Source organism: Delphinapterus leucas, chromosome 7, assembly GCF_059928025.1.
Source record: "Delphinapterus leucas isolate spDelLeu-1000000601 "Yukka" chromosome 7, BTC_Dleu_Yukka2, whole genome shotgun sequence".
In the NCBI taxonomy this organism is placed as follows: Eukaryota; Metazoa; Chordata; class Mammalia; order Artiodactyla; family Monodontidae; genus Delphinapterus; species Delphinapterus leucas.
Genome location: NC_143135.1, coordinates 34135326 through 34279504, shown reverse-complemented (window position 1 = coordinate 34279504; position 144179 = coordinate 34135326). Strand labels below are relative to the sequence as shown.

Genomic DNA, 144179 nt, shown 5'->3' with positions numbered 1-144179 from the left:
CCTAGACAGAAACAATACACATCCATTACAGAAAGGCAGCTAACATACTGGAAAACCTTTTTACAAGTTGCAACAGGAACAGGGGCAAGTTTTGCACTTAGATTTAAAACACGAACGCACATTTTCAAGAGTATAGAAATTTTACCTAGCATCACTTCAGGTAAATAAACTTGGCTTCCTAAAATAACTAAGCCCTCACTAAGTAAACAGAGGTATAAAACGAAACCTACTCTGAACTGCTATCGAATTAATGTGGAGACACCTGAAGTGGCATCAGACTTTAGGATTGCTCAAGTTCCTCAAATGGAATCGAAGCAGGAGGGAAGGGGCAGGGCACAACCTTTAAAAGAATGACACAGCCGTTGATGATACAACATAATTTGTTAGAACCTATTAGGCCCAAGATGGTGGAAGATTTGACTTCCAGTAGACATTGAGCCTCAGTATATGCTCATTGTAATACATTAGCATGCTAAATGACACATCCACAGGTGCCAAGACAGTTCCGAGGTCGACCATAAAAGGCCAAAAAGTGGGCAGTGGCCCAATTCCTGGAAATCCCCACCTCTTCCCCCTGAAATAGTTGGAATAATCCTCCTACTCTATGAAAGCCTATGAAATTATCCAGCCCATAAAAACTAGCCACCCCATATTTCAGGACCTCTCACCTTCTGAGATGGCCTACACTGTGTGTGTGGAGTGTGTTTCTCCCATGGCCGCTCTTGCCTTTTGAAACTGACTGCATTCTGTCTATGGAATGTGTATCTCTCTAAATAAATCCATTTGTTACTTATCACTTTGCCTCTTCCTGAATTCCTTCTGCGCCGACATAAAGAACCTCATTAAGTCCTAAGAGCAGCTGTGAGATCTCAATTAAAAGACAGTGGGTTTGAGTCCCAATCTGGGTTTTGACTGGGTTTGAATCCCATCTGAGTTGTGCGGTTTCAGAATGAGCAAAAACACAGAAAGTAAAGACTGTGTTTGGGGTCTCAAAAAAAAAAACCTTTTAAATAATTGATGCTTACATCTAACGACTCAATTTCTCCCATCTTCTGACTTTTAATATTCATTCAATAAATGATTACCAAGTGCCTAGTATGTCCAGACACTCTTCTTGGGTATCTTCCTTTTATTTCCTCATGGTGCTTACATTTCTTGGGGGATACAGACAATAAAACAAGTACATAAATATATATCAGATGGTTATAAGTGCTGAAAAAGAACATAATATTGTTTAAGGAAGAAGAGAAGGGCAGAGGTAGAAGTGATAGGGAGGGGGTAGAACCCCACGAGGCCCCTTCTCCACAGAAGCGCTCCCAAGTTGGACTTTCCATGCTGCCTCATCACAATGAACTTGTCCCATATTCCATTTGTTGTCTCTGACAAATTTTTGCCACGATAATAGAAGGTGCACTAAGCATACAGATCATTGATAACATAATATAAATGATCCATAGTCTGCTGTTTAGCACTAAAATAGATGAAGGTTTAGCACATTTCAAAACAGGAACAGAGACTTTCACTCCTGCAATTCTGATTCCTATCAATTTATAACATATACTTTTAAATTTGAGTTAAATGCTGCCTGTTTTCTTTGGAAGTCAGCTCTTCTAAAAACTGAATTTCCTTGCATGAAAGTAAAAGCTCTACTTAGCACTTAAATCTATCTGGGTGTTTTTCTTTGAATAACAAAAAACAATAATACTTACATTGCTTCTGTATATTAGTATATTTTACTTATATGAATAGATATTACTTCACATTTTAAAACTACTTTTCTAACTATTCATTTATTTAATCCTCACAAAAATCCTATAAAGAATTATTATCCCAATTTTACAAAGGAGATTAGTGAAGGTCACTGGTGGTAGTGCCTGAAGTCCTACACCTGGCAAATGTCAGCACTACCAAGAGAAAAACAGAAACAATCATTTATGGCTTTGCTTGGAAAGGCCTCAATCTCAACAGTGCTTTCTTTCCCAATTTAGAAATGAGGAGCTTAGACAAGGCATGGTTTAGCTCCCTTTTAGCTCTAAGTTTGTGGTTTTGCTTTGGTGGTTTTGGTAATTACAACTTCAATTCCGGGTCTATATGGCACTTCATGTCTGTTTGCACTATTAAAAGACCTTCCAACTCTTGAGTTCCCCTAGTGTTAAGAGGCTGGATGAGAATATATCTAAGATATTTCCCAGTTCTATTATTCTGCAAAGTGTTTTGTAGAATGGTAGTTTTGTAGAATTTTATATGTTTTAAATTGTACAAAGTATTTTTAATTTTTCTCTTCTCTTTCTACTGTAAATATGCTTACCAATATTTGTGCATTTTTTCTGTAAATTCACAAGAAAATCTCTTTGCATTCCCTAAGCGAACATGCACAAATAACTTCAGAGTCGCGGAAGCAGCCAATCCGAGCCCACCAACCACCAAAGAACTGGATATCTGCCTTTACTGGACTGAATAATTTAATATAGCTGATTCAAGAATATTAAAGTGTTCCTTTCCCAACCTCAATTGACATCTTATTCATCTCACTGAAAATTTATTTTCTAACCAAGGACTCAGATGAAACCACCAGAGCAGTTATGCTCTGTGAAAAAGGTTATACCTATACTGCCCATGTATTCTGAACAACTTGGCAAAATTTCCAGGCCCTTCTGCACCAAAAATGCGATTGGTGGTGGCATTATAAAACCACAGTGATTGCTCAAGATCCATACCCTTCCCTTATTTAAATGATGTGGCTACACACTTCCAAATATAAAAATATAATTTATAGTATACAGTTAAAGGAACAAGCCAAAAAAGGAGAGAACCTCTGCAACTCAGCTGAATTTACATGCTCTTGGTTAGCACCTGTGTGTATGAGGTCCGAAACAGAAGAGGAGAATGCCAAGTTTCACACACTCCCTCCATGGCATGGGGTAAATCATGTCTGCTCTCTGAGGCCTCAGTTTCTCATCTGTAAAATGAGGGGATGGGCTAGCTTATTGGTTCCTGAACCCAGCAGGGTGTTGGAATGGGGAGGAGGGAGACTGACACCCACACACATGCACACACATGCACATTCCCACACCTTACCACAGATCACTGGAACAGCCACAGGTGAAGCGGGTAAGCAGAAAGCTGTATTTTTAACCAGCTGTGAAAGAAGCATTGATGATCTGTAAAGGCTTCCTGCCTCCTGCAGTCCTAGCCCAATCCCAGCTGCCCATTGCCCTCTAGTGTCTGCCCGGTTGCCAATAAACAGCGTTTCCTTAACTTGTCTACAACCCTCCCACCTCAGTCTCCCACCCCCTACATATGCAAGTAAGCATGCTGGTGTACCTTTCACTTTAGAGACGTCTTTTCCTTCCATAATTGCTCCATAATTATCTCCTTCCCCCTAATCCTAGGAACACTCCCATTCTGCTACTTAGGTAAGAATTTCTTGGCTGTAATGAATAGAGTATTTGATTCAACTAGCATAATGGTTAAAAGCCAGGTTTTGGAATCAGACAAACTACACTGCCACTTACTGTCTGACATTAAGTAAATCACTTGACTTCCCTAAGCCTACTTTTTTCATCTGTAAAATAAGGATAGTATTACCTTTTCACCAGGTTTTTGTGAGTACATAGTTCCTGCCCAATGCATATAGCCATTGTTTTTGTTGTTATGACTTTAAAGAGAGAAAATCCTTTCAGAAGAACATAATTTGGAGGGGGAAAAACCATTTTAAATTGGATGAACTCATGAGGTAATATATAAATTTGACATATATATATATATTTATGGTGTAATATATATTTTTTACATGTAAAAAATATATGGTGCAATATATATATTTTATACTGGATTGGGAATTGGAAGATCTGGGACCTGGTCCCATCTCCTCACTGTGTAAACTTAGGTAAGTCCCTTAGCCTCCCAGATAGTAAAATAAACTATCATATAGCTTTATGCTTTTTCCATTCATCAATCTATTTCTTTTCAGGGCCAAATTCATGATTCATTTCCTGCTATGAAAATGGAGCTGGACCCTTTAACAGTTTTTCTTTGTCAGCAGGCACAGTATTAAGCTTTGTCAGTAGAGGGCACTGGAGAGACACTGCAGAAGGAAGGGATTTTCGCTCCTGCTTATGCAGCGCTTTCTCGGCAGGGTTCTGCTGCACCCAGCTCCTGTAGTGAGTGTGGCTTCCCCAAAGCCTGGCTGCTGCAGTGCACAGTGGGCAACAGCTTCCCCAAAAATCCCCGCACCCAGGAAGTTCTGCAATTCAAATAAGTCGACTTTTTTTTTTTTCCGGTACGCGGGCCTCTCACTGTTGTGGCCTCTCCCGTTGCGGAGCACAGGCTCCGGACGCGCTGGCTCAGCGGCCATGGCTCACGGGCCTAGTTGCTCCGCGGCATGTGGGATCTTCCCGGACCGGGGCACGAACCCGTGTCCCCTGCATCAGCAGGCGGACTCTCAACCACTGCGCCACCAGGGAAGCCCAAGTTGGCTTTTCGTAGGTAACCTTCCCCACCCGCTAGAAGGTGGATTTCCTACAAGTTCAGAGGGCCCATCCCAGCAAATTCCACTAGTGAGACACCACAACAATCTCTCTACCACCCAGTGAAACAGAGAAGAGCCTCCTCTAACAAGATCTGGATCTCAGCCCTGGGGCTGAGAGGTGGATCTCCTATTGGGTGCTCTATTTCAGCCCCAGAGGTGCTAACTCCTCATTATATCTGCTATTCCTGTATTCTTTAGAACTCTCTTTACTTCTTCCTCACAAAGCCTCATTACTCCAATCCTGTTAGTTGATAATTCTTTAAATTAAACTTTCCCTACTCAATATGGTGTAGTGTTTGTCTTCTGACTGAGCATTGACTGATACACAGCTCTAAGATTTTGAGACCCAGAAATGCTGATTTCAGAGATGATTTTTTAGGAAAGGGGTCTTCTGATTTCACTGCTAAGCCTCCCGGTGGGGCACTGTTTCTGAAGTGAGAGGTGAGTAGAAGGGAAAAAGGTTTTTGGAAAAGAACTATATTTGAAGGACAGGTAAACCTTAATTTAGGATGCAAAAGAGATATGCCTTTTAGATTCCAAAATCATGTAGATAATCAAGAGGAGGTATTCAAAAGCTTTGATGTGGTTCTGTTTGGCCAGGACTTAGCCAGATTTTGAGGTTAAGGGCACAACTTTTCAGACTGCCAAGCTGCCCAAGATTTCTGACACCAACTACAAGTTTGATGGTTCCACCATTGGTTTTGATAAATCACTAGAAAGTCTCACAGAACTCACTATGATACTTAAGGTTCACATTTATTACAGAGAAAAGAGGCAAATTAGAAAAAGCCAAAGGAAGGAATGCATAGGGCAAGGTCTAGGAGGAGTCCAGTCATGGAGTTCCAGTCATCCTCTCCCTGTGGAGTCACAGACAGATAGTACTACCTCCTCCTGGTCATGAACTATGGCAATATGCACAACTATTTCCAACCAAGGCACCTTACCTGAGCTTTGATGTCCAGAGCCTTCACTGGGGTTCATTAATTGGTTGAATGATTGGTTGAATCATTGCACATGTGGTTGAGCTCAATCTCCAGTGCCCACTCCTTACCTGGAGATTGGGCTAACACCACATGGCCATAGGCACCCACCATGAGCACCTGTGTAGCAGGTAGCAGAAATTATCAGGTGAGGTCCAAGGGGTCCACCTTGAATAACAAAGATATTCCTATCACTCAGGAAAATCCAAGGGCTTTTAGGTTACTTCCCAGGAAATCTGGAACAAAGGCAGACCTCTCTTCGGGAAGGTCAAATTTCTTACCACACATGCACCTAACATATTGGAGAGCTGAAGTAACATGAGCTATACTAGTTATTACACTAAAGTTTGATTTTATTGGAAACAAAAGTATTTGCTTACATAAGTCAGTCTCATCGAAAGGATAATAGATAGCATGCAGAAAGAAGAGGCAGCAGCAAAATATTATAGGATTTGCTATCTCACCATTTTTTACCTGCTCTTTCAGGTTTGGGACCCAAGGTTTCATACAATGGCATGAAACGTTGATTTAGAAGTAAAATTAGTCACATTAAATCCCCATTTCCTTCCTTTTATATAACAACATTTTCATCTATATACACTAGTGTGCTTCATCGTACTGTAGATTTGCTTCCCATAAGCATTCTGAAAGCACAGAGAAATCATTCTATGCCTCCTTCATCTCTCCTCAACCTCAGGAAGGGTTAGTATGTCAAAATGTCACTGCCCCATTAGATTCTGTGGTCATGTGATCTCTTCTGTCCTCTTTCCTCTTGTTTTAAGTGGTTTTATCTGCTAAATCACTACTTTATATTTCTACATATTCAATTACATCAGGAGTAGCTCCAGGGAATTTCAAAATGTTATTATAAATAGTGAGTGGGCAGAACACCATGCAGACTGTTTGAAATAGACATAAAATTTTATTTCCATCGTTGCCTTCTTATTACATTTGTTCCACCTAAACTGTATGTGGTAAAAGGCAAAACAAAATAAAGGTGAGTTAGTCAAGGAAAACAGATTGGATACCCATAAATTCATGGTAACCAACCTTGACACATGCTCAACAATGCCAGAACATACTCTACATTTGTCTGGTCAACTCATTGTTCTTCCTTTACTCTGACTTTATACTCTAACCTCAAATCTTAACTCACCCTTCTTCTCAAAATTTAGCAGATGACGTCACCATTTAACAGAAAGTACAAGAATTATGTATATATATATACACACACACACACAAATGCTCCCTTCACTTGCCATGAAATATTCTAATTTGCCATATATATGGAACTAAGCTAACAGTGTTTCTTTTTGGTTGAAATAGAAGTACAGCACCTTTGCCTATATCAGGTTAGTACCTCTGTCTATGCTTTCAATCTCATCTTCACTCTTCTCTGGAAAAAGGCATTATTGATTATTCCCTTGATGCCTTTTCTTTCTTATATATTGCAACATCTCTCTAGATTGTTCTATTGGTGTTTAAACATCCTCAAGTCTCTCCGATTTAAAAATAGAAATCCTGGGAATTCCCTGGTGATCCAGTGGTTAGGACTCTGTGCTTTCACTGCGGAGGGCAAAGGTTTGATCCCTGGTCCAGGAACTAAGCTCCTACAAGCCCCTCAGCACAGCCAAAAAATAAAAATAGAAATCTTTCTCTCCCTGCTACGTCCTATACCAGTTAGCAGCCTATCCCTCTTCTCACCTTTAAAGCCAAATTTCTATAAAGAAGTGTTTCAACTTAGCTCCTACTCAGTCCTCTAAATACAGCAGTCTGGAGTTTTGCCTCTATCATTGTGCTAAAACAGGTCTCATGAAGTGCACTCAAGGCCTCCTGTTGCTAAATCCAATACTTTTCAGTATTGTTTGATTCTTCTGCGCACTCCTTGAAATACTTTCTTCCTCAGGATCCCAGGACACGATATTCTCTTGATTTGGTCATAGCTACAGCTGTTAACTTTGAACTCTTTTTCATCCTTTACTTAGATATATAATGTTGAAGCTCCCAAAAGTTCTATCAGAGACCCTATTATATTGTCATTTTGCATGTTTTCTCTTGGAACCATCATCTATGCTCGTGTCCATTCCTCCCTAAACATAGATGACTCCCAAATCTTATCTCCAGCTCAGACTGGTTCTTTGTATTTCAAGTATGAATTTCCAATAGTCAACTTGGCAAATTGTCTCAAAATCTCTTCAAACACAGTACACTGAAACCACAGTCATGACTCCCCTTCCTTCTCCAAAAGTCTTATCCCTCTTGTGATGGTACATGTCTCATCCATTCAATTGAATATGACAGAAATCTGGGGTTATCCTTGATACTTTCCTCTCCCATCCATCACCATGTTGAGTCAATTTTTTGCCTTATATCTATTTTTTTCTGCCTCCATGCACACATTCCAGTCCAAGGCACCATAATAATACCTTCATCATGTTATAGCTAGAGTGATCAAATGATGTCACTTCTGCTTAAAACACTTTAATAGCCATCTATTTCTCTCTTAGGATGCAGATCAAAATCCTTGAGTAGTTTACAAGGCTCTGTTTGTCCTGGCACCTACTCATCCCATTCTTCCCCTGGCCCTTGCTTTCTTTGTTTTAGCCACAATGGCCATCTTCAATTAATTGAAGTGCCACACTCCTTCTTGCCCTGTGTTCTGCATGAAATACTCCTACTTCTTTGCTTTACCCAGGTCACTCCTAACATGTCTTTAGCTCTCACTTTATTCATCTCCCCTAAATAGCCTTCCTGATATTGCTGTCTAGATAGAATTGCCCTATCATATGCTCTCATGGTAACACTGACCTCTCCTTCATTAATGTGTCACCTTCATAATGTTATATCATTTATATTATCATTCCTTTAATCTTTATCTCCCCTGTAGAACAGAGAACAATCAACTTATTCTACCCCCAGAATGTACCGTAATGTCTGGTTATCATTTAAGTATTTGTTAAGCACATAAATAAATGGACTTGAGGACATGGGGAGGGGGAAGGGTCAGCTGGGACGAAGTGAGAGAGTGGCATGGACATATATACACTACCAAATGTAAAATAGATAGCTAGTGGGAAGCAGCCGCATAGCACAGGGAGATCAGCTTGGTGCTTTGTGACCACCTAGAGGGGTGGGATAGGGAGGGTGGGAGGGAGACGCAAGAGGGAGGAGATATGGGGATATAAATTTATGTATAGCTGATTCACTTTGCTATACAGAGAAACTAACACACCATTGTAAAGCAATTATACTCCAATAAAGATGTTTTTTAAAAAAGAAATATTACTGAAATACAAAAGAAACATTGTTTCTGAAACACAAAATCGGTTATAGAGAGCAGACTTACTGCATTTTAGGGTAACATTTACACAGGTATGGAGAGGAGGCATTTTGTGAATTTCCCTTCTGCTGCCCTTATTGGTCAAAATCTGTCCCTCAAGCACTTAGGAAGCCTCAGAAGTGATCTAGAGATCAACTGGGAGGTAAACTAGCGGGAAGGTTAAATGGGGGGGAACCAAACACCTTCCATGCTCTCTGTTCCACTTGAACTGGGTTAACTTTGATTTTCTCTGCGTTTTACATTAGACTTCCGTGGAATATTTTGTTTTTATAAGTGCCTACTCTTCCTCTTCCTCCTCAAAAATTTTGAAAATTACTGAACTAGGTAAATTTCAGTGTACAGAGAAGAAAACTGAAGCCCATGTTAAATAAATGAAATAACCCAAAGCTGCAGAGGTGGTGAGTGTAGAATCTCTATATTAGATGGAAAAATGAAAAATCACGAAGAGGAAGTGAATCCCCTGGAAAGAATATGGTAGTCCTTTGACAACAAAGAGACATTGCTCTTTTTCCTCTCCTCCTTTCTTCCCCCTGGTAGTTCCCTTTCCCTCCTGCTGCTTTTATTCTTACAATACTTGCTACATTATCAAGTCAGTGGACTTCACAGACTGAATGTGAATATTTCGTTTTCTGACTTTGTAAAGGAGGGTCACTCTGGTAACTAAGTTTCCCAGGCAATTTCATTCTGTCATTTGCCAGATGGAAATCCCAGATAATTTTTAATGCCAGAACTCTCCCCAAATAACTAGTTGTCTGTCACTCATTTTTGTTTCTGAAGTAAATGTGAAAATATTCAAGCATTAGCTCAGTCTGTATTGATACAATTCATGCATACCAAGGAATCCTGATAAGCAGGAAACAAATTAGAGGTAAAGTATATTGTCATCCCTTCTTTGCAAACACAAGAGGGCACTAAATGCTGAAAAAGAGGTCAGAGATTTTACAAAGGGTACATAAGTAGATTTTCTCACTAAAGGGAGCAAGAAAAAGTTACATTAAAATAATATACTATATGCACTCTTAAAAAAAGTATCTCTCTATAGAACACACACGCTGCTTTAAGATAACGGAAAAGGTAATTATGTTAATCTAGAGAAACATATTACTATCGGAAGAATTATAATAAAAATCAACCAGAAAAAAATGATATCTTCCTCAGGAATCTTAAAATAATGAAAAATCTATATCTATATCATATATTTCATTGCTATCCTCGCTCTCTGTGTCTCTCTCCTTTCCTTCCTTCTTCCCTCCCTCTATACTTATGCCTCTATTTCTATTTTTTTCTCCAGCTATAGGTCCAGCTTTATACCTTTAGCTATAGTATATTGGCACGTATCTCTCTGTCTTTCTAACTCTCCCTCTTTCTCTCTCTCTCTCTCTCTCTCTCTCTCTATATATATATATATATATACACACATACATATTTATGTCACATAAATCAATGAAAAACTCTAACATCTCAACAAAAATGTGAGCAAAGCATGAAAACAATTCACAGAAGTAGCATGGCAAAAAAATTATAAGAAGAAAGTTTATCTATAATAGTAAAAAAGTAATATAATCTAAACAAAAACAAAATTTAAGCGTTAAATGCTAGTAAATATTATATGCAGCAAAATAGATACTCTCATACACCATTGGCAGGGGTATTAAACTGGTCAAACAAACAAAAACCAAAAACCAATTCCAGAAAACAATGTGAAGATGCATGTGTTTAGATAGATAGAATTTTTAACCTGAAAATTTACTTCTTTAAATCTACCTTAAGAAAATGAGAGATATGTAAAATATGAATGTACAGACATTTGCCAGAGCAATATAATAGTAACAAAGTAGAAATAAACTTAATACCTTACAGTAAAGAAAATGCTATAATAAACTTCTGTTTTAGCCATAGACAGAATATGTTGTCATTAAAATTTAGGTATTCAAAAACTATTAAATGATATTTGATAACATTATGATATAATGTTAAATTTTTTAATGGGAAATAAAATTATATACACAGTATGTTCCCAATACATTTTTTAATGTTCTTTTATTAATGGTGGTTAGATTTATGCAGTAGGGTTACAGATACATTTTATTTTCTTTAAAAATTTTTCATACTTTCTGAATTTTCTAGAATGGGCACATACCAATCTTATAATTAGAGAAAAGAAACATCTGTAAATTGTATTTTGAAAAAAAAATCAAAGTTTCCCCAAAGATGCAAGAATAGTAAAAATAGCTCTTATTAGGATACATTTAATAACTGAAAATGTTCAGGTTAAAAGATATATCACTATCTGTCTATTTATCTATCTATCTATCCATTCATCCACCCATCCAATCATACACCAAGACACATACTTATGAGTAGTATATCAGAGTACTTATTTTGTTATGTACTTACCAACATTGAATAATATAATCTTTTCTTATATAGCATTGCTTAATTACTATTGAAGCTGAATATATGTTGTCTTATGATTTTCTGGCCACTAGTAATTCTACTACTGTGTTAAATTTTCTGCTATTATATAATGTACATTCCATATTCAAAATTTCACCTATATACCAGAAATTTCCATTTTAGAATTTTTTTCTTCAATCAAGAAACTAATTCAGGGTTACACAATACATTTGCGTTCAGTATTTCTTTAGTGTCTGGAACAGTTCTTTAGGCTTTCTTTGTCTCTGGCAACATTGATTTCTTCAAAGACTACAAGCTAGTTATTATGTGTAATGTCTTACAAGAATTTGTGGCGTTTTTTTCTTATAATTCAATTCAGAGTATACTTTTTTGTCTGGGATATTGATGAGGTAATGCATCACATCAGATGTCCCATTTTTGGTGACTAGTAAGTAATTTCTGGGAAGATATTTTGAGATAATGTCTATATCCTATTTCTCATCAAAGTTTACATCATAGCTTTATCATCCTTTGATGATTCATGCCCGAATCAATTATTGCTATGATAATCACAAGATGGTGACTTTCTAATACCATCATTCCTTCTACTTTTAGTAGTTGGCATTCTTCTACTGTAAAATTTTTCCTTTCTCCCCAATTTACTTATCAGCAGTATAGGCACATGGATTCTTCTTTTAATCAATGGATTATAATTCATTACCATAATTCTTTATTTTGATATTCCAATTATGCCAGATTTGGCCACTGGAAGCCTCTTCAGGCTAGGCCTTCATCATTTTGACATCTCCATCTTTTTTTGAGCACTTCCTTACTTTGTGGCACCACAAAGTGTTCCAAGCTCATCTTGTACTTTTCCTGTTTCAATCATGGAAAATTCTAATCTAAGACTACGGGGTTCCTTCTAGCTTTTCACTATTCTATGTTTGTATCTCCCTTCTCTAAGAGTGACAATCCTGGCTCCAAACATCATCAATGTCTTTCCTCATTAGCTCAATACTGCAATATGCAAAAAGTAGTTTCCGAATTGCTAGACTCATGCTACTGTGAAATACAAACCTACTGAGTAGAGTTCAAAACTAGTTTATATATATTTTTGTCTTAGAATAAGGGTATAGTTCAAAAATTGTTTGGTTTAAAAATATTTTTTAAATTAATTTGGTTAGTTCTTTTATTTCTTTTAGTTATGTTACTTGAAAAATTACTTTTTACAAAGCTAATTATATTTGGTTAAATTTAGCTTATATGAAAAAAGTTAATATGAAGGTTCTTCTGGACTCATTAATACATTTCAATTTGATGCCAAATTAGAAATATTTACTTTGTTTTTTACAATATTACTCAAAGTATAAAATAATTATCAATGAGTCCATACTGATACAAGTAAATGACTGAGTAAATAAATGGGGGACCAGAGACAAATCTCCTATGCAGAAAAATTCCAAATAATTTATGCCTTGATTTTGTCCCCAAGGAGATGGAGCATAACTCCTTACTCCTTAAGTGTGGGCTTCCTGTCAAAGCGGACGGTATGAAAAAGAGTAACAGCAGTAAAGAAATCTACTAAACACTACCTCATCCAGGTAATCAAGGTTAACATCAATAATGATAAGTCATTTTGATAGTACTTACCCTTGATATAATGGGATGAAAATGGCACTTTACCTCTGTGGTCTTCCCAAAATACTTTACCTCAATCTAATCATGAGACAAAGTTCAGACAAATCCCAACTGACTGATATTCTAGAAAATACCTGACCAATACTCCTCAGAACTGTTCAGGTCATCAAAAACAAGGAAAGAATGAGAAAATATCATAGCCAAAAGGATTCTATGGAGATGTGACCTACTAGATGTAATGTGGCATTCTGAGTGGGATCTTGGAAGAGAAATGACATTAGGTAAAAAGTAGGGAAATTTGAACAGATATGAACTTTACTTAATGATAATATATCAATTTTGGTTCATAAATGTAACAAATGTACTACACTAATGTAAGATATTAATAATAAGCGAACCTGATTGAGGGGTACATGGGAACTCTCCCTACTATCTTTGCAATTTTTCTGAAAATCTAAAGCTATTCTAAAATGAAAAGTTTATTCTAAAAATCAGTGTAAAATATTTGGAAAAGACAAAATGTATGAAGAGGAATACCTACATCATCTTTTTCACCATTCCTACATAAATACCTTTAATATTCTTAGCATATTTCTCTCATTCTTTGTCTCTTTCTCCCCTTTCCTTCCTCCTTTTTTTCTACCTCTCTATTTATCCTTGTCCCTCTATTTCTATCTGTATCTCTTTAAATACTTTTCATACTTCCCTTTCTCTCTCTCACAGTCACTGACTCTCTTTGGGTAAGTGTATGTGTGAATTGACCGGATCCCAAAATAAAAGAGATGAGATATTTTAACTGATACTTGAAAGTAGCAACCAAATCAAGAATATGGAAGGATTGGAGAGCAGGCAGAAGAATTGGTGAAGAGATTTTCTTGGAGAAAGCTGTTTCTATACTGTGAGTCCTCCAACCACCCCACCCCAGACCTTGGCTAAACCTTTACTTGAAGCCTATCAGGCAGACAAGTACTCACAGGATCACTCACAAGACTTAAAATTTGTTACTGTAATTAAGAAAATGACAACCAGTAAATGATTTGTACCAATACAGTCTATGGCAGCAAGGTAGAGAGAGTTACACTGGGATAGGCCTGAACTCTCAGGCTTTGTTGAAGCAAGGGGAATAAGAGAGTTTTCCCATTAACCAGTTGTAAACCATGCAGGAGCAAGAGGCAGTATTGGGTTATCCTAGTTTCTTGACCAACGAAGCTGCCTAGAAAGGTAGAGGAGCCCTAGCTGCAAGAAGCTGGATATGGCCGACAGAATCTTGGGGGCTAAGGATATGCGCTATAAGCAACCACGTGGAATGAGGAAGTGGCCACCCAGGTCAAGGGAATTGCTGGAGAGAGGTGCTCAACAACGTTAGTCACTAAGGATCCAATAACATTTGTCAGCAAGTGAGATCATGAAGCCATCCAGCCTAGTCAGGATGCCTCTGTGCCTATTATGGGCTGAATATTTGTGTCCCCCAAAATTCATATGTTGAAGGGCTAACCCACAGTGTGACTATTTTGAGGCAAGGCCTTTAGGAGTTAATTAGTTTTAGATTAGGTCATGATGGGATTAGTGCTCTAGTAAGAAGAGGAGAGATCTCTCTCTCCACCTACATACATTGAAGAAAGGCCATACAAGGACACATTGAGAAGGTGGTTTTCTACAAGCCAGGAAGAAAGCCCTCACCAAGAACTGAATTGACCAGCACCTTGATCTTGAACTTCCTTGTCTCCAGAACTGTGAGAAATAGATATCTGTTGTTTAAGACACCCAGTCTATGGTATTTGTTATAGCAGCACAAGCTAAGACAATGCCTTTCCTCACTTCTACTTCCTTTCTTCTCAGCTTTGCCTCTAGAAACCAAAAACATCAGCTAGAAAGTGGATTAGGAGAAGGGCAGAGAGATGAAGGAGTCAATTATACAACCTCTTTCCTGAAGGCAGGCAGCTGCCATCTACAGACCTTAGCATAGAGGGAGGTAAGAAATCTTATCTTTCAATAAAAATTGAATCACTTAATTGATATCTGGAAATGGGCACATTCTAATTACTGAATTGAAATAATATTTTGTAAAGTTAAGTGATATTTTAACTCTTTAAAAGCAGAAAAGTATTGGATTCTTTCTAAATACCATCCAGGGTTAGGAAATGTTTACCTCTACCAAACAAATATTTAAGGGACAGTGAAAGACTAACATGAATTAGTGTTTCAATTGTGCAAAAAATCATGTTTGCTCATTATCCTGAATATATATCTGTTATGGGTTGAATTGTGTTTGCCCTGAATTTCATATGTTGGAGGCTTAAGCCCCAATACTTCAGGACGTGACTGTATTCGGAGATAAGGCCTCTAAAGAATTAAAAAGTTAAAATGAGGCTGATAAGGTGGATCCTAATCCAATATAACTGGTATCCTTATAAGAAGAGAAAATCTGGATACACAAAGAGACACCAGGGGCAAGTGTGCACAGAGGGACAATGATGTAGGGACACAGAGAAACAATGGTCATCCGCAAGCCAAGGAGAAATAGAAACTGAACCAAACTGAACTTGCTAACACCTTATCTTAGACTCCTACCCTCCAGAACTGTAAGAAAATAAATTTCTGTTAAGTCATCCAGTGGCAGCCCTAGCAAACTAATACAACATCACCTATATATATTTGACATATCACATTTATTTCCCCAACACCTTCCAGTTCTCTGTTTCTAACCCTGAATGCATTCCTCAAACTAATTCACTTTCCTTTTCCTCTGTTATTGTCCTTGGCTTCCTTCCTAGGCTGAAACTGGAGTCCTTTCTCTTCCATTAGGCCTTCTTTTAGCCTCTATAGGTACAAAATGAGCAGATCTAAATGGATGCTGGCACTTTTCCTGAAGCCTCTTTTACAGGGCTAATGTAATCACCAGATGCTGTTCTTTCCATTCTCAACTCAAATCCTGTGGTTGAACTGAGCCAAAGTCTGCCAGCTATACCTTATAAATATCTCATCAACTAATATCCCACCAAGACTTGGAGAAGTGAACTTCCCCTAGGCATTGGATATATATCGCAAGTCATACAAAAGCTACAAGTTCAAAATCTTTGATGGCTCCTCAGCACAAGAGGGTCAGCCTCAGGAAGGGAGGTGTAATCACTGACAGCTGCAGATTTGCACTATACCAATAATCGTCTCCTTTCCTTCTACTTTTTCCTTATGCTCATGTCACCTGGAGTGGAGGTGTGTGTGGTTATGGGACTTTCCTCTCTCTTGCCAAAAGTCTCTTTGTCTGGAAGAACAAAGGGTTTTTTTTGTTTTTTGTTTTTTTGGTTTTTTTCAAGAAGGAGGTGCCAAGGCAATGGAAGAGATGGAAAGGGTAGAGGCAATGGGATCATGTTTGCTGCCCACCACACCTCTTGGGTCATATGCGAGCTCCTGGGTAAGAGAGGAATTAGAATCAGGGTACGATGGAGCCCCTGTCACGAGGGACCTAGCAAGAGCCAAGGAACTGGCACTGCCCTTGTGGGACTCGGTTGTTAGAAAATTGAGCAGAGGATCATTCCCCTCCCTTCCTTAAAATATCCTGCTTTGACCTCCAGGGACCTCAGCAGCTTTAGTTTAACTACATGCATGTATTATCACAGGTCCCCTGAAGTTCCCTCAAGCAGTTGTGAAATGCTGGATTTTGACAAGGGAGGGCTGAGTGAGATGTAGCAGGTGCTATATGCTGCTTGTGGCTGAGCAGAAAGACTGAGTTTTGAGAATGTTTGACAGGTGCTCTTTGAGGATCCCTGGAAATGATAAGGGAAGATACTTTGCTGGGAGAGGGGGTATAGGGGTGCATTGGAAGTACTGACTGGGGATAAAATTAAGGTGGAAGTCTACCTCCTTTCTGCTTCATATTTCCATGCAAAATGACCTCTAAATGCACAATGATCTCATCCCAATGAGATGCTGATCAATAAACTTTTGAAGCAGCCTGTTTTTCTTTTACAGACTCCCATTTCTTTGTCTTTGAAGATGACTTTTCTGGCAATTCTGGGATAGAGCCAACCCCTCAATGTAAAGCAAGTATGTAATCAAGCAGGGTGGGCTCATTTTCTCTGTGAGTGACTGCTTGCAACTACAAATAAGTATCTAACTTGGGGGAACTAAATAAAGAATGTGATTAAGAACTTTCTTCTTAAAACATGAAATTACAAACCACAGCAGGCTCAGTTACAAGTATGCTCATGATTTGCGGGGAGTCAAAGATATTCTTGATGTTTCTTATGCTACTGGTTAAAACCATGTAGCCTTTGGGCGGAGCACTAGAAAGAGGATTTAATTAGGTAGATAAAATGCCAGATGTAACCACTGAGGCAGTGATACCCTTTAATTGCATTTTCTTTGTACTTATGGTTGAAATTGTAACCAAATTAGGTACTTTGAAAATAGACTAAATTTGCACAAACATATTTTATAAAAGGCCTGGCAAATTTTAGTGTACAAAACTGTATGCTTTCACTAACTTGAAGCTCCTGTATTTCAGTTAAGTTTGGTTTTCTATTTAACCCAAGTTTTAAGGACTCCTTTAAAATTTCAATAGTGGGTATATTTTAGGGAACATGAATTGGATGACAGCATATTTAAATCCAAGCATTATATCATCTTTTAATGGGAAATTACTGTTTCTCAGAAGCTTTTATTTCATTGCCACAGCATAACAGATCATCTGAACGCTACATAATGGAGCACTTTAATCAATATGTGATTCTGCTGGGTCTTAAGAGTTCCTTCCATTACTTCAAGCAATATTTGTATCGATATGTTTATGCGTGATGCATTTGATTTCAAAATCCAAAAATCTTTCGTTTGCTTCATAGATTACAAAAAGTTTTAGACTAATAAAAATAAATTCCTTCATAGAAATTAAAGGCATGGATATATATTTAACAATAAAAGGTTCCATCCTCTCAAAAACTTTACCACTTAAAGTCAACTCAACAATAACAAATACAATAAAGTGAAAATGGCAACCCATGGTTTAATATTTGAACAAGTGAAAACATATGAGTTATTATATTCATTGCACCAAACAACCCTGTGAGTTAGGAATTATTTTCTCCATCTTATAAATAAAGAAACTGAGGCTCAGAGAGATTAAGAGTCTCACCAAATATCATATGGTTAAGAACTGAGAGAGCTAAGATTTAAGATCAGTTTCATCAAACCCCAAAGCCGACACACTTATCCATAAACAGTATTGCTTGATGGGAAGGAAGAAAATCGACTATCAGGCTATCATAGTAATCAAAGACGGGGGCTATAAAGTGAAAGCAGTAGGAGATTACCCAGTGTGACTTCCAGCTGGATGAAATAATTTTCAATAACTGAAGAGTGACACATTTCAAAAGAAGAAATAACAGAAAATTGGTAATTTAGATATACATTTAAAAAATATTGCACAAAATCAAAGGTGATTTTAGTTTCCACCTTGAAAAGCTATGTGGTAATGAAGAACACGAATTGTGGAATCAGGATGTGATGGGTCCAAGCTCTCGCTCTTTTAATAGCTATGCAACTGTGGGCAGTTAACCTTTTTAAGCCTTAGTTTACTAAATCATTTTTTTAAATAGGGATAAAAATAATAATTTCGTCTTAGCCTGGATTTCCCCTAATAGCAGAGCCCGAGGTAAGACTTATATACAGGATGATTATTTTGGGAATTGATCTTAAGGAAGGTTTGGGGGTGGTTTGAGGGTGGGAAGAGTCAAACATACACAAACATGAAAGGAAGACAAGCCAATCCAAGGGCTAAAGGGGGTAGATCCCTCTGATGAACCCTTGAAGAGCTGTGTTAAATGCATCTCAGAATTGCCCCTCCAAGAAATAAAAAAGGGGAATATTTATCCCTCATTCCCAGTTGGTCAGAGCAGCTTTATGTTGTGTTAATGTTCTCCTACTTAAAGGTGTGCGTGTGTGTCAGAATAGTGTGGAGTGGACAAGCGCAGGAAACCCACTTCATGGTGATGGAAAAACCCTCGGTCAGGAAGTATGAGATACTCAGTAGAGTCAAAGCAAGATTCTTTCAAACTGCACATGTGCATAACTAATTGCTATAGTAAAAACTGGCATATAAAGGTGAGCCAAAAAGTTAGTGATAGAAAGGATATCAGCAATTGCCAGAGCCTAGTAGATTGGATAAAGGATTGACTACAAATGTGTGGAATAGTTTTGGGAAATGTTCTATATTGTGAATGTGGTGATTGTTACATAACTATATACATGTCACAAATATATCTAATTGCACACTTAAAATTAGTGATTTTAATTATTAATATAATTATAATTACTAATGTACATTATGCCTCAATAAAGTTAATTTTAAAAGAGGGTGAGCCAAGATGTGTAGTACATACAGAGGTGTCTGATAATAAGTACCTACCTCACATCATCGTGAGGAATAAATGTAGTAATATATGCAAAGCACATTAATTAATACATATTTGAATAATAGTAGCTATTATAATTACTAATCACCAACTTGAGATAATCCTGGTGACTTTGAAATAAGTGGGACAGTTGAACTAGTTTGGAGGAAACTGATTTAGCCTTGTATCTGTTCAAATTAGAGTAATATTAAAACATACAAGTGACTTAAGACTTTAGAAATGTTCAATAAGCAGTTAGTGTGGAGCTGGATATTTGACTGGGCACCTCAAAGAAGAGAGAGTTAATGAAAAAAAACGAGTAAATGAGAATAACAAGGGAGATTTTGCTGAAAGAAGATGAAAGAGGCAAGGAAATCATTGAATATAGAAAACAAAGATGAAAACTAGCATTCTTTTAATGTATACTATGTGCCAAGGACTTAGCATTATTATTTAATTTTCATAAACACACTGTTTGCTGGATATGACTGTCTCCATTATACAGGTTAGGAAATTAAGGTTTAGAGAGGTTAGCCCACTAGCTAAAGTTTATGCAGCCACTTCGAACTTGGACAGGTCTGCCTGATCCAGAACCTGACTTTAACATGCATGCTCTTTCTTCCATATCATACTTCCCAAAGAGTGGGAGAGTCAGAATTATGGATGGAGACTCAGAATGGCACAGGCCCATTGTGAAGATCTGGAAAGAGGCACTGGATATAATAATGGCTGATACAAGGCAGTGAAGGATAACCTTTAAGGCAACAGCTTCTTTCAGCTGCATGACAAGGTTCAAAAAAGATACAATGGTAAAGAAAATCTAGACCCAGTGGGTGTAGTTTCTCTGATGGAAAACTTTATCTGTGAAAGATGAAAGGGAAATATAGTAATATAGGTATCTCCACTCAAGGCCCAAGATCCAGATTCTTATTTGATGCAGCCAGTGTAGACCATATGGGTTCATTTGTTTTTTTATCTCCTGTTTATGTGTATGCCAAAGAAAAATAACAATCCTAAGCATCTGGCATTTAAACAAGAGGATGTGATTGCTTTATACCAAAGGACACTTGTTATTACAAGAATATAGTAGCACTAAAGCACAGATGGGTCTTTCTTACCTCTTGTCATCTGCTGCCACTGCTTGCCAAAGGTCTAGAATATGTCTTCAAAGAGAAGCCAAGAGATTGGTGCTCAGATGGTGAGGCAAAGTCCTGATTTACTCTCTCTATCTCTGCTGATTCTAGTTGTTTCTTTAGGTAAATTTTATGGTTTTTTTTCAGAATTAGAAAATTATTTCTCAGAATGGCACTGAGCCACAAGCTGCTGCAAGTATGTAATCCAATTATTCTCCCAGATTCAGGAGAGCAAGGGAGGAGTCAGCCACTGACTCAGGGAATAGGAAATGTGATGATAGACCTTTGACGTATCATTCACTCAACAAATATTTATGAGAACCTTTCTATACCAGGCACCATTCTAAGTGCCACAGGTACAACAGAGAAGAGAACTGAGAAAACCTCAGGCTCCATGGATCTTATACAAAAATAAATATGCATCAGCAATTAAATATGCAAAGTCAGAAAGAGATAGCAGCTATGAAGAAAAATGCCAGCTAAGAGGATAGTGATGTAAGGTTATTGTCTTAGGGTGGTCAGCAAAGTTCTTCCCAAGGAAGTGACATTTGCATAGAAAACTAAATGATGGAAGACAACGGACCACCAAGCATCCGTGGGAAGATCTTTATGGGGAGAACAGTCAGTGCAAAGTGCTCAGGAGATGATGGGAAAGTGCTCATTCGGTTTGAGGAACAGCAACAAGACAGCATGGCTAGAACGTGATGGGAGAGGTGGGAAATGGACTTAGATCACGTAAATATAGTGTGGCACTCCTACTGACAAGAAAGGTGTTTAGATTTTCCCTTATATGTGACAGAAAGTCATTGGCAGACTGCAGGAAGAAGGGCGTCATTTGTAATCTCAGTGGCTGTTGCAAACAGGCATGAGAGAGATGAAAACATTCTTGTTCCTGGCCTTCTGCTGAGACAGTCCCCCATCTCTTCAGTCTGGGAACCAACTGCATTTTTCTAGTTACAAGGCATAGTAGACATGCCACCCAAGTGCTCAGAATTGTACTGGCTTTTCTGATGACCACAATAGTTCCAGAGGCCAGCCTGTAAAGTGAGCATTTTTTAGGAAAGGGAAGAATGTCAGATGGTAGGAGCGATGAAGGTCCTAGTAAACAGGACTAGAGCTTATTGTAAAAGTCCAGGACCTAAATAAGTCAGGATTCAAAGAAATAAATATTGCAAATAAGGAGACTTAGCCCCCTCCTCTGAAACCAGTACGTAGTGAGTGAGGAGTCTGTGTGGAGTGAGAAAATGCCTGCAAATCCCAGAGAAATGGTTGAAGCAGCATTTTGTTGCAGGGGAAACAATATCCCACAACTATATCCTTACCGACTGGTAAATCTATAACTACCTCTGCTAGTCAATAAAACTGTCTCATATTTGTTACATTTTTATTGTTTCCAAAGTCCTTTCATGCATATGATTTGTTTGACTTTCCCAACAACTTTGGGAGATGGGTGGAACAAGTTAAGAGCCTTAATATTCACAGATGAGGAAGGAAGGATGCAAAGTCATCTGTTCAAGGTCATTGTGCCTTTTAGCTCATTAAGGGACAGAGACAAAGATAAAATGCACGTCTTTTGACTCCTGATTCAAAGATCCATAACTTAGAGCATGCTATTTTATATGGATTGTAATGATGTTGAAAATACATGGAATAAATGAAACTTTTAGGGGTTAAAAAGTAAATGATTGCCAAGTAGCCCAAAAGGAGACACTTACTGTAAGAGTTAAAGCCTTGGCATGTAGAGAAATCGAGAAAGCCGACTGATCCAAACGACAGACTGGAGCTGCCATACCTTGCTTTAGATACCAGGGAGAAGGACTCATTAGATGACTTTCCAAGGTCTTTTCTGGCCTCCATAGTGTAGCTCATGAACTTGTCCTCTTCAGAGTTAAATCCATCTATTTAATCAGGCTGCTAGAATAAAAAATGTTCACATGCACGTGTTGCTCAATTTTATACACTTAACTTTCATACAGCTCAGGCTTTCATGCATTATATACTGACACCCCTGAAGTGCTTTCCTAAAGAGAATTCATACTTTTTTTTTTTTTTGCGGTACGCGGGCCTCTCACTGTTGTGGCCCCTCCCATTGCGGAGCACAGGCTCCGGACGCGCAGGCTCAGCGGCCATGGCTCACGGGCCCAGCCGCTCCGCGGCATGTGGGATCCTCCCGGACCGGGGTACGAACCCATGTCCCCTGCATCGGCAGGCGTACTCTCAACCACTGCGCCACCAGGGAAGCCCGAGAATTCATACTTTTACTTACCAGTTGGCAAACAAGTATTTTAAGCAATCATTTGACAGTTTAGTTACCAAAGTATCACCATTTTTATATCTACAGCTGTGTTTCTATTGTCATTTAAACACTTTTGCATACCACCCTTAGTGTAGGACACAAGAGGCAAATTTTAAAAAAAAAGGCACTACCAGATGATGCAATAACATTGAAACAAAGGCTGAATAATCTGGAAACAAAGGCTGAAATTATTTGGAGGGCTAAAAAAGATAACTTTTTGGTCTCAATACAAAACTGTGTGTTCAATTACATTAAAAGAACATGTATTCATTATTCATAACGTAATTCTGGAAATGTATGGTTAAAGATTGTGTCTAAAGAGGCAGGGTGTAGCAATGGAGGAAATTGACAGATCCTAAAATGATGAATGGATAAGCAAAATAAAGTATTTCAGTGATAAGAATTCAGAGAAAATTTCTCAAGATCTCAAGAGTTATGGATAAGATACATACCTTTATCAAAAGAACACAAAGAGGAGCCAACTTTTTGTTAGCAAAGTTTAGAGAAGTTGATAAAATATTAGCAAATTTGGCATCAAAATATTCCATTTAATTTTGCACAAAATCATCATTAAATGTCTTTTCATATATCACTTCAAATATGGTACAGAATCAAGAATAGAAAACATAATTATATAAAATTATAGAACAATAATTTTATTGTTTTTATTTAATCTACATAAAGCAAAGATTGTACCATCTGTTAAATCACAATATCTATAGCACCTAGCAGAGTACCTGGTATATGGGAATAATATGAAACAAATCACATCATAAACCTTTTATTAGACTCAAACAATGATTAATCAAGAAGAAAAAACCAAACGCTTGTATCATAACTAGCAATTTATTATAATTACATGTAAGTCTATTGCTTGACTTATGTATATTCACATTTCAAACACAATTCCAGAATGCATCAAGTAAGGAACTGCCTATAGTCTGAAATCACTTGACCAGAACTGATATATTCCTAGAGGTTTAAATAGAGAACAGATAGCAATGTATAGGAAAAAAAAGGTGATTTCCATTTCCACAGTTAACCATGACCTTCACCAAAACACTTGTCTCAAGGCCTATTTTCTCATCTGTAAAAGGTAATTCTTGGTTCTAAAACGTCAATAGAAGGGGGGAAAAATAGAGTAACATGAAAATTAAGAAAGGTCAAGGCTTCTTTGGTTATGTCCTCCTTATTCTTAAATCATCCCATGCTTGCCCCAAACTCAAAGTCATGCCCTCCTTAGCACTCTCAAGGCCCTCAGCTCAGACCTCTACATCACCCTTAGTTCATCATCACTTATCTATTTTTCCCTTGTTAGAGGGTAATTCTTCTTATCTCCCAATTATTGGGGAGGTGGCAGTTGATAAGGTCTCAAAAACCTAGAACCAATTCAGAGGAGCCTGTGAAGAGTGTGACCATTAGCTCTGCCTGAGGTTGAAGTTCTCAAGGCACTAAGACACACTTTGAGCAGGGCTCAATGGAAAATGGGTTAGTCTTGATAGCAGCTAAAATTTTAACACATTATGCCCGCACTGTATAATGTGACCCTTAAAAGTCCCTTAGGTGGCTACTGTTAGGCTTATAGAAACTTGACCAATGCCATCCAACTTTTAAGGAGCAGAGACTGAATTCGAATTCACGACAAACATGTTTGACTTTCCACCAACTGTGTTAGAAATCGCGTTTGCGCCCCGGAAGCGGACCCTTTCAGCTGCGAAGTTAACACCCACGCGCAGGACTCGGGAGGGAGGCGGCTGCTAGAACCTTGGAGACCTGGCTACGCGCGGGCCTTAAGGGGGTGGGGTCGCCTTAAGGAAGGAGGGGTTTTTCTCACCCGACAAAAAATAACTCCTCAACTGGAAAGGGGTTCTCTTCGAGTGCCGTCCATGCTAGGCGGAGGGCTGGGCAGATGGAAGAGGACCAGGCCAACTGGCTGAGGACGCAGCTGGCCCGTCGGCTGGCACCGGAGGATAGTTCAGAGAGAGGGGAGGCGGCAGCCCGGGAGAACCGGGAGAACCAGGAGCCCGGGACGAGGGCCAACCCAGTGGGATGGGACCAGCAAGGCCTGTTGAGAAGGGAGCTGCCAGGCCGAGGGGCCCGGGGGACAGCGGGCCCCAAAGCGGGACAGGAGGCGGCGGAGCCGGGGCCGAGTGAGTCAGAGGGCAGGAGCGAAGAGGGGCGGGCTGGCCTGGAGCCCGGCGGGCCGGGGGGCGGGGAGATAGAGGCCCCGGTGGAGGACTTGGGGAGGAGTAGAGAGAGGCGGGGAGAGAGCGCCCTGGCGGACTCAAAAGAAGAGCGGCCAGGGAGCCAGAGGAGACAGGGCTCGTGGAAGCCGGGAGACCAGCAGGCCGGCACGCTCCGGGAAACGTACTGGGAGAGGTCCCAGGAGCGCTACAGGGAGAGGGCGGTGAAGCCGAGGGTCAAGGGCCAGGTCGACTGGAGGTACCGGCTGGAGAAGAAGCCCAGCTGGCTGAAGCCCCCGACGCTGGTGGAACCCGAGGAGAATGAGGGTTATAAAGAGGATCTCTTGATCCCGGCGCAAGTGCGGCGGCCCGTGGTCAAATTCAGTCTCCAGGCCAGATCTCGCCTCCAGTCGCAGCGGTCGGCAGTCTGCTGCCCCTCGAGCAGTGTCATCAACGAGCTGACGAAGATGGGCGACCCGAATGTCCTGGAAATGGTGCAGGAGGAAGGTAGGAGCCGGCGGGGTGGCGGGTCGGGCTCCGTGAGTGGACCGCGCCAGTCTAGGCGCGGGGACCCTGGGGGACGTTGGCGGCCCTGCGGCCCGGATCCCGGGGATGTTCGCGTAGCGGCTTGCTCTGCGCGAGGCAGGGACTGCAGGCGAACACTCCCTGCCCGGGCCGGGGATTTTTTCGGGCTGCTCCCGCGAGGCCAGCAGCTGTGCAGAGCCACCCGTGCGGTTCCGAGACCGCCCTCCTTGCTCCTCTGGACGCCGCGGAGCGGTCGCACAGTGCAGGGAGGCGAGGCGAGCACGCCGGGCGAGTGAACTGAGGTGCTCGGGCCTCTGCACCCAGGCGGAGGAAAGAAGGAGTCTCCCACCGAGAGAGCCTAAGCTTAGGGCGCATGACAGCAGTTCCCTGTGTGGGGAGCTGGCCCTCGAGTCTTGTTGCCCCTTTCTATTCGCCGATTACTGCTCAAGCTTTGAGATTATCGTTAATTATGGAAGGGCAGACCGAACCCTAAGGTCCATCAGTTTGAGATTCTTATGCACTTGGGGAGGATGCTGTTTTACGAGCTTTCATTGAATGTTTAGTTCCGTTGAAAAATGTTTGCCCATTGTTTGCTTCGGGGTTTCCCATCTCCCAGTACCCATGATACTTGGACTTTCTTCCTGAGCCATGCCTGAGGCCCCAGGAACCGGCCAGAAGCTAAACAGGTGTGGGTCCAGGGAAATACCAAGCCCTCTGGGACAGGACGGAACAGAGAGAAGGCCAACCCCTGGAAACTCCCGTGTGGTCACCCCGGACCTGTATTCTGTGGGTCTATTTTAGTACACGCATTTTCCTGAAAATGCATGTATTTTTCTGGGTCTATCTCCAGGGCCCTCAATGATACTCAGTTCTCTCAATGACACTCTACTTTCATGTCTTGTTTAGTGTTAGATCTAAACATGGGAACAGGTTTTTTTAAGGGATGAATGATCTAAGAAGTCATACTATTTAGTCTTCAAAGACAGCAAGAAATAAAATGCGTTATTGCATCCTCCTCCCCTTTCTTAACAGCTTGAGATATACTTTATTTACATACAATTAAAGTCACCCATTTAAAATGTACAATTCAAATTTTGGTATATTTACAATTTTGTGATCATCATAATCTAATTTTAGAACATTCTCATCACCCCAAATAGAAACCTCTTAGTAGTCATTCCTCCCCCCCCCACCCCCCCTTCCCCTACCCTCAGCTCTAGGCAGCCTCTAGTCTATTTACTGTCTCTCTAGATTTGCCTATTCTGGACACTTCATGTAAACAAACTCATACAATATGTGGTCTTTGTAACTGGCTTCTTTCTCTTAGCATAGTGTTTTTGAAGTTCGTCCATGTTGTAACTTGTATCAGTGCATTATTCCTTTTTATTGCCAAATAATTTTCCATTGTATAGATATATCCACATTTTATCCATTCATCAATTGGTGCACATTTGGATTATTTTCACTTTCTTGGCTACTGTGAATAATGCTGCTATGAAGATTTATTGCAAGATTTTGTATGAAAATATGTTTCTGTCTTTCTTGGGTATACACCTAGGAGTGGAATTGCTGAATCATATGGTACCTCTATATAAACATTTTGAGAAACTGCCAAACTGTTTTCCAAGCGTCTGCATCACTTTTCATATTTTCGCCAGTAATATATAACAGTTCCAATTTCTCCACATCTTCACTAACATTTGTTATTGTCTGTCTTTTTTATTTATAGCAACCCTAGTGGTTGTGAAATGCTATCTCAACGTGGTTTTGATTTCCTTTGTTTCAGTGACTAAATGTGTTAAGTACCTTTTTCAATGCTTATTGACCATTCATATATCTTCATTGGAGAAATGTCTTCAGATCCTTTGCCCATTTAAAAAATTGAGTTATTTGCCTTTTAATTATTGTGTTGTAAGTGTTCTTTATATATTCGGTGTATATGATTTGCAAATATTTTCTTCCATTTGGTGGGTTCTCTTTCCATGTTCTTGATGGTGTCACTTGAAGCAACTCCCCCTTTTTTAAACAAAAAATAATTTAAAGATAGAGGGAGATACAACTATTGAAAACTTTAAACTTTGACTAACGGCTCTGCTAAATAATGCAGTAAACTTGTTAGGGAAAATGATTGATGTTCAGTGTGCAGAAGAAGTCAAATGTCTTTTAGACAAATAAGATTAGAAGTCCTATTCTGTACTTATTCAGTGATTTACTCCTTTGCAGAGAATTATTTCCTATTGTAATTTCAGTAACCTGAAGCAATAGATTTTTTTTTCATTTGAAGCATTCAGTATTTACTTATCAGTCCTTCTGAAGTAAAGCTATGAGAAATATATTCTTCATTGAAGGAAGAGTGGAGGGAAAAAATGTGGAGTATGTAACTTTATACATATAATGAAGGAAAAAATATATCAATATTGCATTACAGAGATTGACCATTACTTTCTCTCAGATGTTAGAAGATCTACTTTAGCCTCAGGATAATTTTGCTTACTAGAATGTATACGTAAATCAGTGTTACTTCAGCTTGAGGTCATACTGAAGTATCAGTCCATCCCAGGAAGGTTTTAGAACTTTTCCTGAAGTAATTTCAGTTCCCCTTTTCTTGGCAAAGACTTTTGTAATTGATTTATATTTCCTCTTGTTGTGATAAAAGCTTTGCCTCTGATTTGAGTGGAGGTAGGAGAAAAGGATATTAATGTGGAATACATGTATTTGATGGTTGGGTCTCACGAATGCATCCTGCCCAAATTCCTATAACCTGTTTTGTTCATAGATCCAGAATCCAAATAGCAGAAGACAGTGGCATTGGTACAAGCAGGGCCTAAGGAGCAGGGTGGTCCAGCCCACTCAGATGACTCTTACTTTTCTAAATGTCTTTCAATATGTTGATTAATTTGCTGAGTTGGTTTTATTGCCCATTATTAGGATTTCTGTTACTTCTAGGGTTATATGAAAAGTGCATTGCAATGAGGATATATTTTTTAACATTGACAGTCACGTGGATTTTTGGAAACCCAGTTCTAAATATATGTTTCTGGAGTTTAATGACACAGTTATGAAAACAAAAGTGTTGGTTGCAGAAGGCTGAACAATACTGGGTTCCACAGCATGAATTTTTAAGAGCTACTTTTATTCCTGTGTTTTAAAATATAAATGGATTTCTTAGAGTAAACTCCCCAATATAGGTAAACCTGGATCTGTGTATTATGTAGTTCCTAAATCACCTTTGAAGAGTAAATATGAGAAAGTTAAACAATTGATTTACATGTGATAAAATTTCTTCCCGGAGAGAGAATGTTAACATTGTGTCTTTCAGACATAATAGATGTTTCTAGGATTTGTCATATTTTATCAGTTTATTTTCTTAACAGTTGAACATTTAAGCAATCAGTGATCTCCAATTAGCTGTTTTCCCACAATCTAATAATTTTTAAAATGAAATTATAAGGACAATGTGTAATAGACCATTTAAATAGTTATGTAAAGAAACACTTCTAGTAAAATATCAATGTTGCTGAAATTGAACTATTGACTGGTTGACATTGTAAGGAAGTTCTGATTTGAAATATTCTTTTCTTTGGCTGATTTATGACACATTCAGCATTGGAAAAGAAAGTTTAAGGGTTTAACATTGGAAAAGGCAGTTTTAAAATTTAATATAAAATTGCTTGCGTCTTTACATCTACATCAAGCATTGTATTTAACCAAACCACCTATCCTTTGGTAATATGAATATTTGATTGCATATATGTTATTTTATGCTGCTGGAAGAAGTGTAAACTGAGAAGACCATTTGGTAAATGCAAGGGCTATTTTTGGGTTCTGGGTTTGTTGCAGTGTGTATTCTTAGTAATGTGCTTTCAGTGAAAACTCCAAGCTGTCTTTGGGCTGGCTTAAATTTTAGCTCCTATTTTATGATTCTCCATAGTGATTGATATTAAACCCTTGGTAGTTCTGGTTTCTAGCCCACAGGAAAAGTACAGTCAATTCTATTGACTTTAGAGGAAGTTGCAGGAATAATGAGAAGCCGATCTAGAGTTGTTGGCTCCAAATCTTGCGTCTTCAGATAGGCCTCTGTTTTGACAGAGGTTTGGAGATTATGCACAGTTTCTTCATCTTTATACTCTGAGTGAGTGTGAAAGTGTATCTGAGTCTATGGCATGTGTGAACATCTGATTGCGTGTGTATGTGAGAGAGAGAGAGTGAGTTAGTGAGCACTATGTGCCAGAGGGAGCATGGTGTGTGAGGAAATACATCTATCTTCTTTCATCTTTCTGCTTTCAGAAAGGGATACGGTTTACAAAGTGTGCTCTACACGGCTCTCAGGGAGCTTGCAGTCTTGTGGAGGAAGGTATAATTGGGCTAGGTACCCACAAAGGGCTTAAGTTCAGGGTGGTATGGGGGCAGGGAAGAGGCTAACTGTGAGGCAGATGAGGAGGTTTCAGGCAAGGCTTGAAAGGAGGATGTCAAAACTGATATAAAGTGAAAAATAAGCAAGAATTAGACTAAAAAGATACTGTTGTTAGATCCAGGGCGAGGAAGCAGCAAGTTGAAAGGTGAAAGCATAAGAGAGAACTAGTACGGACAGGAGATAATCTGGAGGAACTGTATTCACCCCTTTCCACATTCTCGAATAAACGCATTGCATCAAGTTCTGATAGCAGTTTGAAAATATTTTTTAACTAGGTGTTTTATGTTAAATGCAGCAAAAATAATTAGAGGAAGGAGGGGTTAATGCTTCCAGTTTTTCTACTTTATTTTCTAAAATACAGAATTATAAAATACTCTATAACTCTAGCTTAAGGTGTGCATTTGTTTGCTCTGTGCTTGGAACTATATTTAGTTCTATGCACAATAGTGACTGTTTTTGCCCTCAAGAAAATAAAAGCCTCCTTACGTCAGTGTGCAAGTACAATATGTTGAGAGACAAAGCATGTATTTCTTAGAATCCTGTTCTTTATCAACTCATAAGAGTTTGCTAGATTGGTTTCCTTTTTATTGGAAAGTCCAATGAGAGGTGGTCAAGACATTATGGAATTTTGAGCTGTACATCTAGACAGTATTCATGGGTAAAACCCTTTGATGATGGTACTGTATAATATTTTATATTTTTCAAATAATTTTTACTTATATTTTTAATCTTTTAGATGAGAAGACCTGTACTCAGAAAAGTTGTGATATGGCTGTAGCTACAGTTTGTTAGTTTTCAAGCTTTGCTAGCTATTAACTTTTTAATAGATCTTGCAACAAAAAACAAAAGATATTCTTTCATCTTTATTCTGACACTCTAAAACTCATCCCAAAGAATTTTAAACAGTTATGAAAATTAATAAAAGGATAGAATATATCCTAATAATAATAGCAATATCAACAAGAATAACTAATATTCATTGATCACTTCTGTGCCAATGACTGCGTGAAGCAATTTACACGCATATTTTTCATTTGATGCTTGCACATATCTTAGGAGATAGACATTAATGCCATTTATGTGATATTTGGTAGCTCTGAATTTATGTCATATTCTTAAGTGGCAAGGAGGCTAGGAAATGTGTTTTTTCGTTTTTTGGTTTTTGTTCTTTTTTTGCTAGAGCTCTTTGCTGTACCATATAATTAGTATTTTGTTAGTAAAGAACAAGGAAGAGAAAGGATATTTGTGGGGAGCCAGCATCTGCTGTGTTAATTGCCCACCATTAATAATCTTCCCTATTTCATTAAATGAAATCTCGACTTGCTCAAGCCTAGGAGTCTTTAATCTTCTTTGTCTCTCCACCTGCACATCTGAAATTTGATAGCAGTTTGTTTCCAATTTTTACTCAAATATCTAAAATCCATTTATGTGCCTTCATTTGCACTGTTGCAACTCCAGGCCAGACTGCCATCATCTCTTGTGATTCATTGCAGCAACCTCATAATTTGTTTCCTTTCTCCGTTCTTACTTTCTTTTAACCCATTCTCCAGTCAGCAACTAGTGCTTTTCATAAAATTGAAATGTAAATTCTATTTAAAAGCTTTTTTGTGGCTTACTATTTCTCTTAGAAAAAAATACAGGCATACAAGGCCCTCCACAAACTGTCTCTCACTCCATGCCTGTCCAACATCTTCTCAGGCCTCTCTGCCATTTACCTACTCATCTCTAGCTTGACCTTCGTTTCTTTCAACACCTAAAACTGTTCCTGTCTCATAGCCTTTATGTGTTCTTATATGACTTGTATCCTCTCAACTTTCACATCTCAGTATAAACATTACTCCCTCAGAGAGATTTTCTCATATCTAACTTGCACCCCTCCCTGTTTCTCTCTCCCTCTCTCTTTGCTCTTTTTGTCTTTTTTATAGCATTTATCACAATTTTTGGCCTGTCTCCTCTGCTGTACTGTAAATTTCTTAAACAACAGAAAATCAATACATGTTAGCCATTATCACCACTGTCATTATCAATATTATACTGATGATCAATGTCAAGAGCTGTGAAAAGTCTGAGATTTTACCGCACATGGAAGTTAACCAAGTAACCTGTTACAATTTCATGGTTACTGGTAGAAGACATGAGACACCTGGATCAGAGACAAAGGACAGTTTACTATTCACAGCATTAACAATAGGGTGAGTAGCAGCGTGTTCTAGTTTCCTGAGCCCAAGTTGCCACAGATCAATGCAGAGAGGGCCTGCACATTCGGTGGGTGGTTTGCAGTACAGGAGAGCAATCTGAGCTTAGGGAGCTTGAGTCTTTTTTATTGGTCAGTAATTTGCCTTCCCTTTGCTCTGGAGGGAGACACTGATGCAGTCTTCCAAGACTGTAAGCAAATGTGTGCTTTGCTCCTGAAGGAGTCTCTATCACTATCTCAACAAAGATCCTTGAAAAGATAATCCAGAACAAAGGGCAGTCCGTGTCTCATTTGCAAGATGTGCAGAAACTTGAAAGACCCAAGGAGAATTGTATCCCAACAACATCTACCCTTAACTGTTCATCCCTAAGTAACATACTTTGGTTTTGTATAGCTAACTTTATATAACTGAAATATTACTAAATATTTCTGCCTTTTTTGCTGAACTATTTTTGGGAGATTTATCTATGTTTTTGCATGTAATTAAAATTAAATCACTTTTGTTGCTAACTATAAAACGTGGTATGATTATACCACATTGTATTGATCCATTTTACTATTTCTGGATATTTGAGGTGATGTTGATTTTCTAGTTAACCCCAATAATACTGTTATGAACATTCTTGTACGTTCCCATAGTGCATGTATTTCTACTGAGTTTATACCTAAGATAGCATTTTTAAACTTTTTGATCTCAGAACCCCTTTATACTCTTAACAATCATTAGAAACTTCAAAGAGCTTTTGTGTATGTGAGTTAAGTTTATTGGTATTTACCAAGGATATCCACTTTTCCACTTCTATTTGACATAGTACTGGAAGTTCTACCCAGAACAGTTAGGCAAGAAAAAGGAATAAAAGACATCCAAATTGGAAAGGAAGAATGAAAATTGCCTCTGTTCACAGATGATATGATCTTTTATTTAGCAAACCCTAAAAATTCCATAAAAAACCTGTTAGAACTATAAATGCAGTCAACATTTATAAAGTATCATAATATGAAGTCAACACACAAAAATCAGCTGCATTTTTGTATATAAACAATGAACAATCTGAAGAGGAAATGAAGGAAATTTTTTTACATTAGTATCAAAAATAATTAGATACTTAAGAATAAATTAACCAAGAATGTGATGACTTGTACAAATAAGACTACAAAACATTGCTGAGAGAAATTTTAAAAGTCATAAATACATGCAAACACATCTCTTGTTCATGGATTAGAAGACTTAATATTGTTGAGATGTCAATACCACCAAAGTGATTTATAGATTCAGTGCTATCCCTATCAAAATTTTCATTATGTTTTTTTGTAGAAATAGGAAAATTCATCCTAAAATTCATATGGACTCTCAAGGGACCCCAAATAGCCAATCAATCTTGAAAAAGAACAAAGCTGAATGACTCACTGATTTCAAAATTAACTACAAAGCTACAGTTATCAAAATTGTATGGTACTGGCATAAAGACAGATATATAGACCAATGGACTAGAATAGAGAGCCCAGAAATAAACTCTTGCATGTATATGGTCAAATTATTTTTTACAAGGATGACAAGGCCATTAAATGGGGAAAGGTCAGTCTTTTCAATAAATGATGCTGGGAAATTTGGATATCCATGTGCAAAAAAGTGAAGTTGGGTCCTTACCTAACACCATATACAAAAATTAACTCAGAATGGATCAAAGACCTAAATGTAAGACATAAAACTATAAAACTCTTAGAAGAAAACATAGGACAAAATTTCATGACATTGGATTTGACAGTGGTTTCTTGGATATGACACCAAAGGCACAGGCAAGAAAAGAAAAATAGACAAATTGACCTCACAAATATGAAAAAAATTGTGCCTCAAAAGACACTGCAAGTAAAGTAAAAAGGCAAACCACAGAATGGGATAAAATGTGAGCAAATCATATATCTGATCCAGTTAGAGAACTCCTAAAACTCAATGATAAAAAACCAAACAACTTGATTTAAAAATGGGCAGAGGACTTGAATAGGCATTTCTATAAAGAAGATATAAAAATGGCCAAGAAGAACATGAAAAGATACTCAACATCATAATCATTAGGGGAATGCAAATCAAAACTACAAAGAGGTACCACCTCAAATCCACTAGGATGCCTACTATCAAAAAGAAAAAAATACAAAAGTTGGAGAGGATGTGGAGTAATTGGAAATCTGGTGCACTCTTGGTGGAAATGTAAAATGGTACAGTATGGTGATTCCTTAAAAAATTAAAAAAAGAATTACCATATGATCTAGCAATTCCACCTTGTGTATATACCCAAAAGAATTGAAAGCAGGATCTTGGAGATATTTGTACACCCATGTAGATAGCAGCATTATTCACAGCAGCTAAATGTGGAAGCAACAGAAGTGTCCATCAGTGGATGAATGGGTAAGCAAAATGTGGCATACATATACAATGGAATATTATTCAGCCTTAAAAGGCAGGAAATTCTGACATATGCTATAGCATTGATGAAACTTGAGGACATGCTATGTGAAATAAACCACTCACACAATGAAAAATACTACATGATTCCACTTATATGTGGTACTTAGGGTAGTCAAAATCATAGAGACAGAAAGTAGAATGGTGGTTGCCTGGGGCTGGGAAAGGGGAGAATGAGGAGTTGGTAATGGGTATAGTGTTTCAGTTGTACAAGATGAAAAGAGTTCTGAGATGGATGTTGGTGATGGTTGCTCAATATTATGAATGAATTTAATACTGTTGAACTGTATGCTTGTTAATGGTTAATATGGTAAATTTCATATTATGTATATTTTATCACAATAAACAAAATTGGGAAAGAAAAAAAAACTATACAAATGGTAGGTTTATATTTTCTGTATTTTCAGAATATATACTAACACTTCCTAAAATTACAGTTACTGTGGATGGCTCTTAAGTGGTAGCAATATTTTATTCCATTCCCATTGTGATTTTCTCCCCCAAGTTTTTGACTTGTGAAATATTTCTCAGTGTTTTGCAAATTGGAGTCCCTAGAGAATAAGAATCAGAATTCTATATTTAACAGTTTTTAGCGTCAGAAACTTATTTGAAGATGTATTTCAGTCCAAATGACTCAGCACATAACTATCATGAAGATATCTGTGTCAGGAAAGTAATTTGGCCTATTTAAAACTGGTAGTCCTCTGTTAGTACTTTACTTGTAACCAGTGTGGTTCAGTTCCAGGAAAACACACTGATAGAATAATAAATCTCACATGGTGAGAACAAAGAGCTAGGGATGGACATCCCTACTGAATGTTTTCCTCTCAGCAGTTGTGTGGCTATGGAATTACAACTGTATTCATCAGAGTTAAGTTTATTTCTTAGTGGGTGAGATTATAACCTACACATTAGTATTTGATGATTTTCCTCTATATTATAGACAGTTTTTGGTGCTGAATTCTTTTGAGTTTGTTTTGAACAACTTAGCTCCAGGAAGATCTTGGATGTTTTCTTCCAACATTATTTTCTTTGGACTTCTTTTGTTTAAATTTTGAATTCCTATTTTCTCCTTATGCAGACTTTTAACATACTGTGATTGGTTGGCCATTTTAACATGATTTTGTTGTTGTTGTTGTTTAATTTAGAGAGAAGAGCCAGTAGAGAAGAACGTTTTTTTGAAGTAAGTGAGGTAAGGTAAATATATGTGTTAGCCTCCTATAAGTCAGAACAAAAAATTGAGCCAAGGTTAGAAATGCACTTCATATGAATACTTAGGTCTTTGTACTCCAGTTATTTACTCATACTACATTCTTAATGTTTTGTCCTCCAACCTGTTCATTTTTAAGTAAGTAAAGCAAGTTCCATGTTTCATGCAGATTTAATACTGAATCTTTCTGGATGTTATAAGGGAGCAGCCATAAGTTTGGATTTGCTTTGAGGCTTTCTGTGATATAAACTCAGAAATGCTGAGACTTGATATGCAAGATAATAGTATTTGGCTTAATACTTTGCTTGACTATAATGCAGGTATAATATTTGATAGCTTTTTTGTTAAAGTTATTAGTAGTATGTGATTAGTGCATTTTTACTGAGGTATAATTGACATATAATATTAATTTCAAGTATACAACATAATGATTCATATCTGTATACACTGTGAAATATCACCACAGTAAGTCTAATTACCATCCATCATCATACAAAGTCACAGATTTTTTTTTCTTGTGATGACAGCTTTTTTTTTAAACAGCTTCAGTGAAGGCTCCTATATTTTTATAAAGTCTTTATTGAATTTGTTACAATATTGCTTCTGTTTTATGGTTTGGTTTTTTGGCCCCGAGGCATGTGGGATCTTAGCTTCCCCCCAGGGATCGAACCCGCACCCCCTGCATTGGAAGGTGAAGTCTTAACCAATGGACCCTCAGGGAAGTCCCTTGTGATGATAGCTTTTAAGATTTATTCTCTTAGCAACTTTCAAATATGCAATACCATACTATTGACTATAGTCACTTTGCTATAAATTACATCCCCATGACTTATTTGTAACTGAAAGTTTGTACCTCTTGACACCTTTCACCCATTTTGCCTACCTCCAGCCACCTCTCCTCTGGCAACCGCCAGTCTGTTCTTTGTAAGTTTTGTTCTATTTGTTCATTTGTTTTGTTTTTTAGACTCAACATACAAGTGAAATCATACAGTCTTTTGTCTTTCTGTGTCTGACTTATTTCACTTAATGTAATACCCTCAAGGTCCATTGATGGTAGCAATTGGCAAGATTTTATTCTTTTTTTATGACTAAGAAGTATTCCATTGCATATATATAATATATATATACATCCTATTTATTAATCATCCATTCATGTATACTTAAGGTTGTTTCCATATTTTGGCTATTGTAAATAATGCTGCAGTGAACGTATGGGTGCGTGTATCTTTTCAAATTAGTGTTTTCATATTCTTTGGATAAATAACCAGAAGTGGAATTGTCACATCCTGTGGTAGTTCTGTTTTTAATTTTTTGAAGAATCTCCATACTCTTTCCCGTAGTATCTGTACCAATTTATATTCCCATCCGCAGTGGACAGGGGTTCCCTTTTCTTTACATCCTTGCCAACACTTGTTATTTCTTGTCTTTCTGATGATAGCCATTCTGACAAGTGTGAGTTCATATCTCATTGTGGTTTTCATTTGCATTTCTCTGATGATTAATGATGCCAAACGTCTTTTCATGTGCCTGTTGGCCATCTGTATTTCTTTGGAAAAATGTTTATTCAGATCCTCTGCTCATTTTTTAAAATTGTATTATTTATTTTTTTGCTGTTGAGTTGTATGAGTTCCTTATATATTTTGGATATTAACCTCTTATTAGTTATATGACTTGCAAATATTTTCTCACATTCAGTAAGCTGCATTTTCATTTTGTTAATGATTTCCTTTGATATGCAGAAACATTTTAGTTTGTTGTAATCCTGCTTGTTTATTTTTGCTTTTATTGCATTTGCTTTTGGAGTCAGATCCAAAAATTATCTCTAAGACTGATGTCAAGGAGCTTACCACCTATATTTTTTTTCTAGGGTTTTATGGTTTAAGGTCTTACATTTAATTCTTTAATCCATTTTGCATTAATTTTTGTGTATGGTGTAAGATAGTGATTTAGTTACATTATTTTGCATGTGACTGTCCAGTGTCCCCAACAGCCCTTATTGAAGGAGACGCTATCCTCTCCACATTGTATTTTCTTGGCTCCTTTGTCATAATTAATTGACCATATACGTGGGTTTATTTTTGGGCTCTCTATTCTGTTCTATTCATCTATGTTTCTGTATTTATACCATTATGTTTTGATTACTATATCTTTATAATATAGTTTGAAATCAGGAAGCATGATGCCTCCAGATTTGGTCTTCTTTCTCAAGATTGGTTTAGTTATTCAGGGTCTTTTGTGGTTCCAGACGAATTTTAGGATTGTTTGTTCAGTTCTTTGAAAAATGCCTTTGGAATTATGATGGATTGAATTAATCTGTAGATTGCTTTGGGTAATATGGACATTTTAACAATATTAATCTTCCAATCCATGAACATGAATATCTTTCCATTGTTTTGTATTCTCTTCAGTTTCTTTCATCAGTGTGTTACAGGTCTTTCACCTCCTTGGTTAAATTTATTCCTAAGTATTTTATTCTTTTTGATGCAATTGTAAATGGGATTACTTTCTTAATTTCTCTTTATGAGAACTCATTGTTAGTGTATAGAAATGCAACTAATATTTGTGTATTGATTTTTTTTAACATCTTTATTGGAGTATAATGGCTTTACAATGGTGTGTTAGTTTCTGCTTTATAACAAAGTGAATCAGCTATATATATACATATATCCCCATATCTCTTCCCTCTTGCATTTCCCTCCCTCCCACCCTCCCTATCCCACTCCTCTAGGTGGTCACAAAGCACCGAGCTGATCTCCCTGTGTTATGTGGCTGCTTCCCACTAGCTATCGATTTTACATTTGGTAGTGTATGTAAGTCCATGCCACTCTCTCACTTTGTCCCAGCTTACCCTTCCCCCTCCCCATGTCCTCAAGTCCATTCTCTAGTAGGTCTGTGTCTTTATTCCTGTCCTGCCCCTAGGTTCTTCATAACCATTTTTTTTTATGTTCCATGTATATGTGTTAGCATATGGTATTTGTTTTTCTCTTTCTGACTTACTTCACTCTGTATGACAGACTCTAGGTCCATCCACCTCACTACAAATAACTCAATTTTGTTTCTTTTTATGGCTGAGTAATATTCCATTGTATATATGTGCCACATCTTCTTTATCCATTCATCTGTCGATGGACATTTAGGTTGCTTCCATGTCCTGGCTATTGTAAATAGAGCTGCAGTGAACATTGTGGTACATGAGTCATGTGTATTGATTTTATACCCTGCAACTTTACTAAATTTAATAATTAGTTCTAACAGTTTTTTGGTGGAGTCTTCAGGGTTTCGGTTATATAAACTCATGTCATCTGTGAATAGTGACAGTTTTACTTTTCCTTTCCAATTTGTAGGCCTTTTATTTATTTTTCTTGCCTAATTGATCTGGCTAGGACTTCCAATACTATGTTGGCTGAAAGTGGCAAGAGTGGGCATCCTTTTCTTCTTCCTGATCTTACAGGAAAAGCTGAAAGCTGTTTAGTATGATGTTAGCTGGGGGCTTGTCATATATAGCCTTTATTATGGTGATATATGTTCCCTCTATACCCACTTTGTTGAGAGTTTTTAATCATAAATGGATGTTGAATTTTGTCAAATGGTTTTTCTGTATCTTATTATTTTTATCTTTGATATGATCATATGACTTTTATCTTTTGTTTTGTCAATGTGCTGTATTATGTTGATTGATTTGCTGATGTTGAACCATCCTTGCATCCCTTGAATCAATTTCCTCTTGATCATGGTATATGATCCTTTTAATGTATTTTTGAATTTTGCTTGCTAATATTTTGTTGAGGATGTTTTCATCTGTGTTCAAGAGGTGTATTAGCCTGTAATTTTCTTTTTTTTTTTTTTTTTTGTGGTGTCCTTGTCTGGTTTTGCTATCAGGCTAATGCTGGCCTCATAAAATGAGTTTGAAAGTGTTGCCTCTTCTTCAATTTTTTGGAAGAGTTTGAGAATGATAGATATTAAATTTTCTTTGAATGTTTGGTAGAATTCTCCAGTGAAGCCATCTGGTCCTGGAATTTTGTTTGTTGAGAAGTTTTTGATCACTTATTCAATTTCCTTATTAGTAATCAGTCTGTTCAGACTTTCTATTTCTTTCTGATTCAGTCTTGAAAGATTGTATGTTTCTAGGAATTTTTCCAACTCTTCTATGTTGTCCAATTTGTTGACATATAATTGTTCATAATAATCACTGAGTCTGCTTACATTTACATTAATTGTACTTATTGCCATTTTGTTCATTGTTTTCTGGTTGTTTTCCTCTCTGTTCCTTTCTTCATCTCTTGCTCTCTCCCCTTGTGGTTTGATGAGTTTCTATAGTGATATGGTTGGATTCCTTTCTCATTATCTTTTTTGTGTCTACTATAGATTTTTGCTTTGTGGTTACCATGAAACTCACATATATTAGACTGTGTGTGTGTGTGTGTGTGTGTGTGTGTACACACATACAGTTCATATTAAATTGATAGCTAGTTGTTTGAATGCATTTTAAAACTCCACATTTTTACTCCCTCACATGTTTTGTGTTTTTGAGGTCACATTTTACATCTTTTTATTTTGTGTATTCCTTAACTAAATATTGTAGTTATAGTTATTTTTACTACTTTTGTTTTTTATCCTTCATACTAGCTTTATAATAATCCACTACGTTTACTATATATTTATCTTCACCAGTGAGATTTTTACTTACATATGTTTTCTTGTTATTAATTAGTGCTCATGTTTTTTCAGCTTAAAGAAGTCCCTTTAACGTTTTGTGTAAGTCCGGTTTAGTGGTAAGGCTTTAGAGGCAGCAGGAGAGCACAGGGCTGGGTCACACCCACTGCTTTTAGTGATGGAGCAGGAGAGTGCAGGGACGAGGCACTCCCACTGGCTTTAGCTGGACAGTGGGAGAGTGCTATCACTGTGTGCACCCACTGGTGCTAGCAAGGTAGTGGGAGAGGGCAAAAATGGCCCCCAGCAACACCTCTGTCCCTAGAGAGAGTCCTAACAGGCCCTGCCCCTCTGATAGATGCTTTAAGATTGGCAAATGAATCTTTTTCACGTATAGTTTAGGTGCTTTTCAAACTGCTTCTTTTGTGGTAGGTCCCAGGGTGAGTGAGTCTAGAAATGAGCCCTTTAAGAGTAAAATCTTAGTTCCCTATAGCCCTTTGGGTCTCCTGAACATAAGCCCTGTTGGTTTTCAAACCATTCATTTTGGGGGCTTGTCCCTCCAGTGCAGGTCCCAAGGGTTGGGGTGCCTGATGTGGGGCACAAACCCCTCATTTCTCAGGAAGAAGCTCCATATTTGTGAGATCCTTCCTGATTATGGGTGAGCCTCACCCAAGAGTGGGATTTTTGGTGGGATTGCATCTCTGTTTTTCCCACCCTCATCATTGTGGCCCTTTTATCCTTTGTTTTAGAGGTGCTAGTCAGATAGTTTTCATTTTTTAGAGGGAATTGTTCCATTTTTAGCTAGAGATTTGATGTGTCCGTGGGAGGAGGTGAATTCAGGATCTCCTTATACTGGCATTTTGAACCTGATAAGTGCTTATTGATGACTATGCCAGGGTTTAAGTTACTCAACCTGAATTAAGTAAATATATTAAATAAAATTATAAATAATAAAGTTAAATACAATTTGCAAAAATATAGGATTCCCTTAAGCAAAGTCCTTATTTTATTTATGTAAACTTGCAAATAGATACTAACTTTTTTTTTTTTGTATACAGAGTGTAAGCATTCTAAAAGTATTTCAGATAAAATAATCTTTCTGTTAGGCTCTAGTTGACCCAGAGCCATACTCATAGAGTTGGATGTCCTTGAATTGGGTTAGGGATGAACAGCCAAATAGAAAAAGTCTCTTTAAAAATAGCTTTTTAGGAGTGACTGGAATTCCCACCCTGGGAAACACAACTTACCAGAATAGGTTGGCTGTGTGCTACTTAGCTGGATAAACTGGCTCGTTTAGCTGGTTGACTTAAGATTTCTAGAAGTTCTGGGATCCTTTAGAAGCTCAATGACCAAAATACTAAGAAAAATAGAACATGAGAATTGAATAAACTATGAAAATCAGTTGGTCCAGTTATTTTTACAGTGTAATTTGTAGACCACCTGAATAAGGATTATATAAAGAATTTCTTTAAAATGCAGACTCCTGGGACCAACCTCAGACTACTAATCAATGTTTTTGGGGATAAGGTTAGGGAGTCATGATTTAAAAAGAGCATCCCAGGTTATTCATATTGCCATTAAAGTTTGGAAACCACGGTCATAAAGCATAGGCCCCACAACTAAAGTGATGTAATGTGGCACAGAGAACATATTTATTTATTTATTTATTTATTTTGCGATATGCGGGCCTCTCACTGTTGTGGCCTCTCCCTTTGCGGAGCACAGGCTCTGGATGCGCAGGCTCAGCGGCCATGGCTCACGGGCCCAGCCGCCCTGCGGCATGTGGGATCTTCCTGGACCAGGGCACGAACCCGTGTCCCCTGCATTGGCAGGCAGACTCTCAGCCGCTGCACCACCAGGGAAGCCCAGAACATATTTATTGAGTGAGTTAGTGAATTAAGACAATTATCTAGAAAATAAAGAACATCAAAAATTAAAGCTTACATGTCTTTGGAGCAGACTGAGGAAAGATTTATCTTATGAGATTGACTGATGCAACTTGAATGATAATAATATTGTCATTTTCATTTTGTTCATATTGACATAGCAATAATATACTTCTTACAGATCTTTATATGTATTGCTCCAGTTAACTTCAAGTAATTATGAATTACTTCATATTCTTTGCTTCTTTGTGTATCTTTCATATTTATATGTATATTCCAAACTTAAACTTCTGTAACAAAAAACATTCTCAAGTCATATTTATACTGTTCCTTACCTCTGCACATTTCAAGAGCAACCGTAGTATTTTAGAAATAGCATATGTCATAATTTTTAGTTTTTTTTAGTGTTACTTTTATACGAAGGCAGTAAGTGACAGGGAAATGTTCAACCTTATGAGAATAGCACTATCATACCAAACTCACTTTAGACTTAACCTATAGTTAGGTCTAGCATATATATATTTTTAATATAAAGTATGTTGGAATAAAAACAGCACTTCTCCGAAACAAAGATGAAGAATGGCTGATAAGGTTTAGAGTTATTAAATGGGTATATTATTGAATTAGCTCCAAAGTGACTGTTGCTCTTACTTCTAGAAAGATGGAGTAGATAAAATTTTCTCTATTTCTTTTTCTAATTATAGCTAAAAACCCTGAATATTATATGTAAAACAAACATAATAAGACTGTGAATGTTAGAGAAGAAGACAAACTGGCTAGGGACTTAACTCTAGGGGGAAAGCCATTAAAATGACAACAGATTTCACATTAGAAACCATGGAGGCTAAAGGAAGCAATACAGATTTTTTCAAGAGCTCAGTGCCAAATCAGAATTCTGTAGCCAGTGAAAATACCCTTCAGGAATGAACAGAGAAATCAAGACATTCACAAAGGAAGGAAGGCTAAAAAAATTTTTCACCAGCACATCTATTCTAAAAGATTGGCCAAAGGAAGTTCTCTAACAGAAAGAAAATGATAAAATAAGGAATTTTGTAGCATGGAGATGAAGGAAAAAATCAACAGAAAGAGTAAAAGCATGAGTAAATGCAATAGACTTTCTGTCTCAAGTTTTCAAAATTATGTTTTGAAAGTTGAAGTAAAAACTTTACAAGGTCTGATGTGGTTCTCAATATATGCAGAGAAATAGTTACGACAATTATAAACAAAGAAGGTTTGGGATTGTAAAGGGGAGTGAGGGTTTTATACTTCATTTGACAAGTAAAACATGTATACTGTAAACTGTGATAAATAATGTATATGTAATGTAATTAATATCAAAGCAACCACTTAAACTATACAAAGAGATATACTCAAAAACGGTTTAGATAAATCAAAATGGAATTATAAAAATATTTCCAATAACCCATGGGAAGTCATGAAAAATAAAACAGAGAAACATAATACAGAAGAAACAAACAGAAAACACAAAAATAAAATGGCAGAACTTTTAATTCCTAATACACTAGTAATTACATGAAGTGTAAATAGTCTAAACACACAAATTGAAAAGAAAAAAGAGTTTGGCAAAGTGGATTAAAAAATGCAAGTAAAAGGATTAAAAATATACATTATGGATGAAAATAAATGCAAACACTAACAAAAAGCATGAGTGTTATATTAATATCACATCATTAATGTCGATACACATTGGAGTAAAGAAAATTACCATGGACAGAGCAGGACATGACATAGTGATAAAAGGAATCCATCCAACAATGAAACATAGCAGTGCTAAATTTGCATGCACAAAATAATAGCATCATAATATGTGAAGCAAAAACTAATAAATGGGAAGGAGTAATACACAAATCTATAATTATAACTGGAGACTTCACTCTTCAATAATAGATGGAACAACTGAATAGAAAATCGGTAAGATATAGATGAACTCACATCAACTAACAGGATGTAGCCAACATTTATATAGTATTCCACCTGATAGCAGCAAAATACACATCTGTTTCAAGTAATGATGGAACACATGCCAAGACAGACTATATTCTGGGCAATAAAACAAACCTCAACAAATTTAAAATAATTGAAATAATGGAATGTGTTCTTGAACCACAATGTAATCAAACTAGAAATCAGTAACATTGTTAACAGGAACATCTCCAACTACTGGAAACTGAACAGCATACTTCTAAACAATCCAAGGGTCAAAGAAAACCTAAAGGAAAAAACAAAATGAAAACAAACAGACAAAAAAAAAAGTGACCTGAATAAAGGTGAAAATGCAACATATTAACATTTGAAGGATCTAGCAAGAGTAATGCTGAAACGAAATTTGTAGCAAATTTGTAGCACTGAACATTTATGTTAGTAGGGAGGAAAAGTCTTAAATCAACAATAAGCTTCCCTTTCAAGAAATAAGAGCAAAATAAACCCAGACAAAACAGAAGGAAGGTAATAATAAAGATAAGAGCAGTAATCAGTAAGTTGAAAACAGAAAAATATTAGAGAAAAGCATTAAAACAAAAAGTTAGCTCTTTGATAGATAATAAAATTGGCAAACGTCTAGCTAGACTGACAAAAAGAGGAAAGAGAGAGAGGGAGGGAGAGAAAGCGAAATATTTGAGTGATCTCAGGAGTATGTGCTGTGGTGTGTGGGCTATCATGGAGCGTGAAGATTTAAATCCACCATACACCAAGGGAGGCATCACTATTACTTTAACTACAAGTGGGTTTTGTGTATTTATATCTATGTATGGCTTTTCTCTTGGGTTATAAGTATAAATCCTTAAGAATTCTGGTGATGCATTTTCTAGGGTATTCACTTTAATAATTTCAAACAAATGGTGAAAGGCCTAAAATAGCCAATTAATTCTGTCCTTCCTTTTGGTGCCGTTCAGGATTCAGCATCATTAAAAGATTGGAGCCCCTTGTTATTTCTCTGCAATGTAGTACTTCTTAATCATTTCTTGTATCTCAGATTTTTTTTTATGATTCGTTAAAGCTACCTCCAAATTTCTCATTCTTTCTCAAGCGACCTCTCTCTCTCTCTCTCTCCCCGCATAAACATACACACACATTATACACCCACACATGCACATGTATACACACAGTTTTGCATCCAATTTCAGGTGCTTCATAGCTCCCCTGAGTTGTAGGTTTAGTACTTCTGCACAGAGAACCTAGAGTTTTTATTGTTAAAAGTTATATACTCCCCACTTGCATTATTATTATTAATAGCATTCTATCTTCTCCATGACGCTATTAGCAGGACCTGAACAGCAGAGAGTCCAGTTTTCTCATCAGTGAAGAACCAAGGGTAAGCAGCCATCTGTACTGTACTTTCTTGCATGGACATGACGGGATGTTTTTTTTGTAGTCAGCAATCGTGACTATTTCTCAGTTCACAGTTTTTCAGGTTCTTATACATGATATTAGAGAATTTATTACTTTGGAAAAAAATCAGTTTCTTATGGGGAAAAAAATGTCGTTAGACACATTAATGAGAATGACACATAAAGCATAGCACTTTGCTAGCATTTTACTTTCTCAGTTTTACAGATGAGAAAATGAAGGATCTGAGAAGTTTAATGACTTGACCAAAATTATCCATTTGTTTAGGGGGGCAGATCCTGGACTAGACTAGAACTCAGGTTTCTGAGGCCTAATTTAGTATTCACTCTCCATACATCTTTCTTCTTACCTGTAAGTACATGCCTAAGAATAATCACGAAGAAGTACAGTTTATTTAAAAATCAAATTCGAATATCAATTAAGAGGTTAATAAAGGGATTCAGAATTTTTTGTTAGTTGTGTAGTAAATAAAAGATGCTGTTTGGGAAGATGGGGAAATAGAGTTATACTGACAGTTTTGGTACAGATGTTTCCCTTTTCACTAGAGCACTGATCTTTATGTTCCAGAATGAAGGTTGTAGGATTGATCAGATTATAATACTTGAAATTTTATTGTTTTTCTTTTTAATTTATGTTTATTTTTTGACCATGTAAAACATTCACGATTCCAAAGTTGAAAACTGTAAATCAAATAAAGTTTAGTGAAGCCTAAAGCTTATGCCATTTTGGTGTCACTTTTCTTTTTTTTTTTTCGGTACGCGGGCCTCTCACTGCTGTGGCCTCTCCCGTTGCAGAGTACAGGCTCCGGATGCGCAGGCCCAGGGGCCATGGCTCACGGACCCAGCTGCTCCGCGGCATGTGGGATCTTACCCGACCAGGGCACGAACCCGTTTCCCCTGCATCGGCAGGCAGACTCTCAACCACTGTGCCACCAGGGAAGCCCTTGGTGTCACTTTTCAAGAAGAATAATGGGACAATAATTTACTTTAAAGTTTTTACAAAAATGTTTGACTGTGAGAACACATTGCTAGAATGGGACTGGTGCAAGTAAGGGGCCCTGAAGCTTAGACTTTATTAGCTTGAAGGTAAATGTATCTCAGTTTGAAACTATGAAACAAATCATTTCAGAGGAAAATTTCTTCCTTGTTTTTCCTCTTAAACCTTCTGTAGTAACCATTTTTATTTAGTTTATCTTTCCAATGTATCCTTTACTTTTGTGTGTGTGTGTGTGTCTACATACATATGTATATTTATATTCTTCCTGCTTCTTTAAAGGCAGCATACTGTATATACTGAACTGTTCTTTGGTTTTCACTTAAAAACATATCCTGGGGCTTCCGTGGTGGTGCAGTGGTTGAGAGTCCGCCTGCCGACACAGGGGACACGGGTTCGTGTCCCGGTCCGGGAAGATCCCACATGCCGCGGAGCAGCTAGGCCCGTGAGCCATGGCCGCTGGGCCTGCGCATCCGGAGCCTGTGCTCCGCAACGGGAGAGGCCACAACAGTGAGAGGCCCGCTTACCGCAAAACAAAACAAAACAAAAAAACATATCCTGGAGTTCACTCTATACTCTATACTGTGTCAATTTCACTCTAATTTGTTAGTATGTGGCATAGTATTCTATTGTGCGGGTTTAGGATAGTGTATTCATACAGTCCCTTTACTGATGGATGTTTGGGTTGTTTTTAATCTTGGAAATCTTTTCTCTTTTTAGTCTTTAACCCTTGGGAATCAGTTTTATAATATTTTGGCCAAATTTATCTTTCTAAGTAGGATTTAAGTATCAGAAAATAAAGGCATATGTAATTTTACCATATTTTGCCAAATTCCCCTCCGTTTTGCATTTATAAGAAATATATGAGAGTCCTGTTTCTCCATAGCTTCATTAACAGTGTATTAATAAGTTTAGATGTTTGCCTGTCTGTTAGAGAGATAGATAGTGGACCTTTTTCAGTTGAGAGCTTTTTCAGTTAGCTCTGTATCCTGGGATAGTTTAAACTTTAATTTCTCTCAATATGAGTGAGACATTTTATCTTTTTCTACATTGATGGTCATTTTAATTAATTTTGCTGGATCATTCTGTGTATATTTCTTTGTCTATTTTCCTGTCAAGCTATTAGGTTTTCTTTTTTTTTTTCTTGATTTTTTTGGAGCTGGTCACATATTTATTATTAGCCCCTTGCCCGTGATATGTTGCAAATAATTTCCCCAATTAAGTCATATACTAACAATTGAAGTTTCAAATTCCAAATGATTTTAAAGTGGTTTATGGTATTTCATTCTTTATGATGACGTTGTCTTTGGTCAAACAGTAAGTTATTAAAATTAAACAGTAGGTTTCCCTTTTTTAATCGACTTTGTATTTTAGTATAGTTTTAGACTTACAGATTTATTATGAACATAGTACATAAAGTTCCTTATACGTCATGTACATTTTTCCCTATTTACATCTTGCATTAATATGATATATTTGTTGCAAATAATGAACCAATATTGGTACATCATTATTAACTAAAGTCCATACTTTGTTCACATTCCCTTAGTTTTTCCCTGGTGTTCTTTTTCTATTCCAGGATCCCATCCAGGACACCACATTGCATTTAGTTGTCATGTCTCTTCAGGCTCCTTTTGGCTGTGACAGTGTCTCAGACTTTTCTTGTTTTCAATGATCTTCACAGTTTTGAGGCATACTCGTCAAGTATTTTGTAGAATGTCCCTCAATTATGGCTTTCCTGATGTTTTTCTCAGAATTAGACTGGGGTAGTGCATTTTTGGGAGGAAGACAATAGGAGTAAAATGCTTTTTTCATCACATTATATGAAGGGTACATTGCCTACCCACGTGACTTATCATTCTTGATGTTAACCTTGATTGCCTGGCTTGAAGTCATATTTGTCAGCTTGCTCTACTGTGAAGTTTTTCTTTCTATTCTTCCTTTTTATACTGTAGAAGAAAGTCACTGTGTGCAGCCCACTCAAGAATTGGGGGATTATGCTCCACTTCCTTAAGGGTAAATGAATTATTTGGAATTCTTCTGTATGAGAAATAGGTCTCATTTATTTATTCATCAGTTTATTTATACATTGTCTATTTATTTATATCAGTTTGGGCTCAGAGATATTTATTTTATATTTTGTATTATAGACTCAATACTACTTCATTTACCTTGTTGCTCAAATTGGCCTTGCTTTGATTACTAAGAGCTTTTTGATTGATCCCTGTATCCCTTTGATAGAACCCTATTGATTTTGCTTTGTTTTTAGCTTTTCTTACTTTCTGGCATTACAAGATGCTCTAAGCTCATCTCGTCCTTGTACTTTTCCTGTGTCAGTCCCAGAATCAACCATTTTTCCAGGGAAATTTTCTTTTAATGTTATAGAAATATCACAAAAGAAAAATCTGTATCAATCAGGGTCCTATTAGGCATACTCAAAATAGGATAATTTGAGGAGGGCTTAAAAAAAAACTTTTACAAATATGGGGTGCCAGAAAAGCCCAGTGTGTATAGATTTAGTAACCGTGACTCTATTATCATCCATAGAACTGAAGGGAATTGGGAGGGAACAATTATTAGATCCAGGAGAGAGTCATGTACTTGAGACATTCTTGAGAGGCTTAATGACCTTCAGTGGAAGGATACAGCCTTCCTGAATCCAGCCTCAGAAAGGAAGAGATTTACACTCTTTTCCCTCCTTCCAATCATTTATGGGAAGCCAGAAGTCAAAGGAGCTCTTTGATACCTATCAGTATAACCAGTCGCCCTCCCAAGAAAAAAAGCAAGGTAGAGATGGATAGAGAAGGGTTCTGCTGAGACAATCCAAAGATATCCAGCAGGATATCATTGGATATATTTTCCTTTTGGAAAAAAATGTAATCCTACCATTATTATGATAGAACTTCACTACTAATGATTCTGTAAATACAGAGGAATTCACATAATTTAACCTTTTATTTTGAATAAAGTAGTCAACAGTGGATTTGATTGAGTACCTAAATGGCTAGCTAAATTGCTAGAAGGATGCTAAAACCATTAAATGAAACACACAAAAATGGAGAAAATGATACCTAAAAGAACCTGTCTCAGAGTGAGTGCCATTTGTCTTGGGAGGAATAATTTGAAAAGTACTTAGTGTTTAAAGAAGGAGGAATGGAAATTGGAAAGGCACACTAGAGGCATGCCTTAATAACAATCAACATGCTGTTAACAGGTTTTGAAGGGGTGTAGATCTTGTTCACCTCAGGGATGATATTCCAAATATTTAATGATATGCTTGACATAGGCACAAACCAGCCAGAATGTATAAATGAACCAGAAGCAATAAGTATGAATATAAATTAGTATTTATAATTGATCTATGTATGTATTTAGATATGATTGCTCTAGGACTCAGACATTTGTCTCCTAGAGGTCTTATTCAGTCTCATGGCATTAAATACCAATGATATGTTGTAACACTTAAATTTAAGTTTCTAGTATAGACATCAGACTTAAATATTAAGACCTTCAGACTTAAATATCCAAGCCATTTCCCCATCATATGCATTTAAATATCTAAAGACATCTCAAGATTTACATGTCTAAAATGTAATTTTTTCCTAGACAAAAAAATGCTCTTTTGAAGTCTTTCATATCTTAGCTACATACAATCTATTCTTCTAGTTGTTCAAGTTAAAAATTATCATCTTTATTGTTTATACATTACATACAACGAAATGTACCCATTTTAAGTGTACGGTTTGACAAATTTTAACAAATCACAACAATCAAGATATAGATTTCCATTACCTCAAAAAAGCTTCCTTTTTCTGTTTCACCTCTGCCCTAGGCAACTGCTGATTTGTTTTTTTAATTTTTTTTCTAAAGTATGTTTACTTTTCTAAAGTAGTATGTTAATGGAATCATACTATATGATGTATGTAATAATATATACTATTTTGTGTCTGGCTACTGGCTTTTTTTTGTTCAGAAACTCATCCAAAATTTCAAATGATACTGATAAATTGAATCTTGTTGAATATATCTGTAGTTTTTTGGTTTCTTTTATTTTGTTTTATTGCTAAGTAGTATTCCATTGTATGGATATACCAAAATTTGTTTATCCATTCACCTGTTGATGGATATTTGAATTATTTTCAGTTTGGGGACCATTATAAATAAAGCTGTTAGGAACATTTGTGTAAGAAGTGTTTGTATAGACATATATTTTCATTTCTTTTCATTAATTTCCTAGGTGTAAAATTTCTGGATCATATGAAAAATGTATGTGTAACTTTATATGAAACTGCTAAACTATTTTAAAACGTGGTTGTATATTTTTCATTCCTACCAGTAATGCATGAGAATTCTAGTTGCTCTACATCCTCACCAGCACTTGATATTGTCAACTTTTTAACTTTAGTGATTGAATGGAGGTTATCTTATGGTTTCAGTTCTCATTTTCCTGATGAATGATAATGTTACACATCTTTTCATGGGCTTATTGGCCATTCATACATCTTCTTCTGTTAACTATATGTTCAAATCTTTTCTGTATTTTTAGAAATTGGATTATCTTTCTATTGACTTGTAAGAAGCTTTTATGTGTTCTGAATGCAAAACCTTTGTCAGTTGTCTTTATTGCAAACATTTTCTCCCAATCTGTGACTTTCCTTTTCTTTTACTTAACACTGTTTTTAAAAATACAAAGTTTCGAAGTTTCAAAGTTCAATTTCTCATACTTTTTCTTTTATGATCCATGTTTCTTGTGCTCTAAGAAATATTTATCTGCACCAAAGTAGGGGAGATTTTCTCAGATTTTCTTCAGTTTTATAGTTTTAACTTTTACTTTTGGTCTAGGATTCATTTTGAGTTAACTTTTGTAGATGACTTATGGTGAGAATTAAATTTATTTACTTTTTAAATATGCACATTTAGCACTACCTATTGAAATGACTGTCTTTTCCTCATAAATTACTTTAGAAGCTTTGTGGAAACTGACTGTGTATGTGTGAGTTTATTTCTAAACTCTCTATTCTGTCCCATCATATGTCTTTTTTTTTTGTGGTACGCGGGCCTCTCACTGTTGTGGCCTCTCCTGTTGCGGAGCACAGTCTCCGGACGCGCAGGCTCAGCGGCCATGGCTCACGGGCCCAGCCGCTCCGCGGCACGTGGGATCTTCCCAGACCGGGGCACGAACCCGCGTCCCCTGCATCGGCAGGTGGACTCTCAACCACTGCGCCACCAGAAAAGCCCTGTTGTTTTTAAATAGCAGCAACATTAACTCATCTATACATAGTAGGCTCATCAGTTAACAGAGCAGGGAGTTTCCCGCCTTAGTCACCAGTTGCTTAGGTCTCTTTAGCCTATTCCAGGAAAACAACAGTTTAAACAAAACTTTGCATGACAAGAACTGAAGCTCTTTATTGATAATTTTATTAGATAATTTATCATTTCATTATACTATAAAATACAGTACTTGCCTTTTTTGTGCCATAGGTTTTCTTTCAAATATTGATATCACAGATGTTTTTAATTAATTGCTTTGGTATTTTAAAAATAATGGTCATGGTAATTGAAGACTGAAGACAACTCAGCATTTAAATAATCAAATGACTTTTCCTTTTTTTCTTCAATATTTTGGTAGTGAAATATTTTAATGGTAATGAAAGATTCTTAATCTTTTTTGGATCTGATTAAAGCTTTGGAACCTCTTCCTAAAAAAAAAAAAGTAATTACACACACATGTACATGATAATGGTAATTTCAGTGTTTTTTCAGTAATGAAGTATTTTACACTACTGGGTAAATTTTCATACCATACATGGTCCCAGAATAACTGTAGTAATTTTGCATTTTTTGTCAGATGTGTATAGGCATACTTAACAGAATACCTATTATACCTATTTTACTTTACATTTCCATTCTCATGTTTTCCTTCATTATTCTTTTTTCTCTTTCTTTTTTGTTTTCTTCTTAATCCAGGTCCACAAATGTGTATTATTTAAAGTTATTGTAAAGGGATTTAGGGAAATTTACTTTGAAGTCTCCTTTTTTTTTCTTTCATTTATTTTTTATTGTTTTCTTCCTTTTTTTTGTTTTCGTTCTTTTCTTCTGTCTTCTCCCACCCTCCAATTTAATTATTACACATACACATGCATATTCACATGAGTGATCATACTGAGGGTCTTGTTTGTTTGCGTGTCTGTTTTTGCAGGGGATCTTTTCTTTAATCCTGGGCAGGATTTGCTAACTCTCTGTTGATTGCTTCACAGTCTGCAAAGCGATACAATTTGTTCCTGAGGCGGCGTCTTATGGTAACCAGTGCTGAATGATGCTGCTTATGCTTTGGATGCATTGCTAGTGCTGCAGTGCTAGCCCAAGCCATTTTTGTTGCAATGAATACTATTGATTTGGGGGACTTTGTCACTGATTCCTATTCCCCAGGCAACTGGGGTTTTAGAATGGTGATTCTTAATCTTTTTTGGGTCTGATTCAAGCTTTGGAAACTTTTCCTAAAAAAATGTAATTACATACACACATAAATACACACACACGCCCATACACATATACACACATGCAGTTTACATAGTTTCAGAAGTTTACGAATCCCCAGCAAGAATCCAAGTTTATAAACCTCAGAAAAACGACCTCATTCAATAGACACCCAGATATTTGCCTCACTATAAACAGGCATTTCCAAGAACAAATCAAACACAAATACAAATATAAATACAAACCTCATACACACTGCAAAAAATGATCTTAATGTCATGTCCTGAGCAAAACAAAAGTGATGTGTTTTAATAGCGTACAATTATATGTAACAAAATTATCAGGTTTTTCTGCCCCAGTTGGCTTCAACCAGTTTTTGTTAACAGTCCTAAGATATGTACCTCATGGTGATTTACAAGGCTACCAGTGATTTCTCTGTATTTAAAATTTTTTTTACAGTTTATAGTTAGGATATGACATAATAATAGATATTTGGGTTTTTCTACATAGCCAAAGGCTACCTTGGCTACCTTTCAGGAGAAGGGAATTACATACACCCATTTTGACTGAACATTCAGGAAATAATTAGATTCACTATTCTAGTTACTTTGTTTATTCCCTAATAGACAAGAACTCTTGAGTGTGATTTTTGTTGATTTCTATGTGCACATCTTCTATCACCAGAACTTCTCTCTGTGGACCTAAATTTAGCTTGTTCAAACAATATGACCACTTATAAATATATGGTGTTTAAAAAAAACCTCTATCATACAGAATATGACTGTCCCAGATTTAGAGCAAAAAGATTATTGTTTTTTCCCTCTAATTTTTTGCTTTGATTATATTTAATCTAGTTAGTATCTTTTTTCCTTCCCCAGTTGGCTCCACAAATTTTGGTGAATTTCATAAGATATGCTAATACTGTGATGATTTACAAGAGCTCAAATAATTTTTTTGTTTTGTTCACCTTTTTTTAATGATTTATAATCAAGATATAACATGATAACCATTTGAATTTTTTCAGGGTTTTCTTTTTGTTTTGCTTTCTTTTAGGAAAAGAGAGATGATTATGTATCCTTTGACTGGGGTGTAGAGAACTCAGACATAACATTTGAATTACTGTATTTTGATATGTAATCTCTAGACTCCCTGAATATTTTTTGTTTCTTCATTCTTTTTTCCACTCATTTCCTCCTGTGCACTGGGAGCTAGTTCTTTCTGAGACACATCAGTTATGCATTCACATAGATAAAATACAGTTATTCTGTTCACAGACCACAGATCAAACATGAGATTTTTGTCTTATTCTTACTTGACTGATCTACAACCAATCCTTTTTATGGGTGATCTGCCTGGCCTGACTTGAATGAAAAACAGCATAGAGTACCATAAAAGAAACTCATAAACTAATATAAATACCAGTTATGAAAATTAAAAACCCAGTTCCCCAATCACAGGTTAGCTAAAGCAGTTGGAAAGTTGCCTATGTTATAAATTTGCATCACAGGGTTAGAGAGATCACTGACATGCACTGCATCATCTATTTACATCATTCGAGGTATTATATGTCGCCTATTCCAAATATTAACTATTACATATTATATATAAACTATAAAGAAGACCAAATCAGTCAAACATGAAATCTCTTCTTTCTGAAGCTCTCTAGTGTTTTTGCAGTTTTGAAAGGGGAGGAATTAATGAACTACACATGTGAAAGCTGAATTTGTAAGTTTGACGATTATACTGAGAGAATTGATAACACAAATTTAAACAGCGGATTGCATTTAGCTCACTTAGGAAGTTGATGTTGAAAGGAGATTTGCATGAGAGTTTACTTGCAGTGAAGCCAGCTGGCACGCTAACTCGCTTTCTAATTTTTAACTGCATGTTGATTTCATTTTAGCCCTTCAAAAGTTGAATTAGAAAGTAGCAACTTTATGAAAACATACATATAAGCATTAATCATAAGTTTATGTTCTTGCAGTGAGATTCATTAATTGTTCTATAATTAATTATACCCCCAAAGTAGTGTGTGACCATGAATTATTTGTTGGACTAATTGGTACGTTGTTTAATGAAGATAACAAGTCTCTCTGAATATGCATTTTGGGATCAATGTATACATGTATTCATTTTGTTTTGGTATAATTGTAGCATTTTTATTGTGTGTGCATGTAGTAAATATGCTTAGCTTCATCTTGAGTCTTTGTTGTTTAATATGTAACTTTATGGCATTTCCCTTTCTAAAATAAGCATGATCTTCTGTTGATGAAAACTCTGGTTGTCTTCATCTGTCATTTCAGGACTGAAAAAAATTATATGCTGACCAAATTTTAGCTAATCCCTTTCATGTTTTTGCCATGTGAAAGTAAAACTGTAATTTAAAGTTGTGTCATTCATGTCTCCTGCAGTTTAAAAAAGATGAACAAAGCAAAGATTCTATCTTCTTCAGAGATGGGATTAGGCAAATTGATTTTGTGCTTTCCTATGTTGATGACATAAAGAAAGAAGCTGAACTGAAGGCAGTAAGTACTTATGTAAGAGAGATGGGAATAATAAGAAGAAGCACGTTCTATACTTTGACAGGGATGTTTCCTCTGAATTATGTTGTAAAAGTTAGCAGCCCCAGAGTGTTACTGAAAGCTGAAACTGAGTGAAAAGACTACAAAATACGCAGCCTAAGAATGGATGTGTAAAGTCAATTTTATTTTTTGGATATTTTGGACAGTGACTTCTTTTTCTTCTCCCAAGTGACTGATATATTTTTTATATAGCTCACCTTTGATATTAAATGTGACCTCCAGAATTTGAGGTGTATATCTGAATATAATATTTATCTTTTGTGTTTAATTTTCATTTTGACTTTCATTAATCCATTTTATCTGAGTAGCCTTGATATTATGTTCTTTCTGACCTTATCACTTTCTGAACTTACATTATTTATTCATTTTTTTTACTTGTTTACTGTCTCTAACACCATAAATTAAGTTCACAAAACCAAGGACTTTGTCTTGTTCATTTCTGTATACTCAAATGCTTAGAACAGCAGTTAGAGCATAATGGATGCTTAATAAATATTAGATATTTGAAATAATGAATTAATATATTAATTCACATGGGTAAGCATATAAACACACATTTGCTAACATACTTACATAGGAAATAAATGTCACATAAAGTAAAAAACTGTAGCTATTATCCCCGTAAGGCCCTGTACATAGCCATTTCTGTCCATTTCTTCCACCCTTTGCCTGGAAACTCTTCCACCAGGCCTCTAAAATTCATTCACTATCACCATATTCAGCTCTTCTCTGAATGTCCCCTTCAAGCCTAGCTCCTCATGTGGGTTTGGTGCCTTCCACAGCAGTCCTCTCAAGCGGTGGTGGTTTTTCCCTTACACTTTTTCTGGAAATGGATGAACGCCTGCTCTCCTTTTATCATATTGTTGATTACAGTCTATCCTCCCTCGCTCAGCCTTGAAGCTCCTGAGTTTTAAATCTCATCGGAGTTATCGCTACCCTGCATTGTTGCTGTCATTAATCTGTCCCTGGCCTTCTGTTCTATTTCTCAACAATTTTAGCTCCTGGATCACCATCACTCTCTCCACAAATACTCCCTTTTTAAGTATTGATTATCTCAGTGGTTATCTAGATGATTATTTTGGCATCCTAGCCTCTCTGTTCCTTGAACTCCCTTTTGCTAGTATCTTAGTCTCTAACTCAGCCATTCACTCCCCTAGGACTTGTCATTACTAATAACTACAACTCTTTATAATCTCATTCAAAGTATCCAACTGTCTGACCAATCCCTCGAGTATGTCTGACCAATACTCTTCTTCCTTCAGCTGCACCAGGACCAGATAAGATGCAATTATCTTAACTCCTTTTTACTGCTGCTCCTTATCTTTATGCTCTTCTTTATGCTTATTCAGTTTAAATCTCATATCACATTATACTCTATTGCATGTGCCATCAAATCCCTTGCCCATCTCTCAGTTGTACTTAACTTTGGAAAACAATTTTAGTTAAACCCAACTTTCCACCTGCTAATGCTAGAACCATGCAGAAAGACAGACATACATTTCACACTGGTTTTATCTCATATTTGTGCTGATAGACCTCAACTCGGTCCTTAATGCTATCTGGCAGTCATACTTCCTTAATTTATTCAGTTTCCCACTCTCCTGGGTGACTGTTTTATAACTTTTTCTCTCTCACACCTTCTATGTATCCTCCCCATTTTCAAGCTTAGCTGACCACTTTTCTAAGTCACTGAGAAAACTGAAGCAAGTAGAAGAGAAATTCTTAATTTTCATTACCACATTTGTCCATCTACCAGCATCTTCCACCTGTATAATCTACCTTTCTTCCTTTTACCATAGATGTACTATTTATCCTTCTATCTAAAGCCAACACATTTGCTTGTGTTCTGGATCCCTTTCTTCTTGCCTACCGTTTAGGAGTCAACAAGACTACCCCCAGGTTTGCTGACTCACTAAAAGGACTCACAGGACACAGCATGTAGCCATACTCAATGGCTATGTTTTATTGCAATGAAATAATAAAAGCAAAATCAGCAAAAGGAAAAGATGCATGGGGCAAAGTCCAGAGAAAACCAGGAGCAAGGTTATAAGAGTTCTCTCCCAGTGGAGTCACACGGGATGCAGTTAATTCCTCCAGTAACAATGTATGACACCACATTGGAAGTACTGTTTACTAAGGAAGCTCATTAAAGACTCAGTGCTGTAGGATGTTATTGGGGGCTGGTCCTTGTAACCTTCTGCCTATCTCATACCAACATTCCGTAGTCCTGGAAGAAAGCAGATGTTCAGTATGAACTACATAGTTTGTACAAACAGTTGAGGTAAAGTGAGCCACTCTTAGTAGTTCTAGGAATGGTGGGAACCCTCACAAAAACCAAGTTCCCAGACACCGGAACCAACCTTGCAGGCAGGCCTTTCTAAGGATAGCAGTTTCAAGCCTGTTATATTAACTCTTTTCTGTATACCTACTTAGGGATATTGCTTTTACGATTCTTTCCTCTCTCTTAAAATTGCGTTTTGTGTTGTTCTTTACCGGATCATTTCTTTCAACAAATAAATGTGCTGTTAATTCTTCCGTATTAAAAACAAAAAGCAAGCACAAAGACCTCCTCTTAATCTCAATTTCCCTGCCAGCTAATGTCGACTTCTCAATTTCCTTTTTGCCCAGTTTTCTCTTAAACCCATTCCTATCAGGCCTTAACATCACCCACTCTGCTCATCTTCAGATAAATGAATCCAGTGATCAAGTCTCAACCCTCATCTTGCTTGACCTGTTAGCAGCATTTGCCACTGATTACCATTCCCTTCTCTACAGTTTATGTTCTTCACTCAGCTTCCAGGTCTCCACATTCTCTTAGTTTTCTTCTTATTTCACTAGCGGCTCCTTCTCAATCTTTTCTTCTCCCTGATTTCTTGTTACTGTAGTGCCTCAGGTTCAGTCCTTAATCCTCTTCTTTTCTCAGCCTACATTGATTTCTTTGATGATGCTTCCTGTCTCACAGTTTTAAAATTTAAAACCATGTTTGTGCTAATTCCAACGTTTACCTTTCCAGTTTGTACTTCTTTCCCCTGTGACTATTCTGCATCTCTACTTGGAAGTCTTAGAGAATCTCAGACTCAGCACGTCTAAAATGAACTCCTGGACTTCCCCTGAAAGCCTGATTCATCTACAAGTCTTCCCCAACTACAATTATTTATCATACATTTCAGTAGTTGCAAAGGATATCATCTATAATGTTTTGTAAATGGTCCAGTTTTTAGCATATATCTCTAGAAGGTAAATACCATGGAAATTTGACACTCACCATCATTTATTTTAAAAAATGAATTATATGAAGAAAATCTCTTTTAACACTTTGAATTTTACATCATTTATTTTTCTCCACCTAAAATTTTCCTTCCACTCTGTCCACATAATTTTTTCCTAATTTAAGTGTTTTATCTTTGGGAGTCTTTTATTGTTTGTTCAGTCTTAAGTTTGCTACAACAAATGTGTATATACCTTGAAATGTTTTTATTTCCTTTCACCAGAACAGTCTAAGCCTTAAACTTCTTTTGTTTTGAGGTTTTTTTTTTTTACAACTGTACAAGTGCATAATTGATAAAACATCATGAATATACTACAATATTTGACAAGTAGTTATCAAACATTAAAAGTAAAGTCATCCTAAATGCGTCAAATAATGAAATGAACACGGAGGCTTTAAACAATATTTTCCACATCTTACTCCTCCGCCATCTAGTGGGAAGCAGACACATAGCACAGGGAGATCAGCTCAGTGCTTTGTGACTACCTAGAGGGGTGGGATAGGGAGGGTGGGAGGGAGACGCAAGAGGAAAGAGATATGGAGATAGATATATATGTATAGCTGATTCACTTTGTTATAAAGCAGAAACTAACACACCATTGTAAAGCAATTATAGTCCAATAAAGATGTTTAAAAAAAACCCCAAAACAATATTTTCCTTATTTGTAGATGAATGAGAATTATTCCTAGAATGAGATGGTTCAGCTTCAAGTATATTTTTATATATGTTTGTATAAATTAAGCTTGTTCAGATAAATAAGTAGGTTGGAATAGAAAATGTACTGTTTTAGCAGTTTGAATCGTTTTTGAGCTCCTGAATTATAGCCCCAAATTACAAAGTGATTTATCATAAAAGTAATGTTTAATGGTCTGTCACCTAATAATCCTCTTAGCTCGGCCTTCAGTTTTACTGAGCTCAGAGAATTGGTGTCCACATGACTTGCAAAACCATTTGTTACTACAGTGAGAAGATTCACTTTTTTTTAATACTGATAACAATATTTTGAATGTCCCTCTCTGCCCCTTGTTGTTTTGTTTTGTTTTTGCCTTCCTGGATGTTCACAGCCTTCCTTTTCTTTGGTAACCTAGGAGAAGGGCAATTGTGAAGGGGTATCAGAGAGAGGAGAATTATTCATAGACATATTCTCACATGTAGTAAACTTTGGAAATGGAGAAAAAGAACCCATTAAAATTATATTTTATTCCTTGTAAAGTTTGAAGATCTCTCAAGGTGAACATATCCATTTGAAGATGTGTCCTGTAACATCCTAGTGAAACCTTTTAAAATTTCAGTTACTATTTTTCACACTTAAATCATAATTTTTTACATTTAAGTCACATTTACAGTTTTTCACACTTAAGTCACATTTACACTTTTTCACACTTACATAAGAGTTAAATCATACTTGAATCACTGTTACAATTTTTTCACACTTAAATCATAAAGCCAAAAGATTTTTTGACAATTAATCATTGTTTTAAAGCCCACAGTAATGATTATTTGCATTTAATTGAATTAAATTTAATTTTACTTTTTCTAAGTGAAATTATTCTTCATGATTAAAAAGTCATGATGATATTTTGGCTTAAAATTGCATTAAATATGTCCTTTATTTGAAGAATACTGATATCTTTGTAGTACTGAATCTTCCCAACTAGGAGTATAATATGTCTCTCTGTTTATCAAATTTTTTATGTTAATTAGTATAGTTTTCTGCATTATTTTCAGATAGAGGTCCTGCATATTTCCTGGAGATTATTCCTAGATGTATTGGATTTTTATAGTTATACTGTGATTTATAATATAGGTGAAAAGCAGGCCATGGCAGTCAGATGGGGGTAACACATAGAGTACTTTTTTATACAACCAAGGGACCATCTGGAGGCACAGTCATTGTGTAACAAGTCTGTTTATCACTGGGCAAATAAAAGGGTTTTACATAATACTACTAATTTGTTTTTCCATAGGAAAGAAGAAAAGAGTTTGAACAAAATCTCAGAAAAACAGGTCTTGAGTTGGAAATTGAAGATAAAATGGTAAATGTAATTGTTAATCTATATCAGAGTCTTAGTTTTTTAAGTTTTGTTTTCTTCTCCTCTGACCTTTGACTGGCTAGACTTTGTGTTTGGGAGTAAAACAATAGCTTTTTTGGCTACTGACATGTAACTGAGGATGGTAGGGCCTGTGGTCTTCCAGGTAAATTAGTAGGTCAGTACTCTGAATTTGAGATGATAAGGGATGAGTGGAACACTTTAAAAATAGGCATAAATAGTTCTAGTCAGGATCCAGAGAAAGTAAAGACATGGTTTTTGTTTCACATCTGTGTCATTTTGAAGGCAGCCTATAATCTAGCACCCTAACTAGTTAACCTGGCTGTCTTGCAACACAACCTTCTAGTTAAGCCAAGACACTTTTTGTGCTCATGAATATGCCAAGTTTTTTTTTTTAACCTCCTACCATTTACTGGTTTTCTAGAATTTCCTTCAAAATTACTTTTAAAGACCTATTTCAGATCCCACCCTGTCCATGAAACTCTAATACTCTCTACTTCTAAATTAATAGTCTCTACTTCTTATTTATCCCTGTATTTTACTGAACTAGTAAATATGAATTATACCACATATTCTATGTGTAACTTAATTATTCTCCTGTGTAATGAACCCTTATTACCTAAAGTTCCTCCTTTAGGTGTAGGTGATACATCAAAACTGGGTAAGAAGAGGGAGTATATCTTATACTTTGTATGTATGTATTATACTTATACTTTGTATGTATTTCTCATATACCCTAAACACAGTTCTAAGCTTATAGCTAGTTGCTAAAAACTTAAGAGATTTCCCAGAAATCTCTTAAGTTTCTATGGACTTCAGACTAGTGTACATTGACCCTGAAATATATTTTTTAAAATATTCTTTGTCTCTGTCTGTCTCTATGTCTCTCTGTCACACACACACACACACACACACACACACACACATATAGTATACACATATATACATATATATGTAAGTATAATATGTATAACTGTTTTGAGCATTTGCAAAGTTTTGCTGAAATTTTTCAATAAATTGAAAATACTTGATGTCTTTAATTTGTTTGAGATTTTGTAAAATTTTCTTTCTTTAATCAACTCAGTAATCTTTCTGTTATTTTGCCTCCATCTTATACAGAACTCCGAAGATGGGAAAACTTATTTTGTCAAGATCCATGCCCCTTGGGAGGTATTAGTTACTTACGCTGAAGTGTTGGGAATCAAAATGCCTATTAAGGAGAGTGATATTCCTCGAGCTGACAAAATCCCTTTTAGCTGTATGCTTGGGCCTCTGAAGCTCCCAAGGAATGTGAAGCATCCTCATGCTGAATATTTCACTGCCCAATTCACCAGACATCGGCAGGAGCTCTTCCTCATTGAAGATGAGTCAAGCTTCTTTCCATCCTCATCAAGAAACAGAATTGTAGGTAGAGAAAACCTTTGGGCACATCCCTTGGCGTAAGGGATGTGTGCCTGTGTGTGCTTTTATATGTGTGCATGTGTGATACTATGTCTACAAGATGTTTCTGTTTAAATTTTGATAAGTGTTCAGTGGTATTGGGCAGGTTTGAAAGGCTACTTGGACCGCTTAACGCTGTTAACCTCCCTACTTCTCCAGCTGTCGTTTAAAAATGAGTGGTTGACAGTGTGGACACAGCAAAGAGAGGCCTCTTGCAATATAGGGGAAATCACTTAATTGAGAGCCAGAGGACTTTGGTTTTGTAAGATTTTTGTAAAATGGTTTTATAAACTTATAGTTAGGTTTTATAAATTCAGTGCATAGCAGAAAGAATATTTGTCATTCCAACTGGAAATGGAATGTTTTAATTTCTTTGATGTTGACTGAAAAAAATACACAACCTAAAAGTTGAGAATTATGTTTTATTCAAGGACATTACTGCGAACTCTGAGGAACTGTTATAACAGGTAAGGAAGGAGCCAGGGTACATAGGACTTGTTGCTGGAAAAAATACATGTAGTGGGACATTAAAAGATTACTGCTAATCACAAAAAACAGATATCTCAAGTTAAAGATTTTAGTGCTTTTCTATGCATGGGAAGATGCAAGAGTCTGGGCTCATTGAAATTATTCCTTTGATATGCCTCTTAACTATGTAGGACGTGTATCCTGTTTTTCTCCATCCTGAATTCCCTGTTGTGGGGAGGCTACAGTGGCTGACGGCTTGGTGGCAGGCAATATTTCTTGTTTACTGACATGGCAGGTGCCATATTACTTTGTTCACAATAGATAGCATTTGAGAAACATCAGAACTTTTTCCTTCCATTTAAAACTGTTTTCAGTCTTTCTTTTTTTTAATTTTTGTTTTAATTTTTGTTTTCAGTCTTTTGAATAATAATATTTCCTCTCCATTTGTAGTCCTAGGGTCTTGAAACTTCCCATTGACAAGGAAAAAAAAATGTGTATGTGTTACACTATCACCCTTTATAAAATTTTGTACTAATTTAGAGTCCTATTAACAACATAGGAGAATGCTGTTTTCCACATATCTTTCTCAACACTAAAAAGTACCAATCTTTCTTTTTCTTTCTTTTTAAACTGTAGCATAACATAAATAGAGATAGGCACACAAGTGTGCACTGCTCTTTGAATTCAATCACAAAATGAACACAGCTATGTAACCACCACCCAGATCAAAAGAGAAAACTTTCCTAGCCCTCCAGAAGCCCTAGAGCCTCCTTCCAGTCACTATTCCTGTCCCTCTCAGCAGAGGTAGAGTTTCACTTTTAACAGCAGAGATTAGCATAATCTGTTTTTTTATAAAATTTATAAAAAATGGAGTCATACGGTATGTATTCTTTTGAGTCTGGCTTCTTTGGCTCAACATTTATTTGGTTGATTAAATTAGCTACGGTTGGTTAATTTTATTCATTAATTTTCATTACTTTCTATGGAAACTTATTTGTGTATGTATCATTATGGTTTAATTTACAATATCAAATGAGATTTATCTCCTTGATTATGTTTATTGGGCATTTAGATATGCACTTTTTTTTTTTTTTTTTGCGGTACGCGGGCCTCTCACTGTTGTGGCCTCTCCCGTTGTGGAGCACAGGCTCCGGACGCGCAGGCTCAGCGGCCATGGCTCACGGGCCCAGCCGCTCCGCAGCATGTGGGATCTTCCCGGACCGGGGCACGAACCCGTGTACCCTGCATTGGCAGGCGGACTCTCAACCACTGCACCACCAGGGAAGCCCTAGATATGCACTTTTGTTAAGTCCCTGCTAATGTCTCTTGATTTTGTTTTTCAGTTAGGTCTTCCCTTGTTGATTTGTAGGAACAGTTTATATATTCTTTATTTGAACCCTTTATTCATTATATATTTTACTGATATTTTCTTACTTTGTGCTTCCTTTTTCATCCTTTTTATGGTTTCTTTTCATAAACAGGTGTTTTTAATTTTAATGCACACTTGACTCTTGAACAACATGGGTTTGAAATGCAAGCGTCCACTTATGCATGGATTTTTTTCAATAGTAAATACTACACTACTACATGATCCATGGTTGGTTGAATTCTTAGATGTGGAACCGCAGATATGGAGGGACCTTGTATACAGAAGGCAAACTATATATTATACTCACATTTTTGGCTGCCCAAAGGGTCAGTGCCCCTACCCCAATGTTGTTCAAGGGTCAACTGTAGTCTACTTTCTCGAGCCTTTAGTTTATGAATAAAGCTGTTAACCTTTAACTACCACCAAGATCATGAAGTTATTTCCTGTATTATAGAAGTTGTATTATTTTACTCTTCACATTGAGAACTACTGTCCACTTGGAATTAATTTTTCTTCATGGTGCAAAATAGAGGCCTTTTCTCCCCCATATGTATAGTCATTTGACTTACACCAATTATTGAAAACATTCAACTTTTCATATTGTTTTACAGTTCCCTCTTTGTCATAACTCATGTGTCTAGATATTCATAGATCCACTTCTGAGTTTTATTCTGCCCCTTTGACCTATGTCTGTTTTTGTATCCATACTGACAATGTTGAACTTTGACTGAGTTCTGTTCCCAGAAAATCGGGACAATTTAAAAAAATCTCCCACTCTTCTTGTTCTGTAAAACCGCTTACTGCAAAGAACCACCCTTACCTATATGACTTAAAGAATATTCATAGATAACCCCCCTGTTTGACTTGACAGCACTGTTCGCCACATAATTTATTCTAAATTCATCTGCTAATTGAAGTGTTCATCAGTATTAGTTGTCTCTATCCCAAATAATAATAATAAAAATAAAAACTTCTCATATATCTATGTGGAGCAGGTAGTTACAGCTTAGAACCAGGTGCCTAGACTACACTCCCATAGAACCAAGGAAACAGGGATGTTATCTTTCTTGATGTTTACATTTAAAAGAGATGGTTCCTGGAAAACTTAAGAAAAACACTCCTGAGTTATGAAACTGGCAAGAGGCTTATTTAGCTTTTAAAAATATTTACATACATCTCAAAGAGAAGAGAAAAAGAATTTATAATTACAAGTTCTCTAAAGGAAATGCTCTAAGATTTGGCACCAGGGAAATTTCAGTTCTTTCCTTCCTTCCTCCGTCCCTCCATCTTTCTTTACTCTCCTTCTTCTTTCTCTGTCTTTCTCCCTTCCTTCCTTCTTTCCTTCCTCCCTCCCTCCCTCCCTCTCTCTCTCTTTCTTTCTTTCTTTCTTTCTCTCTCTCTTTCTTTCTTTCTTTCTTATTGATATATTATAACATATACCAAACCCATGTATCCAAATTTGTATTCATCTTAAAGTAATCATATTTGCAAGTATATACTTAATCCAGTGACCCTGCAAATGTGCAAAATAATTTTGAGATTACTTAAAATACTCTTACTGTTAATAATAGCAAACACTTAAATAGCACTTACTATGTACTAGGCATTTTTTTTTGTACAACATAGTGATTCAATAATTTTGCAGGTTATGCTCCATTTAAAGTTATAAAATACTGGCTATATTCCTTGTGCTGTACAATATATCCATGTATCCTATTTATTTTATTCATAGTAGTTTGTACCTCTTATTCCCTATCCCTATCTCACCCCTCCCTCCATCCCTCTCCGCACTGGTAACCACTAGTTTGTTCTCTATCTTTGTGAATCTGTTTCTGTTTTGTTATGTTCATTCATTTATTTTATTTTTTAGTTTCTACATATCACATTCTACTGTAAGTGATAACTTACAGTATTTGTCTTTCTCTGATTTATTTCACTAAGAATAATACCCCCCAGGTCCATCCATGTTGTTGTGAATGGCAAAATTGACTTCTTTTTTTGTGGCTGAGTAGTATTTTAGATCTATATTTACCCTTACAATTTCTTCCTTTCGTTATTACTTTATAGTGATAAACGTTAGACACATTCCCATTCTTTGTTTCATAAGTGGTTAGCTGAACTATGTATCCTCATTGATCCCTTGAAACAAAGGACTGTTAGGTAAATTAACCAAAATTCAGTTGAACTTACTTCCCCAAAGGACCCTAAACTTTGCTGCACCCTCAACCTTAGCCAATGTTGGCATGTAGACTAGCCCTTCCTTAACACAAAGAAAGACACTTCCTGAACTTGGCTTACTTCTCCCTATAAAAGAAGTCATTTTATGCTTGGCTTTTCAGATGTTCCCAGATCTCTCTATTGCAACAGTCCCCCTCATCCTCTTGCAGTAATCGTTAAAATCTTTCCTAAGTTTGGATTTGTTTTTGTTTGACAACACCATGCTGTATTTATTACCATAGCTTTATAATAAGTCTTAATATTTGGAAGAGTAAAATTTTCCACTTTGTTAGCTCCCCAGTGTAGAGTTATTTTTGGAGAATCTTTTTGGTGAACCTTTCCTAGAAAAATAATCCAAAGTAAGTAAAATAGTTAATATTTATCACATTATTTATAAAAATCAAAACGATTTTGCATAAAGTATCATTTATTTACCAAGACATAATATTAAACTGCCCTTAAAATGAATAACCAGATTAAATAATGATGATTATCTAATGTTTGTCAAGGGTGACAAACATTGCAATCAACAATTCCTTAAACAATAAAATATTTAAAAGGGGGGGGTGAAGAGAAGTATATCTAAAACAGTGCTAAGAAGAAGGACCTTCAAGATGGTGGAGGAGTAAGATGTGGAGATCACCTTCCTCCCCACAAATACATCAAACACATCTACATGTGGAACAGCTCCTACAGAACACCTACTGAACACTGGCAGAAGACCTCAGACTTCCCAAAAGGCACGAAACTCTCCATGTACCTGGCCGTGTGGCTGACAGGGTCTTGGTACTCTGGCCGGGTGTCAGGCCTGAGACTCTGAGGTGGGAGAGCCAAGTGCAGGACATTGGACCACCAGAGACCTCATAATATCAATTGGCAAGACATGTCCCAGAGATTTCTGTTTCAACGCTAAGACCTAGCTCCACTCAATGACGAGCAAGCTCCAGTGCTGGACACCCCACGCCAAACAACGAGCAAGACAGGAACACAACCCCACCCATAAGCAGAGAGGCTGCCTAAAATAATAATAAGTTCACAGACACCCCAAAACACCACTGGACGCAGTCCTGCCCACCAGAAAGACAAGATCCAGCCTCAGCCACCAGAACACATGCACCAGTCCCCTCCGGGCAGACACCAAAAATAATGGGAACTACAAACCTGCAGCCTGCAAAAAGGAGACCCCAAACACAGTAAGTTAAGCAAAATCAGAAGACAGAGAAGCACACAGCAGATGAAGGAGCAAGATAAGAACCTATCAAACCAAACAAATGAAGAGGAAGTAGGCAGTCTACCTGAAGAAGAATTCAAAGTAATGATAGTAAAGATGATCCAAAATCTTGGAAATAGAATGGAGAAAATACAAGAAATGTTTGACAAGGACCTAGAAGAACTAGAGAGCAAACAAACAATGATGAACAACACAATAAATGAAATAAAAATTTCTCTAGAAGGGGGGCTTCCCTGGTGGCACAGTGGTTAAGAATCCGCCTGCCAATGTAGGGGACACGGGTTCGAGCCCTGGTCCGGGAAGATCCCACATGCCGCGGAGCAACTAAGCCAGTGCGCCACAACTACTGAGCCTGTGCTCTAGAGCCCGCGAGCCAGAACTACTGAAGCCCGCGCGTCTGGAGCCCATGCTCCACAACAAGAGAAGCCACTGTAATGAGAAACCCACGCACCGCAATGAAGAGTGTCCCCACTCACTGCAACTAGAGAAAACGTGTGCACAGCAACAAAGACCCAATGCAGCCAAAAAAAAAAAAAAAAATCTCTAGAAGGAATCAATAGCAGAATAACTGAGGCAGAAGAATGGATAAATGACCTGGAAGATAAAATAGTGGAAATAGCTACTGCAGAGCAGAATAAACAAACAGAATGAAAAGAATTGAGGAGAGTCTCAGAAACCTCTGGGACAACATTAAACACAACAACATTCGAATTATAGGGGTCCCAGAAGAAGAAGACAAAAACAAAGGGACTGAGAAAATATTTGAAGAGATTATAGTTGAAAACTTCCCTAATATGGGAAAGGAAATACTCAGTCAAGTCCAGGAAGCACAGAGAGTCCCATACAGGATAAAACCAAGGAGAAACACACCAAGACACGTATTACTCAAACTATCAAAAATTAAATACAAAGGAAAAATATTAAAAGCAGCAAGGGAGAAGCAACAAATAACACACAAGGGAATCCCCATAAGGTTAACAGCTGATCTTTCAGCGGAAACTCTGCAAGCCAGAAGGGAGTGGCAGGACATATTTAAAGTGATGAAAGGGAAAAAACTACAACCAAGATTCATCTGCCCCGCAAGGATCTCATTCAGATTCAAAGGAGAAATTAAAACCTTTACAGACAAGCAAAATCTAAGAGAATTCAACACCACCAAACCAGCTTTACAACAAATGCTAAAGGAAATTCTCTAGGCAGGAGACACAGGACAAGGAAAAGACCTACAATAACAAGCCCAACACAATTAAGAAAATGGTAATAGGAACATGCATATTGATAATTATCTTAAATGTAAATGGATTAAATGCTCCAGCCAAAAGACATAGACTGGCTGAATGGATATAAAAACAAGACCCGTATATATGCTGTCTACAAGAGACTCACTTCAGACCTAGGGACACATAGAAACTGAAAGTGAGGGAATGGAAAAAGGTATTCCATGCAAATGGAAATCATAAGAAAGCTGCAGTAGCAATTCTCATATCAGACATAAATGACTTTAAAATAAAGACTATTACAAGAGACAAAGAAGAACACTACATAATGATCAAGGGATCAATCCAAGAAGAAGATATAACAATTGTAAATATTTATGCACCCAAATAGGAGCACCTCAATACATAAGGCAAGTGCTAACAGCCATAAAAGGGGAAATCGACAGTAACACAATCATAGTAGGGGACTTTAACACCCCACTTTCACCAATGGACAGATCATCCAAAATGAAAATAAATAAGGAAACACAAGCTTTAAATGACACATTAAACAAGATGGACTTAATTGATATTTATAGGACATTCCATCCAAAAACAACAGAATACACTTACTTCTCAAGTGCTCATGGAACATTCTCCAGGATAGATCATATCTTGGGTCACAAATCAAGCCTTGGTAAATTTAAGAAAATTGAAATTGTATCAAGTATCTTTCCTGACCACAATGCTATGAGACTCGATATCAATTACAGGAAAAAAGCTACTAAATAACCAAGAGATCACTGAAGAAATCAAAGAGGAAATCAAAATACCTAGAAACAAATGACAATGAAAACATGACACGACAACCCAAAACCTATGGGATGCAGCAAAAGCAGTTCTAAGAGGGAGGTTTATAGCAATACAATGCTACCTCAAGAGACAAGAAACATCTCAAATAAACAACCTAACCTTACACCTAAAGCAATTAGAGAAAGAAGAACAAAAACCCTCCAAAGTTAGCAGATGGAAAGAAATCATAAAGATCGTATCAGAAATAAATGAAAAAGAAATGAAGGAAACAATAGCAAAGATCAATAAAACTAAAATCTGATTCTTTGAGAAGATAAACAAAATTGATAACCATTAGCCAGACTCATCAAGAAAAAAGGGGAAGACTCAAATCAATAGAATTAGAAATGGAAAAGGAGACGTAACAACTGACACTGAAGAAATACAAAGGATCCTGAGAGATTACTACAAGCAACTATATGCCAATAAAATGGACAACCTGGAAGAAATGGACAAATTCTTAGAAAAGCACAACCTTCTGTGACTGAACCAGGAAGAAATAGAAAATATAAACAGACCAATCACAAGCACTGAAATTGAAACTGTGATTAATAATCTTCCAACAAATAAAAGCCCAGGACAAGATGGCTTCACAGGCGAATTCTATCAAACATTTAGAGAAGAGCTACACCTATCCTCAAACTCTTCCAAAATATAGCAGAGGGAGGAACACTCATTCTGTGAGGCCACCATCACCCTGATACCAAAACCAGACAAAGATGTGACAAAAAAAGAAGACTACAGGCCAATATCCCTGATGAACATAAATGCAAAAATCCTCAACAAAATACTAACAAACAGAATGCAACAGCACATTAAAAGGATCATACACCATGATCAGGTGGGGTTTATCCCAGGAATGCAAGGATTCTTCAATATACACAAATCAATCAAAATGATACACCATATAAACCAACTGAAGGATAAAAGCCATATGATAATCTTAATCGATGAAGAAAAGCTTTCAACAAGATTCAACACCCATTTATGATAAAAACTCTCCAGAAAGTAGGCATAGAGGGAACTTACCTCAACATAGTAAAGGCCATATATGACAAACCCACAGCCAACATTGTTCTCAATGGTGAAAAATTGAAACCATTTCCACTAAGAGCAGGAACAAGACAAGGTTGCCCACTCTCACCACTATTATTCCATGTAGTTTTGGAAGTTTTAGCCACAGCAGTCAGAGAAGAAAAAGAAGTAAAAGGAATCCAAATCGGAAAAGAAGTAGTTAAAATGTCACTGTTTTCAGATGACATGATACTATATATAGCGAATCCTAAAGATGCTACCAGAAAACCACTAGATCTAATCAATGAATTTTGTAAAGTAGCAGGATACAAAATTAATGCACAGAAGTCTCTTGCATTCCTATACACTAATGATGAAAAATCTGAAAGAGAAATTAAGGAAATGCTGCCATTTACCATTGCAACAAAAAGAATAAAATACCTAGGAATAAACCTACCTAAGGAGACAAAAGACCTGTATGCAGAAAACTATGACATTGATGAAAGAAAGATGATACAAACAGGTGGAGAGATATACCATGTTCTCTGATTGGAAGAATCAACATTGTGAAAAAGACTCTACTACCCAAACCAATCTGCAGATTCAGTGCAATCCCTATCAAACTACCAATTTCATTTTTCACAGAACTATAACAAAAAATTTCACAATTTGTGTGGAAACACAAAAGACCCCGAATAGCTAAAGCAATGTTGAGAACGAAAAACGGAGCTGGATGAATCAGGCTCCCTGACTTCAGACTATACTACAAAGCTACAGTAATCAAGACAGTATGGTACTGGCACAAGAACAGAAATATAGATCAATGGAACAGGATAGAAAGCCCGGAGATGAACTCACACACATATGGTCACCTTATCTTTGATAAAGGAGGCAAGAATATACAATGGAGAAAAGACAGCCTCTTCAATAAGTGTTGCTGGGAAAACTGGACAGCTACATGTAAAAGAATGAAATTAGAACACTCCTTAACACCATACACAAAAATAAACTCAAAATGTATTAAAGACCTAAATTTAAGGCGAGACACTAAAACTCTCACAGGAAAACATAGGCCGAACACTCTATGACATAAATCACAGCAAGATCCTTTTGGACACACCTTCTAGAGAAATGGAAATAAAAACAAAAGTAAATGAATGGGACCTAATGAAACTTAAAAGCTTTTGCACAGCAAAGCAAACCATAAACAAGACAAAAAGACAACCCTCAGAATGGGAGAAAATAATTGCTAATGAAGCAACTGACAAAGGATTAATCTCCAAGATATACAAACATCTCATGCTGCTCAATATCAGTAAAACAAACAATGCAATCCAAAAATGGGCAGAAGACCTAAATAGACATTTCTCCAAAGAAAATATACAGATTTCCAACAAACACATGAAAGGATGCTCAACATCACTAATCATTAGAGGAGTACAAATTAAAACCACAATGAGGTATCACCTCACACGGGTCAGAATGGCCATCATCAAAAAATCTAGAAGCAACAAATGCTGGAGAGGCTGTGGAGAAAAGGGAACCCTCTTGCACTGTTGGTGAGAATGTAAATTGATACAGCCACTGTGGAGAACAGTATGGAGGTTCCTTAAAAAACTAAAAATAGAGCTACCATATGACCCAGCAATCCCACTACTGGGCATATACCCTGAGCAAACCATAATTCAAAAAGAGTCATGTACCACAATGTTCACTGCAGCTCTATTTACAATAGCCAGGACATGGAAGCAACCTAAGTGTCCATTGACAGATGAATGGATAAAGAAATGTGGCACATATATTCAATGGAATATTACTAAGTCATAAAGAGAAACGAAATTGAGTTATTTATAGTGAGGTGGATGGACCTAGAGTCTGTCCTACAGAGTGAATAAGTCAGAAAGAAAAACAAATACCATATGCTAACACATATATATGGAATCTAAAAGAAAAAAAATTTTTCTGAGGAATCTAGGGGCAGGACAGGAATAAAGACACGGACATAGAGAGTGGACTTGAGGACACGGGGTGGGGGAAGGGTAAGCTGAGAAGAAGTGAGAGAGTGGCATTTACATATATACAAATGTAGACTAGATAGCTAATGGGAAGCAGCCTATGTCACAGGGAGATCAGCTCAGTGCTTTGTGACCACCCAGAGGGGTGGGATGGGGAGGGTGGGAGGGAGATGCAAGAGGGAAGGGATATGGGGATATATGTGTATGTATGGCTGACTCACTTTGTTATATGCAGAATCTAACAACATTGTGGGGCAATTATACTCCAATAAAGATATTTTTAAAAAAGGAAAAATAAAGTTTATGGAACCAAAAAAGTAAAAAAAAAAAAAAAAAATTTATGGTCAGCTTGGGAAGATTCTTTTAACCTCTATTCTCTCCTGCCTTAGAAATAAACTTTTTTTTTTGAGATTAAAAAAAATAGAAAAAAAATAGAACAGTGCTAAAATGGCCAAAGTCAGCAGTCAGAAAAGCAGAAATACTGGAAAGTTCCTGCAAGACAAAAAACAGATGAGATTAAATTGAGAAATATACAAAAGCAGAGGACACAAAGCCCAAATTATATGGAGGAAAAAACTGATAAAAATATGTAAATGATTGCAAAGTAGTTGCAGAGGTGTGATAATCTTGGGTTAATAAATTCTGATATCAAGAAAAGGCCCTATTCAAAACATCAGAGTAATTAATGAAAAGTATTCAAGACAGCTTGGCCAAGTGTCAATTCTACTCCATATTATCCTACCTGAACTATTAGTAGCAGTGGTATTGGACTCTAACTTGAAACCGTGATTATACTATGAATTCTGGTACAAAGGACTCACAGCGGAGCTTGGGACAGGAGAAGAAAAATAACTTATATGACCCATTCCCCCTCTCCCCAAGGGAATAAGGAGCTCTCATACCCAGGAGGTGAAATACCTGTGACTCCATACAACCCCAACCTCTACATCTTCCCCCAAACAAAAAGGGGAAGTTTCCTTCCATAATCAGAGCCTGTACTGAGGCAAAGTAGACTCTGTTAAATTGTGACTTGAAAAAAATATAGAAAGCATAAAGTTCTGAAATGTGTGTTTCTTTATGCTTACCTTATAGGTTTATTATATTCTCTCACGGTGTCCTTTTGGCATAGAGGATGGGAAGAAAAGGTTTGGGATTGAAAGACTGCTAAATTCTCACACTTATGCATCTGCCTTTCCACTCCATGATGTAAGTATGTGCTTGGTCTTGAAATACTGAGCCCATTTTCCCTTTCCCACATTCAGAGGCTGCCTTGTTGGGAGAAGGAATCTTCCATTTGCTTCCTGTTTTATGACGGGTTGCTTAATCTCGCTCATGTTGGGAAAATCCCCACAGACTCCCTAGGTCCAAGCTGAGAACTATGCTGAAACACATAGTTAATACCTCTCTACATTGAGATTTCGGTGGAAATTCATTTAAAAATTATTACATTTGCACATGAATTTTCTTTAGAACACATATTGAAAACAGCAGTTATATTAAAAGGACATTTTAGGACATAACTTTTGGAAATTTCTATCCATCAAATCTTTTCTTATTTATAAAGTTAAGTTGTAAAGGACTTAAATTGCATGCATTCATGTATTCATTCGTCAAATGTATAATTGGTTTTAATTATATGTAAAGTATTCTGTTAGGTATTACTGGAACACAACTATGAATCCAAGCTCACAGACTAGGAATTTCTGGGAAATAAAGCATAAGTACAACTGCAAAAAAAGCTAAAGACTTCAGTCCATAAGAAAGATTCAGACAAACAACCGAGATTCTGGAGTAGGATTGAGGCTGGCAGATCATGTACAAAAATATTGAGTTCAACAAAGAAGTGACATTTTATAAGGTGCACCCATTCAACCAAACCTAAAACTTGGCTTGTCAACTGAGATAGCCTAGTTTCTGGGGGTTTCTGAGAGAAACCTTTCCTTTTGGATATTCAGTGTTTAAATTTCATCACCTGTTGAACACGTATAAACTAGTTTGGATCATCTCCTGGAACCTTGGTTTCCTTTTTTCCTGTTTAACTCTGCTATACTTGTAAAGACTTTTTGATGATGACCTCTTTTCGAGAAACACATTCCTTTGGAATATAAAAGAACTAGGTATTTCTATTTAAACAAGTAGCATCTAAATCATTGCCCTTTTTTTAAATTTTAATTTTAATTTTATTATTTACTTATTGGCTGCATTGGGTCTTCATTGATGCATGTGGGCTTCCTCTAGTTACAGCAAGCAGGGGCTACTCTTCGTTGCAGTGTGTAGGTTTCTCATTGCGGTGGCTTCTTCTTGTGGAGCACGGGTTTCTAGGCGTGCAGGCTTCAGTAGTTGCAGTACACAGGCTCCCGGGCTCTAGAGTGCAGGCTCAGTAGTTCTGGCACACAGGCTTAGTTGCTCCTCTGCATGTGGGATTTTCCCAGACCACGGATCGAACCTGTGTCCCCTGCATTGGCAGGTGGATTCTTAACCACTGTGCCACCAGGGAAGTCCTGCCCATGTTTTTGAAAATGATGTTGCTGTCATGGTTTCCAAAAACCCAAAGTCAATCTCTCTCTTTTCCAGCTTTCCTCTGTCAATATTTATTCAACAGTATGTTAACTGTTGACTCTAGGTCTGTTCAACATTGGTTAGTTGATTATCTTTGGTATGTTAGCGGAATTTTTCAAAATGAGTGGCAGTTCTCAACACTAGTATCAATTCAGGTGAATTTAACTTGTGTTAGAGAAACTACCCCACCCCGCATACACACATACACACACTTTTCCCTGGGACAAAAGAACTTCTAGGGGATTATGGATTCTAAATAATGCCACAGCGTTTGATCAAGTAGAGAGATCTATAGCAGGTTAATAAACACTTTGCAACACATTCTTTGTTAATCATTCTTCACAAAAGGGCTCATTCTTCTTTTGAAGATTTTGAGGATTATTATGTTTGTTTGTTTTTAGGGCATTGATTCTTTTCTTACTCTCACCAGGTCATAAAGCCAAACTGTCCTCAGTCACCAGCAATTTTACTCCATATATCTAGCCTTCCAGCAGAGTCCTCCACGGTCACTAGAAAATCAGTGTTACTGAGCTCTTGCTACAAAGAACTATCATTTACTATTAATTTTACCTTTTTTCCTTTCTTCTCTCCTGAATACAGATTTAGGTACTGGATTTTTCTCTTATGTGCTTTAAAGAACCTTTTTTTTTTTTTAAAGATACGCAAATAGGCAGCATTTTTCTTTTTTTCTATTTCATTTCTCAAGATTCAGTAGGACAACCTATAGAAGAAGACAAAATTTGGAATCTGGATGATATAAAATCTTACACCTTGTCATACAGAGATTTTCATATGTGCTTAAGTTTAGATTGGGTGTTTGCTCAGTGTTGTCTTCAGTAGTTTACTTGTCTAGGCAAACAGTTCAAGAGAAAATATGGAACAGCTATGTGTAGACAGTGCTCTGCTAGGCCCTAATTAACTTTATATTAATAAGCCTACTCAGTACCTAAAAATGGGGAAGGAACTTACACGTGAAACAATATTGAGGCTTTTAAGTGCTAAAGTCTGTTGTATATTTTAAGTCCTTTGGGAAACATATCAGCGATGGCCAGTGAGGACAAGACAGGTTGCCTAGAGGAGATTCCAGTCATAGCTGTGTGACTTTGGATCATTCACTTAATTTTGCTTGGGGTTCAGTTTTTCCATCTATAATATAAAAATGTCAGCCTATTTCCAAAGTCCCAGCCAGTTATACAGTTGTGCGAATCCCTGAGCTGTTGGAATTTGAGTAGAGATGAAAGGAGGACTCCAGGTCAAAGGAGCAGCTTGAGTAAAGCCAAAGTCTCAGACTTTAACTTGTGTTTTTAGATAGCTGGCTGTGAAAATTTAATAAATAAAGCACTATTATTTTCATTTATTGTAGAGTGTAGCAAATGTACTACACTCTACAATACACTAAATGATTTAGTAATTTACATCAGTAGAATATGAAAATCCAAATCGAAAAGTGAAAGAGAACATTTGCCTCATTCACTAGGCTTTTTATAAAAGCAGTGTTCCTTTATTCACCCTTGTCTTTTGCTTTGTCATTCAGTAATTTCTTCTTGCGTGTCTGTAGGGTCAATATTGGAAGCCATCAGAACCTCCGAATCCTGTCAATGAAAGGCACACACTTTGCCAGAACTGGGCTCGGTTTTCCTATTTTTACAAGGAGCAGCCTTTTAATTTGATTAGGTAAGTTTCTTACACAGAATCAAACTGATTAAAACTTGATTATGTGGTTTTTATTCACAATGGCATCGTATTCCATTCTTTTTACTACTATTCTCACCCACTACATTTCCCATCTTCCCAGTTTTGTATCTACGCTACCATTTAGTCATTCATTTGTGAGCAAAATGCTGTTGTCAGAATGGTCTTAACCACAGTGCAGAGATAGCTTGATGGTTCAGAAGTTGGGCCTTAGCATTTAGGTACATGGGGTTCAAATCCAAGCTCTTTCTCTTAGAAGCATATAAATATGGTCAGGTTATTTAACCTCTATGAGACTTATATCTGTAAAATAGGAATAGCAATAGTACTTTCCTTATGGGGTTATTTGATAATTAAATGATATATGTATATTTTCTTAGCATGGGGTTAGCACTTAGTGTTTAACACAATAGTTTTTTGTTTGTTTGTTTTCCTCTGCGTCTAGGAATTTAGAGGATAGCAGAAAGGTCATGTATGGATATTTGTGTGTGTGTTGATCTCAGAAAGCTGTGAAGGCAATTGTTCTATTATCTCAATTCTTTAGACAGTTTCATTAGCTATGCAAGAAGACTATGGTTGCAGGTTCTTGCTTTGAACCATGACAATATTACATGCATACAGGATGTTAGGAGACTCCTGCTATGATTTCAATAAAGAAACAATCAGATTACAGACCCCTGGTTGCTAGTAGCAGTATTTTTACTCAGTGAGGTATGCTTTTACTGCTCTGCTTGCACAGCCTCCTTTTTATGAGACTGATTCTGTTGTCTACATCCAAACCAAGTGAAATGTTATTCCAACAGTTTCATTTAAGGCAAATAAGAGGCGACATTTTTAAGAATAAATAGAAGGCAACTAGCATATAAACTGTGGTTTCTGTAAATCTTTATATAAACTCTTGATTGGATGGATATTTTAATTGTTCTGATTAATGGCCATTTAATTTTTTTAATTATAAAAGTAGGACATGTATCTAAAAAATTCCAAGCAATAAAGAGATGTGCAAGTTTTAAGTGAAATTACACCTCCATTGAATTCCACAGAAGTAACTATGGCTATTTGGTAATAGCCATTCAGTCTTATTTTTATGTGCATGTGAAGTAAAATACATACACTTTTTTTTTTTCCTGGAGCAATGGAATCTTTATTTACTTTTTTGCTAAGATTTTCTTTTATCACTAAATAGTATATTATTGGCATACTTCCCTTTGAGTACACACAGATCTATCTTGTGCTTTTTAACACAACACAGGGTACCATATTATAAATTTTGCATAACTTATTTGTCTATTCTTCTATTGAAAAAGATTAGGCTGTTTCAAACTTTTCACTATTACAATTAGTGCCCTTGGAGAATATTTTCATGGTATGTTTTCAAAAAAGCAAAGTTGTCAGAATGAGGTTTACATATTTTACATTGTTCAAAATATATTGAGAGTGTTTAGCTGTCTACAGATGTTTCTGCTATAAATATTCCCCAAAGGTTTGTACTTATAACCCTTGATATAGACAAATGCATTACACCTCAGGTCAGTACCTTGTTAGCACTTGCTGATTTTCTTTTACAACAAAGTGGAAGCTCAGATTTTTCCATCAGATGGCAGTATCTAGCTTAAATTTAATAACATTTTAAACCTTTTCATCCTATTATTATAACTTTTCATTTATAGCAAATTATACTGCTTTTCCATTTCAGTAATGAAATAAGTTTTTAAATAAACTTAAATTTTTAACACAATTTAATGTAAAGAATTGATAGCTAGGTGTAAAGTTTTTAACTAGGTAATCGAAAAGACAAGAAAGAAAACACTATATTATCACAGAGGGAGGAACTGCAGAAAACAGCTCTTATTCCTAAGGTTTCTTCTCAGTGATTATGTAGGATAATATCCTTATTATTAGTAATAGACAATAAAGTATTTAAGGGTAAAGGACCATGATGTACATATTCAACCAACTTACTTGCAAGTGGTTCAAAAAAAGGCATGTATATATGGGGAAATATAATATGTGAAGTGAGATAAAATGCAAATGCAGCAATATTTTTACAATAAAAGAATTAAAGGATATATGGGTATTATTTGAATTATTCTTGTAAATTTTTTATATATTTGAAATTACTCCAAAGAAAAATCTTTAATAAAAGGAGAGTCCAGAAATAGATCCACATATATATAGTCAATTGATTTTCAACAACGGTGCCTGGTCATTCATTGGGGAAAGGATAGTCCTTTCAACATATGATGCTAGAACAAGTGGCTATCTACATGAAAAATGTGAATCTTGCTTCTTTCCTGTACAAAAATTTAAACTAACTTGAAATGGATGAGAGAACTAATTGTAAGCGTTACAACTATAAAACTTCTAGGAGAACATATAGGAGAAAATCGTATGTGGTTTGGAGTTAGGCATGGACTTTTCAGATCAAATGCAAAAAGCACAATTTAAAAAAATGTATAAATTTAACTTCATTAAAATTAAAAATGTATGCTCTTTAAAAGACAGTTACAAAAATAAAAAGGCAAAAAGACTGGAGAAAATATTTGCAACACACATATCAATAAAGGACTTTTATTTAAGGAACTTTTGCAACTCAATAATAAGACAAAATTTAAAATGGACAAAAGATAAAAGATTCATCACCAAAGGAATATAATTATGGATTGCCAATAAGTACATCAAAAGATGTACAACATCTTTATTCACTAAGGGGATAAAAATTAAAATTTCATTAAGATGCCACCACACACACACTAGAATAGCTAAAATCTAAAAGATTGGCAACAATAAGTGCTATCAGGGATATGGAACAACTTGAAATCTCAAACATTGGTGGTGGGAATGCAAAATGGTATAGCAACTTTAAAAAAACAACTTTGACAGTCTCTTATAAAGTTAAATATGCACTTTCTATTCTACTTGTCCCAAATCTATTATTAAAATGTTTATCATTGCCTCAGTGATTTGAGGTACCACCTTTATCATATGCTAGATTTCTGTATGCAGTTGAGTTGCTTTCTGGATGTTCTGCCTATTCTGTTGATCTAGCTAACTATCCATCAGGCTATTTATTTAATTTAATTTTTATTTTATATTAGAGTATAGTTGATTTGCAATGTTGTGTTAGTTTCACGTGTGCAGCAAAGTGATTCAGAAGGCTCTTTTAATTGTAGTGGCTTACCTCTAGTATGTTTTAATATCTAGTTGGGCTAATAACTCATCATAGCTCTTACTCTCAGTGTTTCCTTGTACATTCTACATGTTCTTCCATATAAACTTTAGTATCAACTTGTCTAGCTTGTTACTAAAAAAGATGGTTGGTATTTTTATGGGTATCAAATTAAGTTTATAAATTAACTAAGGTAGGCTGGTACTTTTTGTTGTTGTTTTTTTTGTGGTACGCGGGCCTCTCACTGTTGTGGCCTCTCCCGTTGCGGAGCACAGGCTCCAGTCGCGCAGGCTCAGCGGCCATGGCTCACGGGCCCAGCCGCTCTGCAGCAAGTGGGATCTTCCTGGACTGGGGCATCATGTCCCAGTCCCGTGTGCCCTGCATCGGCAGGCGGACTCTCAACCACTGCGCCACCAGGGAAGCCCTAGGCTGGTATTTTGATGATGAGACATTCTAATCAAGGAAAAGTTGTCAAGGGAAAGATATGTCTTAGTTTAAGCCTACTTTGGGGTTTTTCAGGAGTGCTATAGAGTTATAAAACTTTCTTAAGTTTAATCCTAAGTATTTTATATTTTTGTTGCTATTATAAATTATGTATTTACTTACATGTTATATGTTATTGTCTTCTGAGTGTTAGTTTTATATTCTAATGCCCTGATGAATTCTTTATTGAATTAGTTTTATTGATTCATTAAGGCTATCGAGGTATATTATCATGTAATCTTTAAATAGAAATATTTTACTTTTCTTTACCAATTCTTATGTCTATAATTATTTTCTTTTATTCAATTAATTGGCTGATAATTACAGAACAATGTTGAATAATAGTTGGTGTCTTTGCCTTGTTCCTGATCTTACTGGAAATGCCTCTGGTGTGTCCTCATTTAGTAGGAAGTTCTTTGCCTTTGTACATTAATTTATCATCTTGCCTGGGGCCTTGGAGAGTTTTGTTTGCTTGTTTGTTTGTTTTAAAATCTGATTGTTTTAACACATTATGTCTTGGAATTGGTTGTTCTAAGTCAGTTTTCCCTGTTCCTGGTGGATCCTTTAACTATGTATCTTTTATTTTGTTTGGGTTTTTTTTGTTTGTTTGTTTTTCTGGAAAGTGTTCTTGGGTTATAGTTTTAAAATATAATTATTTTCCAGTGCTTTGATTATTTTCTTTGGACTCCAGTTATCTGTATGTTTGGTCTTTTTTGCCTGTCTTCATATCAAACAATTTTCCTGAGACCCTTTTTACTTCTCTATGTCATTTTCATTCTTTTGATAGGTATCCTGTTTTTCTTATCATCTTTTATTAGATTTTCACTTGGTGTCCATTTATTCTCTTGAATACCTCATAATTTCATCATCAGTTCTGACATGATCTTATAGGGTTCTTCTCTTTCCTCTGTTTTTTGGTTTCTTTCATCTCTTGTTTTATTTATTCCTGTTTTTTCCCACTTCTTATTTTTATATTTCTGATATTTTCTTACATTTCCAGTTATTTATTTGAGATTTAATTCAGTTTGTACTGCTTTTTTACAGTATTCCTCATGTTCTTTTGGGAGAATTTTCATTAGCTGAAGCTCTTTGTTTCACATTTTCAGGGTTTTTTTAACATAATTTTGTATAGTATGCTCTGCTTTTTTCTGTTTGTGTTTAATTCATGGAGTTTCTAGCATTAGAGTACACTCTTCTGTTAGTTTTTTTTCCTATTCCATGCAGTTTCTTTCATGGATGATACCCTGTGCTTGTCATGCGCCTTTTCTTTCATTTCTATAGAACCCTAACTCTCTCTCTTTTCTGCCACTTTTAAGAAGTACCACCCTTTATATCTGATTCTTCCCCAGAAACATTGCTTTTCTGAGGCTGCCACTTCCAGGCTTACTCATTTTCAGATCCCTTTCTTTTAGCTAGTACTAGGAATTAACAAGTCCCAACATGTGTTCAGTATTATGGCATTTAGTTAGACTTTTTCCCAGGGATTATTTTGTCTGTGTTTGTCTAATGTCCCCACCCTACTTTACATGTTTTCCCTAGAATTTCTTAAGCATCTTCTTCACTGCTCTCTGTACCTCAGGCATGGCAGCTGGTAATAGGTACTCAGTTGGAACTGGGTTTATTTCTTTACTTACAAGTAATTTGAAGATCATGGTGTTCTCTGTCATGATGCTTGAAGGCCTATATCAGGTATGGTTTTATTTCCTCTCCTTGTTGATTTTATGGTTTTATGAAAGTTTTTTATGGGAAGACTTGTTAAAAATAAAAATATCCTTAAAAGTAGAAAGGAATTGTCTATAGATGCATAATTACAATGCCCACATTCCTTTAATGAGCATTTATTTAGCATCGCTAGATATCAGCAAGAGGCTAGGGCTATAAAGGTAATCAGAATGTGGTTTCCTAACACAAAGATATTTGCAGGAGGACACACAAGTGCATAATAATTACAGCAGAGTGATTCTCATGAAAGAACAGAGCACAGAGGAAAGAGCACCTACCTTTATGACAACCTCAGGGAAAGTTTCACAGTGATTATTCTTGAGTGTGTCTTGAGAGAAGTAGCAGGTTGCTAGGTAAACAAGTTAGTTAAGAATATCCCAGGTAGAGAGAACAAGTACAGAGCACTGGGCTAAAGAAGAGCATTGTGCATTTAGTTCTTCATTTAGGAGGCGTGGCTGGTAAGATTTGAATGTTTATCAGTAAAAAATCATGAAGAACACTGCTAAGATGAAAGGAGAAAACCTTTAAAGGAGGAAACGGTCATTGTTTAATCTTGTGCTTTAGAAACATTACTCTCTTGGAAACAGGACAGATAGTAGAAGGATGCAAGACCGAAGTCAGGGAAGTAAGGAGGCTATTAAAATTTTCCAGTAATAGGGCTTCCCTGGTAGAGCAGTGGTTGAGAGTCCGCCTGCTGATGCAGGGGATGCGGGTTCGTGCCCCGGTCCGGGAAGATCCCACATGCCGCGGAGCAGCTGGGCCCGTGAGTCATGGCCGCTGAGCCTGCGCGACTGGAGCCTGTGCTCCGCAATGGGAGAGGCCACAACAGTGAGAGGCCCGCGTACCACAAAAAAATAAAAATAAAAAATAAAAAAATTTTCCAGTAATAGATATTGAAGGTCATATCCAGGGCACTGGTAACAGGAAAGAGGGGACTATGGATTAGAAAAAGGCTTTTATGGGACTTCCCTGGTGGTCCCAATGGTTAAGACTCTGCGCTTCCAATGCAGGGGTTGCAGGTTCAATCCCTGGTCGAGGAACTAAGATCCCACATGCCTCATGACAAAGCCAAAAAAAAAAAGAAAGAAAGAAAGAAAGAAAAAAAAGAAAAAGACTTTTATGACAGAATTTATTGGACCTAGTGGATTGGATATAGAGGGTTAAAAAAAAATGATGACTAGGGGTGCCTGGAAAGAGATTTAGAATATAGGATTTGAATTCCTAGATTTCACATATTTCATGTTATCTCTACACCAAACTTAAGTTCCATGTCCAAATATTTGTAAATATTTTTACTGCCTTTTGGGTACTGATCATTTTGTCATATTAGATTATATTTTTTCAGGGAGAACTGGGAATACAAAGGTTACCATCATTGGTTTATCAGTCTTCAATATTATATGCCTTCTGATCCCAATTTTTCTTTCCAATTTAAGAGCTCCAGATAATTTTTCTGATATCATCTATTGGGATGGCTTAATGCGTATAAATAAAATTGATATACTGCTATATAGCAAATAGGTTAGAACAAATATGTTTACAGTGACTATAATGGTGCTATTAAAAGCCAAGATAGTGTAATTGCTAAGCTAAGTTTCTCAGATGTCCATGAATTCATGGTAAAAATGAATCTCTTTAGACCAAATGTTTGCATTTTGTTCATTCATTCCTCAAGCCTATATTTATTTCAATTCCATCATCATTGTTTTGATTATTTGCTATGTCTCAGACTAAGTCCTGGGAATACAAAATTAGACCAGTGCCTTCTCACAAGATCTCACAACGAAGACTATTGAATGTATTCTACCTATGAGATGCCCTGTTAAATGTTATGGGGCCACAGATGAGTGCAAAATCTAGCAAGTAAAATGGACAGGTTAAGAAATACCGTAAGTGTAAATAAAAGGCAAATTTTTCTAAAAAATTAATACTCAAAAGAAATATTTATTCTCCTTATGTTTGATACTTCACAGAGTATCTCGTATTATTGGCTTTTTCTCATTTTCTTTGTTTTGAATAATAAGAATTTAACATCTTAAACGTTATTTCAATAATATGTAAATAATATATACGTATTTACCATAATACAAATCTAAGACATGTCTCTTGCTTTTTGCATTCTTAAGAGATGGTTTAGTTGTTAATCTATTATTAAGCTCCTCAAATCCAAAGTTTAGTAAAATTATTTCTATAATTCCATACATAATAAATGTTCATTTGAGAATTTCTCTTTTTGAGAATATTTTAAATACTAATTAAAGGTCTGGAGTTCTTGAGGACTTTTTTTTAATTCTCAAGGAATAAGATTCTTGAAATTTGAAAGGAAGAAAAATGTAGTTCTTTGAAATATCCAGTTTCTTTATGAATTCCCAGATAACTTTTTGGTTAAGCATATAGCAGTAATATTGATGTTTTACCTTAAAAATGATTGATTCTATAATTTTTAAAACATCAAATGGAAATAGACACGATGAATAGTAAATTTTCCCAAATCAAATATTTTTATTCTTATTTTTAGATTTTGATGTTATGCAGTATTATAATAATTGCTATGTTTTTCAGCAAAAACAAAAAAAAAGAAAAAGCAAGTTTACTCATCCTATGTGAGTGAACCTAAGGAAGTTGTAAATGGTAAATTAACAAGGGAATACAATGGAATTATAATTTAATTTCAAGTTTGTAGTAATTTGAAAAGCAGAACAAGGGAAAACAACAATGTAAAAATGTTTATTATCACTGAAAATAATGAAAAAATGAAAGAATGAAAGATGGTACAAGCAGAGAGATGCCTGTTTCATTAGAAAAGATTAGAAATTTTGAAAACTGAAGAATGGGTTATTCAATAAAATTAATATTGAGTGAAAAAAATTAAAAACCTTCTCATTGGGAAATTAAGTTTATGTTAAATAAGTTTATGTTATGTAAAATTTAAACCCTTTATGTTTAGATTTGCCTGTTTTTTGAGCATGTGTGGAAATTACAATTTAATAAATAGTGCTGTAATAGATTTATATATATCATGCTATTAGAGCCCAAAAGGGATTACATCTCTGTCTAGGAAACTGTGGTAAGACTTCACGGATTTGGTGAGCTGAGCTCTACGTGAATAAGGGAGAAGATTAACCTATTTTGTGTTGTTTTTTTAAAAAACCTGGTTTTATGAGGCAGAGAAAACCTTGTTCTCTGGTTCTTTGAGAGATTCCTTAAGGAGAGAGTCGGTTTAAAAAACAACAGAAAAAAACCCCCAAAACTTGGTTATAAGACTTGAACATTTATGCCAACTAATGCCGTCACTTTTTAACTCTTTGTAAAGCAAGTGCTGAACTGTATATTTTATGGAACTTTATTAAACACTCATTTTTGATTCCTTGGTTTGCTCCTTGTCTTACAATTCTATAAGCATCCATCAGAGCTCCAAATTTAGAGGAAGATGGAAGTTCATACATACAACCACTCTCATCTGTTGTGGTCTGAGTACATTCTTCAATTTTAGAGAGAGATAAAGCAAAAGTCCATGCACAGATTGTGAATGTGATTTTGATTTGTTAATTGCTAGAAGAATGTTCTGCACTTTATTTCAAAACATTTAAACTCTCTTTAAAATTTAAAAGCTTTTCAAATTACCTGATTATTTCAAAAGTAAATCTTAACTTCCACTCAGTTGGCTTCTTACTTACATGTGTTGTCTCTTTTAATCCTTACACCAATTCTATGGCTAAGCATTATCCTGCATTTTATGATGTGGAAACTAAGGTTTAGAAAGTTTAGTAACTTTATCAAAATTTCACAGCTGGAAAGCAATGGAGCCAAAATTAGAATTCAAGTTTGTCTGAATACAAAACCAAGACTCTCAGGACTGTATCATTCTTACAACCTCTGATTCTCTTTTTACCCTCTTTCATAGGGATTATTACGGAGAAAAAATTGGCATCTATTTTGTCTTTCTCGGATTTTACACAGAAATGCTGTTTTTTGCAGCTATAGTTGGCTTAGCTTGTTTTATTTACGGCTTATTATCGATGCATGATAACTCAAGCAGGTAAGTGCAACTGAGTTGCCCCAATAGAGAATCTTATGCTAACTGAAACTGTTGCTATTATTTTTCTGGAATTTGTGTCAGAATGTTTCCTATGGCAGCAGATAATTGATATTTCTGAAAAAGACCCAAACATAGCAGCTACCCCTCACCTGTTGCTTTATGGAAAATTTGTTTTTAATGATGGGCTCTAAAGATTCTGTTCCTCAAAGCATGATTTGATCTACAAAAATTGCTAGTTCATTTCCCCTTGTGCCATATGTAAGAAGCTGTATAAAGTTGTTCCAATAAAAGCAGCTTTGGACTTTCACCCAAACACGTCACTTTTAATATAACTTTGCTCTTGGGAATCTCTGGCAGTCCAGTGGTTAGGACTCCACACTTCCACTTACGGCGGCATGGGTTCCATCCCTGGTCGGGGAACTAAGATCCCACATGCCATGCCGTGTGGACAAAACAAAACAAGACAAAAACAAAACAAAACAAAACAAAACAAAAACTCTCCTCTTCCCTCTGCAGCACTGAGATCTGTGACCCTGAGATTGGGGGTCAGATTATCATGTGCCCACTCTGTGATGTAATGTGTGACTATTGGAGACTAAATTCTACCTGTTGGGCTTCAAAGGTATGTATGTATTGTGGTATGTTGAAAAGACTTGCAATTTCCCTCCCTCATTTGATACTAAGTAGTCTTTGTGATGTTGTTATTGTTTTACAGTTCTCCCATTTATTTGACAATGAGTCAACAGTGTTCTTTGCAATATTCATGGGAATTTGGGGTGAGTAAATAGTTACATAAAAACAGCTTTCTCCATGTTATCTGTTTTATGGCCATTCATATAACATATACAGTTGGCATACCTTATAAACCAAAGGTGATTTTACATCTTTATGTCTTTGCTAGCATCAGTACACTGATGGAGTCCACATCAATGGTCATTCGTCTTGATCCTTGGTCCAGAAAGGTCTCTATTAGTCATCTGCTAATTTCTCTGAAAAACACTATAATTTTTGAAACTTCATATGTATTCAGATTACACTGTCAGAACTGTGGTAAAAACAGGCTCAGTAAGTGCTTAATTCAGGAGAAATAAACATAAGTATTTGGTGGCTGGAGGATATTGAGTCATGGACACAAACTGGAACAAGACTCAAAAATTGTTGAGAGCTGGGCTTCCCTGGTGGCGCAGTGGTTGAGAATCCGCCTGCCAATGCAGGGGACATGTGTTTGTGCCCCGGTCCGGGAAGATCCCACATGCCGCGGAGCGGCTGGGCCTGTGAGCCATGGCCGCTGAGCCTGCGCATCGGAGCCTGTGCTCTGCAATGGGAGAGGCTGCAACAGTGAGAGGCCCACATACCGCAAAAAAAAAAAAAAAAAAAAAAAAAAAAATTGTTGAGAGCTAATACTCAACATTTGAATTTGAATTTAAATTTCCTGTGTCAAATTCTAGTTCCAGCTTCCAGTTCCATTTGGTAAAAATCTCCCATGTAAGGTGGAATTTCCCTTAATTTTGGAAATGTCCCAGTATCTCTTCTCTTTTGTATCACGTGGGAAGTAGAAGTGTTATGAAGTTATTCCCGCCATCAGTGAGGAAAGTATTTTCTGTAAGAGTAACTTGGCAAGAGGAGGCCTAAAGACTTCTAAAGCATGTCTAAAAATTTGGGGGACTCTGGTGAAAGATAGACTTTTTTCTCTCCAATTTAACAAAAAAAGGCTTTAAGAAGCACAAGTGTGTGCATTTAAAAACTGGCCAAGGAGGGACTTCACTGGTGGCACAGAGGTTAAGAATCCAGCTGCCAATGCAGGGGTCACGGGTTTGAGCCCTGGTCCAGGAAGATCCCACATGCCGCGGAGCAACTAAGCCTGTGCGCCACAGCTACTGAGCCTGCGCTCTAGAGCCCGCAAGCCCACGTGCCACAACTACTGAAGCCTGTGTGCCTACAGCCCATGCTCTGCAGCAAGAGAAGCCACCGCAATTAGAAACCCACGCACCACAACAAAGAGTAGCCCCTGCTCGCCACAGCTAGAGAAAGCCCGCATGCAACAACAGAGACCCAACGCAACGAAAAATTAATTAATTAATTAATTAAAAAAAGAAAAATACTGGCCAAGGGAACAAGGCAGCTTGATTCAGGCAATAGGACACCAACATTTGTGGGGGTGTGTACATGAAGCAGAGGTTCTTATGGGTTTCTGTTACTTCTGCTTGACTGCTATGGTCTGAAGAGAAAAGGCCAGATTCAAAGAGAGAATGGGAGACAGAGAAGTCTTACCCACAGTTCTCCAGCAGCCTCCTCTGGTTAAGTTAGTATATGGACATCTCTTCATTATGTGGCTACCAAATCCTGCCTGTCATTTTTTGGAATCAGAAATGGATGATAGGTACACAAATTACAACAAATGTAGTAGTTTTCAATTCTTTCCATTGACAGAGATTGTACACCAACACTAACCTTATATGTCGTAACAAATAGAGGAGCAATTATGCATAGAACACCCAGCAGCTGCAGTGAACATGGGGGTAGAGATATCACTTCAAGATAATGATTTTGTTTCCTTTGGATATATACCTAAAAGTGGAATTGCTTCATCCTATTATATTTATATTTTTAATTTCTCAAGGAACTGTCATATTGTTTTCCATAACAGCTACACCAATTTACATTCCCACTGACAGTGCATGAGGGTTCCCTTTTTTTTCAGTTTTGTTCTTTTGCAAAGGAATATCCAATCTTCCCAAAACCATTTATAGAAGAAACTATTCTTTCCCCATTGAGTATTCTTGGCTCATTTGTCAAATATTAATTGACCATAATATATGGGATTATTTTCTGAGCTCTTGATTGTGTTCCATAGGTCTCTGTGTTTCTCTTTATGCCATGCCAAAAGTACCATGCTATTTTGATTACTATAACTTTGTAATATAGTTTGAGATCAGGAATATGATGCCTACTGCTTTGTTCTCCTTTCTCAGGATTGCTTTGGCTATTTGGAGTCTTTTGTGGCCCCATACAAATTTTAAGATTGTTTTCTCTATTTCTGTGAAAAATAGCATTGGAATTTTGATAGGGATTGCATTAAATCTGGAGATTGCTTGGGTAGTATGGACATTTTTATATTAATTCCTCCCATTTATTTCCATTTATTTGTGTCTTCTTCAGTTTCTTTCATCAGTGTCTAGTAGTATACAGTGTACGTATCTTTCATTTCCTTGGTTAAATTTATTCCTGGGTATTTTGTTCTTTTTGATGTTACTGTAAATGGGATTATTTTCTTAATTTCTCTTTCTGTTAGTACGTGGGTAGTATATAGAAACACAATGGGTTTCTATATATTTATTTTTATCCTGGAACTTGACTAAATTTATTTATTAGTTCTAACAGTTTTTTGGTGGTGTCTTCAGGATGTTTTTTATAATTTCATGTTATTTGCAAACAGAGACAGTTTTACTTCTTTCCTTCTTTCTTTCTAATTTATATGTCTTTTATTTATTTATTTATTTTTGACTAATTGCTCTGGCTAGGATGTCCAGTACTCTATTGAATAGAAGAGGCAAGAATAGGCATTCTTGTCTTGTCCCTGATCATAGAGGAAAAGCTTTCAGCTTTTCACCACTGACTATGATGGTAGCTATGGGCCTGTCATGTATAGCTCTTATTATATTGAGGTACATTCCATTTATACCTATATTTTTGAGAGTTTTTATCATGAAGGATGTTCAATTCTGTTAAATGCTTTTTCTGCATCTGTTGAGATGATTTTCTTTTATCATTTATTTTGTTAATGTGGTATACCATGTTGATTGATTTGTGGATGTTGAACTATCCTTGTATCCCTGGAGTAAATCCCACTTGATCATTGTGTGTAATTCTTTTAATATATTGCTGAATTTGATTTGCTACTCTTTTGTTCAGGTTCTTTGCATCTATGTTCATCAAGTATAACTTCTTTACTTGTAGTGTCTTTGTCTGACTTTGGTGTCAGGATAATGACGGCCTCATAAAATGAGTTTGGAAGTTTTCTTTCCTCTTCTAGTCTTTGGAAGAGTTTGAGAAGGATTAATTCTTCTTTACATGTATGATAGAATTCACCAGTAAAGCTATCTGATCTGGACTTTTGTTGGTGGGGACGTTTTTGATTACTGATTCAATATCCTTACTGGTAATTGGTCTGTTGAGATTTTCTATTTCTTCATGGTTCAGTTTAGGTAGGTTGTATGTTTCTAGGACTTTATCCATTTCTTCTAGGTTATCCACTGTGTTGGCACATAATTGTTCATAGTAGTCTCATGATCCTTTGTATTTCTGTGCTATCAGTTGTTATGTCTCTTATTTAGTTTCTAATTTTATTTATTTGAGCCTTATCTTTTTTTCTTGGTAATTATGGCTAAAGGTTTTCTATTGTTTATCTTTTCAAAATAAAATAGTTTCGTTGATCTTTTCTGTTGTCTTTTTGTCTCTTTTATTTATTTACCCTCTGATCTTTGTTATTTTCTTCCTTCTACTACCTTTGACTTACTTTGCTCTTCTTTTTCTGGTTCCTTAATGTCTAAAGTTAGGTTGTTTATTTTAGCTTTTTCTTGGTTCTTAATGTGGGCATTTATCACTATGAGCTTCCTTCCTAGAACTGCTTCTGCTGCATCCCGTAAGTTTTGGTATATTGTATTTCCAGTTTCATTTGTCTCAAGATATTGTTTAATTTCTCTGTTGATTTTTCTAAGTTTGTTCAGTAGCATGTCCTTTATTCTCCACATATTTGTGAATTTTCCAGTTTTAACTTTTCCTGTAATTCTATTTTCATACCATTGTGGTCAGAAAAGATGCTTGATATGATTTCAAACTTTTGAAATCTATTGACTTGTTTTGTGGTGCTAATATATGACCTTTCCTGGAGAACATTCCATGTGCACTTAGAAGAATGTGTATTCTGCTGCTGTTAGATGGAAAGTGCTGTCAATGCCCCTTAAGTCCCTCTGGTCTAACATGTAGTTTAAGTCCAATGATTCTTTATTGATTTTCTGTCAGGATGATCTATCCATTGTTGAAAATGGGGTGTTGAAGTTCCCTACTATTATTATGTTGCTGACAATTTCTGTCTTCAGGTCTGTTAACATTTGCTGTATATATTTTAGGTGCTCCTCTATTGAGTGCATAAGTATTTATAAGTGTTATATCTTCTTCTTTGATGGATCTCTCTATCATTATAGAAAGATCTTCTTTTCCCCTTATTGTGATCTTTGTCTTAAAGTCTATTTTGTCTTATATAAGTATAGTTAATATTGCTTTCTTTTGGTTTCAGTTTGTATGGAATATCTTTTTCCATCCTTTCACTTTTAGTATATATGTGTCCTTTCAGCTGAAGTGAGTTTCTTGTAGGCAGCACATAGTTGAGTCTTGTTTTTTTATCCATTCAACCACTCTGTGACTTTTGATTGGAGAATTTAGTTAATTACATTAAAGTAATTATTGACGGATATGGACTTACTATTGCCATTTTGTTAATTGTTTTGTAATTCATTTGTTCCTTTCTTCCTCTCTTGCCTTCTTCTTTTGGGGTATGATAATTTTCTGTAATGGTATGCTTAGATTCCTTTTTCTTTATCTTTTGCATGTCTTTTATAGGTTTTTGCTCTGTGATTATAGTGAGGCTTTTATAAAACATCTTATAGTTATAACATTCTATTGCAAGCAAAGCAAATTAATTCCAAATGCATACTAACGCTCTATATTTTTACTTTCCTTCCCGTGTTTTATGTTTTTGATGTCACAGTTTATATCTTCTTAGCTTGTGTATCCTTTAACCAATTATTATAGTTATACAATTTTATTGTAGTTAGTTATTTTTACTACTTTTGTCTTTTAACCTTCATAATAGATTTACAAGTGTGTTACCTACCACCATTATAACATGAGTATTTTAAATTTAACTATGCATTTGCCTATACTAATGAGATTTGTACTTTTATATGTTTTCATTTCAGTTTAAAGAGGTCCCTTTAACATTTCTTGAAAAGCCATTCTAGTTGTGATAAACCCTTTCCACTTTTACTTGTCTGGAAAACTTTCCAGGTAGAGTATTCTTGGTTCTCAAATTTTTTTCAGCACTTTGACTATATGCTACTCCCTTCTGGCCTGCAGTTTCTGCTGAAAAATCTGCTGATAGTCTTATGAGGGTTCCCTTATACATAAGTTGTTTTTCTCTTCTTGCTTATAAGATTCTCTCTTTGTCTTTAACTCTTGACCTTTTAAATATAATGTGTCTCAGTGTGGTTCTCTTTGTTTTCATCTTTTTTGGAACTCAGTGGGTTTCCTAGATATGATATTTGTTTTTTTCCCCATGTTAGAGAAGTTTTTACCCATTATTTGAATATGCTGTCTCTGTCTCTCTCTCTTCTCCTTCTGGGACCCCCTATAATGCAAATGTTGGTCTGCTTGATATTGTCCCATAACTCCCTTAAGCTGACTTCACTTTTTTTCACTCATTTTTCATTTTCATTTCATTCATTTTTTCTCCTCTGACTGAATGAATTCCACTTCCCTTTCTTGGGGTTTACTGATCCTTTCTTCATTTTATGTAGTACGTGCTGAACCCTTCTATTGAATTTTACAATAAAATTATTGTATTCTTCAGCTCTATGATCTCTGTTTATTACTTTCTTATATTTTCTGTCTCTTTGTTCAAATTCTCACTTTATTCATGCATTGTTCTCCAGACCTCGGTAAGCATCTTTATGACCATTATTTCACGCTCTTTATCAGGTAAATTGCTTGTTTTCATTTCATTAAGGTCTTTTTCTGCAGTTTATCTTGTTCTTCTATTTGGAACATATTTTCCTTTGTTTCTTCATTTACCTTGCCTCCCTGTGTTGATTTCTGTTCATTAGGTAAAACAGCTACCTCTCCCAGCCTTGAAAGTGTGGCCTGTGATTGTTCAAGCTGCCTTCTTTGTTCTTAGTGGTTCCCAGTATTTGGGGGGTGTGCCAAAACCCATCAGTATCCCAAATGGGAAGATCTCAGTCAGCACCTAGATGCAGGCTGTTTGGAAGCTGGACCCTCAGGCAGCAGCTATTAAAGTCTGCAAGTAGATCTGTTTCAAAGAAAGATTGGAAGATGGACATTTGTGTCTGCTGCCTCTACTTTTAGCCCTGGGGAGAAAACCAGTTAGGAACTGTTTGTTTGCTGCAGCAATCAAAACAGTATGGTACTGGCATTAAGATAGACATGCAGACCAATGAAACAGAATGGAGCCTAGAAATAAATCCACATGTATATGGTAAATTAATCTTCAACAGGATTTCCAAGAAAACAAAATGGGGAAAGGATAGTCTCTTCAACAAATGGTGCTGTGGAAATCTGGACGGCGACATGCAAAAGAATGAAATTGGATCCTCATCTTTGTCAACTGAAGAAGAATCTACACCCTGAAAGTTGAGAATTATGTTTTATTTGGCAGACTTTCTGAGGACTTCAAGCCCAGGAGGCAGCCTCTCAGATAGCTCTGAGGAACTGCTCTGAAGAGGTAAGGGAGGAGCCAGGATACATAGGAGTTTTGCAACAAAGACCAGGTAGTCAGAACATCAAAAGATTACTGTTAACTAAAGAAAACCAGATACCTTAAGTTAATGAATTAGCGCTTTTCTTTGTATGGGAAGATGCAAGAATCTGGGCTAATTGAAATCATTCCTTTGATATGCACCTTAGCTATCTGGGGCCAGTATCCCGTTCTTTCCCATCTTGAGTTCCCTCAGGGCTCACCATCTGGGCTGTAGTGGCTTGATGGCTGCAACATCCTTTGTTTACCGATATGGCAGGCAACATTTTTCATTCACATCTTACACCATCACAAAAATCAATTCAAAATGGATTAAAGACTTAAACATAAGACCTGAAACTGTAAAAATCCTAGAAGAGAGTCTAAGGAAAATCTTTATGACATTGGTCTTGGCAGTGATTTCATGCAGATGGCACCAAAGCCCAGGCAACAAAAACAAACAAAATAAGCTAGACTACCTCAAACTAAAATGCTCTGCACAGCAGAGACAACAATGAACAGAGTGCAAAGGCAACCCATTGAAAGGCAGAAAATATTTGCAAACCATCTATCTGATAAAGGGTTAATCTCCAAAATATATATAAAGAACACCTGTAGCTCAATAGTTTTAAAAAAATAACAAAACCTAACCTGATTAAAAATGGACAAAGGACTTGAATAGACATTTCCCCGAAGAAGTTATACAAATGGCCAACAGATACATGAAAAAATACATAATGTCATTAGTTATCAGAGAAATGCAAATCAGACCACAATGAGATGTTATCTCACACCTGTCAGGATGGCTATTACCAAAATGATGAGGATGTGAAGAATTATAATGAACTCTTGCATACTACTGGTGGGAATGCTAAATGGTACAACCGGAAAACAGTGTGGAAGTGCCTCAAAAAATTAAAATAGAACTGTCATATAATCTAGCAATCCCACTTCTGGGTATTTACCCAAAATAATTGAAATCAGGATCTCAAAAAGATGTTAGCACTCTTGTGTTCATTGTAACTCTCTCCACATTAACCAAGATGTGGAAACAATCTAAATGTCCATTGACAGATGAATGGGTAAAGAAACTGGTGTGTGTGTGTGTGTGTTTATGTATATATATGTATATATATGTGTGTGTGTGTGTGTGTGTGTGTGTGTAAACTAGTTACATCTATGCCTTAGAAGGGTTATAAGGGAAGGTTTTTCTGGGGGTGTTGGTAATGTTTTATATACTTTTCTGTAAATATGTTATTCTTTAAGGGAAAGTTTGTTTAAAAATTATATATATTGTATATTATACTATATAATATTATATATTATACATATATATATATAGAGAGAGACAGAGACAGGGAGAGAGACAAAGAGAGACAGAGAGAGAGAGAGAGACATACTGTGTTATGAAATGGCTCCTATGTTTTCCTTAAATTTCCCTAAGCCTGAGAATGTGATACAATTGCTTGAATGATTTCAGTAAAAGACATGCAAACAAAATCTAGGTGTTAGTAAAAAGTCAAGTTTAAATATTATTTCAAATTATCTGAATGAAGAGAGAGAGAGTAGCTTGCCTGAAAAAAATTTTTCTTGCATGGACTGCTGTCTAAGAAACGAATTTGTATTTCTATATATGAGTTATTTCAATACTATTACATAGTATTATGCCAAAATTTATAATTTTATCATCAAACAGCGACAGAAGAACCATCATACAACCAAAATGATTTTTTAAAGTAAAGAAAAATCTAGTTATTATCTCCTTATTCACTTATTCCTCCATCTCTTTATTATATTTGTTCTTATGCATTTCTTTGCCCATAGTCACATTGTTTTTGGAGTTTTGGAAACAGCGACAAGCCAGACTGGAATATGAGTGGGACCTGGTGGACTTTGAGGAGGAGCAGCAGCAGCTCCAGCTGAGACCTGAATTTGAAGCTATGTGTACACATAGGAAAGTGAATGCAGTGACTAAGGTATATTAGGAGACTGAAATAGGCAGTATATTCCAATGGACACCAAGCTGTGGGTGGCCTCTCAAGTAATGCTGTGTATTTCAATTTGCCTTTAAAATACTCTACAACATATAAATCATATAAACTTGTTTACTCGCTTCTAATATACATTTTGAACGCATGCACAAGTAGGTAGTAAAGTATAATGAGCCCCGGGATGGAATCATCGCCCAGCTTCAATTATTATTATTTCATGGGCAGTCTTTTTTCATTTATACACCTACCCCTCCCTGCCACTAGATTATTTTGAAGCAAATCCAAGTCATCATATCATGAAATACATAGTTTTAATACTAAGTGAAATAAAAGGAAATGGAAAATAGTGTGCATGCTGTGGGCTTTGTATATAAATATATAGACATGGAAATGATGCTAAGTTAATGTGTGAAAATTAAAACAGTATTGTATTAAGGTAGTGGGCTTACGAGTGATTGCTTTATTCAACCAAAGGTTATTCACCTAGTCCATTCTAATTAATTATAATGGGAAGATCATTGCACTGGTGTCTGGAAAGGAGAGTCTAGATTTTGGGATAACTGGCAAACTGGCTGTATGTTGTTGACTGAGTTATTTGACTTCTTGGTACCTCATTTTTGTTTCACTTGAAAACGGAAGATACTTTGCAGACTCTTGGCTGCATATTCTTAGAGTCTCCACCTTTCCATAATCTATAATCACCATGTTACCTGATGCTATTAAAGAGAGAATAGAATATGTCTCTAAAAATCTCTTCAGTAGAATTCCCTACTCTGTTCAGGACACTGTTCTTGTGTATAATACTCAACATTCTTCTCATAGTACAGGCATTCACTAAACGTTTATTAAATTGCCTTGAAACATTACAAAATATTCAGTAAATGAATGAAGAGAAAAATCACCTCAGAAAATACATTAACAATTTGGGTGGCTATTTGAAATTAATAAAAAATATATTAAAAGAGATATTTTCATAATAATGACATGATGTGTATTTGTTCATACTTAATGGGATAAAGAAGAAAATAAAAGCAGGTCTATTGGCTTTGCCAAACACCGTTGACCAAAAGCAAGATGTACTGAATGTTTACATTTGAAACCAGTTGAAAAACAATATGTATTGATTCACTGTGAATCGTCTACTTCACTTAGCTTTAATGGCTTTGGAAATGAGAGGTTTTTTTTTGTTTGTTTTTTTTACTTCATTGCAGTGCTTCTTCAGTGGTTAAGCACAACCAGAATTCTTACATTTGAGTCTGTTGGGAACACATACATGCAGGAATGGACACACACACGTGCACACACAAATATGCACACACACACGAACACACTGACACATTGGATACACACATGCATACACATGTACATAATCAGATGTATCCACACACATCCTGGGGTTCAATAGAGCTCTTGGGCAGCCTACCCTGACTGCTATGTTCTGTTTGCATTCAGTCCTTTCTGAAAAATCCTTGAGACTGTACAGATGTAAAATCTTATATGTTAAATAGAATTACATGATTTAGATTTCTGCTGACAACTATTTTTTACTGTATGACAGTATTTTGGCCGTAAGATCTAACTGCCTCTCGATATAGCTAAAAATATCAGCTGGTATAATTAATATCTTCCATTAATGACTTAAAAAAACCATAATTGTAGAAAAGTCTGGGCCCCTGAACTGTGTGGAAGAAGACAATCCTATAAATATAAAGAAGGCACCCTACTTAATATCATACAGAGCAATTACAGAGCAGTGCATTCAACTCAATTCAATTTAACTCAATTAGAAAATTTTAACATCATTAAGGCATGTCCACTTAAGCAGCAGCCCTCAGGTTTTGACTTTGTTTTTCCTGTCTCCCTCTCCCTAAATACAACTCTAATTCAACACTCAGGAAATAATGTGTATCCTTTATATCTCACATCATTTGTAAAATATTTCATCTGGGAGCCCTAAAGGTTTCTACCTAAACATAAGGAACCACTACTAGAATGTAGCATTCCATGAGCTGTGGTGAACCCATTGAGGAGGTTTCTACTTTAACATGGCTTTGTGATTTTGACTACTGCTTGGATTCCCAACTTTGTAGATTTTGAATTTTGCTGTGATTTCTTCAAAATTACAGGAGGTGGAACCTTACTTGCCTTTGTGTAGTCGTATTCCATGGTACTTTTTATCGGGAGCCACAGTGACTTTATGGGTGAGCATTGTTTAAAAACTATTATCATCTATTGATGTAAGATCATACTGGGATTACCTCAATAGTTTTGTCTGCAATGGCTTGAGTCCCTCTCTTCCCTCCCACTCCACAGTATTTTTTTTATCTTGAATGGAGCTCTTATATAGAATAAACTGTAATTTGCATGGATGTGCCATGATTAAACCTTGCATAAAGAGTTGGGGGGAGAGAGAGGTACTTTATCTTTAAGCCCGTCCCTCTCCCTCCCCCAGCTCTTTGTTAATTTGGTGATAACTTGAAACCAGAACAGTAAAATAAATAATTTGATTACAGACTATTTGTTTAGTTTTTGTAAAAAAATTATTAATCTATCTTTTATCCATTTAAAATACTTATACAAAATGAAAAACTTTATACCATTAAGGTTCGTTCTCTTGCCAAGATAAATGGAAGAAAATGTTACATCTTCTACATGAAGAATTTAATTAGCATATCCCATTGTTAGGGAGTCAGATTTTTTCCATGCCTTTTACCTGATAGATTTCTCCATCATCATAATCTATTTCCTGCCCTCCCCTTTCAAAATGTATGTCCTCTTACAGTTGACCTTTAGTTTTAGGAAAACAGGCAAGGTTACCCTCTGAGAAGTTAGCCTGTTGAAGTATGAATAATTAGCAGATGTAGACTGTATTTTAACCTCACCATTCCATATTGTCCTATAATATTTTATCTTTAACCTTTTTTGATAAAGGTATTGGTTTTTCTATTTTAAATGTGTGTTTTCCTAGATGATATAACCATCATTTTAGGAGAGATGATAGAATAAAAGGGGGTGATAATCAATTTGGGACACTCCTTGAAAAATATTCTAGAGTGTGGTTCCAGAAAGATCGCTGTCATTTATTTCTAGTACTCATTCAATTTGATTCAGTTCCTCAACTTTCACAATAAAATTCTCCAATCATTGATATAAAGATCTTTGTGATTTTGTAATATGTAAAGGTATAAAATTTATACAAATATCTAAACTACCAGGCATATCAGACTACTAATGGCAGTATTCTGAGGGGAAATGAAATCGAATCTTTAAACGTATTTTTCTTGAGAAAGTAAGTGATCTTCACACTACACATTTAACTACAACCTAGAGCAGAGGTTACCAAACATTTGCTGTAAAAGATATATTATAGGCTTTGTAGGCCACAAATCGTCTCTGACACATAATTGTCTTTATTTTTCTTTACAACCTTTAAAAATGCAAACAAACAAACAAAAAATATTCTTACCTTAAGGGCCACGCAAGAATAGGTAAGGCCACAAGCAGACTCTGGCTTGCTGGTAGTTTTCCAACTCATTCTAAAGGATAGACCTAGAGGATGGTCAATGAATACTTTCCTATTTTCAATTTACTCAGCTGCTACCATACACTTATCGCTAACCCTTTTATGTTCCTAGTTTTCATTTCCTGCCATCTATGGTGAGAGGGACTGACTTGGCTTGCTTTCCATGTCAGATCTGCTAAACTTAATATATGAATTGAAAAGAAGAGTATGTTTCAGATACATATGCATCACAGGGATTCAGAGACCAGAGTAACCAGTTTTTGTTTCCCTTCCCCAGATGTCTCTGGTCATCGCGTGTATGGTAGCTGTGATTGTATACCGCCTGTCAGTCTTTGCTACATTTGCTAGCTTCATGGAAAGTGAAGCATCCTTAAAGCATGTCAGAAGTTTCCTCACTCCCCAGATAACCACATCTCTCACTGGATCATGCTTGAACTTTATTGTCATCTTGATCTTGAATTTCTTTTATGAAAGGATATCTGCCTGGATTACAAAAATGGGTAAGCCGGCCAAATCATTAGTATGACTCTGAAAAAGGGTTCCTATCAGTGCTATACCTCCATTCTGGATAATCCCCAAGGGAGTTCTTTGTTTGTTTGTTTGTTTTTGTTTCAAACTAGTTTATTTAGGGGTTCCATTTTCAGTCCTCAATAGATTTTATGTATTTCTCATATGCGTCTTCACTCATTAGTTCATCTAGTTCTGAAGGGTTACTGAGTGTCGTCTTGATCAGCCAACCATCTTCACAACAAGATTTGTTGACAAGTCCTGCATTTTCTGTTAGAGCTTCATTAATTTCAGTTACTTCTCCTGATAGAGGAGAATAGAGTTCACTAGCAGCTTTCACACTTTGCAAAGCACCAAATTCCTCTTGTTTGTTCAATTTTGTCCCAACTTCAGGCAGACTACAGTAAACAACACCTCCCAAAACTTCCTGTGCAAAATTGCTGATTTCCACTGTTCCAACACCGTTTTCTGATGTTGCCCATTCATGTTTGTCTGTGAATTTACGACCCGACAGCAGAGTGGGGCCGGTGCGCAGCGCCGGACAGCGCCCGGACGGCGCCTGCCCGCAATCCCCAGGGCTGCAGCGGGCAGGGCGCGTTGGGCGCAGAGATGGCACACAGGCTGCAGACCGTGGCCCGCACGCTCTGCGCCACTCGCAGAGCCATGTTCGCAGGGGTGCAGAGGGTCTCCGCACGCCGGGAGTTCATTTTTTAAAGGCACATTTTAAGGCAGTTTTGCTCTACAGGTAGACCCATAGCCTGGTACTTCAGAATCCCCTAACAGCTACATTCAGGCCTATTATAGTGGAAGGAGGAAAAATAACTAATAACTAGGACTAATAACTAGGACTCTGTAGATCTTTCTGAGTATTCTTACCTTAATCCTTCCTTGATGGGGTTAGTTGAAGCCTAAATAAAATCCTCACATGTTTCTGAAGACACAGATAATTTTTATTTCATGTGTATGGTATTTAGAAGGTATTGGATTTTGAAAACCATTGTGAGGAAAACAGAACAATCAGGTCCTCCTGAATAAATCTAAAAGTTAGTGCTTCTCTTTTCGGTTGTCATGTGTTAGAACCTGGATTTCTCCTAAAGCCATTTAGGATTTCTCCTAAAGCCATGAGGGAAGGTGAAGGGGTCACAGGTGGAGTGGTAGGTTCAGTCAGGAAGACTAGCACAGAGCACAGTTGCTCCTGGTCTTGCCCGCAGCAAGTTGGAGATGAGATCAGAGACTCAACTCCAGGCCTCAGCTTCTTCTGGGACTGCTGCCTCCAGGAGCTCATGCCCCCCTCCCCTAAATCTGTACACTGACAGTGTGCCCAGTGGTAACCAAAAAGGCAGCACGGTATTTACTCAGCACTAGAGTAAGCACTGGCAAGCAGCTGTCATTAAATCTATTTTCAAATTTGGAGTTCTTCTCTCTTAGTTTTACTTATTTTTTCTGTTAGCAACAGCCAAAAACTAAACAATTATAGCAATTAGCACCTACAAACAAAGCACCTAAAAAATATCTCAGCTTTCGTCAATGAGAAAAATCTCTTGTATTCACATTAGAGATTTTGTAGGAATGCAGCTAAATTTCAGTAAAATGGAAGCGTTATCTGTGTCTTTAGAATATGTGCCACTATTTCAGTGTTGCTGAAAATGTCATGGATTTGGCTGCATCAGCTTGTGCTCTTGGGAGATCATCAGTTCAGAAAAGCATGGCCCCTTACTCTTTCATGCCTCACGTTTTTTTACTGTGGTGTGAAGAGACTCTAACATTTTCTTATCTTTGGAATTCATAAAATGATAGATCATGATCATGCATTTTAAGTAAAGGAGAGGGAAAATATGTACTATTACTGCCACCGTTTGCATGACATTGTTTTCAAAACTGATAAAGCCGCTTAATTCATGAGAGGAAAGCACAATTCAGTTTGAAATCATCCTCTGCCCTTCATAAGATTCACTTTGTTTACACCTGATTGAAAACAGAGGAGCGAGATCTGATGTGTTTACAGGGTATCATATAGTGTTACGGGGATAAGCATGAGGCTCTTCAGTCTAATAGGCACTTGAATTCCATATTTTGACTGTGTGACCCCAGGCAAGTACTTCATCCCTCTAAATGTACTAATGAAGGTTTCTCAGCCTTCTCTGTTGATTAGATTAATACACAATCTCTAATTGAAAGCCTAGTACACATCCATAGCTACTTAATATTGGTCAGTTATGACCAGAGTGGGGAAGATTTCAACAGACTCTCAGAATAATATGACTAGATATCCACTTATCCCAGGGAGTAAAAAAAAATAAGGAGAAGCAGGAAGGTGCATTATTAAACCTTGGTGTTTTTTATTTACCAGAAATTCCTCGGACTCACCAGGAGTATGAGAGCAGTCTTACCTTGAAAATGTTCCTGTTTCAGTTTGTAAATTTTTACTCGTCCTGCTTCTATGTAGCTTTCTTTAAAGGGAAGTTCGTGGGCTATCCTGGAAAATACACATATTTGTTTAATGTGTGGAGAAGTGAAGAGGTAAGAATTCTCTAGAGAGGTGAGGTTTGTGGCTTCAGTAACTCAGTGTTAACTAAATACCTTTAGGCGTGCCCGGCACTAACTCAGATTTTATCAAGCTGCAGGAAAAGTCAAAGACACTGACTGTCCACAGAGCATATTGGTCTTAGAATCCTGCTGTCTGATAGACTTTCCAGTTCGTTCTGGGCAAGAAGTTATATTGTACCTATTGTTTGGTATAAAATATGAACTATGAACTGGAATAAGCAAGTTCTGTATTCCTGAGGACTTCCATCAAAGGATGAATAACTTTCTAGAGGTACAGCAAAAAGGGCTCTGCCACGGGTACAGAGTTACAACAGTTCAGTGCTTTCCAAACCTGGCTGTGCATCCAGATCACATGCAGAAAATAACAGCTTCCAGCCCTAATCCAGATATAAAGATTCAGAATTTTCTAAGGCCCAGAAATCTGTTTTTAAACATAGTTCACAGCTGAATCTAATGTAGCTAGACTGGTGATCAAGCTTGGAACTTGGAACTAAATATCCATTTATATTTCTTTAATATCTGTTCCAATGCAAATCTTCAGATTCTCACCCTCTGGTTTGGGATTTCTTTTGTTGCAGAAGTCCATCTTTCATCCTTTACTTTATTTTTCTCCTTTTTCTTCTTACTAGTGTGATCCTGGAGGCTGTCTAGTAGAATTGACAACCCAGCTGACCATCATAATGACTGGGAAACAGGTCTTCGGAAACATTAAAGAAGCCATTTATCCGTATGTATGACTTACAAGTTTTTGCTTTTTTTTAAGTAAGCATGAGAGATTTCCTCTGGAAAAAATGGAATTCTTTGATTATCATTGTGCCTTTGTTAGCTAATGTTTAAGTCAACAACAACAAAAAAACTTCACTTTTAATCAGCAGTCAAGAATATATTGGGACTTCCCTGGTGGCACAGTGGTTAAGAATCTGCTTGCCAATGCAGGGGATACAGTTTCGATCCCTGGTCCGGGAAGATCCCACATGCCATGGAGCAACTAAGCCCATGCACCAAAACTACTGAGCTTGTGCTCTAGAGCCCACGAACCACAACTGCTGAGCCCATGTGCTGTAACTACTGAAGCCTGTGTGCCTAGAAGCCCGTGCTCCGCAATGAGAAGTCACCACAATGAGAAGTCACCGCAATGAGAAGCCCGCGCACCGCAACAAAGAGTAGCTCCCACTTGCCACAACTAGAGAAAGCCCGCATGCAGCAACGAAGACCCAATGCAGCTAAAAATAAAAATAAATTAATTAGTTAATTTAAAAAGAATATATTAAGGTAATACAGACTTTTAAATATACATCTGTTGCTTGAGAAAGTTTAGGGAAAGGTAGTTATCTCTGTCTCCTGTGAAGTTTCCACTGGGAAATCTGTTATATGCTCCGTAGGTTATTCTACATGTTCCATTTTATTTCTCAAAATTACTAAAAGTTGAATTCTTTAAAAATATCTGTGTGTCATGGACACATCTATTACTGAACCAAACTCGGGTCCACTCACCTGCCTGCAGTAAATCCAATCTACTGACACCGGGTTATGGTGAAGGAAATTGCAGTGTTTATTGTAACTCACCATACAAATAGTCTGGGACAGCTAGTGCCTGATGGGTTTCAGAAAAGCATTTTCAAAGTCCAGGTGAGGGAGTGGGGGGTACAGGGTATGTGATCAGCTCATGCACAAATATCTGATTGGTTGATGATGAGGTAACAGGGCTGTGTCACAGGGGTTAACATTAGGCTCTAGTAGGCCTGGGGGCTATGTGCTCATGGTCATCAAGTAGTTAACATCTTCCATTTGGTGGGGGTTTTCACATCTGTAAAACAACTCAGGAAATGTGCATCAGATACTATTCTCTATTACTTCCGAGAGGAGCTAAAGCAGAAGATATGCGGAGGAGTCTGTCCCAGGAAGGCCCCATAGGGTCCTTCTCAGTTACACATCTAGGCACAGAAACTGTTTATGAATGAAATTCTGGCACGTGAAGGAATCACTCTCTGTCCCCAAAGCATAGCAATAATGAATACATTATAAAAAAAGAAAACCAAAATGACAGTAGATCTGAAATATAAGGTGAAAATTCCCATGTATAAAAAGAGGAAGAATTAGGGGCTTCCCTGGTGGTGCAGTGGTTGAGAGGCCGCCTGCCGATGCAGGGGACACGGGTTCGTGCCCCGGTCCAGGAAGATCCCACATGCCGCGGAGCGGCTAGGCCCGTGAGCCATGGCCACTGAGCCTGCGCGTCCGGAGCCTGTGCTCCTCAACGGGAGGGGCCACAACAGTGAGAGGCCCGCGTACCGGGAAAAAAAAAAAAAGAGGAAGAATTATAAGCCTGTAATCTTGTGGGGCTCTGAGTTAGGAAATTATAGTGTCAGGGTGTAACACCTATAGGATGAAGTGGACCAAAAGTGCACCACTTAAGACAGGGGACTAGCCAGTTTAACTGTACTTAAAGCCAGGGACTGGGTGTATTCTTACTTACTCATGAAAGATGGTTGAAAACACCCTCCCCCTCTCTCACCCACTGCCACAGTTTCATAGTACTCCTGGGGTGCTATTTCATGTGCTGACAAAGGAAGAACATAGATGTATACTTGCAAATGGTATTTGATACACCACATCCCTAATATTGCCACAGAGAAATAATACCAAACTGTTACTTTAAATCCTAGCTCTAGATTGAGAACCTGGAGGCAGAATGGAGGTAACCCCTAAACCAAACACAAGAGGGAAAATAAATAAATATGCACAGAGAGGAAAAGAGACAGGACAGTAAAAGAAAAAAGAAACAAGTAAATTTAAGACTACAGACCAAGATTCAAAAGCTTATAAGATTTAATGCTACAAAGGCCACTAACAAAATCAATTCTTAGAAAGTGAACTTACTCTAGGTAGGAGATTCTGGCAAAGCCTAAAAACATAAAAGGAGGTGATACTGTCAATAAAAAAGATAAGGAAATAATTTAAATTAAAACAGATATAAATGAAACAAGAACAAATGAATATGGGCTTCCCTGGTGGTGCAGTTGTTAAGAATCCGCCTGCCAATGCAGGGGACGTGGGTTCGAACCCTGGTCCGGGAAGATCCCACATGCTGCGAAGCAACTTAGCCCATGCACCACAACTACCGAGCCTGCGCTCTAGAGCCCATGAGCCACGACTACTGAGCCCATGTGCCACAACTACTGAAGTCAGCGTGCCTAGAGCCCATGCTCCGCAACAAGAGAAGCCACCGCAATGGGAAGCCCGCGCACCGCAATGAAGAGTAACCCCTGCTCGCCGCAACCAGAGAAAAAGCCCACGTGCAGCAACGAAGACCCAACATGGCCAAAAAAAATAAATAGAATAAAATAATAAATAAATTTTGAAAAGAGAGCAAATGAATTTGAAAAAGAATTAATTATTAAATGTAAAATCATACTTTAAATAAACAGAACAATAGATGGTATCAATTACAGATCAGACACAATTGAAAAATGAATTAGTTAATTGGAAAATAGTACTGAGAAATTCCCACATTGTACAGTGCAACAGAGACAATGAGGTTAAAAATATTAAAGTGACAGGAGGCTATATAGTGGCTTCTACATTAATCTGCTAGTGGTTTCAGAAAAAGAAAATTGAGTAAACAGTGGAAAAAATCCTTTGAATAGGTAATTGCTGAAAATTTTCCAGAAATGAAGAAAAACATGAGTTCCAGAAATGAAAATGGATCCTGAGTATGAAGCAAAATAAATAAAATTAAATTCACACCCAGATATGTTATGGTCAATCTACAGAACATCAGAGATAAATAATCTTAAAATCTTTCAGAAGAAAAAGGAATGCCATCTACATTCAATAGGTTTCTCACTAATAACATTAGATGCGAAAGTATTTTCAAGATTCTTAGTGAAATAAAATGTTCACCTTAGATTTCTAGAAGCATTTTAACTATTATATAAAGTACAGGTGAAATAAAGGCATTTTTAGACATGAAAAAACTAAGAGTTTACATTCATAGACCCTCATTGGAAGAACTACTGAAAAAAGAAATGAAAGTGTGTAATGCAAGAAACATTGGTTAGTACAGCAATTGGTAGCTCAAAGAAAAATGTAGTACTTTGGTATAAATCTTTAAAATATGTGAGATTTGTATGCTGAAAACTACAAGTCCTGTTGAAAAAAAAATTACATCTATGTGAGTGGAGAGAAACGTGTTGATGGATTGGTAGACTCAACTTAATAAAGATGCCAATTATCCCCCAAATTGATAAATAGATTTGTTATTCCAATCAAAATATCAGTAGGATTTTAGTAGATATAGATAAGTAGATGCTAAAATTTATATTGAAGGCAAATGAACTAGAATAGTCAAAACAAATTTGATAAAGAAGAATAAATTTGGAGGAATTACACTATTCAATTTTACGACTTACTATAAAACCATTTAAATCAACATGGGATTGTTGAAGGGATAGACATATAGGTCAAATGGAACAGAGATTGAAGAAATAAATCCACACAAATATGGCCATTTTATTTTTGACAGAGTTGCAGAAATAATTCATTGAAGAAACAACAGTCTTTTCAATAGCTGGTGCTGGAACAACTGGACATCCATATGCAAAATAACAAAACTCCATGAGTTAGTTCAAAAGTTAATTCAAAATGGATCATAGATGATAAAACCATTTTTTTTTGAGAAAGCAAGGAAGTGATTACAAAATTCAAGATGAGGGTTACTATGTGGGGATCAAGGGGTTTGTAATTGGAATGGAACACATAGAAGTGCTTCTGTGATTCCTAGCAAAGTTCTCTTTCTTGAACTGGGTAGTATCTTTTCCTTTGTGATTCCAGTTACATGCATGCCCATCTTTCTGATATTGTCTCAAAAATCTCAGGTGTTCTTTTCCCTTTTTAGCATTCCTTTTTTCTTTCTATTTTGGTTTTGATATAAGCAGAATATGTTTTCCTTTTAATTCACACATTTGCTACAGTATTTCATATTGTCTTATTTGTTAATTTTTGCCAATTTGGAGAGTGTAAATGATATCTCATTTTGGTCTTATTTTTCATTTCCCTGATTAAGAACATGAATGAGTCTCTTTTGACCATATGTGTTTTCTCTTCAATGAAGTGCTTATTTGTGTTGTTTAATCATCCTTCTACTTGTATGTTTATCTTTTTCTAATTGATTTATAGAAATGCTGTATAACTCTGGTTACTGTGTTTTTGTTTGTTTGCTTTTTGGTTATATGTGTTGCAAATATTTTAACCCAGCACAATTTTTGTTTTTTTATTTCTTAATAGTATCTTTTTTTTTTTTTTTTTTTTTTTTGCGGTATGCGGGCCTCTCACTGCTATGGCCTCTCCCATTGCGGAGCACAGGCCCCGGACACGCAGGCTCAGCGGCCATGGCTCATGGGCCCAGCTGCTCCACGGCATGTGGGATCCTCCCGGACTGGGGCACGAACCCATGTCCCCTGCATTGGCAAGCGGACTCTCAACCACTGTGCCACCAGGGAAGCCCATTAATATTATCTTTTTGGACCAGATAATTGTTTGGTGTGAGGTGCTGTCCTTTGCGTTGTAAGATGTTTTGCAGCATCCTTGAACTCTACCTGCGATATGCCAGTAGCCCACCTTCTCCCCAGTTGTGACAGCCAAAAATGCCTCCAGATACTGCAAAAGTCCCCTTGTGGGCTAAATCACTTCCATTTGGGAACCACCGCTGTAGATGGACAAAAGTAGATACTTTTAATATAGCAAAATTTTTATCAATCTTTTCTTTTATGGTTTAGTATTTTTAAAGTCTCGTTTAATACACCCTTTCCTACCTTAAAATCAAAAACCTATTCTCATATAATTACATCTAAATATTTTTAGCATTTTAACATTATTGTTGCCTTTCTCTTTTAAATTCTTAATATACATGGAAAAGCTTTTGTGTTTGATATGAAGGTCAAATTTAATTTCTTACACACACACACACACACATATATATATACATATATATCACATATATATAATATATATCATGTTACCATTTATTGAGAAGTCCCTCTTCCGCACTCTCCATGATCTGCAATACCATGTATGCCAAATGGCAAGTACAAGGCTATTACTAGGCCTCCATTCTGTTCCAGGATTTGTCTATCCCTACACCAATACTACATTCTCTTAATACAGCTTTATAATAACTCTTCATATCTTCTGGGACAGGTTTTACCAACTTATTCCTCATCTATAGAATATCTTGGCTATCCTTTGTCTTTTGTCTTTCTGTGTAAATTTTAGAAACATCTTGTCAGATTTCACATGGGAAAGTATTTTGGTTTTTTGATTGAAATTACATTCCAGTTGTTTCAATAAGACAACTGACATTTTATTATGCCAGGTCTTTTTATTCATGAACATTTAGTTTGGACTTTAATGATTCAAATAAATATTTAAACTTCAGCATACAGGTCTTATAAATCTTTGGTCAAATCCATTTCTAGGTACTTTTCATTTTAATTGCTATTGTAAATGGTATCTTTCTAAAAATTATATTTTCTACCTGTGTTTTGTGGGTATATAGGAATGCAATATATTGATAAATCTATTATTATTTCTAATAATTTTTATCTAACTTCATTGGGGTTTTCTATGCAGATAATCCATTCACATTACTGTTAGTAATTATAGATGTCTCTTCTATTTCCAATTCTTTTGCCTTTTTCTTTTTCATTTTATTGTTCTGGCTAAGATCTCCAATAAAGTCTTGAATGTGATCATACACACCCTTATTTTGTTCTTGATTGTAAAGGGAATGCTTCTCACTTTTCCCTATTAAGAGTGATGTTAACCCCAGGATTTTGGTAGATGCTTTTGGTCAGATTGAGGTAATTATCTTCTTTTCCTACTTTTCAGTCATAAATAGGTTTTAGTAGGTGATTGAAATACATCAAATGCATTTTTCTTCATCAGTCAACATGATTTTATATTTTTCTCCTTAAATTTGTTAATATGGTCTCTTACATTGATTGTGTTTCTGATAAAAATAATCTTTTTGTTCCTTAAGTAATCCAGTATTATCATGATATATTTTATATAGTATAGAATTTAGTTAGGTAATATTTTATTTAGGATTATTGCATTTATTTTCATGTGTTAGATAACCTCTTCGTTCCCTAGTCATACATTTTCTATTGTAACCCACTTCTCATTTCCCCAAGTGGCCTTCTGAGTATCATGACAACATAAAGGATAGTGAATTAAATAGATAAAAACCATCCTGTAGTGATCCTCTCCTCCACATGCTCTTTAACATAACTGTCTCTGAGTAAATACACTTCCCTGCAGAGAGTCAGGGTTGTCTTACTTTCTCAATCACCCAAGTAAAGATCTTTTGCCTCATCAAGTACTGTGAACAGAACACAAGGTTCTGACTTGGACTTTAGCTGTAGTCTTAGCTCTACATGTTCTGTGATCTAAACTTACTTACCCTCCCTTACCGCCATTTTTTAGATCTAAGACTGATTCTCTGACCCCTTTCTTTTAAACCCTATTTCATGTATTTATTTTTATCACTTCCAACAGCTTGGTTCTGAATTGGTGGAGACGCCGAAAAGCTCGAACCAACTCTGAAAAGCTATACAGTCGATGGGAGCAGGACCATGACCTTGAAACTTTTGGTTCTCTCGGGCTATTCTATGAGTACTTGGAAACAGGTAATTTTCAACCACTGCCTTGAAACATGGAATAGGCTGAGTAAAATAAGTATTTTTCAGCTCTTAATATTTCTTCCTACCTTGCACATAGTAGGTGTTCAGTAAATCATTGGCTAGTGGATGAAAAGATAGATGGGTGGGTATGGAAAAGATTGGTTCAGTATTTCTATTTCCCACCAAATAGAATGCAGAATGAAATTAATTTCAAAACACCAATCTCAGAGATATTTTTCCTATCAATTTAATGTTAATACTGTTGAACCAAATAAAGTAAGGATCACTTTTTTTTGTGGAAACAATCAAAATATTTATTGACAGATGAATGGATAAAAAAATGTGGTATAAAAATACATATAATGGACTTTTATTTTATTCAGCCTTAAAAAAACCAAATCCTGCTCTACGCGACAACTTGGATGAACCTTGAGGACACTATGCTAAATCAAATAAGCCAGTCAACTGTGTGATTCCACTCCTACTCACATGAAGTACTTAAAATAGCCAAACACATAGAAGCAGAGATAGAATGGAGGTTGCCAGGGGCGGGGGGGGGGGGAATGGAAACCCTCCCCCCCCTTCAAATAACACTTAACAAGGGCAGCTTTGTTTTAACCTAAAACAGAAGAAATGAGTGCCAGTTACAAACATTCATACAAATCTCCAATATCAATTCTTGATAAAGATCTTAATTTAATACCTTGTCCAACTAGATTATTTGGCTTAGGTTTTTGTTTTGTTTTGTTTTGTTTTGTGGCAGAGCCCTAACCACTGGACCACCAGGGAATTCCCCTTGGCTTCGTTTTATAAGGCAGAACACTGTCTCTCCCTCCATGTCCACAGGAGAAAGGGAATGTTGCCATATCTTTTCTGAGTCTCTTTTTGTTAACTATGAAGACTTGCATTTTGTAAGGCTAATCTCTGGAATTCTGTTATAAGTAAGGATCAGTTTTTAATACCTGTCTCAAATTAGTTTAAGTAGCTTTCTCCTTTCATTTGCCTCAGTGACTGCTCATAGAATATGTTGAAAAACATTTACAGAGGCTGACATACATTTAGTGTATGTCCCTTGTTTCAAGTTGAAAAGAAGAAGGCAAAAAGCAGTTATGCAAGGGAAACCCAAATTGAATGCAAGAAATGCATAAAATATTCTAAGGATTGAAAAGAGAAGAGACCTTGAGATGAAATTTTAGGAGAAATAATAATGGGGACTGCTTGTGAAGTTTATCCAGGGTGTTTCCTCTCAGATGTCCTTCTCTGCTTCTTTGGTGGAATTAAAGAGGACTGTTTTCCCAACTTATTCTCATGGCCCATAAAAGTCATGGTAGAATAACGGAGATGACCTGAATTTGCTACCGATTCTCCACTATAACACATACATATGATACCTGGATTAAAATAGGTACATCAGGACAAATAGGAAGAAGTCTCCAGTTATGAAATTAGGTAGTCCTTGCTCTATGAAGTGATAAGGCTGTAATTTTTAATTAATTGCTTATGTTTCAAGTGAATTTGTACATAAATGTATCAGAGATTATAACTAAAATTAAAAGGTGAAATCAGGGTTTCATAACAAGATTAACTACCATTTATTGAGACACCACTAAGAGTTAATTTATTCTGGATATTTTACATACATTATCTCTAATCTTGAAACATTCTATGGAAATAGTCATTTTATCTTAGAGGGTACTGAAACTTGGATAGATTAAGTAATTTGCCATGGGCCACAGAGATTATAGGTAAAGATCTGGGATTTGAACCTAGAAATTCAAGCTGTTTCTACGTAATACTTTGTCTTAACTTTCTATTTCTTGGTTCAGTAGAGAAGTCAGGAAGGAGGCAGTTTGTTCCCTTGGTTTAGTAGATGACAAGACTGATTCTAATGAGAAATCTTATGAGAAGAGCTGAAATCCAGAAACACTCAAGATCTAACTAAAAACAGAGGACTAGTAGAAGATTCTTTTCTTTTTTCCTTCAATGGAAAGCCATTTTTTGTATCTCTTCTTATTTTTTCTTCACTCATGTGGGAAGCCCAGTTTGCCAGCTGCATGGATTCTTTCACCCCAAGCACTGATGGAAACAAAAGAAGAAAAGTGGAGAGAGAAGCCAGCTTACACAGGTGTTAAGCCTCAATGAGGAAAGAGAGTAAAACTTATTTAGAAAGATGTCAAGTTAGTACAGAGGATCAGAACCTTAACAAATACCTCATTCCAGGATATGTATATTTCCTTTGCCCACATATATTTCTGATGCTTTATATGATTCATTTCCTGATTTGTTGTCAGACATCTTGTTTGCTCTTCCTTTTCCTCTGTTAACATCTTCAAATCTTAAATAATGCATTCGTTCATAAGGCTTATAGTTGAGTGTTTTTATATACCCCAAACATACAAATGAGTCGGTCATTATCCCTGATCTTAAAAAATACATAGATTAGCAAAATAGAAAACTTGATTACCCCACTGATGTGCCAATACCCATGTAAATGCTGGGGTAGCATAGACCTAAACATAGACCATAATAAAATACTGTGTTTTATGAATAATAACAATATCCTATCTAACAAGAATAAATGCTTTCTTCAAACAAGCAGGTCTCAAAAGAAACAGCAGAGATGGAGCTGAGCTGTGCATGACCAGCTCAACAAATAAGTCACTGTGCTTCCTATAGGGAAGAGGATGTGGACAGCTGGAAAGAGACCTGGAGTGTTTTGCTGATGTAGATCCCTCCAAAATGAGGGAAGTAGCAGGAGTTAGGCAGAGTGTTCCCCGTTTTCCCCTCCACAATAATGAGTTTGTGAATTTTTCTTTTATCCCTGCAGTTATCCAGTTTGGATTTGTTACATTATTTGTGGCCTCTTTTCCTTTGGCTCCTCTTCTTGCTCTCTTGAATAATATAATAGAGATTCGAGTGGATGCCTGGAAGCTTACTACTCAGTACAGGAGACCTGTAGCTGCTAAGGCTCATAGCATAGGTGTTTGGCAAGACATTCTTTATGGAATGGCTGTCCTTTCTGTTGCAACTAATGTAAGTAGACCTATTTCAGTGGAATAACTGTACTTTTTTTCTTTTCTTGAGGATGGGGAGATGGGAAAGATGTTTAACTCAATCTTTATTTACATTGATTTCATCATGGTCCATAAAGGTAAAACATCCCTAAACTTTTATGTGCTAAACAACATAGGCAACTCTATGACATGCAAACTCTTAGATATACAAGGAAAATTGTAAAAACATGCTTATTAAAATACCATGATATATTTTCATAGCATGTGACAAAGTAGACAGAAAATAAGTAATGATATAAAGGATTTAATAATACAATTAAAGCTTGATTATACATAAAGTTGTATACTACAAACAGAATACACAACATTTACCTGTCATTTTTTTGGAGCACTTATTAAAAATGATAATAAAACTGAATTCCCAAAAGCAGAAATTTTACAATGAATATTCATCTACAATAATGGTATAAAAAATGAAGTTGATAATAAGATAGCCAAAAAAGAAAATTAAACCACTTAACATTTATGCTTCCAAGGAAGCTTATTGTACAAAGATGAAATAAAATTGAAGTTATAAGGAAAGCTTAATTAAAACGAAAGCCTATCAAAATTTTCCTAGCTGATTTTAGGAATCATCCAGAACCATATTTATAAAAACTATATACCAATAAATGCTTTTATTATTGAAAAAGAAGAAGGAAACCATGAGCTGAACGTGTAACTTATGAAACTAAGAAAAAATGTAAAGCTAATCAATAGAAAGTAGTAAGAAAATTAATGAAGATATAAACAGAAATAAATTAGAAAACAAACAAAAAGCAATATAATTGCTAAATAAGTCGAGTTGGTTCATTGAAAAGATAAACAAAACTGAAAATCTCAAACAAAAAAAGAATTACAGGGTACAAGTGAGAAAATTATAAGAATGTTATGTATACATTTATTCTAATAATTTTTATATCTATTTGAAATTGTCACTTTTTTAGAAATAAAACTGCCAAAATATATTCAGTAAGTGATAATAAAACATGAAATGGACCAGTAACTATAGAAGCAATATTAAAAGATTTTAAAAATCTACCACTAAAAATGTAGATGGCAGGGCCAAATGGTTTTAAATTGACTTATCTTACCTAAAGGAAACATGACATTTATAGTATTCCAGAGCTTAGGAAAGGATGGGAAAATACCATTCCTGTGGCATCAAATACTGAAATTAATTACACTGAACTGTGGGAAATTTACCAGTATGGTCTTCTATATCTTCATTCTCCATTCCCTACACACACACACACACACACACACACACACACACACACACACGTCCAGGCCAGTAAATTTGGTTAAGAAATGTAAGAAATAGCAAGCCATGGTGGAAGGAGATAGACACAGGCATGGTGTTTTTGGAGACAGATACATTTAGGTTAAATTTTCAATGTAGCACTTTCTAGCTATGAAATCTTGGAATACTGATTATACACTGTAAATGAGCTATTTTATGTTCTAGGTCAAAGACTCATATATTAATTTGATTAATAATAGCATTCTAATCATTTTGTATCCATAAGGCATATGGAACTGAAAGATGTACAAATCAGTCATTTGTAAAACTGCATTGTTAGCTCACGATCTCCCTCTTGTTTTGTCCTTTAGGCTTTTATTGTTGCATTTACATCGGACATGATCCCCCGTTTAGTTTACTACTATGCCTACTCAAAAAATGCCATTCAGCCTATGAAAGGGTATGTCAATAACAGCCTGTCAATATTCCTGATAGCTGATTTTCCAAACCACACTGTGCCTTCGGAAAAACGAGACTTCACCACTTGCAGGTTTTCTCTTGTTTTCATTTTGTTTTTTAAATGTATTTCTTAAGTTCTCCATTTCCTTCATGTCTTACAAAAAAAAATTTACTTGGGGCAGTAAAAATCCTGGATAAAGTGCATGAATTCTAGAATTCACACATTGTATGGTTCTGATTTGAAAAAGTAGAATGCCCAAAAGTAAGACAATATTATGGGTAAAGATAATGTCAATTTTGAATTGTTTCTTATTTTCTAAGTTTATTGGAAAAATTTTCTTCAACAAATACCTCCTTGGTCCCAAGTTGCAATATCTATAATCATACAGCATGGTCATATTTTACGTGCATTTAACCTACTTGAATTTAACTATGTGTCCTCAAAAAGAGGCAGAGTAAGGAAGAGAGAAATAATATGATTAGTTCACCAGCCATCCCATTTAAAAGGTTTCTTCGTGTAGGGAGTGTGAACTTGGATTTGTAAACCTGCTGCTTTCACACTCAGTGTCTCACGTACTGTGAGGATCTTTTTACTCTAGGATTTAAAGTTATATATATTTATTTATGTATGTGTGTGTATGTATGTATGTGTGTATATATATATATATATATATATGGTATGTCAAGTCTTTTAAACTTAAACCTTAAACCAAGTGCTTCATCTGGGATTCCAACAACAACAACAAAAAAAACCAGCAAAATGTTGCAACACAGGTAGACAAAAGCATTGTTATATTCTATATTTATATAGAGAGGAATCATAACATGGGCAACTGTCAGATTTCTTGATGTCATCACTTCCTACCTGAACTAAATCTTTGAACATTAATATCTAGACACTTGCAGAAAAAAATGAACTCACAAATTGAACACCAAGAAAACCCTAGAAGGCTAATAAGGAAAACAAAAATAATGCAGTGTCATATAAGCTGAGAAAATAGAGTTTCAAGAAAATAGGAATGGTCAACAATGTCAAGTTCTGTTCTTCACAGGTCAAATAAGATCTGGATGAAAATGTTCCTTCAGTTTAATGATAGGAGACAGTTGGTGTCAGTGGAGTGATGATAGAACTAAGTGTGTTAAGGAGTAGGAAGAGAGGGAATGGAATGGAAAGAGCAAATTTTGCTATAACTCTCTAGAGAAATTTGTCTCTGAAGGACAGGAGAGCAGTTTCACTTGTGTCTCTTGCTACATATATACTATACAAAAGTAACATATGGCTCTTCTTTTTATCTGTATAGGAAAGATAAATGTTTCATAATAGCAATTATTTTCCTTTGACTTGACTTTTGTTGTCAACTGAAAGGGTCTCTTACAAGAAATAATATGAATTTATACTAGGTCTCTTTGTTTGAAGTTATAGCTTATATTTTGCATTTACTTCCATTTTTTTCAGGTACAGAGATTACAGAAATCCTCCTGATCACGAGGAGAAATATTTTCATAGTATGCAGTACTGGCACGTCCTTGCTGCTAAGATGACCTTCATCATAATTATGGAGGTGAGCCTTTATTAACTTTCATGCCAGTTAGTGTCTTTTCTCCCTTTAGGCATATATTTCTAAGCATATTTGTTCCGCAGAAAATTAGCATTATCTCAATAGACTATTTTGAAGGAAGTATTTGTTCTCATAAAAAGTAAGTTAGGAATATTTTAAGTACAGTGGATTGCCTATTACTCACTTACTCTTGTTGAAGACACCAAGGTAACAGAAAAGAAAAAATAAGACCTGTCTTTGAGGTCAGTCAGAGGGCAGAGGACCCACTTATTTTACTGAATACCTATTATTAATAAATAGTGGTTGCAGAGGCTATAATAATAACTTTGTAAGTTCGGCTTTATTATTCACCCTTGACAAATGAATCCAACAGTCAGCAAAATTAGTTAGTTGGTTTAAAGATAATCGGCTAATATTAGAGCTGGGTTTCAATGCCAGATGTCTCACTGCCAAGCTTCTGCTCTGTCCACTATATTATGTTTCCTACCTTGTGGAAAACCTAGGGTAATTATGGATATAAGACATGCAATACAAAAGAACCAATACAGAGCAGGTATTTGGCTAAGTTACAAATTGAGTGCTACAAATCATAAGACATGAAGGCCGATAAGGGAGAGATAAATAAATGTTAGGCATTTTTTCACTCGACAGTAAAGGCCAATAATAGACTAGATAAGTCTAATACAAGAAAACACAAATTCCTATCAGTTTTTGTTTAATTTGTTTTATTTTTATCAAGGTTATACATGTAAGTAATTTAAATCCTCACCCCTCTCAGTTCCTTATGAATTTATCACTTTCATTCCCACATTTTCCATCAGCGGTTTAGATCATCTTTCAGCCTGGTAAATTACAAAAGGAATTCTTTGGAATTTTTGTTTCTGTTTATTTTTTTTGATCATCCCAGGCTCCGACTCACCATCATTCTGGAACTTCTCTTATACTGAATACTATATTTTCTTCCATCTATTTTTCTCCCATTCTTGAATTACTAGCTTATTTTGATAAAGCACATCTTTCATTAATTTTCTGAGGAAAATAATGGACAATTTTTGAGAACTTGAATATTAAAATTTCTTCTTTTTCCACATAGATAATTAATTGGTATAGAATTTGATTAAAAGTCATTTTCCCTGAAAATTTTTGAACCAACTTTTTTTAGGTATTCCTGAAATAGACATTGCTCTATTTTCTGTCAGCTTCTAGTGTTGCTATGAAGTACAATACCATTCTAATTTCCCATTCTTTGTTTATGATTTTTTTTTTTTTTTTTTTTTTTTTTCCGGTACGTGGGCCTCTCACTGTTGTGGCCTCTCCCATTGCGGAGCACAGGCTCCGGACGTGCAGGCTCAGCGGCCATGGCTCACGGGCCCAGCCGCTCCGTGGCATGTGGGATCTTCCCGGACCGGGGCACGAACCCGTGTCCCCTGCATCGGCAGGCGGACTCTCAACCACTGCGCCACCAGGGAAGCCCTGTTTATGATTTTTTTATGTATCAATAAGCTTTGAGGATTCTCTCACTAGTCCTTTTATGAAACTTCACAAGACAGTCATGTGATGTTGGACTATTAATATTAATTGTTCTGGACACTCACTAAGCCCCTTTGACCTGCAAATATAATTACCCTTTAAGTTGAGAAAATTTGCTTGTACTTTTTTTTTTTTTTTTTTTTTTTTTTGCGGTACGCAGGCCTCTCACTGTTGTGGCCTCTCCCGTTGCGGAGCACAGGCTCCGGATGCGCAGGCTCAGCGGCCATGGCTCACAGGCCCAGCCGCTCCGTGGCATGTGGGATCTTCCCGGACCAGGGCACGAACCTGTGTCCCCTGCATCGGCAGGTGGACTCTCAACCACTGTGCCACCAGGGAAGCCCTGCTTGTACTATTTCTTTGATAATTTCCTTCTTTTCTCTGTTCTATCTTTCTGGGACTTCTGTTATTCAGGTGTTACAAATGTTTTGAAGTTCTGTTATATTTATCATTTATTTTTTCTCCTATAAATAGTCAGATTCATATCTTTGCCTTTTTATTCTACTGTTCTCTTGCTCTCATCATTATCTAGGTATCCTCTTAGTTCCCATTTGTGTGCTTCAGTCTTACCCTTTCGTATTAGAGACTTTCTTACGTATTTGGTTGTTCTTGGCAATCTGCTCATATTTAAGAGCGAAGCAAGGAAAGCCGATTATAAGCTTTGTGTGCATACAGGAAGAACGTCACTTGGGTGGGCTTCACTGTAGGGTGATAAAGGGGCCTTTTCATTTGAGACCTACAAAATTTTGATATCTATAATTCTAACTTCTCTGATTAGTTATTTTTCCCAGAGAGAAATCCTCCAACCTCCTGTTTGTTGAGCTATTTCATGACTGTGTTGAGAGCCAAGAAAGGCAGGAGGGACTAGAGATCTCATGGTTCAGAATGCTGAATTGCATTGAGTTGCCCTGTTTCCAGTATGGTGCCACACCTCCATCTTTCGCCATCTCTGCTGCCTGTGAGTTCACAGCTCTCTGTCTTAATTTCTGCAGAAAATATAATTTCTGCAGAAAATAAGGTACTCAGTTGCTGCCAGGGTGGGATTGGAGAGAAGTAGTTCCTGAACATGGTTGAGAGAGAGGCTCTGAAAATTCATCTGCCCCTTATACAAATTTTTAAATAAGCCTCTTATTTTTAACTCCACCCACACTACACCTTCAAAGTCCTTAGTTGAACTTTTCTGAACTTTTCTGATGATTTGAAACAAAATTGGCCTTTGTCTTGATTTCTACCATCACTGTATCACCAACTGCAAATTTAAGTGCCAGCTTTCTTCACTGTCTCGAGTCTGTTATCACTGTTTCCTCCCTTTTTTGTGTGTCTTTGTGAACAATACAATTTTTAAATTTCTTTACAAATATTTTATTAGGTTTTCAGGAGGAAGCGTAGATGAAGAGTATATTCAATAACCACGTTCAACTGGAATCTCTGTAATCACATATTTTAGTATATATTTATTTGCTTAATGTTGGTCTTTGTAGGAAAGTTCCAGGACAGGGACTATATCTCTTTGTTTTTCCTTCTAGCTACTGTATCGAGCACAGTTTGTTGAACGAATGAAACAATTTGTATGAACATCTGTTGAACATTTGACAACTCTAGCAGTGTGTCTGATTTTCTTTTGTTTCCTCTAGCATGTTGTGTTTCTAATGAAATTTTTGTTGGCGTGGATGATCCCTGATGTTCCAAAAGATGTTGTGGAAAGAATCAAGCGAGAAAAGTTAATGACTGTCAAGATTCTCCATGACTTTGAGCTTAACAAACTAAAAGAGAACTTGAGAATGAATTCTAGTGATTTTGCCAAGCATCTCATTATTCAGGAAAACAAAGTACAGCTGGCTAAATCAGCAACCTAATCAACATAACAAGTAAGCGGCTGGTTGCCTGTCTGACTTCACAGTTTTCCCTGGGTTTGGGGCCAGAAGCCAGAAGCCATGTGTCAATTTTACCCTTTCTTCTTTTTTGCTTAACTCAAAGTTTTTGTACACTCATATAGAGGCCAACTTAGCGGAGGCTGGAAGAATACCACTTGTCTGCTTCATTGGCTGGGCCCACCCCAGATATTGTTTTCTGGGGTTCTATAAATGATTGTTAAATGGATGTGTGAAATCAGAATATTGGAAGATCATGGGATGTTGCAGTTTAGAATTAAACACTGGACGTGAGCTGTCCCATCACCTTCCAGTGCAGCTGCACAGTTTCATGGTCTTCATTCTGTTGGGTTGTGTTATATCTCTGTCCCATCAAGAAAAGTATTGGGACAAAAAGAAGTGAAGAGGTCTACTGAGCCATAAATATACCCTGCCATTTTAGACTATGCAGATGTAAAACCAATATCAGATGAGATAAGAAAACTTACATATTAAAAATATTGGGTAAATCTCATGGCAGGGGTTTGTTCCCAAAATCATCCTGAATAAGGTAAACTTCCATCAGAATTCCAGATAGTCCTTCCAGGTAAATACAAAATTGATTTTTCAAGAGACTGAACATTTGGGTTTAAGCAAAAGACTAACAACTAATTTCTTTAAATATAACATTTCAGAAACGAGTTTTAAAACTGGATTGTCTTATCTGGGAAACAGCATTAAGAAGGTTTTAGATTGTTTCAGGTCTTTAAGTAAATGAAAGATATAGAGAAGTGAGTGTGTCTTCTTAGTAGTTAATGAATGCAAGATAGTGTATATCAATTAATTTATTGACTTCAATCTAAAAAATCATTGAATTATTTTTAAAAATAATTTTTCTTCCACAACACCTATTTTGCATCATGAAGCCTGTTTGAGCATTAACTATTTGTATAAGTTAGGTACAAGTTGTTTATGAAATTCTGTCTCATTTAAACCAGTCTCAAATCTTGTAATGAGTTTACAATTTTTTCTATTGATGCACTGCTGTACAATGCTCAGTGCCTTGCTCCTATGCCTTTGGCCCACAAGATGTGGTTGTACTGTTGATTTAATGTGATGTAACATCTCAGGTGTGAGCTTCTTTTAGAGAAATTGTTAGTTTAACATCAATCACAGAGTTTAACACCAAATGTGGATCACCCAAGTAAGAATGAGGTGATGGATTTGATAGCTAAGTAAAAAAAATATATTCGTTGAATTATTTCTCTCATACTTAAGCCTATGGCACATGTACCCCAATTCTTGTTCTTCTTTCCCTTAAAAAATACTTAATATATATTTTAAACACTATAGAGAGATGTAGTTTAATTTTATAACATTTGAATCTCTAGTTTCAAATTACACTTCATTTTGAAAAGAATAGTGTTTTTTAATTGCACACAAAAGAAGAAACTTTATTACAAGATTTTTAAAAAAGTAGTGTTTCGTTATTTGATCCTAATACGATTTTATAGAATTGCCAGTATTAAGTGTATGGCAGGTAGTATTAACTAATGATCAATATTAAGCATTTAGAACTGAGGATTATGAATTTATAAAACCATGAGACAGTTACCCCAGTATTAGCAGTAATTTATCATCCACTGGGTAGATTTTATGAACATTTTTGCATAATTTGAAATGATCTCATTATTGAAGAATGATTTCACATGTGGAGGAGTTTATTTTCTTTGAGAGAACCAGTTAGTGTTACTATGAAATTAGCCACAGATGCAGTATTTTTGCTTGTCAAAGCAAACTCTGTTACTATTGATGTTGTACAGCTCATACTGCTTCCTTCCTGGGAGCTAATAAAAATAAGGAAGAGCATGGAAAATGGTTTCTCAGATATAAGGTTTACTTTTTATGGCTTAACAGTGTTTATAGAGCTAGACTGTAAGATAAATAAAGACAAATTTAATTCACATGGTTATCTGTACACTGCAATCTTAAAACAAAACAACTCAAGTGCTGGGTTTCTAGGATGTACGGAGAAACTAGCAAGGGAAGAAATAGTTTTTAAGATAAGTCAATAGTTCCTATGATGGGTAGATATTTTCCTTTTAAAATGTTGACAAATACTTTATATTCACATTTCAGTTTTCTACCAAGAAGTTTCTCACATTTTAAAAGGAAATACAGGTATCTCTCACTTTCCTAAAAGTTTGATGAACCAAATCCGAAAGCCAAATCGCTTCAGATAGATTTGTCTTGTCTAGTTAAACCCATTAGTTGTTGTAAGAGGGCTGAGTTGAGCACCTGACTACCAGATGTAAGTTGATATTTATCAGCATGGCAGATGTTTTTATAATTCAATCAAATCCATAGTTATTTTTTTCAGAAATGTTCCAGAAATCATTTGAGACTTTCTTTGAAATAATATGAAGTACAAAATCCAAAGAAAAAAAAAACCTCTTTTCAAATGTCATCTCAAATTTTCACCTTCATCAGTTTTTCTTTGCACAAAAGAAGCAGAATCCACTTCAAAACATTTCTTTTAGAGGAACCCATCAAGAAGAGGGGGGTGTCTTAATTAAATGGAATGCTATCTTATTTTTGCTGCCTCTCGTGACTCCTCTTGACTCTAACAGTCTTCTTTTAACTAAGCCATCAAGCAAATTATCAAGGAAAAGAAAAAGGAAAGAAGAAGATAAAGAAGAGGAGGGACAGAGGAAGGAGATAAGAGTTCCCTCCTTATGAACCTGTGTGTGCTCCTATGGGGAGAGAGGTGTTGTGAGGTGCATTGTGCAGCTGTGGATGCTAAGAAGAATGTCTCTTTCCTAAAACATCTAATGAGGGTGAGAGAAAAGCCAAAGAAATTTCAAGTTGAACACTATTATATGTCAAAAGTAAAACTGATTTCCAAGTGACTTTGTAGTGTCAGCTGCCATGTGTAGCCCTGGGTCTCTGTTGATTACAACAGTTGAGGCTGAGGAATTTGTGCTGCTGATTCAAAAGGTGAATATATTGTTGTGAAAGAACAATATATTCTCTTTTGTTTTTAATCAGTACCAGTTATTATGTTATCAAAGAATGTTATTAAGGAAAATAGCATTGCAAGAAGTACCATTGGCCAGGCTTAGATGTCTGCTCACATGAATCCCTATTACTGTTATGTTATTTTTTTTTTCTAGACCGTATTTTACTCCACTACTTTATGTGTAATAATTCAAGTATGTCAGTTACTCCAGGATTATGTAAAAATTCAGGAGAATATTAAAACGTGGTTCAATGTGTGTTAAATACATTCTTCCCTCTCCTAAAACTGTTTGACTAGGTGTGTCTTTCCTATGAAAGATTATGTGTCATGGTGTTAACCAAGAAAACAAGTGCTTTCTTTTCTTCTCTTTCTTTCTTCCATTTTTTTTTTTTTTGCAAGGAGGGTGGTATGCAGGTACACAAGAAAAGTATCTCTTAAGTTACATATACATAAATTTTATAAATCTCAAGAGATTCAAATATGCACAATGAATAAAGTAATACTTAATTTTAAACTACATTTTGACATGAGCTCAACTTATTCTTACAGTAAAATATTGATATGCTTTTTCTGAATTTGAGTGCTCTAAGAGGTTTTGAGGTCATTTTTTGTTGTCTAGAAATATTAAAATGCATTACGTATAACATGTTTAATTCACAAAATTACATGTTTGTCACATTTAGAGATGCACATTCCTTGAAGAAGGAGTCTAGATGGTCCAGAAAAAATGGAGAAGGTGGTAATTTTTTGTTGTTTTGCCTTTTTATCTTTTCTACTTTGAAAGGTGATTAAAATGAACAAAAAGGCCCAAGGAGAAAAATAGTGTGTTGAGATATTTTCCAAAATTTTTTCTAGGTCCGCCTTTCCCCAAAAGAAATCCACAACCAGCTTCCTTGGAATTGTCTGGGCCGCTTGTGAGATATGCATATCCCTTGGTCCTATCCCATATCCCAAGGAACAGAGTCTCTTGGAGAGGAGCTTTTAAAAACCTTCAGGGTTACTTTGGGGGGTGGGATATAAGACTGATGAGAATTTCATAAAAATGGCAAATTCCCTAGCCAGAAGTATTTTTTGGAATAACTCTCAAACATTTATTTATCATTCCAACCTATCAGAGAAATATGTAGACTCAGGATTTCCAAATTTGTCAAACTGTTCTAATCCTGCAGTGTGTAGAAGTAATTGAAATCTTACACCCTCAGAACGCTAAGCCTGTGTAGTTAAGAAAATAATTACATAAAATGACTATAGAAAATACTTTTTAAAAGAGGGGAGATAAGATTAAATATATTTTATTTTAAATATATTTACCAATATATTTTACGAATATATTCAGGAAAATAAAACTGCATACTGGTGAGAAATTAAATGCATCACATTGTAAGTTTTAAAAATGCAAATAGATTCTCAGACAGGATATAATCAGGACAGCAAAAGTACTGTGAATATTGTAGAATAGAGGATTTGTTATAGAGATAGGCCTTTTGAAATTGTGGAAGGAACTGGGAAGTAATGGTCTGGGAGGGAGATTTTGGAGGGTCAGAAGAAAGGTACCATTTAGCTCTCCTGAAACACCGCCATGTGTGGACACATTGGAGTGTGCACAAACATCCAGGTGCTGTAGTGAGACTAGGGAGGAAAGCTCAGGAAGGAGTCTGTGGAAAGCTGTGGCTCCTGTGTAGCTACTGCTCTGAGCTTTCAGCCAAGCTTCACTCGGGGGCTCAGGGCCACTCCTGGCCAGAAAGATCTGGATGTGGAGTGGAAGAGAGTATGGACAAGTAGAGCCCACTGGACCCCCTTCTGTGTGTCCCTCCCCAAAACTGGCTTCAAAGACACTCAGAAAGAAATAGCTGTGGCTTCCCTTCTGTCTGCCTCTTTTGTAACTCTAACCTGACGCCATATAAGGAAAAGACTTGGTGGTCTTTTGGTAAATGGTGGTAAATGCAGCTTCACCAAGTTGACAGAGTACAAACTACCATGTGGACAAAAAATTTTAAATAAAAATAAACTATTGGTCATTTGAACAATGTGATTAAAAAATAACCTTAATTTAACTTCATGAAATGTTGTACTCAATAACTGAAGAATAGGAATTTCTTTTCATGCAAATTCTAAACATTTACAAAACCTGACCAAATACCAGGCCATTAAAAACAAACAAACAAACCAAAAACCCCAGCAATTTCAGTGGGGGAAAATTGATCAGATAATTTTTTCTGTTCACAATAAAAATGAAACTAGAAAACAATAATAAAAAGATAACTAGGAAAATTATATTACAAATTTTGAAATAACTCATCATAAAATGGAATTTAGAAAATAATTTCAGTTACATGGTATTGAAAATACTGTGTAGCTGAAATTTTATGGGTGCACTAAATACTTCTTGTGGGTGGTTTTCAGGGAAAATGTATAGCTTTTAATTGGGCTACTTAAAAAGAACAAAGACAGAAAAACAGTAAGCATCAAAAGAAGAGAATAGCAATATAATTTTTTTAAGAAAAGGAAAAGGAAGAAAAAATCAATTTAAGAGGAAAAATTAATGAAAAGCATACAGAAAACATTATTCTTAATGGGAACATGTAAGATTCATCCTGTTTTTAATCAGCAACAAGAAATTACACTTCCATAATAAAATTCTGGATTTTATTCAGACCACTGAACCCTGAGAACAGCTAGAAAAGCTGGATAAAATGTTTAAAAAATTAATTGAAAACTTCAGAAAATTTCAAGGCGAAGGGGGACTTGCCTTACAGAACCAGTATCTAGGAAAGAAAAAAACAGCCTGAGGGAGTTAAGGCGTTTATGGTGATTATTTCCTCTTGAGGAAATTGGAGATTCCAAAAGCAAAAATAATAGCTGAAAAGAAAAGAAGTTAAGCTGAACATTCAACAGACATAGGGCTTAGGAAAAATAGTTAAGTTAAGGTTCTGCCAAGAATGAGTAGCCCTGGTAAAGTCCCAGAGCTTTCTTTTGAAACATTCCATATAAGGACACAGAAAGGTTGAAAGTAACAGAATGGACAAAAAATATGCCAGGGAAACACTAAAGTAAATGAAATAAAATAAAACAGATTTATACATATATCAGAAAAAGAAGATTGTGAGGCAAGATGTAGTATTAGAGATTGATATATTTTACAATGAGGAAATGGTAATTTAATCCAAAAATGGGTGGAAGACCTAAATAGACATTTCTCCAAAGAAAATATACAGATTTCCAACAAACACATGAAAGGATGCTCAACATCATTAATCATTAGAGAAATGCAAATCAAAACCACAATGAGGTATCACCTCATACCCGTCAGAATGGCCATCATCAAAAAATCTAGAAACAATAAATGCTGGAGAGGGTGTGGAGAAAAGGGAACCCTCTTGCACTGTTGGTGGGAATGTAAATTGATACAGCCACTATGGAGAACAGTATGGAGGTTCCTTAAAAAACTAAAAATAGAACTACCATATGACCCAGCAATCCCACTGCTGGGCATATATCCTGAGAAAACCATAATTCAAAAAGAGTCATGTACCACAATGTTCATTGCAGCACTATTTACAATAGCCAGGACATGGAAGCAACCTAAGTGTCCATCGACAGATGAATGGATAAAGAAGGTGTGGCACATATATACAATGGAATATTACTCAGCCATAAATAGAAATGAAATTGAGTTGGATGAATGAAATTGAGAGAGGTGGATGGACCTAGAGTCATAGAGTGGAGTGGAGTCAGAGTGGAGTCATACAGAGTGGAGTAAGTCAGAAAGAGAAAAACAAATACCATAAGCTATGGTAACAATCTTATGGTTACCAGCGGGGAAAGGGGGGGAGGGATTAAACTGGAGGATTGGGATTGACATATACACACTACTATATATAAAATAGATAACTAATAAGGGCCTACTGTATAGCACAGGGAACTCTACTCAATAATCTGTAATGACCTTTATGGTAAAAGAATCTAAAAAAAAGTGGAAAAAGGGAAAGGGAATTCTACATAGTGATGGATGCAGCTCAAACACCATCTCCTGAAACTTACATCAGTGTCTGGATGGGACAGATCTTTCTCTCTTCGGTTTCCCGCTGCCTCTTCTACAGTCCTCTGCCTCAGTTCCCATAACTCATCATTACAGAAGTTTATTTTTATGTCTCTTTCCTCTACCAGCTGGATGTTTCTTGATGGTAAAGACAGTCTTATTCCTCTTTATATTTCTAGTCATTAGCATAGCACCCAAGACACTATGATTGATTAATAATATTGGTAAATAAAGGGATGAAAAACATAGGTACAAATAAGTGTACCTTTGTTCAGATGAATCTGAGTTTAGATTCTACCTCAAACACTTCAGCATGGTGGGACCTTGGGTATTTTTACTTTTCTATCTGCAATATATTGCATCATTCTGCTATGAAATATTATATTGTATCATATCACATCACATACCTACTTCACAGGGTTGCAATAAGGATGAAATGAAATACAATTTATGAAGCATTTCAAACAATGTCTGGAGCTTGATAAACGGTCAATGATATGTAATGCTTTTAGAAAGTAGGATGGCATATCAATGTGTTTTTATCTTTCTAACTAGAATCAAAACTCCGTTAGGATGGAAAATTGTCTTGCTCATCCCTTTATCCCCAGAGTCTGAAATAGTCTGATACATAGCATATGCTTATTAAATATTTTTTGAGCAGATGAATGAGTTGAATTTTGATGGAAATATATGGAAGGATCCAAAAATGCCTAATTTTGCCTTAACAATCGTGATTTTCCTCATCTGTGAGCTCACTAAGGGGTTTTATATGTAAGGATTCCAAAGAGGAACCAAAAGACTCCTTTATGATAAGTTTTATTGTGTTTTATTATTCTTATAAGTTTTATGACAAGTATACCCCTGCAGACCTCTGAGATGGAACATGCAGCTGGAGCTTGTGAACTAAGTGGGAAATTATCCTTTCCTCTCAATCTAGTTATTGGAATTGTACCAACTTTTTTTTTTTTTTTTTTTTTTGCGGTACGCGGGCCTCTCACTGTTGTGGCCTCTCCCGTTGCGGAGCACAGGCTCCGGACCGCAGGCTCAGCGGCTATGGCTCACGGGTCTAGCCGCTCCGCGGCATTTGGAATCTTCCCGGACCGGGGCACGGACCCGTGTCCCCTGCATCGGCAGGCGGACTCTCAACCACTGTGCCACCAGGGAAGCCCTGTACCAACTTTTGTACAAACACATGAAGAAAGAAAAACAGAAGAGACAAGAAGGCCAAACCTTAATATCCTCCCTCAGTTGCATTAATGAAAGAGGTATAAAAGGGACAACACAAAGAGGTGCTTGATGCTTTAACCTAGTCACCTGGCCCATTAGTACAGGTGGACTAACTGATGTTTTACATCTCATCTGGGGAATCAAGTCTCTTTTGAGGGAGGAGCAAGAAGGGAGGTGGAGCAAAGGAAGTCAGGGGCATCCTTTAAAAATAAAAAATAATTTAAAAATATATAGTGTATATTTATAAATGAAACCGTTTTTATCTATATTCACATATCCTTCCCAGTTATTAAGCACAGTTTGTTACTGAAAGAGAGAGAGAGAATCCATCTTTCCTGGGTCACCATATAAACAAAATCCAAGGTTGCACTCTTTCCTGTGGAGGATAATAGAACTGTGGACTTGAAATTCAGTGAGCAGAGGAAATAAATCTTCAATGCCCTTCTAGTCCAGGACTTGCATGGTGCTGCATCTTATCCTTCAGTGGAACAGCTGCCTCTAGTAGGTGAGCCAAGCATGGGGGAAAGAGATCTGATAACCTGTGGCATCAGGTATCAGTTTGAATCTAGTTTTGAATCAGGATTTAGTTTTGAATTCTGAATCCAAAATACCAAATTGCTGTGTGACCCTAGTCAAGTCACCTAATCTCTCTGCTCCTCAGTTTTATCATTTGTGAATTAAGATCTTTGAACTAAATAATCTTTAATTTCTAAAATTATGTGTCTCAACCAAAAAAAAAAGTCATTGTTTCAGTTTCCTCTATTTAAGGAAATATAAATGACTTCAGCGATCAAACTGCCAGGTCCCCCCACCCCAAAGTAAATTTAAAACCTGTGTGATTCATGACTCATTTTCAAAAGAAAGTGACATTTGCACCAGAGTTTCAAACCAGTTCATTCTGATTGCAAAGCTGTGTCTCTTCTGCTGTGTAGACAATGCAGAAATAAATACTGCTTGCTTTCCAATGGACATATTTATTCCAGAACACCAATTTATTCTTGGGGTAGTGAACAATTTTCTTTTAAATATTGAAGCTGCTTTTCTTAATGTCCATATAACATTGTTTTTATTTCCCCTAGACTGTAGCGAAGCACATTAAAAGCTGCAAAGTCCTGATGACTTTCTATCCCTCCTCATACTAAAGCATTGTTGCCTCCAGACACACTTCACCTGTTAAGGACCCAGACTTGCCTTAGCTGATCTTTTTCGCTGTCCTCCCAGAAGTATTTGTCCATCTCTAAAAGACCACCCTAGGGCTAGAAACGAATTGGATTCTATGGACCTTTTATGTTTTAAATTCTGGTTTCACTGGGATTGTAAAGGTTGTAATAGAGGAAATTATTTGGGTCAGAGGTGTTAGGCACCTCTTCCATTGGGCTTTCTAGCTCCTGTGGTTAGAGGAAATCTCTAATGAGGACAAGGTCATAGGAGCATATTAAATTGCCACACTATTCTGCTGCACAGGTTGTATTCCTAGATTTGGCCAAAAACTTGGCTCATTCATTCAGTATTAATTCATTCACTTCCTCAACTAGATGCCAGAAACTGAAAAAAATTATTAAGACTAAATAGCCATTTTTAAGCACTTGGATGTACCAGGCACTGTGAGCTGTATGTTTTACATACAGGGTCTCATTTGATTCGTACAATTGCTTGATGTAAGTAATGTTATTACAGCCATTTCATATGAGGAAACTGAGACTTGAGCAGATTAAGGAACTCACCCAACGAGGAAGAGGGAAGGAGCCAGGATTCAATCCCAGGCAATCTGAGTCCGTATCAGACTAAAGAGAGTTCTCCACGGGGAGTCAGACACTAAAGGTTAATTAGCTGAAGTGTATTCAATTACTATTTGATCATAATCATTAACCAGCCATTACACAATTGTGATGAGGAATGAGAAAAGGGATTGAGGACTATTAGATTCTATTGAGACGTCAGAGAATGCCTCCCTGAAGAAATGACACTTAAGCCGAGACACAAATATTTAGAAGGAGTTAGTCAAGTAAAAAGTGGGAGGGGAAGCGAGCTTTCCAGGTGGACAGACCTGCCCAATAAAAATAAATAAATAAAAAAAAGAAGAAACCAAGACTTATTGACTGATTAATAACAACTGGGCTATACTAAGTCCTTTATAAGGCTTATCTCTTTTAATCTACATAGAAACTGTTTAAGGTAGATATTATTATTTATCCTTATTTCACTCATGCAGAAACTGAAACTGGGTATAGTTAAGTAATGTAACCAAAGCCACAATCCAGTAACGGTGGGACAGGGCCTGGACTTAAGCAGTCAGGCTAGAATTTATGTTCTTGATTACAATTTGTTGTAAATGGGAAGGAGCCTTGTACATACTTGTCGTGTGTTGAACAGTGTTTCCACAAAACTCGTCTACCCAAACTTTGGAAGGTGACCTTATTTGGGCCTTGAGATGAAATCATTGTGTGTTGAACAGTGTTTCCACAAAACCTGTCTACCCAAACTTTGGAAGGTGACCTTATTTGGGCCTTGAGATGAAATCATTCTGGATTTGGGGTGAACCCTAAATCCAATGACTGAGTTTTTTGTAATAAGAGAGGACACGGAGACACAGAGAAGAAAGCAATGTAAAGATACAGGCAGAGATTTGAGGGACACATCTACACACTAAGGAACTATAAAAATTGCCACCAAACACTAGAAACTAGGAGAAATATGGGACAATTTCCCCCTCACAGAAGGAACCAATCCTGCTGACACCTTGAGTTTGGACTGCTAGCCTCCTCCACTGTGAGAGGGTCAGTTTCTGTTACTTTAAGCCACCCAGTATGTGGTAACCTGTTATGGCAGCCCTAGGGAAATAATACAGTACACTTTGACACAGGGGAGCCTAGTAATAAAGTTTAGGAGGACAGGGGAGCCTAGTAATAAAGTTTAGGAGGATTTATTTATTTATTCAACTTTATTCACTGTTTATACTGTTTGTCAGATATTTTGACAAGAGTTATGAAAAATGCACATGATGCAAATATGGAATCCACCTTCAAAGACTGCAAGGCAGAAACTGATAAGTGTCATATAAAAGTATAGATTAATAATAATAATCACTCTCACGTATTAAATATTTATATGACAGGCACTGTGAGTGATGGCTTACACACACTATTTTATTTAGTATGCAAAAGGTAGATATAACTTATTACATTTAACAGATAAAGAAAGTGAAGCATGACGAAGTCTAATTACCTTCTTCAAGGTTGTACATTTCTGCCAATGTCAAGGCTGGATCTCAATTTCCAGTGAGATGATAAAGGAAGGAACTCAAAGAGAATACGTTTGATCTGGGTCTTGAATGATGAATAATGTTGGGCATTGATGAGCGAAAGGCAAGGAAAAAGGATGTTATGGGTGAGAGTAACAGTGAACATAAAGGCAGAAAAACAGAGAATGGGGCTTTTGTTAGCGATAGAGTGCTCCAATTTGTTGAAATGTGTAGTACACTAAAAAAGAAACCTGGGAAACTGATTTGGAATGGTAGATTCAGACCAGTTGTTGACCCTTGAACAACTGTCAGGAAGAACTGGGAAATTACTCTTTGAAGAGATTGAAGTTCAGAAAGATTGTCCTAAAGCAAGTAGAATGATCCGATTGTTGCTTCAGGGAGATGAATCCCACCGGAGTGTGAAAAATGGACTGGAGACTGGCACAGACTGGTAAGCAAAGATCCATTTAGGAGCCAGATGTCTAAGAGAGAGGGGCAAAAGCCATTCACATTCCTCGGAAAACAAATCGTAGTCCAAACCCCACCTGCTCGGTGCTTTGTGACCACCTAGAGGGGTGGGATAGGGAGGGTGGGAGGGAGACGCAAGAGTGAGGAGATATGGGGATATATGTTTATGTATAGCTGATTCACTTTTTTATAAAACAGAAACTAACCATTGTAAAGCAATTATACTCCAATAAAGATGTTAAAACAAAACAAAACAAAACCTGTTGAGCCTTTCTGTGCTACCCAAGCAGGGATTCATATGAAAATGTCCTGGTTTTACATCATAACTTAAAGGAAAACTTTCACAATGTCTGGAGCCCTTGCTATCCTGCAAATAAAGGAGGAGGATGTCCTCAAATTTCTTGCATCAGGAATGTACTTAGGTGGCACCAGTGTTGACTTCCATATAAATATACATCTACAAAGGAAATAGGTGATGACATCTACATCACAAATCTGAAGAGGACCTGGGGGAATCTTTTTCTGATGGCTTGTACCATTGTTGCCATTGAAAATCTGGCTGATACCAGTGTCATATCCTCCAGGAACACTAGCCACAGGGCTGGGCTGAAGTTTGCTGCTGCTACCAGAGCCATTTTTATTGCTGGCCACTTTGCTTCTGGAACCTTCTTTAATCAGATCCAAGGAGCCTTCCAGGAACCACGTCTTCTGGTGGTTATTGACCCCAGGGCTGATCACTAGCCTCTTACAGAACTGTCTTATGCTAACCTGTCTGCCATGGCTCTGTGTAACATATTCTCTGCACTATGTGGACATGCCATCCTCTGCAACGACAGTGGGTTGGACGTGGTGGACACTGGCACAGGAAGTTCTGTGCATGTGTGGTACCACGTGAGCACCCATGAGAGGTCATGCCTTATCTCTATTTGTACAGAATGCTGAAGAGATTGAAAAGGAAGTGTAGGCTGCTGCTGGAAAGGATGTGACCCAGGAGGAATTTCAGGGTGAGAGTAACAGTGAACATAAAGGCAGAAAAACAGAGAATGGGGCTTTTGTTAGCGATAGAGTGCTCCAATTTGTTGGAATGTGTAGTACACTAAAAAAGAAACACTCTGTTTATAAGCGTGTTTATAACACTCCAGCCGCTGAATTTACTGCCACTCCATCTGAGGTTACAGACCCTGCATCTGAAGGTACAGGTGCCCTCTGTGCCTATTCACCAGTTCGCTAGGGAAGACTGCAGGGCTCAGCCTGCCACCGGGGACTGGTCTGCAGCTCCCACTGGTCAGGACACTGAATTGGTAGGAGGAATGACCACTAAGTGGTCTTAAGCTGTTCATCCACGGGCTCCTCCACAGAAAAATGGAATACGATTGACTGAAAATAAACATCAGTTTCTTTAAAATAAACATAGAACAACAAAAAACTAGGACCAGATTCTCCCCTAGAGCATCTAGAAGAATGCAGCCCTGCTGGCATCTTGATTTTAGCTTCATGAGAACTGTGTCCAACTTCTAACCTACAGAACTCAAAGAAAATATATTTGTGTTGTTTTAAGCCACTAAGCTTGTGTTCATTTGTTACAACAGCAACAGGAAACTAAAACAGATAAGCAGGAGAAAAGATATTTTTAGGTAGTATTAAGATCTAGAACAAAGAAAAAATTTTAAAGGATAGTATGATAGTGAGCCAGTGAAAAGTCCCTCACACTTGGCCTGTGTTCTTCGTGTGTATAGAGCAAGAATGAGAACCATTAAGATGGAGATGGAGGGCTTCCCTGGTGGTGCAGTGGTTGAGATCCGCCTGCCGATGCAGGGACACGGGTTCGTGCCCCGGTCCGGGAAGATCCCACATGCCGCGGAGCGGCTGGGCCCATGAGCCATGGCCGCTGAGCCAGCGCGTCTGGAGCCTGTGCTCCGCAACGGGAGAGGCCACAGCAGTGAGAGGCCCGCGTACAGCAAAAAAAGAGAGGCCACAGCAGTGAGAGGCCCGCGTACAGCAAAAAAAAAAAAAAAAGATGGAGATGGAGAAGTAGGCTTCATTAGAGAGGAGATACTTTAACATTCTGCGTGAGATCATCTAACTCTGATCTCAATGAGGAAATTTAAAACTGGTGTAGGCTCAGACATTAGAATTTTTTCTGTGATGAATGTTATGTTTTATCTATGCCTAGAAGAGAGAAACATGGGCCCTCTTTCGAGTTTTACACAGTAAAGGTAGGGATTTCTTTTTTAAAAAAATTAAGGCGTTTTGTAAGAGTTTAAGGTTCACAGCAAAATTGAGGAGAATTATATAGATTTCCCATGTACCCCCTGCCTCCACACATGCACAGCCTCCTCCATCATCCACATCCCCCACCAGAGTGGTACATTTGTTACAATTGATGAACCTACATTGGCACATCATAATCACCCAAAGTCTGTGGTTTACTTTAGGGTTCATTCTTGGTCTTATATATTCTGTAGGTTTGGACAAATGTATAATTATATGTATCCAACAATATGATATATTTTCACTGTCCTAAAAATCCTCTGTGCTTCAGTTATTCATCCCTCCCCCACAAACCCACCCCTACCCATAACCCATGGCAACCACTGATGTTTTTACTGTCTCATAATTTTGCCTTTTCCAGAATGTCATATAGTTTCACATAATTGGAATCATACAGTATGTAGCCTTTTCAGACTGACTTCTTTCACTTAGTAATATTCATTTAATACTCCTCCATGTCTTTTCATGGCTTGATAGCTCATGTTTTTTTTAGCGCTAAATAACATTCCATTGTATGTAAATAATATTCCACAGTTTATTCATTCACCTACTGAAGGACATCTTGATTACTTCCAAGTTTTGGTAATTATGAATAAAGCTGCTAAAAACATTCAAGTGTAGGTTTTTGTGTGCACATAAGTTTTCAGCTGAGTTTTCTTTTAAATATAAAATGGACACAGATTTCCAGTTAAATTTGGATAATTGAACATACAGTTTGTGTTCATTTTCTCCAAACGTTTCACTAAAATGATGGTGAAAAATTTTCTTAAAAAGCTATAAACCCCCAAGAAAAAAAAAAGTGGGACACCAGGCAACAATATTTAGAAGATGTTACCCAGCTTTTAGACGATGGAAAGCTGATAGAAAAATGAAAAGTGACCTAGAGAGTGGGGAAGGGTGATTTCTAAACGCCTTTCAGTGGAAACCAAAAGGAACTCATCTAATTCATGCATTAACTGTAGAAAAGCTTGGAAATTGAAATGACCAGGTAACTCTGAAAGCAGGATGGTTGACTGAGGGTTAAAAAATGATGATTTGCCGCAATTGTATATGAAGAGGAGTTAGACCCACCCCAGCCTACACAGACCAGCAGACAAGCAAATGGACCTCACCTATCATGGAAGAATATGGACATATATCTCTGCAGCGTGATCATATAGTCCCAGACCTCAAGGACAGAGGTGTAGCTGAGGTCTGGGGTGAGATGAGATGCCTTACTGAAGTCAGGAGGAAAAATGAAAGTTTTCATACTGAATAGTAAGACTCTATCCCCAGCTCCTTTCTCAGTTCAGCTCCTAGAATGCTGGTTACCAGATGTTTAATCTTCTTCAGGAAAAAGCTTGGAGAACTCCTGTAGACAGGAAGAGGGGAAATTGTCAGGAAGATTAAATAAGAATGTTTCTTGATTTGAAGGACTTACAAGGCTCTGCCTCTTAGTGACAAGCACAAAGACAACAAAAAGTCCCTTATTAAATTTTCAGAACACTAGAGATAGAGTACCATAATGATTCCAGAGAAGGATTTTTTTAAAAAACATGCACAATGCTTCAGGAATCAGAATGGTATTAGTCTTCCCAATAGCAACAATAGAAGATGGAAAACAATGAGATAATACCATCAAAAAATATTGTATCAATACTTAGAATTCATAGAAGCAAACTATCAATCAAGTGTGAAGGTAGAAAAAATCAGTTTTCACATTTGCAGGGTTTCAAATAACAAGATTTGTTATAAATAAATAAATAGCAGGCCCCTGTTTATATACATAAACAGGCTCCTGGTTTAGGAAACTGTGGGTGTATGTAATCCAGGAAGGATATAGGATCCAGAAAGCAAGGAGGTGACACAGAAGAGAGATGGAAAGCCCCCCAGAAGGATGGTGACTGAGAACTCCAGGTTGGCATCTATATGACAGAACTAGAAAGCATCTAGTGTAGACTGAAGGGCAGAAAGCTCCAGGAGAAATGTATCCAGGGGAGAAAAAGAAACTAATAGATTACCTGATGAGTTTGATTATAACAAGAGAAATTAGTTCTCTTGGTATGTTTTGAGATGGATTAATGACAGGAATATAGAAACATAATAAAACAACATCAACACATAGCAGGATACAGTTATGGACTCTAGGGAAAAGAAAATGGTATATAAGAAAGGAAATGAGGGGCTTCCCTGGTGGCGCAGTGGTTGAGAGTTCGCCTGCCGATGCTAGGGGACGCGGGTTCGTGCCCTGGTCTGGGAGGATCCCACATGCCGTGGAGTGGCTGGGCCCGTGAGCCATGGCCGCTGGGCCTGGGTGTCCGGAGCCTGTGCTCCGCGACGGGAGAGGCCACAACAGTGAGAAGCACGTGTATCGCAAAAAAAAAAAAAAAAAAGGAAAGGAAATGAAAGCAAAGTAGCCCTATAGTTTGGCTGTGAGCAGGGAGAGGTGGATGGCTTGAGGTGGAATTCTAACTCTGCCACTAAACTGTGTGATCCTGTGAGAGTTGCTTGTCATTATTATTTTGATTGGTATATTAACATTACATTTTTATTTAAATAAAATTAGTGAGAGAATGGGGGATAGCAAGTGTGTGTGTGTGTGTGTGTGTGTGAGAGAGAGAGAAAGAGAGAGAAGTGTAAAGCAGAATTAAAATTAATTCCTCATCTTTCAAAGGAGGATGTCAATAGATGTCAAAAATTGAACATCAGACAAGAGCAGTGTAATGATTATAATAGCTGACACATATAGTGCTTACTTATTCTATGCCAGGAACTCCCTTATCCTTTAACACACACATGCACATACACACACACACACACACACTCACTCATTTAATCTTCTCCACAAAAGTGGTACCTCTTAGTAGCAAGAATTGTCAGTAGGTTAAATGAGTCAAAGGACTGCTGCTGTTAAAAAAAAATTTGACTTCTAAATCTAGTTTCATATATCACTTTGATAAAATGAAAGTTAAACTAAATGTAAACTGTATAATGCATTAGAGATATGTTTGTATTGTCTTACTTGCTATGGTAGAAAATTCTTTAATTTCTGTTATTACCAAAATTTTGCCTCCCTAGAATATGAAGTCATGAACTATTGAAAATTACTCTCCTTTCCCCATCTACCCTCTTCTGATCTTATAGCCTCCAGGATAGGAAGCACTATAAGAAAGCTGAGATCCATGCAAATATCGGGGTTGATTTGCACGCAATTTGCACGTCCTGATATTGTTTCAAGACGCATTTCAACCTTGAGGACTATCCCTAGAAGGAAAATACAAGTGGCCAAAGAATGGGGGTTTCATTTGCTCCTGAGTCATCTCAGTCTAAAAATGAGTCAGTCCCATCAGATCCATTGTTAGCTGCATCTGTCCCGAGGAGGAATTTTTAGATGGTGAAGGGCGCAAGGGTAGAAGAGTAAGGGCTGTTGATTGATGCCATTTGCCATTGACATTTTCCTTTTCTCCACTCACTAAATAAATGTGCTAATTTTTCTCTTTGAATGTCTGGGGTCATGCCAGTGATGAAACAGGAGAGTGGGCTAGGGAGAAATAAAATACACTTATTAGAAATTAAGTTATCTCACAGAAGCAATCTCCCAATGTCATTTGAGTCCATAATTTTCAAACTGATCTAAACAAGTGTTCTAGTGATGGCTCTTTTGTACTATCTACATGTCTGTGGATAATTTTTCCCCAAATCCTGAATGACTTAAAAGTCTGATGATCATAGGGAAAAGGAGACTATTTTTTTTTAGGAGACTATTATTTTTAAATATTTTATTGGCTCACACACAGACTGTTACAGTAGCTAGTTTCTGAATTGAGACCCCTTTGCCTTCATCTTCTCTCCACACAGTTTATCACACTGCTGCCTGATAAACTTCTAAGAACATTACTGTGCTTGATAAAATCATTTCTTTGCTCATGATTAAATTTTTTTTCCAATTATCCATAAGAAAAAAATCTAAATTTCTTAATTAAAATCTGAGACCTCTAAGAACAAGATACGTGTCTTATTTATTTCTTCTTCCCTGGTATCCAGTAAAAGCATGTAATTATGACTTAGCAATGGTAATAAACATTTAATTGAATTAACTTGAAATTTAAGGCTACCTTTTGTCTTACCCTGTTCTGCCTTTCTAATATTTTGTTCTATAATTATTCTTACATGACCCTTCCCTCTTTCCAGTACTTTTAATTTATATTCTAAACCTTGGATTTGTCTATCCATCCTTTTTCCATTCATCCATTTATCCATTCATAAAATACTTTTAAGGTGATAAATCAAAATACTCTGAGTCGTAAGTAATGGAAACTCCAACTCCAATTGGCTTAAGTGTTAATTAAATGGGGTTCATTGACTCAAACATTTGGAAGATCAGTCTTAACTAGAGGGCAGGTTTCAGGTATGGTTTGATAAGAGCTCTGACTCTGCTTCTCCACAATGAATGACCGAACATATTGGCACTCTGTATCCAGAGTCTCAGTGAATGACCACAGCCTCTCCATTTTACACAATAAAACCTACCCACTGTGGTTCTCACCACGGTATAATGGTGTATTTACTGTTATTATAATCCCACCGACAGGCACAAAAAATTGTGTAAATTGCACAGTTATTCAATCCTGATTTATCAGTGCCCTTTTATTCTTTGTATTAGGAAAAAAGCCATACATATAATTATTATTTGAAGCATGTTTTCCTGCTTTCAAAAAATTAAAATCAACTAGCTGTAGATTAGCCTTTTTAGGTCAAAGAAAATTTTCTATTTGATCACTAGAGGGCAGCAGTTCGAAAACATTTATAGCTGCCATTGCATTTCATTACATTTTTGTTGTTCCTTCTCCAAAATTATGATTAGAGTATGCTTATAGCAGTTAAATATTCTGTATTTTAAATATTCTATCCTATTATCAAACTATGTGTTCAGATATTTACTCTGGAAAGGGTAACTTTAAATATTCTAGAAATGAAATCTTTTTACCTTCTGCCTCTCACAGTATGACTTAGAAAACAGTGTGAAGAAGTTAAACAGACAATCTCTAGGTGTTTGCAGCCAAGTGGGTGATTTCAATAATGTTATATGCTTTCTTCCAAGGAATACCGTATTCCACAATCTGGAATGATAAGCATAATGGTACCCAAAGGGAATCAGTAACCCAGGATGATGAAAGCAAAATAGCATCCCTATAGGACTCAAAGAGAGCTAGAGAGAGAGAGAGAGAGAGAGAGAGAGAGAGAGAGATTTCAATTAGGTAATATTTCATCAGACCCGAAGAACATTACATATTACTTGTCATTTAATCTATTTATTAGTCTGTAAAATACCTTAGGTCACGGTGATCTCTGTTTTAGACTCCTTCATGTTGAAGTATGTATTTCTTTAATTCTCTTTACAAGTTGCATCTCTTTTCTATTAATTTTTTTCCAATATTCTCTTATACAATCACAGCTTTTACTTTAAGAAAAATATTTTTTGAGAGTTTAAAGAGGCTAATACTTTCAAAGTCCTTTTGTAATTTATCGCATTGCTCTATGTATATAGTGTGGGATTCAAAACTAGGAATATTTTTCTGGCATTAGAAGAGAAATAGTTGGTCTTCATTCACTTTAACACTTGGGTTTTTCCAAGGGACAATGTTGTGTAAGTGAATGAGAATTTTTTCCCCTTGGGTACACAAAGAAAGAAATGGAATAAAATGTATACATCTTTCTAATGGTAAATTATAAAGAGTAAGATGCACACAAAAAGGACACATTACGTATATGACTATATACATGTATTTTGGTAGTTAATTATATATACTTAAGATTACAGTTTATTTAGAACTCCCTACTTCCAAATTTTAAATCAGACAGATCACAGGTAAATCAAAAGATAATTTATATTAGGCCATTAAATATAGCAGTGCAAAGTACTGAGTTATGTACACAGATGTGGGTAAGACAAACTAAATTATTTCTTCTATCTCTGTTTCTCTAGAAATTGTATAATCATAATTTCTTGGAAATGTCTCTGAAGCTAACACTGCAAAGTCAAATAAAGCTGAACTAAAATCCATCCACTTAAAAACCCTTGGTAAGAAAAAAGTCACAGATGAATCCTAGAGCTTATTTGTATAGCCTCAACCTGAAAGAAGGGTGTAATTAGAATGAACATTGGTTTAAGTATTCAAAGTCAAATAAAGCCATACTATAAAAAACCTTTCCAAAGCAGTTTTCTCTTTAGGAATGTGCACGCTGTACAACTGCTATGAAAAGCTATAAAACTGTGCTGAGTCAACTGGTTTACTACATCCTAGAGAGAACCTAGCCCACAGTGAGTGCAAATATCTGTTGAGTGAATATTTGTTGATAAATATTTTTTGAAATAAATTTGCCTTAAAAACACCTTACCAGTGATTTATAAATAGCCCTAATTATAATGCCTTTAAGTATATATAGTATATATATATATATATATATATATATATATATATATATATATATGCATATTTGGTGATGAAAAAGGAAGCTTATCAAACTTATATAACTATTTCAAAATACTTATAAAATTATCACAATTTATTCTGTTGGGACTGAAAACATTAACCCATTTTTACCCCATGATTACCACGTCATTTCTAAATCTTAACAGAATGAAGTTTCTTTATAATGACTCTTTCATTAACTGAGGGACTCCCAGACAACCAAGTTATTTCTAAGGACATTTAGTATTTTGTCAGGTAATTGCAAACATATTGCCCACAGAGGATGCTTCATATTTTTAGGTGTAGATTTTAATTTAACAAGTGCCAAGAAAGAAGGAGAAGGAGGAGGGAGAGGAAGAGAAGAAAAGAAGAAGAGGAGGAAGAGGAAGAGGAAGAAGGAGGAGGAGGAGAAGGAGAGAAAGAAGGAAGGAAGGAAGGAAGGAAGATAGGAAGGAAGGAAGGAAGGAAGGGAAGGGCAAGGAAGAAAGAAAGAAAAAGAAAGAAAGAGAAAGAAAGAAAGAAAGGAAAGAAAGAAAGGAAGGAAGGAAGGGGGAAGGAGGGAAGGAAGGGAAGGGAAGGGAAAGGAAGAAAGAAAGAAAAGAAAGAAAGAAAGAAAGAGAAAGAAAGAAAGAAAGGAAGGAAGGAAGGAAGGAAGGAAGGAAGAAAAACAGTTTTAATTACATAATTAAAGACAATTGCTTCTAAAATAATAACATATCCTTCCACCAGAGGGCAACATTTGCAAGACATTTAAATGATCTCTCAAAAGTATTTCCTACCACAAAGATATAAACAAATGCAAACGTATTGGGTAATATCGTATGTAAATTTCAAAGACTACTATGATGACAATTATTTAAACAATTGCTTATAAAACTTAAAAATACTCAGTAAAGCACAAACAATAAATTGACTTCTTTAAATATGTAAGAAAATAGAACTTTCAGAAAGGAACATATTTCTCTATATCATTGGCATTTTTTTTTCAGTTCATTATTAGCTGTTTAGTTCAAATACAATAAAAAAAATCTTAGGGTGGAAGAAATGAAGAAAATAGTGTTCTACATCAATGAATAAATTAATGAAAAAGTCAGAGACTTTTATAAGTGGAAGGGCTGATAGAGATCACTTACTGCAAGCCTTCATTTGTACAAATAAGGAAACCAAAGTTTATTAAAGTTAAGTAATTGATTCAAAGTTGCAGGGATGCTAGTCAGCAGAGCCAGGACCCAAACGCAGGTCAGCTGATTTCATATTTCATAATCTACACCATTGATATTCAAATCGTGATCCACAGGTGCAGCCCTGAACTTGTTAGAATTGCTGAATCTTGGGCTCCACTGTAGAGCTATGGAATCAGAATCTGTATTTTAACAAAATCTTAAATGGTGAAAAACTACTCTAACCCATACTGCTTTTTCATCACTGGTTGCATGACTTCAGGCAATTCATTAAATCTCATTTCCCTCCTCAATAAACTGGGAATGAAATTAGTTATTTTGAAGAATCATTCCAAAGACTAAATGAGATAATGTAAATGAAAGTCATTCATAAATTGTAACACTACACATGTTAGTTATAGTCAATGAAACCTTCTCCTTTTATTGCTAAGAGTGCTTGGATAAAGGGGACAATTCTACCAGAGAAAGAATTGCCTAATAATGTAATTTAAGGCTAAAATTGGATGGAAAATATTAACAGTAAGGGAAGGTGTCCAGAGAATGGAAGACTTTTTCAATGTCCCTAAATGAATGCCATATGTATAACTACTAATATTTCCTTGCATAAAGATAAATCTGGTGAAAGTAAGGTCACAAAAGTACATGTTCAGTGTTTGGATTTGGGGACCATGCATGAAGAAAATATGTTGGATTAGTAAGTAATATGTAAATATGTGTCTCTAATATTGGGTGTAGTTGTTAAGAATAGCCTAAATTGTAGCCTAGCAACAATTCTTGTAATTTTTCACGTACAACATTTTCCCCTTGTTTATGACTTTGCTCAAGATGTCTCTCCTCTGGCTGGGATCTCCCCAAGTGCCACCATCATTCCCCACCCAATTTCCTGGGCTGTCATCATTTTTACAGGACTAAGTTTCTCTTCAAGTCTTAAGACAGACAAGGAAATATCACCTCCTGAAATCTTTTCTGTACACTTTATACTCCCAGGCTGGGTTACTTAACTTGTCCAGTTTCACCCAGAAGTATCTGTCATTGTATTTATGTGTCTATTTCCCGTGCAGCTTGTGAGATCTTTCAGGGAACAGCCTCAGAACCTAGTGAAATTTTTAGCACTAAATAAATATTTTTAGTATGAATAGATTAATATTAGCAGTAATTCTGATTTAAACACTCACACTTTTATCAAGAGAATGGAGGAGAGCCAAATGACATTGATTTCAATAAGATGAATGTAATTATTTTACTCTACAAACAATGCTTTTGTGTTGGATTTGTATCATTCATATATATGTGTATATATGAATATATACACACACACACACACACACACACACACACACATGACTTAGCAATCAGGTTTGCCAGTGGTTTAGATCTCTAATCATTTCGGGTGAAACTTAGGCAGGAATGCTTGGAAAAATCATTTTTATGTCACCATCGTAGCTTCACAGATATTTGTTTGACTTCTATTTTTTATATAAGTTTCTGGAATTTCAAAATAATGGATATCCCTAAATGAATTAAATTTAATGAACTTGGTCACTAAAGATTTGAAAAACTTAGATATTTTGAAAAACACTTGATGAGTCAAGTCCTGACTAGCTTGAATCTTTTGTTTGGAGGAAGGTAGTTTAATGAGTTTTCTTTTTTCCCTTTTTACAGTTGATCACCTTGGGGGTAGATACTATTTCAAGGCATTCCAGAGTTTTAGAAAAATCTTGTTCAGTATTGTAATAGGAAATATATATTTTAATGCATAACAAAATAAGAGAAAGATGCTTCCGGTATCCTTTTCTTTATTATAATTCATAGAAAATATAATTTGATAAATATTAAATTTAATAATGGTAGTTTTAGCTACTTTTGAAATTTTTTTCAGCTATCCATTCAGTGTATGCATATTCATTGTATTATTTGGCCTATTTGGGTAATATTCTTACATGTTTCTGTACTTGGATCCATACTTCTGAGATATGGTAACAGAATCCCTAAGAAAAATCTACTCCCCCTGTTGGCTTAAAGGAAATTCAAGGATTTTGACTTTGCGAATGTGTTTCAAGGACAATCTGTTTTGTAACTATTTGCCTGAATTTCGTCTAAGAGGTTCGTGATTCATGTCAAATGCATTAATAATTAACATTAAGCTTGCATTGTTTTCTTGCTTTGCTTAATGAAATAGATTCATTGATGCTATTCCTATATATGTGAAAGCAAATATCTTACATGAATTTCTCTCTGTAGTTCTGCTTTAGGAGAAGATGGTACAAAATAAAAATTACATTTTAAACGATTATAAATAATTTTAAATAAATCTTGAAAATATCATCAATGATAATTTGTTAACAAGCACAAGGTATAGCCACAAATTTCATCAGTATATTGGTATT

The 144179-nt window shown here is 36.4% G+C and overlaps 1 protein-coding gene and 2 pseudogenes across 1 annotated transcript; 2 read left to right on the top strand and 1 right to left on the bottom strand.

The window, feature by feature from the left end:
* Positions 1 to 24566: 24566 nt before the first annotated feature.
* ANO5 (anoctamin 5) lies at positions 24567 to 128189 on the top strand. The gene is made up of 22 exons (XM_022583755.3): positions 24567 to 25391; positions 35627 to 35670; positions 45508 to 45555; positions 52841 to 52882; positions 55472 to 55585; positions 60879 to 60947; positions 62082 to 62366; positions 73857 to 73970; positions 76882 to 76997; positions 86294 to 86428; positions 86945 to 87050; positions 87144 to 87204; positions 95781 to 95932; positions 98074 to 98148; positions 99748 to 99970; positions 102328 to 102497; positions 103154 to 103251; positions 110079 to 110209; positions 113031 to 113236; positions 114871 to 115049; positions 116415 to 116520; positions 119679 to 128189. Exons 1-22 carry the CDS (start codon positions 24611 to 24613, stop codon positions 119898 to 119900), a joined length of 3477 nt encoding a protein of 1158 aa, XP_022439463.1. The 5' UTR covers positions 24567 to 24610; the 3' UTR covers positions 119901 to 128189.
* Positions 98823 to 100748, bottom strand: LOC149748712 (glycine cleavage system H protein, mitochondrial pseudogene; annotated as a pseudogene).
* Positions 128190 to 131514: 3325 nt separating the features above from the next.
* Positions 131515 to 133624, top strand: LOC111179742 (small ribosomal subunit protein uS2-like; annotated as a pseudogene).
* The last annotated feature ends 10555 nt before the right edge of the window (positions 133625 to 144179 follow it).

Coding starts and splice junctions, on each gene's coding strand:
- ANO5 (XM_022583755.3), top strand. CDS start 24,611: ATGGAAGAGGACCAGGCCAACTGGCTGAGGACGCAGCTGGCCCGTCGG. Junction 98,149..99,747: donor GAGCCACAGTGACTTTATGG/GTGAGCATTGTT, acceptor TCCCTTCCCCAG/ATGTCTCTGGTCATCGCGTG. Junction 102,498..103,153: donor ATGTGTGGAGAAGTGAAGAG/GTAAGAATTCTC, acceptor TCTTCTTACTAG/TGTGATCCTGGAGGCTGTCT.